The 113,479-nt window shown below is 36.2% G+C and overlaps 6 protein-coding genes, 2 non-coding genes and 1 pseudogene across 8 annotated transcripts; 4 read left to right on the forward strand and 5 right to left on the reverse strand.

Moving 5' to 3' along the window:
- Positions 1–754: 754 nt before the first annotated feature.
- Positions 755–14,857, reverse strand: LOC149010465 (cullin-1-like). Its single transcript, XM_089161270.1, has 20 exons — positions 14,486–14,857; positions 13,879–14,048; positions 13,508–13,607; positions 12,305–12,490; positions 12,114–12,161; positions 11,826–12,029; positions 5,851–5,928; positions 5,657–5,746; positions 5,252–5,332; positions 5,082–5,144; positions 3,786–3,821; positions 3,621–3,707; positions 3,394–3,543; positions 3,244–3,299; positions 3,025–3,145; positions 2,770–2,931; positions 2,522–2,665; positions 2,216–2,434; positions 1,951–2,118; positions 755–1,793 (listed from the first exon to the last, which is right to left on the reverse strand). The coding sequence occupies exons 2-20, from the start codon at positions 14,016–14,018 to the stop codon at positions 1,692–1,694; spliced, it is 2,235 nt and encodes a 744-aa protein (XP_089017396.1). The 5' UTR covers positions 14,019–14,048; positions 14,486–14,857; the 3' UTR covers positions 755–1,691.
- A 5,986-nt stretch (positions 14,858–20,843) lies between these two features.
- On the reverse strand, positions 20,844–27,620 carry LOC149010466 (kinetochore protein). The gene is made up of 12 exons (XM_089164098.1): positions 27,488–27,620; positions 27,373–27,403; positions 27,101–27,153; positions 25,588–25,786; positions 23,980–24,317; positions 23,412–23,540; positions 23,163–23,299; positions 22,956–23,053; positions 22,651–22,742; positions 22,097–22,230; positions 21,644–21,745; positions 20,844–21,425 (listed from the first exon to the last, which is right to left on the reverse strand). The coding sequence occupies exons 1-11, from the start codon at positions 27,488–27,490 to the stop codon at positions 21,673–21,675; spliced, it is 1,287 nt and encodes a 428-aa protein (XP_089020224.1). The 5' UTR covers positions 27,491–27,620; the 3' UTR covers positions 20,844–21,425; positions 21,644–21,672.
- Positions 27,621–35,440: 7,820 nt separating this feature from the next.
- LOC149010467 (potassium transporter 5-like) lies at positions 35,441–40,936 on the forward strand. Its single transcript, XM_089161785.1, has 8 exons — positions 35,441–35,864; positions 35,972–36,197; positions 36,342–36,590; positions 38,119–38,169; positions 38,519–38,779; positions 38,917–39,084; positions 39,168–39,422; positions 39,525–40,936. Exons 1-8 carry the CDS (start codon positions 35,670–35,672, stop codon positions 40,472–40,474), a joined length of 2,355 nt encoding a protein of 784 aa, XP_089017911.1. The 5' UTR covers positions 35,441–35,669; the 3' UTR covers positions 40,475–40,936.
- Positions 40,937–50,207: 9,271 nt separating this feature from the next.
- On the reverse strand, positions 50,208–53,313 carry LOC149010468 (nuclear transcription factor Y subunit B-1 pseudogene; annotated as a pseudogene).
- Positions 53,314–59,560: 6,247 nt separating this feature from the next.
- TRNAT-AGU (transfer RNA threonine (anticodon AGU)) lies at positions 59,561–59,634 on the reverse strand. Its single transcript has one exon. It is a non-coding gene; the product is annotated as a tRNA-Thr (tRNA).
- A 116-nt stretch (positions 59,635–59,750) lies between these two features.
- On the reverse strand, positions 59,751–59,832 carry TRNAS-GCU (transfer RNA serine (anticodon GCU)). The gene has a single exon. It is a non-coding gene; the product is annotated as a tRNA-Ser (tRNA).
- Positions 59,833–67,268: 7,436 nt separating this feature from the next.
- LOC149010471 (uncharacterized) lies at positions 67,269–77,211 on the forward strand. Its single transcript, XM_089164207.1, has 4 exons — positions 67,269–67,421; positions 67,596–67,641; positions 69,390–70,262; positions 74,613–77,211. Exons 2-4 carry the CDS (start codon positions 67,636–67,638, stop codon positions 76,581–76,583), a joined length of 2,850 nt encoding a protein of 949 aa, XP_089020333.1. The 5' UTR covers positions 67,269–67,421; positions 67,596–67,635; the 3' UTR covers positions 76,584–77,211.
- Positions 77,212–90,008: 12,797 nt separating this feature from the next.
- On the forward strand, positions 90,009–93,675 carry LOC149010472 (protein indeterminate-domain 7-like). Its single transcript, XM_089164271.1, has 3 exons — positions 90,009–90,603; positions 91,234–91,627; positions 92,379–93,675. Exons 1-3 carry the CDS (start codon positions 90,339–90,341, stop codon positions 93,292–93,294), a joined length of 1,575 nt encoding a protein of 524 aa, XP_089020397.1. The 5' UTR covers positions 90,009–90,338; the 3' UTR covers positions 93,295–93,675.
- A 6,514-nt stretch (positions 93,676–100,189) lies between these two features.
- LOC149010473 (putative indole-3-pyruvate monooxygenase YUCCA10) lies at positions 100,190–103,272 on the forward strand. Its single transcript, XM_089164057.1, has 4 exons — positions 100,190–100,826; positions 101,119–101,352; positions 101,980–102,102; positions 102,690–103,272. The coding sequence occupies exons 1-4, from the start codon at positions 100,215–100,217 to the stop codon at positions 102,849–102,851; spliced, it is 1,131 nt and encodes a 376-aa protein (XP_089020183.1). The 5' UTR covers positions 100,190–100,214; the 3' UTR covers positions 102,852–103,272.
- The last annotated feature ends 10,207 nt before the right edge of the window (positions 103,273–113,479 follow it).

The following is a 113,479-nucleotide window of genomic DNA, read 5'->3' on the forward strand; positions in this document are numbered from 1 at the left end:
ACCGTTGTTCTTGCTCTGTTAAAGAGCAATTCCATTATTACAATTAAACTGAAACTTGACTTTATAAGTTACAACCCCACATTCATTGAATCCTCTTCTTAGTCACGCACCTGCACGTTTTTTATGCTTTCTGTAAAGCTTTCCTTTCCTTTGTTCACCTAATTCAGCAGGATTGATGCCAAACTATTCTTCAAGGCCAGATTGCCAAGGAACCTGAAAGAGAGTTTGTGAACCTGACTAAACAACCAGATTTGTTAACACCACGGTGGTTGGTGAGAAAAGGACCTCCACATTTATTTTCTTGGTACTAGTCAATTGCATCAAGGTAGGTAAAGGGTGCCACTGTTGTTATATATTTTAACTTCTGAATTCAGGTTCTATACCCAATTTCCATGTTTTGTGGATAGAAGATCTGCTCAAGCTATTTCTTCTGTACAAAGGAGCTACTACACAAGAGAACGCCCCTCTTATCAGAACACTCCAATGGAGAGGGAGCAACCCATGAAGATTGCTTATTTTTCCTTTTTTGGTTGAATCAGGAATGCTTAACCAGATTCTCAAAGGAACGCAACTGGATGGATCATCACATCGATCTCGGTATCAGTTGTTGTGTGCACTAGGTTGGATATCATGGTCAACTATTCGATGGCATTTTTCTTCCCTGTCTGTTTACCCACTGGGCTCTCAGAACAAGCCTGAAATACACGCTCCCTAGCAGGTTTTATGAAGGGTCACAACTCACAACATCAATGGGATCAAATGTTACAACTACACATACACACGAGAAATAAACTCAATGGATTCAAAACAGTACGGATTCAGTATGAATACAATTTTGACTTTCCATCACTTCTTCCCACCAAAGTAAAGCCTCATTTTACAATACGATTCAAATTCAGAGGAATATAAAGGAGAATAGATTACTACAGAAGAATCAAAGCTCATAGGAACAATAAATCCATATGCAACACATTTCATTCATAACAGACTTGAGTCAACCATGTACAACACAATGTACAAGGAGAATTGATTATCAGACAACCATCACCGCTCATAGGAGCAATAAAGCCATAAGCACCACATCACATTCATTTTTAAATCAAGCATGTACAACAAAAAGAAATAATGGTTAAGTATAACAACCAGGCAAAGAACAATGAAGTCTTATCATTCCTGGTAACCGACTAGATGTGAATTTGAGTCATTTGACAACTACATACCACTAAATATTGCAATCAAATCAATGTGACTGGTAAATATAGATTACAATGAGAGCGCCAGGGAGTAGGGGAAAAAGGAAAACCCAAAAAAGCACCACTGAAAGAACAGGAAAAGAAAAGGAAGGAAAGAAGCAGCTTAGTCAGGAAGGATTGGCTAAAGACAGGATATAGCACCTAATCGATTTGTAAACATTGCAGAGCTTAAATTTTCACTTCTTGTCACCTCCCCAACAAGGGCAACGATAAAGTGTGGTGGCTATCCAGACTAGCATTGACTTTTGGATTAAAAAAATGTACAAGAATCCTCAGACCAGGTTGCACGTCAAACCATTAGACGCCGTGCAACACCAACAGCTATCAGAATGAGTTGTGCTCTACATCCTCCTCATCCACCATATCCATACTCTTGTTGTATCACCAACAAATTTCTTACTTGATATGGCCTGTCTACGGTAACTTCAACAAATTGAATCAGGCCAAATACCTGAACAGGTTCGGATTTTCTTTATCTCTCTCCAGATAATCCCGAGTGATTAGGTCTTCAATCCTCTTCTTGATTGCTTTGAAATCAGGCTGCACATTACCCCTTCAACATCAGCCACCTTCTACTAAAGAAAATCAATCTTTTGCATTTTTTTATAGTTGAGTGGGTGCATAATTGTGTTGAAAGGGATTTTTTTGGTGGTTGTTGGGGGGGGGGGGGGGGAGTAGGTGAAGAAGAGGAACATACCTTAAACATGCGCCCTAGTTGCTCAACGCACTCCATCACCAACTGTTGGTGACCCAAAACCTTTCGGCTCTTCATGATGCGCACAATTGAGGCATCAATTGCATACCGCCTATCCTTGTCAACATCCTCAATCACCTTCTTCTTCTCATCTACAGGAGGGAGTGGGATCTGCAGAAATAAAATGTTACACTTTTAGCATCAACTACAAAACATCAACAACAAAGAAAATGCAGTTTCAATAATTCGAGTTCATAACAAACCAGACCTTAATCCTTTTCATTTTATCAGTAAACCTGGAATTGAACTCAAAATAGTCAGTTGGAGAGACATTTTTGGTGTTTGGCTCTTTATTGAGGATTTTGTATTTTGCACAAGATAGGGAATGAAGTAGTCGAACAACATCATCATCAGTTAAGTTCAACTGAGACTTGACTTCTGAATAACTCAGTCTATCTGAAGCATTAAATAGTAGCAAAGCTGATGCCTGTAAATAAGGAAACATATTGTGTGGACATCAGTCACAATTGAGCACCTCATACATGTTAAAGACTAAGTAAAATGAGACATTCACCTGATAAGTAGTCACAATTAGCTCCATAGTTTTTTGATCAAATTTTCCATTGATGTTACAAGTACCCAATGAGTATATCCATGTGAGTTTTCTGTGCTTTGTTTTTGTCTCATAGAAGTCCTTAAACACCGAGACACATTTACCCTGAAACAGCAATGTTCAAAGAATGCATTAAAGAAAATTAATTTCTTCAGCAGTTCGGTAAAAGGTAAGTCATCCAAAAAAGAGAGATCGTAAATGATATATACCATCTCAGCAGGAAGGTTGAGATCAAATGATTTATAACTTGGCCAGAATCCAGTAGTTAAGACAGTTACTGTCAAATCAATCCCTGGACTAGCAGCTGGGTTCCCATTCAGATAGTCCTCAAAGTTTGCCTGATTTTCCCTAGCCAATGTTAAATCTGTGACCTGATAGCAGAAAAGCAAATACCAGTCACCATCTCAATAACAATTCCCAATCAAACTACATTTTAACATGGTCTTGTATTTAAGATCACTGACCATTCCCTCCATCTTAGAAGTGAACTGTCCACCACATTGCTGCTTCAGCTTGGTAAGGATACTCCTCTCGTGATCGTCGTTGGCACTTTTGTCAAAAAGCAGCCTGCGAGCAAGCTTTTTCCTGCCGATGAACAGAAAGGACAGTAAGCACCATGAAATGATATGTTTAAAAACATTAAGAACTTGATTATGAACAGAAGCCATACAAGAAAGCTTCACCTGTAAAATTCTGCAAAGAGATCCTTGTCACTGATGTAAGCAAGCAGCTTTACTACCTGAAGATTATAACGGTATTAGTGAAGTTCACAAAAAGCCAGGAATAGTTGAGCTGATCTGACAACAGTTACCAGTAAAGAGAAGCAAGGCTACCTTCTCAAGAGTTTCCTCAATCGCTTCATCACTCAGTTTCTCACTTCCACCCTTCTTTAGGATATTATCACAGAAAGTCGCCAGTAATTCTGCACTTGAGCTGCCAGCAACACCCTTGTTGCAGAAAACCTCAAAAGCTTCTTTGAGGGCCTAGAATGACAGGCATTTAGTGGGCAATAATAGGGTGAAAAAAAGGTTAAATCAGGATAACATAATTTAGCTAAAACCTTGTGAAATAGAGAGTGGTTCAAGAAGCAGTCATTCACATATGCCAAGTACTTGTCATGCAGATCAATTACTTTTCTCACAAAAACCTGCAAATCAAATTAACAATTAATATCCAGGTTTCAGTATCCATTGAATTGTGAAAGACAAAAGGTTGTGTCATTGACCTGTTCTTGCAAACCAACCACATCTTTCTTCTCTGCCTGCATAATATGCAAAAGTGTTAGCATTGCAGCTTCAAAAATGACATCTTGCATTTATATCTGAATAAAATAAACAATCTCTTGATCTTAAGCCTGTATAATAATTTAATGACACAAGGAACTAACTACATTAAGGAAAATTCATCTCTGGGATGACTTACCTAACACCTTGAATCCCTAAAGGGTCCATACCCACCTGACCCCAACCAGAAAAATAAGGATACAATTACAAAGAAAAGGAATAGATATACTCTTTCTGCAACTAACAGGAACATTATTCACAGTTAAACTTGTATAGCAGTAACACAAGCAGGACAGCAGTTATGCAGGCTTTCACATGAGTATGTCATTTAGTTCCTCATGCCTATCTATACTGTTCTTGTGATTCACTCTTAACAAATTAGTATTACTGAAGGCCTCAAAATTGCATCTTATCAGGGATATTTGGCGGGGTGGTTCTAACCCACCAAAAGGATGAAAGCCTACTCAGGTGGTAAATGAAGATATAAAAGTCAACATGAAGAGCCAGATTCTTCAGCATCTCCAGGATATCTCCAAACCATCATTCTAAGTCTACCAAACTTGAGCTCCCCGAGACAAGTTTATGATCAAATCATAAAATCAGCATTAACTCAAGAATCTCAAGAGTAGAACATCAAAAAGGTCAATCAAATCATCCTCTTAGAGTAAACAACTCCCATCTTATCATCCAGCACATATGCCTTTCAAGTTCCCAACTACCCATTGAACTCCAAAGCCTTTCACCTCTTTTGGTTTCTGTGCTCCCCATATAGTCAGCTGCCTTGTTTACCTCCCCTAAATACGACCGCTTCTGCTCTTGAAAGCTGAGGCATGAAGCTCAGAGTTTTACTTTTCAGCAATTAAATATTCCAAGGACCCATGATTTTTCAACTCAGCAGCTCTGCTTCCAATAGCCAGTCTAATACTCATAACATTTTATTCTTGGGAGCTTCAGACATGATAGACAAAGGTGCTAACCTTTCTATGACTTTCATGTTTCATTGTAATTGGGTTGGGTGTCTTATGTAATATGCAGTGTGAAAAACATCACTGTGTTTTGTAGTTCGCAGTAGAAACTTTAAGTGCATTGAAGATGAATTTTTCATTCACTGCTTTGAAGGCTGTATCATTTCCAGAAGTCATAAACAATTTATACTTAATAGGCTTCTACATAGATTGTAGGAGGTATTATAACCGAATCACTAGTAAAAGGGGGAATAGAGGAGTAAAACAGCAAACCTTCTTGTTACTTGCTGCATCTTCTGCTTGTTTGACCAAGGCTGTACCTTCAGCAGTAACATGCTGCACCAATAGAAGAGTCAGTGATGAAGAGAACTGAGATAGATAACATGTTCAGAAGTCAGCTATTTATATTTTTCATGGATAATGTGAGCAACAAACTACCTCACCTGTTTAAATATATTGGAAACAGGATCTAACCCACGAGGAATTCTACAGAAGAGCCTATACATCCTTGACAAATCCTCCACCTAAAAAGCATGATGATATTAGAGTAAAGATGATCCTGATAAATCAACTAAAATGCACGAATGCAGCCACAATCCCAACCATCTGAAGCATCTGATGTTTCAAGCTGCATTTGTGTACATGCATATGTTTGTTTGTATGTATGTATGGATGTATGTATATAGATATACATAATAGAGAGAGAGAGGGGGGGGGAGTTGTGTATCTTAAAATGGCACAAAAAGCAAGGCTACTTCTAGTTCACCATCTTGATTTATAAATGCATCATCCAGCAAATGAACAAAGATAAAGATTTGCATTGTCATGCAACACAGTTCAATATATACCTTGTCATCTCTAAGCAAAGCATGGCATCCAGAGTGTTCCTTTTCAAGCAATTGGTTTGTATATACGGACAACAACTCATTTTGCACTTTCTACATCAATAAGCCATATTAAGCCAGTTATTACTCCTACTATAACATAAAAGTTAACCAATATCTTCTATTGAATAGCACATTATTCAGGGGCAGGATCAGACATCTAATAGTTTCTGCTCGCTGCTAGAATGCAAGTAATGAGAAACCCGATCCTTCTCCCGTTTCAAGCACTCCTCAGCCTGAAAAATATCGGATAAAATGTAAGAAAATTTTGCATAGACAAGATAAGACATTTATATTCAGCAGAACAAGAGAGGATATGTAAATTGGTTGAGGTTAAGAGAAGAGACAGCAACCTTTCCAGGTTCATCCTCCCACCCCTCTTCCTTTGACGTAGTATATTTGGGAAAGGTATCTGTCAGCGAGATTGCTGATCCAAGGAATATACAAATAGTTCACACGGACCCCATGGCCAGCTGGATGAGAACAATTTGAAGAGTAATTGGAAACTGCTAGATCCTTGCTTTCCAATAAGTCGATTTGGGTTATCTTATCACTTGTCTCTTCAGTTATTTCCTAGTTGCATGTAATAACTAATAGATTTGATATAGATCCTAAGTCGCTTGGCAAGAAGTACAATAAAGGAATTAAGTAAAGGGCCTCAGGCCAACCAGTTGCTGACCTGGACTTAGGAAGGACAAAAGAGGCCAAAATACTGTCAAAATACTGTTGACGTGAACATTGTGATAGCCAACTTTTGTCTTGTTAAGCAAATGTTCTTCGAACTTGCATCTATAGCTTTGAAGGCACCGAACCGAAACTTTATCGGATACCGATAGTAATCCGATCCGATAAAATATCCGATTATTGATTGATATTTGTCACTTTCTTTTTTACTATAAATTTCTAATTCTCAAATCCACTGTCCGGATCCGCCGGCCGCCGTTTCTCTTTTTTAAATTGAAAAATGTTAAATACTTTACTTTTTTCGGAAATTATCCGGGAAGAGTGAGGGTTGTGGGGGGGGGGGGGGTTGGGGGTTCGGAGGGAAGAAGGGGGGGGGCCCCCCCCACGAACGCGGAGGGGGGGGGGGGGGGGGGTTTGTTTTTCCTTTGGTCTCCTTTGAGGGGGGGGGGGCCTAGTAGATTTTATTTAGTTTCTATTCAAATTGTGTCCTAAATTGCTACAAAGTTGTATCTATTTCAGGGCTGAGAATCAGTCTATTTCTAGGAAAATCTATTTTCTCTTTTAAAGTATTAATACTTTCGTTTTCTCAGTAATTTGCTATGCAAGCATCAGACCTCTACATAAATCATGTACTAGTATGATCTCAGCACATGCAATTTCAATGAACTACTGAAGCTTTGCTTTGAGGTATTCTTGTCTCTTGCTTGAGTGATGAAAAGGGCTAGGGCCTTGCTGCTGAGAGCTTAACACCTAGGGTTGAGAAACCTGATCGAGAGAGTTGAACCATCTTCATCCTTTTACTTTCTATATTTTTCTAATCCTACTGTTTTTCACTAGTCTGAACTTAACCTGAACTACATAATATCAGCATCACTGCTGCTACCATGGAGATAACCTGAAGGCTGTTGTGAGCATGGTTCAAGAACTCACTCTTGTCAGCTATCTCGTTGGGCCAAAAAACCGAGATCTTTTAATATCACGTAAGATTTTGGCGATTTGGGGGAATTTTTCCCTCCTAACTCGATGGCCCAACTCGGGGCTAAGACTTGATGTCTAGCCTACTTTAGGCCTTTTAAACACTGTGATGACTTAGACTGATGAAAAAACAACTGTCTATGTTCCCTTTCGACCCTAAGTTTAGCATCCATGCGCTGAAGAAGCACATTTATAGAACCTACTGTACACAATATATACTTAACATTAATGAATGCATTAATGTTCAGAAAATCAAAAAGCTATAATATATTATATGTTACACATGTTCATCATCAATGTTCATCTTACAAAGTTCACATGACATAGTGGGCATAAAATTACAACAAATTCCAAGATAAACCAAGATCTCACCAAGACATCAAAGATACGAGCAAGATCTTGCAAAAATTTAATTGAGATATATCCAAGGTAGCCGAGATATTGTCAAGATATCCAAGATATGAGCGAGGTCTCGGCAAGATTTAGTAAATTCGTTGTCTCACCACTTATCTCGTCTTGCTTGGTTGGAAAAGAGTTCTTGAACCATGGTTGTGAGTCTACAACCACTCAACCACTTGAGTGTTTCCTGCTGCTGAACCTCCAATCAATCAGGTTTTGCTGTTGTTCTGAGAGTTAACTATTTATTGGAACCCTACCCTTTAAGCTAGTCCACCTTCATATCTAAGGTTCCAGCGATAATTTAAAAAAAAACCGAAATTTCACCAAAATCTCAATATCCTGAGAAACCGAGATGAGATACATGGGTGTGAAAGAAAAAGTTAACTAACTCAGTCAGGTTGTTTGAAATCTCAGCCGGGATCCGACCAGTTCTTAAGTGACAAAAAGTCACTTGTCTTGACCACAGACTCAGAGATCTCTGTGGTATAAGCTTCTCATCCTAGGTTTTGACATCTCTACGAAATCTTGGCACAACTCCTTGGTTTTCGAGGAAAAAAAAACATGATCCCTTCTATTGTGAAAGCTTCTTTGATTTAGGGTTTACATCACTTAATTTTTGTTCTTGGCATTATTGTATTAAAAGTACCTAGTATTCTAACTTCCAGCAATGGTTGACTAAGGTCAAGAAAAATATCAGTGATTTCTTTCATAGAAAATAGCTCATCCACAGTTGTAGCCCACAGGTCAAGGCATCAAAACAGCCTTGCAACAAAAATTGTTGGGGGTAAGAGTGCATGGGAAAATTGCCCCCCTCCCCAAAGGCTCTGCTTGTGCAGAAGCCTTTGGCACCTAGCTCACTGTTCACCCTTTTAGAGAACAGCTAACTCAATGAGTGTGGAAGGCTTTCAAATAGTCTGCATACCAAAATCAGGGGCGTAAACCATGATTTAGGGGCCAAAACCACATGTTGTGATCTTGCTTTCTTACCAGTCGAAACCAACCTTGAAACCCAGATTCTAAAAATCATGGTTCCAGCCATCTTCTCCACCTTTAGAATGACCTTAAGGTACAGATTTCTGTCCTTTTGTTTCTAATTCTCTAAAACTGGGGTTTAAAGATATCAGTCATCCTTAGTCTTAGCTTTACATTAAGACTAGTTTCCAATTAGGAATAAGTGTATTTTGATTTGGTTTTGTAGTAGAAAGGTTCGACTAGGTTGCAATTGATTCTATAATTAAAGCACAAAGCTGAACACAGCCCACGATTGGGTTTTGAGAGAAGTTGTATTGGTCATCTTGATCATGGCAGTAAGATAACTATACCTTGTGAGGTGTGAGAGGCCAAAGGGAGAGAATAAAAAGCTCAATCACCATCCACCTTCATTTGGTTTTCCAATCACTTTATTTGTTTTGCATAGTTCAAAATCTTTCAAGATCTATAGAAAACTTGATCTGGTCAAGACATAATAGCATACGAGCTAAAAAAAATGTCAAGGTTCATAAATCTCAACCAATATTTCTAGCATAGTTCAAGCCATCACGAGACCTGTGCAAGAACTTATGACATCTCACATAATATCTTGCTTTCTTGAGAAAGCAAGACAGGATCACATTCAACACCTTGGATTACCCAAACTAGACAGAGATCTCAGATAACTCAGTCATATCTCAACAGTAACTTGGTTCCTCTGGTCATATCTTGATACATCTCAGTGAGACAGTGGTACCATCTCCGTTATCTCAATGAGATCTCAGTATATCTTGGAATTTTATTATACTTTTATGCTTCCCGCTGGCTTTTATTACAACAAAAGAAACTATACCAACTAGCTTTTTTGAAGGAGCGAGTTAGACAGCAACGTTGAGATCTTGAACAATGAATTCAACAATCTCAGCCCAAGTAATTACTAGTCCATAGTATTGAATTACTGGATTTAGGAGTTATCATGGAATACTAGGGTAATAACAAGACAGTCACTTGTTGTAAGTTGGGACTTGGGAGAATTGGGACGTGGAAGACCAGGGTGCCCATGATTTACGTAGTATTGTTCATATATTTTGTAGGAAGGTCTCTATGTGATGCAGATATGCTGCCTTGGACCAACCTCAACCCAAAAGTTTTCCAGAGATGGACTGATCAAGTTGAATGTTTATTTGAGAACTGCAATTGGGTGATCTCTTCCCCCATACCATGAAATCCCCCCCCCCCACCTTTACCTATAGGCCCAACATCAATTTGGTATAAGCACCGAAGTTCCTACATCCATCCATGTCAATTTCTCTCATTCCATTCTTCTTGTCTAAACCCCTATCTTTCACTACGTATCTGTTGTATAACCAACAGCGAACGAAAAAGAAAGAGGTGGGGGGGGGGGGGGGGGGGGGGTGGAGGGGGATAAACACTTTTGCATTGAGTTGAACTGCTCACCCCACTTCTGGTATTCCAACCTTCAAGCCCCAGCCCCATCTATTCAGCCAACAACTAGTGTTCAAACTATTGAAGAAGGGTCGAAAAAAGAAGAAAAGAGAGATAAGAGAAAATAGAGGACGAGAGATAAAGTTCAAGAAAAATAAAGAGAGAAGAGATAGAACAAGAAAAGAAACAGAGCATCAACGATTAGAAACATATCTCTTTATTTCAAACTTCCATCACAGCGGGATTCCTTAGTTTTGAGCTAACTATTGTCTTTCTCTTCTTTTCTTCCCTGGTTCCCAACTCCAATCGAAATCTGCTGCTCTCCGTTTGGAGTAGGACTGTCCAGACAAGGACTTCAGGAACCACAATCCCTCTTTTCTCTATTTTCAGTTTTTTAACTTGCCCCTTCTTTCTTGTTCATTCTAACTTTTTTTCCTCAACATAAGTTTAACCACCCCTCCTTATGTAAAGTCCTCATTGTGCTTCTCCCTTATAGAAGCTCCACTCTATATCTTTTAAAGACCATCCAAGGTTATTCAAGTGTATTCGTGAAATTTCACTTATAATTCCTTCAATTCAATATATCATATTTGCAGTTATTTCACTGTTTATGCAACCAAGTACTTAAACCTCAGTTTTATTAACTGTATTTACCTATTAAAAAATCTGCATTCTGAAATCCTGCCTGGGGTTAGGTTGCTGTGACCCAACCTTACATCATGGTTCAACATCTCAATCTTGAGGCCCATCTCATCACACTCAACAAAAGAGAGTTGGCTTGAGATCTCAGCGAGATGTCGTTGGAAATTTACAAGCTTCCCCCCCCCCCCCAAAAAAAAAAAAAAAAAAAAAAAAAAAACTCGAGGGATATTAGGGGTCATCTAGGGCTAAAACTTGCTGTCCAGACTACTTCAGCCATTCTGAAAACTTTGCTAACCTCAGATTTATGAAAAAGAAAAGTAGCGTAAATGTGAGTTCCGCTTCTGAACCTGAGTGGGAAACCACTACGCTAAAGTGAAATCTTAACATGGCCTATTCTGAACATCATATACTCATATGTTAGTTCTCAAAATTCAAAACCCAAACAAATCTAACACATTAAACATGTTTACAGCTCAAATTACAATGTTTAAATGATAAACCAATAATCAGAGTTGCAACTCGAGAGTTGAGACTTGAGACTTGAGACCTGATAGAGATACTGAGAGCTAACATGATGTAACACAATAGGGGGAGTCCCCCGATTGTGGTTTCCTTACTAGTTTGGGTCTTTGGTTATTAGTGTCCTACTTTAAGTGAGTTTCCTATTAAACTTTAGGCATAATTAGGTAAGAGTTAAGAGTTATATTTGAGGTATATTTCCTTTTGTAAGTCTATTTCAGTTTGTTATAAATATATATGTGCTGCTGGTACGGCAGAACATACAGATTCTATCGCCCAGCCCTGTCCTCCAATTATTCACTCTTCTACTACCTGAATTTCTCTTTCTTCTTCTCTCTACCTAGTAATTGTTACAGATCTTGGGATTGTTTACAAGACCCTATGTACTATAACCACACCATTCTGTCTCGCTAAATGGAAAAAGACAGATACCTAGCGAGATCACGGTGAGATTGCGAGAGTTCTCTGATCATGCCTTACATAAAAGGGTAGTGGTTACCTTCAGCATGTAATCGGGACATGAATCTTCCAGAATCCAATTTGAAGCCTTACGAGAATAATAAGCGCCCGTATCTTCAAGCATGGCCGCTTCAAAGTCATTCTCATAATAATCCATTAGTCCCATTCCAATTTCAACAAAAATATCCAAAACATTCTTCAATAATGCTCGGTCAATCTGCTCCCCTTCTCGTTCTTGATCAATCTGACACAAAAACAATTTATAACTGAAGCTGAGAAGAAGTAAGAAAACAAACACATACATGTTTAAATTGTAAAATCAACATACCAAGGAAATTACAGCATCTCTGACTTTCCCATTTATCTCCTTGTAAACCTAAAATTGAAGATACCAGGAAATAGAACATTCAATCAGAATACAGTTCAACACCACCACAGAGGGCAAACAAGAAGCAGGCTCTGCTCAAATCTAATCATGTGGGAAAAGCATAAGCTTATTCTTTTCATTTATTTTCTTACCAGATCACGGAAGCAAGCAAGTCCAACTTCATTAAGTGGAGGAAGTGACCTCCGAGCAATGAAGTACCGATCAAGATAATGGAAGAAGCGTGAAAGCCACCTGACCATAACCTTATGATTTGACCATCTTTTCACAAGCTCTCTCAACATAAATTCATCATGCTTCTCCCTTAAAGATGGCAATACCTAGAAGGAAAAAAAATTTATATTAGAAGGCCAATGAACAAGAGTGTAATTAGATAATCCATATCCTAATATCCAATATATATAACCACTTGTCAACTTCTTCCTTTTTACCTTTTCATTTTTGGTGATTGGGTTCTTTCATTCAATTTTTGGGGGGAAGATTCCAAGTTTCAGCTTCCAACATAAGATACTGCTTTAATCTTTCAAATGACAGCAAGGTAGAAAACATGAACTTCATTCCACACACAAACAAATAATGGTTTTGCCACTACCACTAAATTCTACACAGGCTAAAAAACGTAATGATGTTAATGGAAAATCACAAGATTATGTGGGAGAGTTGTTTCCTTCTGGTTTGGTTTGACATTAGGTAGAAGATGACCAGTTTCCCTCCCCTCTCTTGGCAGAAAGACAGAACAAAGATATCCCCAAGGGAATAACATATGGGTGAAGTTGTTTTATCCTGGTTTTGTTCTTCCATAAGTGGATGTGGTTTGACAACAAGTAGAAGCAGACAAAACTCCCTCCAAATCTTCAGTTGGTAGAAACATATAAACAAGCACTAAATAAGCTCCAAATCTTCACATGATAGTACCAGGAAACAGACAAGGAAACAATAACACATAAACTATATATGGCAAGAAGTAAGCAAATGATTGCTATTGTAAATAACTAAAGATAATTTAAAAATGACAATGGCAAATTAGTAACGAGTAAAAATTCATACAGCCACTTTAGAAGGACAAAGCTTTGACCAAGAAGAGCACATGGCTAATGAACACATTTAAAAGTTAACACAAGCTGATGAAGGAATTAATATGTGTACATTTCTTGGGGTCACTAGGTACAAACCACATTTAAACATGTTAACTCAGTATTTCAAAGTGCTACAATAACAAAGCTACAATGTACCGGATCAACAAAAAAAAAGTACAATTATCATGTACACCATGGCAGTTGGTAGATGACTGCTATTAGAAATCATGTGCTCAGATAGACTATGCACAATTTCCTCACCGTTGAAGTAATGTAATCTTGAAATGACTCTCTGTACTTGTCATATAGCTGTTGTGAATAATCGTGAGGGGGCTTCTGAGTGCACATGTTGTAGATGGTTCTGTTCTCAATTAAAGAAAACAATAATCAATAGATATAGATATATCAATGAAAACTTAGCAAGGGGGAGGGGGTGTTGCAAAGTTAAAGGTCACTCCATTGTGACCAAGTGGTCATGGATTTGAGTCTGGAAATAGACTCTCCACAAAAGCAAAGACAAGGCTGGATACATTATGAATTTACCTAGAGACAGCAGTACCAAGAGCCTTGTGTACTGGCTACAGGCTTTAGCAAATAAGGAATAAAGGAAACAAAAGGAATTGAATAGATACGTGTAGAGCATCATGTAATCCTCAGAGCTGAACTGTGGCTCAGGAAGTCCTTCCAGAATGTTCTTGAGCTTTGTAATACCCTTCTGCATGAACTCCCATCCTTGCTCTAAGTCAATTGTTTTGCGTTCAGGCATCGTCATTTTGCCAGGCTTTGGTCTTACAACTATATTCTGCAACATATTGAAGTCATGCATAACAACATCATAAATTGACAGCCCAATGATCGTTACAACAATTATCCTCCAGTTATCAAACATTATGCCCCGCGCAAAGCTAATGATAGGCGGACAAACCCTAGAATTTTATCCAGTAACAAATAAAAAAGGCCCCCAAAAAAAAAGCAAAAAACAACACCGTGAGCTGATCATAACGCGCATCCTAATCCAGCTTTACGTCGATACGAGAGCATAATCGCCGATCAAGTGAGATGCGATCAAAATTAAAAAAATAACAAAACCGATGAATAAACTCAAACTGATCAATGGATGATGAGATCGAGCAGGTAAAATTTACAAAACACACCGAAAAAAAGAAATCTATTGAAACATTCAACATAAACTAAGAGAGAAAATAAATGAGCATTGAAAAGGTAAAATGAGAGCAATACCTGGTTTCAGAACAAACACAGAGCCGAACCCAAACCCTAGAAAGTGAAGAAAAAACGATAGCGAAGAAGGCGGTGGAGAAGAAAGTAACAGAGATGGAGGAGAAAGTATCAAGATGGAAAGAAAATTCCGACGAAGCGGAAGGGAAAGAAGCCTTTGGTGAATTGGGTCTCTCTCCCTGTCCTTTCCCTTCCCTTCCCTTCCCTTCTGTGATTCTCCCAATTTTAGATTTCTCCTTCTTCGATCAATGAATTCATATGTACTTCATGAGTCACGATTCACGACGTTCCACAATCAAACTCAGGTTTTCTTCTGATTAATCATTCAATTAAATGAAATGATTTTAAGAGCAAATTATATACTGAAAATTTCCTTATTACAAAGGTCATTTCTATGCATAACACCGTTACATACTTGGATCTTCAGTTGTAAATAACAAAAAGACATATTTACCCTTGTTAATTTTTTTATAAAACAAAATTTCCAATCCAATTCAGTGAATTTTTTTGACATATTTACCCTTTTTAATTTTTTTATAAGACAAAATTTTCAATCCAATCCACTGACAAGTTTTTGTTTTTGGGCAAATTTTCCATCCATTGATTACCCATTAATATTAATGTCATCCTTAGACTTACCAATTTAATCCTATTTTTTAATACTATAAGTATTCGTTAATTTTTATGTATTTAGTTATTTTCAATATTACTTCCACATAAGTTTACAAATATTATCTATGAATCATAACTTGCAAACTTCATGTGGATTTATTATTGGGAGAAGAAGAAGTCGTGGATAGTAGAAGACGAAGAAATAAATTGAGCATAGAGTTTTGTGTTCGAAATTATTTTTGTTTTGTTAAATATTCATTTTACTTGCATGAGCACTTGACTATGATTTCTTAATGATTGGGGTGTTTTTAATATATTTTCACTTTGTAGGTGTTACCTGATTGAAAAATTAGATAATTAATAGAGTGGCATTAATTATTTTTTTGTCTCCCCAAAGGGTTGGCATTAAGTCAAGGTTGGCACTAAAAGTTTCTTTTGTATAATTTAATTTGAAATTTATCTAAAACCTAACAATCAAAGGAAGAAAAAAAATTTCTTGTTATAAATAATAAATTGTTATTTTTAGAAAAAAAAGGAGATTTATATTGAATACAAGGGGGTGTTATATTCTATACAAACGCCGAACTTGTCTCTCTTCATGAACAAAGAGGGCAAGACAATCAGGAAGTATGTCAAGGTCAAAAGCAATTATTTGCTCAACATTAAGTAGCTTGCAAGTAAATCAGTACACCTATTAGTCTCCCTAACTCCATGATGAATTACACAATTACTGAAAGAACCTTTCAAATCAATAATGTTTTCAAGGATGTCAAGGGTGGACCAATGAGCCGATAGGTTCCCAAAATAGAGTTAACGGCCACCAACGAATCAGATTGAATGATGCTATTGGGTAATCCCCTTTGAGAAGCAAAAAACAAACTAGTCCTAATGACAATCATCTCAGCCTGAAGAATAGATATATTCTTCATTCCACCAGCAGCAGCAAATACAACATCACCATTAGAGTCCCTTCCTATTATATCAAAACCACCAAAATTTTTGCGCAGGGATCCGTCACAATTAATAAGAACAACTCTAGCTTGTGGGGGTAGCCAAAAGTGAACGATCTCCCAACTAAGTGAGAAGTTAACTTGAATATTCCAAGAGGCAAAGAAAGCTCAGTTATGTGGTGAATCAACCATAGATGTTTTGAGATTAAAGAAGTAGGATCGGATCACACTGGTAATTATTTGAAAAACAACAACTAATGGTTGATTCTTCTGTTGATATAATCTCCTGTAATGTTCAGCTTAGAGATAGTAAATGGTTGTGATTAAACTAAATTGACGTATATTGGCTAACACATCGTCACAAGTGAAGTGATCTCATAACCATTGAATTTCATTTGTCCATCCAAAGGTTATTGTATAGCCATAAAGATCCAATATATGTTGCCAAACTGTAGATGAGTATAGGCATTTAAAAAAGAGGTGATCATGGGATTCACTTTCCATTTTACATAGATGACAGATTGGGTCAGTTGATCGACCCCAAGATATGATACGATCCTTAGTTGAGAGTCGTTGGAGGCATGCTAACTAGGAGATGAAGGCATATCATTTTTGAGTTGTTGGGAACCAAATCAAACAATGCTAAGCTTTCGGTTGCTAGATCGGAGAGTGAATTTACCTGAAGGTGAAGGAGTCCAAATAGGAATACCTTCAGGTATTTTCCTTAGAGTCTTGATGCTAGAAATACCATTCCATTTGTGTTGCAATATAGGATCATGTATATGGTTGACCCAAAGTCAATCATTTGTGAGAATATCTTTGACACAAGAGTATGGGTTTCTAGTCAGTGAATCATCTGTAGCAAAATCAATAATTGGGAGGAGAGGACCATCTTTAGGCCATGGATCAAACCATAGAGATAATTTCTCACCATTTGCAATTGGTAGCGAATGTATCTACTTGGCTTGCTTCTAGTTTTAAGAATGACAGGAAATATGGTGAGTAGTTTGAAAGGCAACGGGAGTGACCAGATAGTGAAATTTCGAAGCCATCTTTGATGAACAAATCATTTCCAACATGATTCTTTATTGGTGCAAAAAATCCATAATTGTTTGGTGAGAGCAGCCTAACTCCATTCACGAATGCTTCGAATGCCCAACCCTCCTTCCTCAATTGGACAACAAACCTTTTTCCAAGAAACCTTGTGGGAGCCATGGTCATTTGCACCCCACCACAAAAATTTTGCCATCGATCTTTCTAGGGATTCAATCATTGTGATAGGGAGACTAAAGCACTGTATCCAATAACCTATCAAACCAAAGAAGACTGATTTGATTAATGTCACCCTACCAGCTAACCAACATAAGAGAGCAATTTAGCTTTCCATGAGCTAAGCTTGATTTCAACTTTAGAAAGAAGTGAGGTGAAGTCAAGAGGAGATGGTCGCTTCATAGTTAAGGGTATATCGAGATACCAAATTGGGAATGTACCTATGGAGAAACCCAAAGTATTGCAGAATAAATGCCGGATAGTCTTTGTAGTGTTGCAAAACATCAAAGCAAATTTATTTGGATTCACGCAGAGGCCAGATTGCTCAAAAAAATTCTTCAGAAGAAAATGCAAAGAAGAGGCATTATTAGGGGTAGCCTTCCCAAATATAAAAAAATCATCAATAAAACATATAGAAGAAATCTTAGGTTTTGCACATAGTTGGTGATACAAAAAGGCTCCAGATGAAGCTGCTTTTACAATTGTGTTAGTAAGGATCTATAATACAAGATTGAAGAGCATGGGCGAAAGAGGGAGCCCTGACGGAGACCTTTGTTCACTGAGAAACGTCGTGATTGTACTCCATTTAAAAATATCACGTAATGGGGGTTTACCACCAATTGCTCAATCCATTTAGAGAAAATTGTAGGGAAATTCATCTTGTCAAGGAGCATGAAGAGAAAGCTCCATTGGATAGTATCATAAGCATTACATAAATCCACTTTCACTGCAAACCTAGCATGCCGTGATTGAGATGGTAACCATGAAGAAGCTCTTGGCAGAGGTGAATATTATCAGTAATCAGGCGATCTTTAATGAAAGCGGTCTAGTTATCCCCAATCAATCTGCTAGCCACAACATTCAACCTATTAGTAACTAATTTCGCAATGAAGCGATAAATAAAAGGGCTAACTGCTATTGGTCTATAATCATTAAATGAATTTTGCATGTACCCTTTCGGTATCAATGTGATCTTGGATAATTTGATCTGATCTGGGAGGAGGGTCTTTTGAAAAAATCAAGAAGTGCATTGCAAAGGTCATCTCCTACAATGGGCTATGCCTTTTTTCAAAAATATGCACCAAAACCATCTGTCCTAGGGGAGCTTTGGTCATCTGCAATGAATACTACACTTTTAATTCCATTTATTGTTGAATGACTTGATAGTATAATTAAAGTTGTAGAATTTAATCATTGTCTCAAGCAACTCAAAAAGAGAGAGTTTATGTTTAGAAAACCAATCAACAATACTTGAGCGCTTACCAGAGTCGTTAAGACCTCGAGTATTCCATGCACCGAGTTTAAACAATAATAAGATTCTTGTCCTTCACATTAATATGATTAGAAACATTAGTTTGCATGGGAAGTAACTCTTAATAAGCTGAGTTGTCACTCGTTGATGAGTCCAAATGGATATCAATGTCTTTTAAAGCATGAATTGATACCCACCTACATAATTTCCAAAGAGAAAATACAAAAAAAATGTAATTTTCAATTAAAGATTTCAGTCACCTCAACATACAATTTTGGTGACCTACATTATCATTTTATGCACTTTCCATCATAGATAGAAATCCATCATTCCATATCATTGGCATCATTTTGTGTGAAAGAATTGATTTTAATATCATATAACGTATTTCCTTGTATGATTTCAATATTTCTATATCAGAGAATATTTTATTTCTACTATAAATATGTAATGCATGCAACTCAATAGAAGAGTTCGAATCGTCTTGTCTTAATTTTCTTCATTGTCCTTAATATATATTCTCAATTTTATAACATGTTATCAGCTCGACTTCATTAAAAAAATAAAAAATAAAAAATAAAACTTTTTGGGAAGAAAGATGGCAAACTATATACTATTGTACTTTTTATTCCAAGGTAAAAAGGACGATCGATCACCTTGCACTTGCTTTCTGTAAGAGTGGAGTTTGTTTTGTTTATTTTGTAATGTAAGTATATCGTGATTATGATATGTGATTTATTGAATCTTAAAGTTAAACAAATGATGAGTTATTAGGTCATTAAAATTTATTTGTATAATAATGTTTATTTGATGGTTTTATCAATACTTGAGCCTGTTAGAAGATGAAATATTACGACACTTGCATGAATTTTTTTTTGTTTTTAATTAGTTATTCGATTGGTGATTGTCAATATTTTTTTATTATGAATTAAGGTTTCATTGATAATATGTTTTGAAACTCCATTTTTGTAGTAAGCTGAAAATATAAAAATCTTCAATGTGATACTAGAAAATTCATTAGATATAGTTTTTCAATAGATTAAATTATGACATGTGATATAAGGTTTCAATTATTAGTTTTTCTTGTAGCAAATAATGATTTATTATTATTCTTTCTTACATTTTTTTTCCTATTTCTAGACACTTGGTTTGGTAATTACGTTAAGTGTCATGATAATTATTAGTTGTGTAAGTGTATGCATGTTTTGGCATATGATTTATATCTCATACTATGTTTTAATTATATGCTAATTTATTTATATTAAATCCACACTAACATAATAATTCAATATTTTATTAGTATAGAATTTATATTGCTTATAAGCACAATCATGTAAAATTATAATGATGTATTACTTATAGTAGCTCCATGTGGCCGTACAACATTTTAAGTTGCTTTGACAATTGTAGTTTGCTAATTCAACATGATAATTTATTTATTAATTGATGGTTATATTTGCCCACAATGTTGTTAGGGAATGTGATGGATTTTTTTGGAAAAATGAATTTGTTTAAGGTTGGAATGCATTCTTCTCGCTGGGCCCGGTCATCCTGCGTGGGGTTTTTTTTGCTTGTTGGAATGAGATGCCATGGTGAAGAAATATCACTTTTAACATAACTCTTTTCCTTTCTATAAATTCACCAATAAAGAATCTTTCACAAAAGAATCACAGATAAACTTCTTCGTACAAAATATTTTTGTTAGTAATGATTTTAATTGAATGCACCTGTTTTACTAGAATTTCTCTATCTCAACGTTTGTCTCCTTGTCATTGTACTTTCTCAATTTTAACGTTTAAGCTTGATGCATTATTACACATTTCAATTTACCAAAAATACATGCAACTCCCTTCTAGTTTATTATTTTTCTTAAAATCAACCTATCACGAGATACTAATACTTTTAACTCTTTAAACCTTAGGAAGGAAAAGTTCTATGAATGCATCCAGCTCCTTTCCATGAAGGGGGAAATCCAGATAGGACATCAATTGTTCATCCAGACCTATGGAGGGAAAGCCAAATCCTCTTTCAAAATAGACCAAAAATGAAACAAACTGATGGAGACCACAAATGTCACCATGGGCTGGAGTAGGTCCGGTCTCAAAGTCGGTAGGCGGGAGCTTTGAGTCCACACAAGTAGTCATAGTTGTCAAGGCGGCACCAAAGATGTCTAGGTGAACGTCGCCTCATTACCTCATTTGGTATAGCCTTGATTTCCAGCCCGGCCGCCCCTCCTCCGATGCCTTTCTCACCTAGACACGATGAGAACTATGCAAGCAAGTAAATTGAAGTAAGTCCCAGAGATACCATTATCCAAAAACTTAGCAGCTTAATAGGAAAAGAAGCTACAGCACTAGACTTTGTAGAACAGGACTGTCCTTCCATTTACTGGAGAAAATGAAACTAGTAAGCAACCACAAAAGGAACCCAATAACAGTCCAATTTTTGAGTCCAGAATTGGATCCAGCCAATTCTAGAACAATACAACCACATATTAAAAACCCAAGAACTACAGAGTTCGCACTGGTTCATATCAGTCAACAAAGGCTATGAAACTTAAATTGCTTTATCATATAGGCCTTCTACAATGGAACCTTGTGAACCAAGCAGGGGGTAATACTATAGCTGAATGGGTAGGCAATGTCTGGTTTGCTCCTTGAGTCTAATTGTCTGAGTTTGCTGACCATCTGTGCTTGTTAGAACAGGAAGAATGATGGTTCATGGTTGAGAAGAGGGAATACTTGCAAAGAACAGCAGCAGCTGCACTCATCTGAACTGAGTAGTTCTGTACATCCATCTTTTTGGTTTCTTTACCTTTTCCTACCAACATATTTTCTGATTGCTTTCCAAACCAAGTTCTCTACCCAGAAAATTTCAACTTCATTATAATAATGAAAAAACAAAGACAAAAAAGAGGAGAAAAAGAAAGAAGCTTGAAATACAACTTTTACAAACAGAGACCCCAAATGCCAATTTCATATGACTAACTCTTTGCAAGAAAAAGGTTCTCAAGTTCCATCTGAATTCTAACTGCAAGCTAGAAACTGTGAAAGAGAAAGGAGAGGAACTCATGCTTACCTTCTCTTTGGAAGGAAACAAAATGTTGTTCATATGGAAATCTTGGAGAAACACGTGCATAAAATAATGCTCTCATTATTCCCCATGACATCTACCTCCTTCCTGTGCATTTTTCAAAGAAATGAAGGATACTCATCATACTATCATCTAGCTAGAAATAGTAACCAAACACAAGACGAAGTCTTGGGCCTTATGCTGCAGTTGTATACCTTATCACCATGAATAGCTTGCTTGAGCTACATTCAAGGTGATTGAGGTGGTAATCTACTGATCAACAATGCCAAACAAATATATACTCATTCATAACTTCCATATATCAGTTCAAATGAACCTAGAAATGCTTCAAACATCTTAAGTTACCTTTCCTACTCTAAGATCATGAACTAGTTTGTCATAACAGGCTTTGAAGTATGAAATTCGATAAAAGGATAAAAATCCCAGAATATGTTATACCATGGAGGATGAATGCGTATCAGGTTTCCCACCTCGAGCTCCACATTACCACATATGGTTGGGCTAAATATGACTGTCATTTCCACTCTTCCTTTTGCCATAATCTTTTGGGTGTTCTCTGTGCATTTGTTCACCTACACAAGCAAGTCAAGCATGTCATACTCAAGAGGCCCCTCACCGCCCTCCCTTCCGCAACCCCCCCACCCCCAAATAGAAAACTCAACCAAAAATAAAAATGAAAGAAAGAGAGAGACACACTAACAGATTTAACAGAGCATATGTATGTAATAATTCCTTTGGAATCAAAATCCCTCGTTTGGTCGTCAGGAAGCTCTAAGTTATTGGGTGATTTATTGTGTTTCAACAACTAAGTTTTCCTAAAAGGAGAAGCTCTTTTAAATAGAGCATAGTCCTACAAAATATAATGTATATTACAGTCAGACCTGGACCACCCTCACTGTAATGCTTTGTAGTTCTCTTGGTAACAAAAAGAAACCAAAAAGCAGCAACCAGATTCTTCTTTTCCATTGTCAAAACTCAAAAGACATACACACCTCAGTGTTTTCTCCAAGGGAACAGCGACAAACTGTCAACTTTGCATCCAAGCACCTTGACAATATTTTTATATTAATGCATCTCACTTTGTCTAGAAAAAGAAAAGAGGTCAACAAGATACAAACATTAGATTGAAATCCAAAATAAAAATAAAATGCAAAGGCACAACTATGTAGGCAAGGAGTTGCAAAATAACTTTTTGGGTTGCTTCATATTATATCCTCCATTATATTTATATCTCCTAGCATGCTTCAGACCATAATGTCAAGCAAATTTCAGGGGAACATAAGAGGAAGAACTTTACTGAGTGAATGAGCTCCTGTTTGTAACTGTTTCAAAAACTCTGCATGTCCTTCCTTTTCAGTTTGCATAATTTGAAGCAGCCTTCCATGGTATCCAGTTCTGCACAATTTTGGTAGCAGACAAATATACTAGAAGTATAATTCCATTTTTCCACTGCAATTGGGATACCCATCAGTAAAATCTACTGGTCAGTGACAAGAAAACTGACCCTGTTTCTTTAGATGTTGTGAAAAGGATCTCCTGGTTATTTGCAGCTGCAGAACTTAAAGCTTCCTGAAATTGATCTGCCATGGTGCGCACTCTCCTTTCAGAAGTTACAAGATTTACCTGATTTTGATCACTGGTCTGAACAAGAAAAAGCAGCGTGCATTAATGGATCGTAAGTAACGCCACATAGAAAATAAATGAAGATAAAGTTAACAAAAGTCAAAGAATAAACTTAATCATGAGACATCACCTCATTTTCACTTGATGTTCCGCTACCAATGGTCTCAGGAAAGTCTTCATTGTCTAGGGTTCTATCACCCAAGGTTGATGTATATCTCTTTGTGCTGTGTTCTAATCTCCTTCCTTTTGTCAAACTATTCTGCAGTAAACGCTTAACCAAACTAAGAAAAAGAATTGCATATGTAGAGGTGGCACTCAGGCTGGATTCCAGTGTGTCAGGTTGAGCACTAAGGCAATGGCTGACTGTTGAATCTGGAACCAGTCTGAATAAAAACCTTGTTAGGATCAGTAACCCAGGGCCTAGAAAAGAAGACGTGGAATGGGTTTTAGTGAAAGGGGGGTGGATCCAAGACACTTTGCTTCACTTGTGGTGGACTGAGCTACATCTGTCAAAAATTGCGACCCTGGCCCTTTCTGCATTCAAAACTGAATATACTAGTTATTTTGAGGGGCAGAATTAGAAGGCAAGTTGGCGGCAAAGCCAAGAATTACCACCTCTGAATATTTTTCATTGGGTGTCTGGGGATGGGAGGGTTGGGGGTGGAATAAGTTATTGATCAAGTAAAATAACAAATCACCTTTGAGGCCCCAATTGCATGACCATTCTTGTCCTGAAGATCCTCAAGAAGCTCGGTCATTGAATGCTCCAGATGTCGGTTTCCAACATCTAACAATTTAGTAGGCAATATATGAACATCAGACTCTTTCCACTTTTTCTCCTGAAGATTCTCCAAGAGCTCAGTCATTGAGTGGTCTTTAGCTTTGGGCTTAAGAGTTCCTACTCCCACAGGTAGCTGAGAAACCATGGATGACTTCTCAAATTCATCTTCCACTATAGGCAAGGATGTTTCTTCCATATGTGAGTAGTCATGAAAAGAAAACCTGAGCTTAGCCTTGCCTCGGCTTCCTGAACCAGCTGATTGTCAAATGGATAACAAAATATTAGAGTTGTAAAACAGGAAATCTCATATCATGCAGTTTGCAGAAGAATAAGAAGGATCACTATTTCTCAAACCATTGGAAGTGTCATCATCTCTTCTGGCCCAGTAAGAAATCATGCCCAAAAGAAGATCAGTTCTTGAAACTTGTTACTCAAAAGACTAACTAATGCACTATGGAATTTGGTATAGTATATATTTGGGATTTTATATGGGATAATTCTGTCAGAAGATTTTAACTTGGGTAGTATATGTAAGAGTCCTTGTATAATTGTTTTCTTATTGAAGTGCATTTCTTTTTTTCATTTATATGTTTGTAATCAATGTAATGAGGATGGAAAGAATGAATTAAATTGAAGCTTGTTTGCAGGCACTCTCCCCCCACCACCCTTAAAAAAGAAAAAAAATGCCCCTCTTCTTCTTCCTATGGAATTCTCATTTCTTCCCCTATGAATTTGTTTCCTTTTTTCCCTTTCCTTCCTCATCATCTTCTTCAACTTTTCTGTCCCCTACTAAGATTAGGCTTCATTTCCTTTAAATATGTAAGGGCTATGAAAACTTTACTGAGCTGGAAATTGAACTGACCAATACACCATAATGTGTTTTGAGGCCTTGAGAGCTCACCCTGTTCTCCCCCCGCCCCCCCCCCCCCCCCCCCAAAAAAAAAAAAAAAAAAAAAAAAAAAAAAAAGAACACTTTGGTTTCATCATTAATTAAGCATATCTGCAACCACATCTTTAAGCACCAAGATTCTCATCTAAACTTTTTTGGCAATCACCATACACATTGACGAAAAGTATGTTTCAAGAATTTCTTGAGTTAGACCTTCAATGCAGCTTATTACTCATGTAATCATTTCATGAGACTTGAAGCATATATAAGACAGATCCTGTTAAGGTCATCTCCATTGTCGTTAACCATTTTGAGAAATAGCTAATATATATAGAGTTAAACGTTGGATAACCAATGAAACTTGCGGCTCTGTATTGCTTAGGTCAATTTCACATGCAAATAAAAAGATACTATGAAGAAAAAGAGATAAGAATTTAACCCAAGATGTGACCCCATCAGGAATAATATAGAATGAGATACAAATGGTGAAAAGAAAGGGAAAACAAACTAAAGGGAAACACCAGATAAATCTCTTCCATGAATAGGATAAATTGCTCAATTTCTAATTAGCATGTATGCATGGGCAAGTATAAAATGAATGGCACACTCATTGTTTGATAAGAAGAGGAAAAATACCTCTTGAGATTTTCCTTGCATCAGAATGGCCATGGGATGAGGAACTTCCATTGTTTTCATGCGGAAATACTAATTCCTCAGCTTCTTTAGACCACATGCAAGTTTCATCTGGGTTTTCAATTTCTATGCCATGCAGATGATCATTTTTGAACTTGAAGCCACCAGAAATGACAGGAAGTTTTGAACCCACAGTGGACTCCTTTCCACAAAGAAAGACAAATTCTATAAGGTTCTTGAAGAAGAGAATACAGAGAGAAACACTAATATAATGCAATTTGTAAAAGTGGGCAGTACAAATAGGGATACACATAACTGGGTAATTTTTCTGGTCAACAGATGTAACTAAGGCTCTGTACTGCATAAATTACTGTGTTTTTTTAGCATTTCTGGTTCTGCCACAGTTTTATGCAGTTCTGTTTTTCCTTTTCTGTTATTTTGTTCAAAATGTTGAAAGACTGAACGGTAACACTGATAGAGAGAAAAGAGTTTATGTCACTAAAAAGAAACAGAAACCTGTATGGGTCACACTTAACAGAATTGTTTCTAGTGTTTACAGAAAACTACATAATAGAACACAATCATATACATATTAATAGAAATTGAGTGCTATATGGATATCACATTGGTCTCAAATTTTCAAGAAACTTGGCCCCATGAGGTGATGGAGTTTGTGGAAATTACTCTCAGCTCCACGTATACTCGGTTCTTTCACCAGTATTAAACAGCATTCAGATAATTTCTTTCACTTCCATACTAGAATCAAGCCAGCCCTACTAGGCTACTACCACTCAACATGTGAGACCAAGATTTCTGTTGATGTTCCTCTTTTTTTCCACATCAGAATGAGAAAGAGCTTACAAATTCAGAAAGGAACCCAAGGGTTGGGTAACAACACACAGAATTCAAACCCAAAATTCTTCAATAATGAAGGAAACAGTGCAGAATCAAGCTGACAACAATGGGACATGAACCAAACAGGAGATAATATATGACTTTTTCTTTTTAGCAGGGTTGCCTCAACATATCTAGGAATCAAGCCCATCTATGTTTTAGCTGTCCATGAACAAATTCACTTGCCATTAAAGAATTATTTGCAATCTGAAATCCCAAGAAGGACCAACAACCAACCAACGCACCAAAGACATCAGAGAACACATGATTCCATCAACTTAACAGGTACATATAAACAAAAAGAAATGGATTAAACAAATAATTGATAATCTCTCTCTTTTTCTTCCAGTTAATATGCAAAATTATAAAATACGTTTGGTATAGTTGATTTCCTTAGTTCGAAACTTGAAATGGGAATTGTATCGAGCACTTCAAGGAATCTCAGAAGTGTTGTTTCTCAGTCATTCCCTGAACTCAACCCAGTATCTATTAGAGCTATTGAAGGGCTGAAACCCATACACTGGCTCCAGGAAGAAGTGAACTGCTTTTCTAAGTATACTAATGGATCATTAATCTTTTTAACACTATAAAGAGAGATGGGCGATTTACACTTGTGTTATACCTTCTTCCATCTGGGTTCACATAAGGATCCGCGGTCGAAGTCTTCATCGTAATCTGTATACGAACAGAACAATTCTAGATGATTAAATTCCCGACAAATCACCGTTTCAACTTTTAATTCAAGGTTTTAACAAAGTCTCGGCCTACTCAGTCACCTAAGAGAGTTAGCTAGAGAGACAGGAAAAGAGGAGAAATTCAAGAAGCGGGAGCGGGTTACTGCCCCAGTGAAGGTGGAGCTAGCATTGAAATGCTGTCCCATCTGGTTTGAGTTACCTGAAATGCTTTGATCAGAATCTCCATTATCCTGCAACCAAAAAATGAGTATAAATTAACCCATTAAGGAAACTAAGAGGTTTTTGAAATCAACAAGAAATAGTTGCCAGGCAACCATTTTAACTCCTCTATGCCCTCCTCTAAGAGAGGAACTGGAGTTACTAGCTTCTGGAATCTGGATTCTACGGACAATCAAACTTTTCCTCAAATGTGTATATTTTCTCAATTTCTTCTTCCCGATCGATACATTCACAGATTTTTTCCAGTTGATTCGATTTATCCTGGATTGACTGGAACCGGGCGGGAATTGATCCGGTTCCACTTGAACCTTAGAAATCCCAAACCAATTGGGTAATGAGATAATGAGTCCGGATCACCTCCATATTAAGAAAAACAACGTGTTCTCCTCGCATTTCTCCACCATTTAATAGTGGTAGGGTCCACTGGAGTTCCAACTCAGATTATTTATTTATTTATTTATTATTATTTTTTTGATACAGATGCTTTTTTAATATTGGAATTGAAATGTCGCCGGATGGGTGCGAACCCAAGACATCCCCATGGGAGTCTGGGCTTCTACTAACCCACCATTGACACCTCAGATTATTTTTATCTGTATGAGCTCACTAATACTGTGTTATGGAATAGCGTCAAGGGAACAAATTATTTTCTCCCGACTGGTGATCCAAACTCTTGGCTAATTGGATCGTTCATTCTCGCAACTTTGTATGTTGGGTGATTTTGATCCAAACGTTTTTTTTTTCTTCTCCTTTTTTATTTGTTCAAAACGTTCTTATCAATCTCCTGAATGTTATTATTGTTGCAGCAAGGTCAGAATGGACTAGGCCTTCGATCCTAACCCTAAATTCCTCAACCTGGCCTTGACATTACCCTAAGTCTACTGAGCCGAACCAAGCTTGATCAAGTGAAAAAATGCTTGACACTAGCCTTGATCTTGACACTCATCCTAACCCTAATTACAAGAATACAAAACAATAATCCAAAAGTTGGTTTTGTTGTTGGGAATTTTTCAAAAAGTTATCTTAAGTAGGATGTATTGGCCAAGTGAAATACACGATCTAACCCAATCTCGACCTTAATCTAAGGCCACCTAGATTTGATTATGACCTGCTCCAACGGCCAAAGTTTTGAATCCAAACCTTGTTTCGACTAAAGGCAAGTTTAGGCAATTATGGCCGAACTTAAACTTACAATAACATGGCTTGGCGTAATCTCTAGCAAAATCTAAATTTTCTGACCAACTTGAAAGAAATATGATTGAGGACATGGTTTTTTTACGTGAAAGTTAAGGAAAGAAAGAAAACATGCCATTAGTTGGGGTGGTAAATTGTTGAATCCAAGGTTAAAATTATAGTTCAATACTAGGTTTTGATTTAAGTTATTCACTTCTTTTTGGTTGAAAAAGAGAAAACACAAGATATGTATTTAAGAGCTGTGAAGATTTACTGAGGTTTACAAAATTAGCAAACTATTTTCAAGTTAATCCACATTATTATTTTTGGGGAGAAAATTAGATTTTATATTAATAAAAATAAATAGATTACATCAAATAATACAGGATTAGGGTTTCTTGTATTATCATATCTCAACAACCACTTTTATCTTTTGGACTGTTTTTGTAACACAACACAACTCTTATGACATGTAAACTGTTATTATTAATACAAACGATTCTTATTTCTTACCATTTCCTTATATAGTTCCACTATGAGGTGACATTATTGTTTTACAATTTTTGTAATAATATTTCTACAACTTTTTCTTTGAGTATGAAGATTTTAAAGTGGAAATGAAGGTTCTTTTCAGGTGAAAGTGAAAGCAAGAGAATTTAGTTCTCCTTCCTTTCCTTCATTTATTTTCTCTTTCTTTTGACTTTGGAGGATCCCAAGAATTTAAAGCATCACCTCTCTATTAGGAAGAACAATATGTTCCTTTCATGATTCTCCACCATATGATAGTGATAGGGCCCACTGGGAGTTCAACCTTTGATTTTTTTTTTTTATCAGTATTCATAGGTGAGCCTATTAATCCTATTAATATTGCATGATTGAAAAACGTCAGGGGAATAAATTATTTTCTCTTGAGGGGAAGGTGATCCAAATTGTTGGCTAATTGGATCACCCACTCTCGCACGTTGAGGATTGGGATCATCATGTTGGGTGATTTTGATCCAAACGTTGTTTTCCTTATTTATTTATTCAAAACATTGTTATCACCTAACCTTGATGTTACCCTAACTCTATTGAGTCGGACCAAGCTCGATCAAGTGAAAAAATTGCTTGACACTAGCCTTGACCTTGAAACTCACCCTAACCCTAGTTATAAGACTACAAAACAATAACCCAAAAGTTGGTTTTAAAACTACAAAACCATAACCCAACAGTTGGTTTTAAGACTACAAAACAATAACCCAAAAATTGGTTTTAAGACTACAAAACCATAACCCACAAACCATAACCCAAAGTTGGTTTTAAGACTACAAAACAATAACCCAAAAATTGGTTTTAAGACTACAAAACCATAACCCACAAAACCATTTTAAGACTAAGTAAAACAAAGTTTTGATTCCAAACCTTGTTTCAACTAAAGGCAAATTTAGGCAATTAGGGCAAAACTTAAGCATACAGTAACATGTCTTGGCATAATCTCTAGCAGAATCTAAATTTTCCGAGCAACTTTAAAGAAATACAATTGAGGTACATGGTTTTCTTACGTGAAAGTTAATGAAAAAGAAAGATAACATACCATTAGTTGGGATAATAAATTATCGAATCCAAGGTTGAACATTATAGTTGAATACTAAGTTTTGAGGCTATTCACCTCCTTTTGGTTGAGAAAAATAAAACACAAGACTTAATTAAGAGCTGTGAAGATTTACTATGTTTACAAAATTAACAAACTATTTTCAAGTCAATTAATCCACATTTTTTTTTAAGAAAGAGAAACTTTATATTAATAAAAATAAATAAAGTACTTCAAATAATACAGCATTAAGGTTTCCTTGTATTATCATATCTCTACAAACGTTTTTATCATTTTGACTTTTTGTAACACAACACAACTCTTATGACAATGTAAACTCTATTATTATTAATACAAATTATTCTTACCATCTCCTTATATAATTCATAGCCACTATGGGATATATAACCCCAAATTTTATAATAATATTTCTACAACTTTTTCTTTGAGTATAAAGATTTTAAAGTAGAAAATGAAGGTTCTTCAAGGTGAAAGTGAAAGCAAGAGAGCTTAGTTCTCCTTTCTTTCCTTTTTTTTTTTCCTTCTTGCTTTTGACTTTGGATGATCCGAAGAACTTAGACGCACAACGCTGGTTGCTTATGTCTGTGATGTTAAGGTTTTGGTGACTTTCTTGAATAATTGAACTACTTAAATATTTAGTATTCAATCCTCACCTAAAAAGTAAATAAACGTCACTAATAATTGTAGAGCATTTGAAAATTTCCGCATTAAAAAAAACAATAATTTGAACATGTCATATGTCAAATGGAATAACTGCACCAATGAAGGAAGATGACAGATTTTCATGCATACAAGAAAATCATATAACTTAAATTTAATCACAAAGTTAGATCACCATAAGAAAAATTCAATCTTAAATCCAATGTTCTTAAATTTTTAGTTAGTATTACATATTCACATCTAATAAAAATCCAACTTTTATTGTTTGAGAATGAATGAAATTATTCGTTAATAAATTAATTTTTAATTATTAATTTATTATCATGTGATTTGGGTTGATGACATAAGAAGAGTCTATTATTTTTAGAAACACTTTTCTAACTAGAAAACTAATAATATTGTCATATAGTTGTATCATCATCAAGGATAATATAGTTAATGAAAGCCCATCCAGTTTGAACATTAATATCTCATTAATTTGTTAATAGTCAACTTTATCAAAATAAATAGTTGAGATAAAGTCCTCTCTTCCACATTCCCCAAGTGGCTCATGCGAATGATGATAAAAAAATTCAAATCATACATCAACTCAAACATTTTTCTTTGGTGTTTCTTTTTTAATTCACTTTGTAAAAGACTCTTCTAACTGATGCTGGTGGTTGCTCACTCAAGTAGTTCATGTTGCTCTGAAACTTAGTTCATCAAGTCGAACTTTACAATGAATCAGCCAACTTTTGTGGAAGTGACTTGTTTGATTTTCACACGTGGATAACGAACAACAACTAGGGTTTTGTTCAACTAATTTTCTAGCAACAATGTAAAAGTGAACCTTAAGGGGTTGCTTATCAGTTGGCAAAAGCCCAGCACTTTCAAATAAAAGATCACAAGGTTTTATCCGATGCTTCGTGGGACAAGTCTTCAAGGCATTCAGGGAGAAGTAACATTGTTTGGAGTCCTACAGGGCATTTTGTTTTTGCAAAGGTTAATTTTGGGTTTGGTTCTTCAGTACTTCAGCCAGAATTAGAAGTAATTCAAGACGCTGTGTTACTTATATGTAATTTGCCTATCAATCAGGTTGTAATCTTTCAGATTGCCTCATAGCTGTAAAGGCCTTAAATGGCCAGGTCCAGTCTCTAGACTGACTAAGTCATGGCTTAGTCTAGGAAATTCTGAGGCTCTCTGCTAGTTTGGTTTATGTAAGTTTTCGCTTTGTCCATAGATCTTGTAACTATCTTGCTGATTTCTTAGCCCGTGGCTCTAAGAAATTTCAGCTTAATCATATCTAGTGGCAGCCCCCACCTTGTTTGCACCATTGTCTTCCTCTAGCATAGCCTAGAGAGTTTAATATAAGTTATTATTTGTTCAAAAAAAAAAAAAGGTCGAGAACTTGAATCCCTTTAAAATCAGAATTAATCCTAAGGATATAGTCCAGGTGTGCATAAGCTGTCTTAAGCAAATCTTAGTTCCAAAAATAAAACTTCGAAAGTGATCCCTTTTTAGTAAATTTTAATTCATATAAGGTGAATTTTGTGATTTACAATAGTAGTTAAACCTAAAAAACCTAATTATCAAATAATCCAACCCTCTCAATTGTATAAGCTTGAAGAGTTCTTTCATATTTGAGGTTTGTGCGGTCGCATATACAAATTTGAGAGGATTATTCTCCCTTTACATTCTTATTATTACATGTTGAGACGAAAAAATTTACTTGTGATTTATTTTATTGTATAAGGAGAGCACAATTTTCGTTTGTCATTTTCGGAGTAGAAATTCCAGACTCAAATACTTTGGTAACAGTTTTTCTTTAGCGCGTAATTAGTATAGGATCCACATCCTCTGTAATCCCTTTTCCTACAATTTCCTACAATTCCCTCCTAAGATTGTGTTATATGGCATTGAGTAATCCAACGGTCACCCAATTCAAACTAGAGTTTAAATAAAATTCAAATTTAAATTGAATTGAATAACTATTGAATTACTTAATGCCACATAGCACAATCCTAGGAGGAAATTGTACGGAATTATAAGGAAAGAAATTATAAGGAAAGAAATTACAGAGGATGTGAATCCGTTGATATACATCTCGGGGATACAAAATTTGTACAAAATGAACTGGAGAGTCGACAAAGGAAGAGAGAGAAAAAAGAGATTTAGTTGGGCCCACAAGAAACAACGAGTTAAGGCCTAAGAGCCTAAGATGAAGTAAACTCATTGACTTTAGACGACCATAGATTTTGACTTGTTGAATGTCTCATCTCTTTTGGGCCCCACAACCTCATTAGTCAACTTGTGCAACCACGTACGACAGACATGATCATATGAGGGAGCAGAGTTCTCCACTGTGTCATTTGTAGAACATTTCAGCTTGCTTTCTTCTCTATCTTTTATTTATTTTATTATTTGTTGGTTCTTAGGAAGAAAAATTTTTAGCTAATACAAAGGTATATGATAACTCCCAATTTTTTCGATTTGACAGTTTGATCTATGATTTATCATTCATGGATGTTAATAAGATTATTCCATTTAGCAGTACCTTAGGATGGCATAGCCTTAAATTTAACATTGATGTTCAAACAAAAAAAAGGCTTATGGTGGATGGCTAGGCATTATAAGCATAGATTCGGAAATTTCCAAATAGGTCAACCTTTCAAACTGTTGCTGAATCCATTGGTAGGCAAGGGACAACCTGGCAAACTGGTTAAATATTCTCACTCTTAAGGGATGGGTGAAGAAAATATATCTTCACCCATCTTCTTCAAATACAAAATAGGCTCGTCAAAAAATTAGGGATACAAAAATAAAGAAAATAAATATTAAAAAAATCCGAAGCACTGCTAGATAATGAAGGGTAGGAAGAATAGGATTTGTGGGGGAAGTAAGATTTTTGGTACTCTCCAAATTAAGGTTGTCTTGTGCAAAGGGATGATGGGGTTTTGTCAGCTTGTTTTGTTGAGATATATGAAAGGTTTAACTGTGGTAGAGGGTGTAATCAATCTATATTTTAAAATTTCATTTTTGGAAAAATCCATTTGATAGTAAATAAATATTAAAATAAGGCATAAATGTAGGTGAATGGTGTGAAATAAATCATAATATTAAATTTATTGAATTAAAATTTGAATAGTTTATGATGGACTTTCTAGATTTAATCCTATCAAATTTAATGGCAGGATTTTATGAGCATTCAGCCACTACCTTCTCAATAAAAAGAACAACAATTTCTTTTCCTATCATTGATTTTTTTACTTTTTCATTTATACGTTATGTTCAGAAATGATGTATTAATTGCATAATGTTCGTCTTTGTGGGTATTAGAGAGGTCATAATATATGCAACCACCAAAGTTATTTTTAAGACCGTCTTCTACCTCTGTCTTTGCGTACACTGTGATATATTTTCATATATGCTCAACATTATCATCTTGTGCTTCGGTCATCATATATACACATAACATTCTTTCATTCTTTCCCATCATCTACACCTTAATTGTTGCATATAATCCAAAAATATATTCCACAGTACTCTAATAATTAATGATGTTTAGAAGATAATTTTGATACTAAGGTAATTCAAATATAATAATTAGGGGGGAGAGAGAGGTGTTGGAAGGCATGTGGAAATATTCTTGCAAGATTAGCATGGAGATTCTTGTTTCATAAAATTTATTTGATTGAATTTCCTAACTAGCTAGCTAAGATAGCATGCACTAATGTGGGGTTTATCATTTTCGTTCTTTTTAAGTTTGGATCCATAATTTTCGAACGAGGGAGAGGACTATCTCACAACATACAAATGGGTGGGGTTTCATTTTTTTTTGGGTACAAAGGGGCTTTATTAAGCCAGGAGATTGGGATATTAATATTCTTCAGCCAGAATTGAACCCACAACTTCTTTACTAAAAAGTATTGGTTTCACCACTAAAACAGCTCTGCATTGGCTGGGAAGTTTCATTTTTAAATGATGGATTATACGTCTTAGAAGTGACTCATATTTATTATGTGATGGGAAATTCGTATTTTATGTATTTTCTTTTATTTATTTATTTTTTAATTATTTGTTTGATTAATCAATGCTATATTTATTTATATTCCCTTAAATTACGGGTATGGCTAACGTTGACTAAACTTTCATGTATAAGATATTAATTTGCCACTAGAGTGACATCACTAAAAAATAAAAACTCAATGATCAGATAATTTGCTTGGAGATCATGGTAGCGCATGCAATACAAATATACACGAAATCATTTGCATTTGTTAATAAAAAACTTTCTTTTTCTTTTTTTAATTTAGCAGGCGTGATGCACCAGTATCTGTCTCTCTCATCCTTGACATACAAAATTTCTCGTAAGTTTTGTCCCGTTATTGGTTTACATCATCATTTTTTTTAAAAATATTGTTTAGGTGCTGCGTAATTAATGCGCTGTATATGTAGAGTGAACGGTCGAGATCGAGTTTGGATCGATTTCGATAGTCTATTTTCGAAAAGCGTGTTTTTATATTTTTGAGAAATGGATTGTTAAGATCGAAATCTCGATTTGGTCATTCGTTCGTTGCACAATGCTATCTATGTAATTATTACGCAGCAATGAAGTCGAGCCCATGTCTGAGTATGGACTTTGAGTGACTGAAGATTTGCCGTCATAACACGTAAGATGGTTGTTTAGATTGAACGGTTGTGATCTTGCTACTTGTATAATCGAAATGGTCAATAGACGGGATGACTAACCGGTCTATATAAACTCTATGAAAATCCCATTGAAGTCATGCATTCCTTAATTTACGAACTCCAAAGCTCTTCCTTCTCTGTCTCTCTTTCTGCTCAATTTTGCAGCAGGAAATTAAGGAGTGGGAATGTCAAAAAGGATAAGCGATGATGCGGTGTTGGAGGTAGAAGACGATGCTTCACAGAACGAAGAAACTGGAGTTGGAGTTGTTAAAGAACTGCAAGAGAAGAAGCTTTCATGGCAGAATAATCTCCACCGACATGACTCCTTATACAACGAATCCGGAAAAATTAGTGGCCGTGAAGGCAACCACCATTCCAAGGTCTCTCTACTATTTCTCACTTTCTCTTCTTCTTCGAAACCATACCTGTGAAGTGACTGTAGAAGCTCCTCTTCCTCTTGATTGTGTGTTTTTGTATTATGTTATAGGCGGTGGATAGGGCAACGATCTTGCGGTTAGCCTTCCAGAGCATAGGAATAGTGTACGGCGACATAGGAACTTCACCGCTCTACGTGTACGCTAGCACCTTCACCAATGGAATCCAGAACAACGACGACATACTTGGAGTTCTGTCGCTCATCTTCTACACCATCACTCTTCTCCCTCTCACCAAATATGTCTTCATCGTTCTTCGAGCCAACGATAATGGCCAAGGTCGGTAACTAGTTACAATTTGGTCAAACTGATCGATCGAGATCGATATTCGATCATAAATTATATTATTGCCTTTTTTTTTAATGATAATTTATATAAAATGTTAACTCGATCTTGATCTTGATGTGCTGTGTTAATTGGTAGGGGGAACGTTCGCGCTATATTCGTTGATATGTAGGTACATGAAGGTAGGGTTGATACCGAGTGAACAAGCAGAGGACAAACAAGTCTCCAACTTCCGATTGGAATTACCAAACAGCCGCCTCCGACGAGCGACGATGTTGAAGGCGAAGCTTGAGAAGAGCAGAAACGCCAAGTATATCCTCCTCTTACTCACCATGTTAGGTACCTCCATGGTTATCGGTGACGGCATTCTCACTCCCTCAATCTCAGGTACCTAGATCTCTCCATCCATAGTTTAAATCGATTTTCTCCTGCTCTCCCGATTACCAGGGGATTCAGGTGTAGTATTTTTAAGAGTTGTTCTAAACTTTCAGAATTATTGTGCAACACTGAGCTACATACGGCCACGATTGAATGAATGATCTAGGACCACCCGATTCTATTTTTTTTGCTTTTTTTATTTTATTGTATTTTTTTTTTACTTTTTCGGCCATACCTTCGTACCTGGAAAAAAAATTCAAAATGAGTTGTCAAGATTTTGACTTCACTCACCTGATTCGATCAATGATCGTCTTTAGTTTAGTGCTCTTGTGCATTAAATGCCTAGCCCTGAAGTTGAACACCAAATTGTGATGCCCATGTGATGCCTATGGTGCTCACTATTAGAAGAATGCCACTTGCATTTGATTAAATCTATACTGTAGGTCTCCTTGTAATTTGTAGTCAACAAGAGTCAGGAGACCACAAACTATTAGAAAGACAATCTAGAGTTTTTTTTTTTTTTGAAATGATGTTCATCCGGGCCAGTCTGCACGCACCACGATTACATCTTCAAGGCGTTTTTTATATAATAAATATAGGCGGCTTCAAGCCTTGGCCCCGAGGGAATTCGAACTGAGCCAATCCAGAGTCTTCATACATGCAATTGCATCAACCCCCGGAAGTTGGTTTCTCTCCCTTAATAACTCTCTTCACGTCAACGGCTGGCCGTGCCCGCTGGCAGCTTGGCATGTCGAGCCGTGGAGGTGATTTTTTTATTAAGCCTTCTTTGAAATCAGCAGCGTTTCAAGTCCAACTAATTTAGGTTATAGAGGTCGTTTCAATTTATTCTATTGTTTTTTATTTAATAAAAAACAATTAAAAAGAAAACAACGCATCATTGAATTTGGTTCCTCCCTATCCACCTCCTCTATACAATTATATATTCATATTTGCATGGGTGTGTGATCTATACTATCTTGATATAGTAAGAATATACTCTATATAGGTGGGTTTCACCCCCCCCCACTTTTTTTTCTCCCCCCCTTTGGGTAGAGAGACGGACCTTTTCACCCCCCCCCCCCCCCCCCCCCGGCTTCTTGTATATAAGTGATTCATGTATCTACTCCAAAATACTATTGTCCGTACCGGAGAGATCCGGGTAGAGATGGAAGGGCTGATGCATGGGGGTTAATAAACTAGCCGAACCATTATGGAAGGCCGGGTAAGATATGGAAATGGGCTGATGCAAAATGGTGGGTTAATAAAACGGTTAAAAACCCAACCCCTATGGGGAAGTTTTGGATTCTTACAAGTGGCACTAATATTCCCACTCTCATCCCCATATAAAAAGCTCCTATCAAAAAAAAATAAAATAATGATTCTGGGCTGATGCTGAGCCCCTGTTTTTTACTCTCTCAAGATACTTTCAAGAAGAAGAACGTTACCTAGTTGTGCACTTTGACATTCAAATATATGTGTTTTGGTTCTAACTTGAAGTTATTTTCACTTGCCAATTTTGACCATTGCACAACGCCAGTCTTATCAGCAGTGGGAGGCATCAAACAAGTTTCGTCTGCAGTGAACCAAAGTATGTATCTGTATCTGTATTTGTTACCTTTGCTCTTTAAAATTATGATGTAATATATTTATTGAAATACCCTAACCCAAAAACAGAATCATTTATCAAAATGTTATGCGAGTTAGGGTTTTTCTTGAGCAATTGGAATTCGCATCTTGGGTAGGGCACACCAAACTCCAAACTAGCTAGGCGATGACATTTTTAAGGGGGGTTGAAACTTGAAAGAGAGCAAAATAGTAGAGAACTATGTGAAGACAGAGTCGTAGTGTTTTAATGTTATTGAAATATTCTTACCAAAGATGAGAAGTCATATGGAGTTTATGTGATCTCACATCTGTTTTGACTTCTTGATATGCAGATGCAGTTGTTGGGATTTCAGTGGTAATATTGATCTGCCTGTTCGTATTTCAAAGATTTGGAACTGACAAAGTTGGGTATAGCTTTGCTCCAATTATTTGTATATGGTTCACCTTCATTGCTGGCATTGGTGTCTACAACTTCATCAAGTATGATCCCTCTGTTGTCAAGGCCCTTAACCCAAAGTACATCATAGATTACTTCCGCAGAAACAAGAAGGAAGCATGGATTTCGCTCGGCGGCGTTGTTCTTGCTGTTACAGGTTACTTTTATCTGTAAACAACTTCATTTGCTGATTCTTGTCTATAATCCAATATTTTCAATCAATTTGACTCTTCCAATCCATCTATCTGATGATAGACTAATAGTAAGAAGTTGTTCGGAAATTGGGTATTGCAGGAACTGAAGCATTATTTGCCGACGTTGGACACTTCACTGTTCGATCAATCCAGATAAGTATGTGTTCAATAACATACCCAGCTCTTATCATGGCATACACTGGCCAAGCGTCTTACCTCCGTAAACATAACGACGAAGTAGGAGATGTCTTTTATAAATCTATTCCAGGTGAACATTGTAGTCTTTTAGTTCTGTTTTTGGAGTTAATTGGAAGAGAAATTCTTAGTTACAGAGTTACAATAATGTTGCAGGTTCTTTGTATTGGCCAATGTTTGTGGTTGCTGTTATGGCTGCAATCATAGCCAGTCAAGCCATGATCTCAGGCACCTTCTCCATCATCCAACAGTCCCTTGCGCTTGGATGCTTCCCTCGCGTGAAGATAGTCCACACATCAGCCAAGTATGAAGGACAAGTATATATACCTGAGATCAATTACTTGCTGATGGTGGCTTGTGTGGTAGTTACCGCTGCTTTCAAGACAACTGGGCAGATTGGGAATGCCTATGGTATGAACTACAAACCATCTCCGCTTCTCTAGTTTTATATATGGACATTAAATTTCGTTTAGTTTCCACTCACAAAAACTTTGTTTCTCTGCTTTTGTCTAGGGATTGCTGTGGTGTTTGTGATGACTCTCACATCATCCGTTGTAGTATTGATCATGATAGTGATATGGAAAACCAACATACTCCTTGTAATTGCTTATGTTCTAATCATCGGATCAGTTGAGCTTCTTTATCTAAGTTCAGTCCTCTACAAATTTGATCAAGGTGGGTATCTTCCCTTAGCATTCGCTTCGGTCCTAATGTTCATAATGTTTGTGTGGAACTATGTACACCGCAAGAAGTACTATTATGAGCTAGACCACAAGGTTTCCCCTGAGAATCTTAGGGAAATAGCCTCAGACCCCAACTTAAACAGAGTCCCCGGACTCGCGGTCTTCTACTCTGAGCTAGTACAAGGGATCCCACCAATCTTCAAGCAATACATTGCCAATGTACCAGCATTGCACTCTGTCCTTGTGTTTGTCTCTATCAAATCACTACCCATAAGCAAGGTTCCTGTGGATGAAAGGTTTCTGTTCAGGCGAGTTGAGCCACGCGAACTTAACATCTTCCGCTGCGTTGTTAGGTATGGATACACCGATATCCGTAATGAGAATGAGCCCTTTGAAAGTGCATTGGTGGACAGGTTGAAGGACTATATAAGTGAGGAATTGTTGATGTTAGGGGCTGAAAATCAAGGTAGTGCAACAGAAGGAAACATTGAGGCATATGGTGAGAGTGTGCAAGCAAGGGAAAGGACTATTGTTGATGAAGAGATCAAAGGTGAAGTAGTGAAGTCTGAGCTTAAGGAAGTGGAGAGGGGATGCCAAGCAGGCATTGTTCACTTAATGGGCGAAAGTGAAGTGATTGCTAGAAAAGATTCTATTTTTGTTAAGAAGATACTGATAAACTATGCTTATAACTTCATGAGGAAGAATTTGCGACAAAGTTATGAGGTGTTTGATATCCCTCCCACACGTCTTCTGAAAGTAGGAAGCACTTATGAGCTTTAGATCAGCAGGTAATGAAGGAGGACTACTACAGAAAGAGAGGAACCACTGCTAACTGTAAAACTCTTCTTTTCCTTACTTCTTTTCACACTGGAGAGGCTTGATGAAAATGAAAGCAAGTTACAAGAGAAGCAGAATTGACTATTCTCACATCAGTGCTAGCTTGTATGTCGATCTATACTTGGAAATACAGGACTTCACCATATATTCAATAAATGGGTCCTTATTCCTCCTCTTAGTAATCGGCATGATAGGATTTGAGATTTGGCAGATTTCCTGTAACGGATTTTGTACATAACTTTTGGATAAAACTCGTGGTTTGTGGTTGTAATTACTTGATCATCTTTTCACTCTGTCATTTGGGATATATGGCTTTGATCTACCATTTGCAATATCTGAAGCTTTGTAAAAGATGTTCTCCACCCAACCAAGCCCAGCCCAGCCCTGGCTTTTTGTCATTTAAACATCTGGGTATTGGGCTGAACTCACTTATAAATAATCTTTTTCCCAACTGAATGCAGTTGATTATGTAATCGATCTGTGATCTGGTTCTTCAACTGCGTAGAACAATATTTGGTAGTCATCAAATATTTCTCACCATTTCCAAGAAATCCTGGACATCAGAGGCCATTTTGAGTGATGTATCTTCATCCTTCATGTTGGGGAATCAAATTCGTGTGCTGATCACATTGATGTTCCAAGAAATTGCATTATGTGATAAGGTGAATCAATTGATGGAAGCAAACAAAACCTCCAACAAATGATGCTAGAGGTTTTGCGCCGACTTCCTACAATGGCTTCTAACACTCATCAAGCAACTTCTACAATAGATGTGAACCAAACTTTTCACATTCCGGAAGAGTGCCAAAGTGAGGATCGTGATGGCTTTTCAAGTTCTACATCCATTCAATCCCAACAAGTGCATCCACAAACACTTTGGACAATTGAGTGGCTAACACGAGCCTTGGAGCAATCCGTTAAAAGCATACGGGTAAACGTAAATGACTTTGATGGTAAGCTTGATCTCGAACTCTATGTTGATTGGATTGTTTCTATTGAAACTTTTTTTTTAAATGGAAAGAATTATCAGAAGAGAAAATTTGATTTTGTAGCCACAAAATTTAAGGGTCATGCCTCGATTTGGTGTCGACAATTTCAACAAAGTCGAGAAAGGAGATGACTCCGCCCAATTAACAATTGGGAGGATATGAAAGAAAGATTAGACGAAAAATTTCTCCCTCTTGATTTCTCTCAAACTTTATATAAAAAAATTCACCATCTTTGGCAAGGAAATGATCAAAGTGTGAATGACTACACCGAACAATTTTTTAAATACTTATGACGTCTTGATTTACAAGAAAATTAAATGATGACCAATTGGTGGCTAGATATGTTAGTGGTCTAAAACTTTTTATTCAAGATGAGATTGCTTTACACCATTTGAACACCTTTAATGAAGCTCACCAATTAGCCATCAAAGCCGAAGAAAAATTGAAGAAAAATTCTTCTAGGCGGTTTGAGAGGGCTCCCAATACTACTATGAGAGCTAAATTATTGTAAGGACTATTCAAGGCCTAGAAGTGATGAAAGACCAAAACCCATGACCAAAGACCAAAATCAGGGTAAAGAAAATTCTAAGGTGTGTGTGTTATCGATGTGGGGATGTTGGTCGTTTGTTATTTTCTTGTCCAACTAAAAAGAAAAAGAAAATCGAATCAATTTGATTGAGAGTGATGGTGACGAAATTACCTATGAAAATGACCAAGAAGACGCAATCCCTCAAGAGTATTGTGATCCCGATAGTTAGGCCGAAAGCCTTGTCATTAGACGTGTTTTGACTGCATCTAAGTGTTTAGAAGATGACCAAAGGCTAAGAAACAATATTTTTCACATTTATTGTACCACTTATGGAAAGAAATGTCTAGAATTAATTGATTCTGGAAGTTGTGAAAATATGGTTTCTAAAGAAATGGTTGAGAAATTAAATTTGACTTGTGATAAACATCTCAATCCTTATCGCATCTCATGGTTTAAAAGAGGAAGTGAAGTCTCCGTTAGAGAAAGATGTTTAATTAAATTCTCTATTGATACTTATTTTGATGAAATTTGGTGTGATGTTGTTACCTATGGATGCTTGTCATGTTTTACTTGGTAGACCTTAGTAATTTGATAGGAAAGTTAATTATAGGGGGAAAAGAACACATATTCATTTGCCTTGAGTGGTAAGAAATATTTTTTGACTCTATTAAAAAAAGTTCCTCCTTGTGGTACCTCAAAAGATGAAAAACAAAATTTTTATCTTTGAAACTCTTTGAACAAGCTTGCAAAGAAAATAGTTCTATGACATATGTTCTTGTTGGACAACAAACATGTGAGATAGCTAGAGAAGAAAATAAACATTCATAAGTGTATAGAAGGGCTCTTAAATGAATTCTCCGATGTAGAAGGAAGAACTTCCGGACAAATTACCACCAATGCGTGACATCCAACACCGAATTGGACAACAAACATGTGAGATAGCTAGAGAAGAACATAAGCATTCATAAGTGTATAGAAGGGCTCTTAAATGAATTCTCTGATGTAGAAGGAAGAACTTCCGGACAAATTACCACCAATGCGTGACATCCAACACCGAATTGGACAACAAACATGTGAGATAGCTAGAGAAGAAAATAAACATTCATAAGTGTATAGAAGGGCTCTTAAATGAATTCTCCGATGTAGACGGAAGAACTTTCGGACAAATTACTACCAATGTGTGACATTTAACACCGAATTAGACAACAACCATGTGAGATAGCTAGAAAAGAAAATAAACATTCATAAGTGTATATAAGGACTCTTAAATGAATTCTCCGATGTAGACGGAAGAACTTCCAGACAAATTACCACCAATGTGTGACATCCAACACCGAATTGATTCAAGAAAGTTTAAGCCCATGTGTCGTTCCCGCTCTTCTTACTCCAAAGAAAGATGGATCTTGGAGGATGTGTGTTGATAGTAGAGCAATAAATAAAACTATAGTTAAGTATAGGTTTCCCATTCCTTGATTAGATGAAATGATTGATATGTTGCATAGTGCAAAAATATTTTCTAAACTTGATTTTAAAAATGGTTATTATTAAATTTGCATCTAACCGGGTGATGAATGGAAAACCACTTTCAAGACTCAAGAAGGACTTTATGAATAGTTTGTGATGCCATTTGACTTATCTAATGCACCAAGTACCTTTATGAAATTGATGATTCAAGTACTTAGACCTTTTATTGGAAAATTCTTGGTTGTTTATTTTGATGATATTCTCATATTTAGTTCTTCTTGTGATGAACATATTAGTCATGTGCGTCAAGTTCTTGAGGTTTTACGAAAAGAAAGATTATATTTAAACATCACTAAATGTTCTTTTGAAGTTGAAAGTGTTTCTTTTTAAGGTTTTATTATCACTTCACAAGGGGTCAAATCGGATGAAGCAAAGTTTAAGGCAATTGTGGATTGGCCAATTCCTCGGTCCGTAACCGAAGTGAGGAGCTTTCATGGTTTGGCTATATTCTATTGACGATTTATGAAAAATTTTAGTACTAATTATTGCTCTGATAACCGATTACCTCAAATCTGAATCTTTTATTTGGACCCAAGATGCTAATAAGAGTTTTAAACTAATTAAGCAAAAATTAACCGGGGCTCCAATTCGTACTTTGCCTAATTTTGGTGAAGTATTTGAAGTTAAATGTGATGCTTCACATATAGGCATTGTAGCCGTTTTAAGCCAAAGGGTCACCCCATAGCTTACTTTAGTGAACAACTTAATGATGCCAAAAGACGCTACTCTACTTATGACATTGAATTTTATGTTGTTGTACAAGCTTTGTGATTTTGGCGTCATTATTTGATTCACAAAGAATTTGTCTTGTATACTGACCATGAGGCTCTAAAGTTCTTGAATTCTCAAAAGAAATTGAATTCAAGGCATGCAAAATGGGTCTCATACATTCAAGAAATTCATTTCCTAATTCACCATAAATCCGGCACTAAGAATAAGGTTGCGGATGCTCTTAGTCGAAAACATTGTCTTCTCGAGACATATCTTATGAAATCGTTGGGTTTGATATTTTACCGGAAAGTTACAAAAGTGATCCATATTTTGCAAAGGTTTGGGAAGAATGTGAAAATAATAGAAGTGATAAGTTTAACAATTTTATGGATACTTGTTCAAGGGAAATCAACTTTGTCAACCAAATGGGTCTCTAAGACTTTATGTCATCTCCGAACTAGATGGTGGAGGTTTAGGAGGCCATTTTGGAAGAAACAAAACTTGAGCATTAGTTAAAGACTGTTAATTTTTGCCTAAATTAAAGCATGATGTTGAAAGATATGTTAAGCAACGTATAGTTTGCCAAAGGGCCAAATGAAAGGTTCAAAACATGGGCTTTATCAATCATTACCTATACCGAATCACCCTTGGAAAGACTTGAGCATTAACTTCATTGTAGGACTCCCAAGAATTCAAAGCAGTTTTGATTATATTTTTGTAGTGGTAGATAGGCTTTAAAAAATGTCTTATTTTATTGCTTGCAAGAATACCTTCGATGCCTCAAATGTGGCAAGATTATTTTTCAAAGAAATAGTGAGGTTACATGGTGTTCCTAAGACAATTATCTCAGATTGTGACAATCGGTTTGTGAGCCACTATTGGATTACTTTGTGGAGACTTATGGGCATTAACTACACTTTTCAAGTGCTTATCATCCACAAACCGATGGTCAAACTTAGGTTGTGAATAGATCACTTGGTGATTTGCTTCGTTGTCTTGTAGGTGACCATCCTCGTCAATGGGACTTGATTCTACCACAAGCGGAGTTTGCCTACAATAGTTCGAAGTGTCGATCCACTCAAAAATGTCCATTTGAGATAGTGTATGGAAGAAGCCCAAGTCACATTTTAGATTGTGTTTCGATTCCAAATCCTAATAAGAGAAATCTAGAAGCGGAAGAGCTTGCAAATCATATTCATGAAATTCAAGCACAAGTTCGAACACAACTTCAAAGGGCCAATGAACGATACAAAGAAAATGCCAATATTCATCGACGCCTATGGAATTTGAAGAGGATGACTTGGTGATAGTATATTTGTGAAAAGAGAGGTTTCCAAGTGGAACATACAACAAGCTCAAGCAAAATAAGATTGGTCCTTGTCACATCCTTAAGAAGATAGGACATGATGCTTATCATATTGAGCTACCCGAAGGTAAGGGTGTCAATACGGTACGGTATCAGTAATTCGGTATGGTACAGTACCGTATCGCATTTCAAACCGCCATACCAAAACCGTACCATACTGAATTTATTCAGTACGGGATGAAAACGGTATTTTAAAAAAGGTTCGATACGGTTTCGGTATAAAATCGGTACGACAAAAATGGAACGGTTCGGTATATGGTACAGTATGATTTTGGTATAAAATCGGTACAACAAAAACTTACTTAAACAAAGAAATGCTTGGAAATTTGCAAATCCTTGTCTTTGGGGGATTGATCGATTGTTTCCTTCTTCTTCTTTTATTATTATTATTATTTCTTTTTCCCTTCAATGCTTCTCTGCTCGAGGATTTCATTTTATTTTTCCCTGTATGTGGCGCATTTCAAGAGAAGCTGACTTATACCATGAAGTGGAGTAGTATCGTTCCCTTCAGTTACTGCTTATTGATATGGATTAGTCTCCACAATCATCTTGCAGATTTTGTCATGGGGGGCCATTAAGGGTGTCAATCGGTACGGTTTTGGTAATTCGGTACGGTACCAACTTTGAATACCGAACCAGAACCGTATCGTACCGTACCGAATTTAAACTGTACGGTACGGTTTTGGTATTTACAAAAAAGGTTTGGTACGGTTTCGGTATTTAATCGGGATGGGAGAATGGTTTAAACACAACATCTAGTGCAGTACAATTTTGGTACGAATGAACTTATGCCACTTTTGTTATTAGTTCATTAAGATCCTAATGAAACTGTGATCAACCAATCGATAGAATTTGAAATTAATAGAGATAAAGCAAGTAAATATAATCAATAGAGACAAACAAGTAAATCTAAGAAGATGAGTGAATGATGAAACGAAAAACTGAAATAGAGAATTAGGGATAGGTAAAGATAAAGTGTTTTAATTGTAAAATTAAAATTTATATCCCTTAATTTGGTACGGTACCAATTCGGTACGGTTTTGGTACGTACTGACGGTATGAGTACCTAAAATCGGAACCGTACTGAAGAAATTCAGTTTCGGTACGTACCATACCGAATTTTGAATGGTATGGTACGGTGCGATGCGGTGCGGTTTTAGACGGCGCGGTTCGGTATGGTTAAACGGTTTCGGTACGCAATTGACACCCTTAGGGGCTATTGCATTGGTTCCAGTTGGGGGTGAAGTTCTTCCTCTGTTAATGCCGTTGTTAGGTTTTTTATTAAAAATCTATATTAAGTTTCAAAATTAGTTTTTTGCATTTCTTTTATTTAATTATTTTGTTAGTGTGTGGGACCCATGAGGTAAGGGTGGTAATGAGGCACCATGAGTAAAGGAGGCCCTTCATGACCTTGGTTATGAGGCTCTTCATGACATTGGTCATGGGTCTTAAAGGTCTTGATCATGGTGATGAGGTGGGCTTACTTTAATGATGGAATTTACTCAAATTCTAACTCTTGACCTCATTTCTCATTTCAACTTCTTGACCATTCGTGGCCATTGTTAAAGGGTCTTTGAATGGATTAAATCTAATTCATTCCAAAGAAGTGAATATGAGAGTTACTTCTCCAAGTAGTGGGGAGGTTAGGTCAAGGTGGTTTATTCTCATTAGTGGAGGAGGGACAAGCAATTGATTCTCCAATTCATTGCCTAAGAATCCTAAGGGGTGTAAAGTGAGGTTTGGGCCTATATAAACCCAACCCTTCCTTGCATGTGGTGTGCTAGAGAGACACTCCTCACTCTCACATTATTTTGTGTTACAAAGTTAATTTCTTTCTTGAGTTGTCAAAGTGTTGTGCTCTAGCTTTTGGCTCCTTGAAGGGACTAGAAGAACTACCTCATCTTCTAGTTGGAGGTTGCTTTATTTTGGAGGAGGTGGTGCGAAGAACCCTTGGTAGTAGGGTGCATCAATTACCTTAAAGACAGCACTCAAGGTATGACTCAACCTCATTGATCGGTGGTTCGTTCGGTTGCAACATCAAGCTCTCCGGATTAGCTAATGATTTTCATCTTTCAATTGTGTTGCAATTTTATTTTTTGTATTTTGTAGAATTTGTAATACAATTACCCCAATAGCCGTGCATATGGGATGGAAACTCTGTTTTTTATCAAGTGTCATCTATCCTCCATGCTTTTTCAACTTCTTATTTTCCTTACCAGCTGAACACCGTCTCAGATGCTTCTTGATCATCTAAACATAGCTGCAATTTAGATCAGCCAAGTCTGAATTGTTTCCTCGATGCATACTTTCAAATTAAACATTAAGCAATCAGAGAACCATCTCGAATTTCATATCTTGTTTTCAATTATTCATTTTATCAGTTGAAAAATCAGATTACCCTCCACACTTGACCAGATTTGTGGACTAAGACTAACCCTACAGTTGGATTTATAGTAATATCTCTTATTTCCAGTTCAAACTAATTCTGGCCTCTAAAATTTTACTATAGATTTTGATCAATCTTCAACTACTACAAAAAGATGGATTAGTTTAAAGAAGCTCTAAAGCTGTAAGCACAATTCTGTAAAATCACTGCAAAAATCAAACACTTTGTCATAAAAAGCAGAAGTAGAAGAACCTGTGTCACAGGGATTCACTTACAATGCAGATGGGAGTTTCCAGAGGACAGGTGAACCAGGTTGGGCATGAAAGGGAAAACGAAGGAGCTAGCTTCAACTAGCAGAGTTGCAATGGCAGAGAGCCAGAGAGACGAATGGATAGAGAGCCAGAGACGAACGAACAGAGAACTCGAACTGAAGGCTGATGCTTGAACTCAAACTAAAGGCTGATGCTTGAATTCGAATTGAAGGCTGAAGCTTGAACAAGGCTCAGCCACTCAAGAGAAACGAAGTCATGAACATAACAAAAGTGTAAAACGAAGGGATTTTGGGACTTAGGGTTATTAATTTATTAGGGTTTAAAGTTTAAAACAAAATTATAGAACTAACCTTAAATACGGTACGAAAATGGTATTTGGTACGGTATCGGTATTCAGTACAGTATATGGTATGTACCAATGGTACACCGTTTGAAACCGAAACTGTACCATACCAAATTCCAGAAAACGGTTTCAGTACATTAAGTACCGAATTTGAGACGGTGCAGTTTTAAGTGGCACAGTTCGGTACGTTATTAAACGGTTTTGGTATTGTATTGACACCCTTACCCAAAGGATGATGAAGTCACAACGGTTTGTACACACTTGTGTTAAAGAGTTGAGTGAATCCTGTAGGGTTGAGTGAGTCCCCACCTTGGGTTGAGAGAGTCCTCAAGTTTTTCTATTTCCTTATAGTATCGTTCAAGGTTAATAATGAAGATCATCATTTTCATTATCTTTCAATATTGAATCTATTGGCTACATCACTCAACCACCTGATGGGCACCTTAGTACGTAGCACTTCACTCTGATGTTTTGGGGCTATATGATCAAGTTTGTATGATAACTAATTGTGGGTCTCTAGCCTCTTATTTATTCTTTTTCTTTTTTTTGGAAACCGGTAATTTCTTTTTTATTTTTTTATTTTTTATAATAGGGGATAGGGACTATTACATATATTACAGGGAGATTCAAACCGGTGACTTCTTCCATAAGAGATGTCGGTATTACCAATTGAGCTATCCTTCAGTCTCTAGCCTCTTACTTCCCAAGCCCTATTAAAGTTGTGCCTTATATTTGCATTTCACAATTTTTGTCACTTATGAATAGAGATACAATCTCTCATGTGATTCCATTTATATGAAGCACCTAAAAAAAAAAAAAAAAAAAAAAAAAAGAGAAGAAGAAGAAGAAGAAGCAAAACACAAAAGTACTTTGCACCAGCTAGCATGAGACATCACCATTCTATCTTAAACTTGGGACTATTGCATGCTAGTGACTCTTGCTCTATTTCCTTGTATATCTTTATTACATATTCACTTCCTCTTATTATGAATTCACTCTAGGGTTTCCTTAAAGTAGGATTGCATAATGCATCACACATTAGGCTTATATATACAAAGGTCCCCAACATCTTAGAGGCAAAGAAAGATTTTCAGTAATATTTTGCCTAAGCCACTAAACTTAATTTTATCCTTTTGGAAGTTGAAAGGAAAAGTTTCTATGCAGTTTTACCATTAGGAACTTGCAAGGGCAAAGGTACAATGAAGTTAAGTTTTTTATCCTTTGAGAAAATGAAAGGACAAAGTTTAATTATTCCATGAACTACATACTCATTCAAGATCTTCAACCTGTGGATTGGTATTGTGGAAAGCTAACTTATCCTTTGAGAAATTGAAAGGGTAAATTAGGGTTATCTACAAGTTTTCATCCTTTGGGAAATCCAAAGGAAAAAGGTTCCATAGGGTACATACTCATAGAAGAGTTTCAGTTACCTATAAGCTTTTGTACAGTAAAAAGTAATATACACTTTATCCTTTGGGAGATTGAAAGGAAAAGTTTCTATCAAGTACTTATTGAAGATCTTCAACTTAAAAGAATCATCACAACTGCTTCAATTTGCTGCATATACGAAGTGCTACACCAATCTTTCTTCAGTTTTTTATTTTGTGATCTTCAAACCCAGTTTCCTTGTAAAAGATTGGTGAAAGCAATGTTGTGGAAGGTGATGAGCAGGTTTATTAAAAAGCATGACTAGCTGGGTTTAGTCTATCTGCTCAAATGACACATGATTTTAGGTAAATGCACTAATAAATTTCTGTTTACTTTTAAGTAACAAGAGTTTACATTAAGCTTTTGGAAGAAGATCCATGGCATGTAGTCACTTATCAGGTTGTATTTCTTGGGACAATGTTGGCAGGTTGCACTACAAGAAGGCACATGCCCTCTGCCATGCCCAAGCAGGTGCGAAGATTCGCGGTGTCGTGGCAGCAGGAGCAATCGCTAGCAATGCCAGATGAAGGGAGTTCCGGTAGTACATCATAGGGCTTTGCTCACATAATAATTTAGAGAAAAGAGAAGCTCCTCCCAATAAGAAGACTTAGCTTTGCAGGTATTGACAGTTTATTTCAAGAAATCCTTTCTCATTGTATTAATACCAAACCCAAGAAACCACATTGATTCTCTCATTTCCATCTCTTTCTGTTCCTTTTAACTCAATCAGATATCTTATTCACTAGTTTCACCCTAGCTCCTAAACTCCTCAAATAGTGGAATCAAATAAATTAAACTTAGTAACCTTGAAGAAACACTTTGATTGATCAAAAACTAACCAGGGAACAGACAAAGGACTTTAATGTGGAGGCCACAAGAGCAACACATACCGAGATAGATCAGTGTGTGCCCCTGAATGGTCCCCTCCCACCTTAAACAGGAACTCGGAATTGTTAAAGGAGAGAAACCCAGAATCCCAAGTGCTTCTGTATAAAGTTTTTATCTCCTTTCAGAGCTTCCAATAAGCTTTGATCGACATTCCACTCATCCACACCAGTGGGAAGATTACTCAATCCATTGAAAATAGTAAATATCAACAAGCCCGAGATAGATAGAAAAATTTTCACGGCAAACCATGGAGTGTTGAGCCCTTAAATAGTGGTCCCAAGCTCTAAGGTTAAGAAAACCCTAACCCTAGACACAAACGTAACCTTTGTCAACTTTTGACTCTTTTAAATAGGAGGATTACTTTTGGTCATTAGTGTGAGTGATTCATGGGCAGGTATACTGCATAATGGTGCTTGAAGTTCTAGTTTAGGCTCCCCTTTGATTAGCCCCAGAAAGAAAAATGAAGAGGGGATGAAAGGAATTAGAGAAGGTGAGAGAGGGGGCTATAAGTGATCTGGTTGTATACTACATCTCTCCTTTCAATGCTAAACTGGATGAACACAGGCTCAAAAGGAAGCATAAGATGAAACAAGAGAAAGGTGAAGGGAAGAAACACTAGTGTCTGTATCTATCTGTGTTCCTGGAACTTTAGGGCTCCTAGAATTATTTTGATCTTATAGATGAACTGTAAAAATCATCCTGTGGGTATAGCCCAAACAAAAACCATTGCATTGGGCAGGAGTTCAGTTTTACAGATGATCAGTGGTCCTAAAGTAACAAAAGGGTTTCGCTAAAAGCCCTAATATCATTTGATACACCCCCATTCATACCAATATATATTAAAAGTGTGTTTTTTAAGGTGTTTGTATGTGCTGGTTTCTTAATATCTTTTGTGTAAAAGACGATTAGGATAGGCTGGAAACTGACCTTTCACTTTGCCTTCTATGTATGATGAACTATGAACTATATCCCTGAGATTTGAATGATGATCTTCCCCCTTTATCTCCAACCTCTTACACTTAAATCAACATCACAATCAAGTAAGAACAATTAGCAGTTCACAGAATATATACTGTATAGAACTATTGATCTAAGCAAAATAATGTAAATAAAACCCTAAATTTCATGTTCAGTCCAAAATCAGTGAAGATACAACCTCAGCTGGTTCGCCAAGTTCGCCAAATCTCCCATTCGAAACATGATTAGGTTAAAGATAAAGTACAAATACTAGCTCTGAAACTAATGAACAGGCATAACTAGTAAATCGGTTACCAAAACAGGCAAAACATCTGTAATATTACACAAATTATAACACCCATACGAAAAAACCTTCATCAGTAGTCATCATGATCTAGATATTATGAAATTACAGCAATGGAAGATCTTAAAATGGTCTGGAAATGGAGCCATTAGTTTTATCAATCACGCTAAACTTGAGAGGTGAAGGACCTGAAGGTTGTTTCCTGGTTTCACTACCTACGATGTTTGATGCTGCATCTTTGTCTTCTAAAAGATTGCCAGATGCCTTGGTTTGATTAGCTTTCTCACCTTCTAATTCCCTATATCTATGCAAATACCTTTTCAATGGTTCAGCATAGTCATCAAAACCTAATGTTCCAAGAGCCCAACAAATATCATCTCCATTAACAGTCTTCCTCTTCTCCTTATGACACTTGTCAGATGCTTCACCAGTAACAAAACTAATGAACTCTGAAACACATTCTTGCATAGTTTCTTTGGCTTCTTTTGAGATCTTTGCATTAGGTGGAAGGATATGCTTCATTATCCTACCAACGTTAGCAATTGGAAGAAGACGATCTTGCTCCTTGATGTAACCATCATCTCCTGAGTTGTTAGTCTCAGAAGCACCACCACCACCACCACCACCACCTGCAACCATGTACTTGTTAACATCTGAATCAGGGCCACCTCCGATGTTATCAACCATCTCTTTACGGCAAAGATCAGATCAATGGATCCTCTGAAACACAGACACGTTGCTTTCTTTCCCTCAGCTTTTATAAACACTCTTCTCTCTCTTATCTATACAGAAGTCTTATGTACATGAGCGTATCTGTATTTACGTACAGTTCCTCATAATGTATATTGTAAAGGTGCTTAGAAAGTTTAAAATAACATAGATGGATACGCTTCGTCGAAATTGACAAAACCCTAATCGAAAATCAAGTGACTAACACATATTGGTATCGAATACGAATAAAACTAATCATTCTAAGATCGATGGAGTTCTCGAACCTTGCTATGAAGATGCTCATGAACAAATATTTGAAGCTAGAAAGATGGTTGCTAGCTATTGTTTGGAATTTGGTGGGTCATGGCTCTCAAGGTCCAACCAACCAAAGGCTAACACTCAGACCTCTTGTTTGCAAACTAAGAATTCCAAAGGCTTTGAGGTTGTGATGGTTTGGCACAAAGAAAGCTTTCTCTCAAAAGCAAATTAATTAATTAAGAAAGAAACACAAATTAAAACTAGAGATTAGCTCATTTACAGTTCAAATTAATGGTCCCCTCATCTCTTAACTTTCCTATCCAACTCAAACCAACACACACAAACACACGTTCCACCTTCTTCATGTCTTTAATCTTTATCAATGCTTCCAACAAGTCTACCCTTAAATATATTTAGATAATTATATTAATTTAATGAATGGACGATGTGGATGCACGTGTTCATGTGGTGTCGGAGGTAGATCCAACCAAATTAAGCATATCTCATGATAGGGAGGTTTTTTGGACGGGCTTGTCAATGAAAATCTAGTAGAGATATAAATTTAAGAGATATACATTGAAGTCCTCCCTCACATATCAATTTTCAATCAGTGAATTTGTTAAATGAACAATCAAATCTTTTAAAATTTTGAAACTATTAGAAAGGCATATGATAATATATGAGAAGGCTTACTTTTTCTAGCTTTTCTCCTTTTCCTCGAACAGTCTTATTAGAGGTGGAGGTGGAAGAGGAGGTGCATCTTAACCCATAGCCTCATTGTAGTCTACCAGTAAAGCATCGAGCAATTGAGCAAGCAAAATAGAGAGCTAAATGGTTAGTCACCCAACACCTTTCTTAAATGCCACATCAAGTAATGTTTGGTAACGGTTTTGGAGAATAATGCTCTCTCGCCCTATACACTTGTTCGTTAGATTTTTCAGATTGTGGGCTTAATTGGAAAATATCTCATAGACGAGTCTATCAAATTCCTATTCTAAACAAAGAACAATCTCTTAGAACTAAAACATGTAAAATACATTTTACCCAAGAACTATCTCTCAAAATAAAAGCATTACCAAATAGATATCCAATGTTGCATATATTATCTACTACTTAGGATTATATTTCAAAGGGGAGTTTCTCAATCATATCACATACCTGAAATGGAGAGATGTAATTATATCCTTTCAAATATTTGAAATGCTTGTACTAATTAAGAGCACCCAAAACTAAAAAGGAACAACAAAGCAAAAGAAACAATACCCAATTGAATTAAAGTAAACCCAACCCCATGGATTGTTTGAGAAAAACTCTATTAATGGATTTCAAAGCAGCACGTTAACCGAGGACTCATGGCTAAATGAAAATCTAAAATCATAGTAGAGTACACCTAAGGCTACCCTTTCTAGCTTTTATTGATCATTCATTATATTGTCCTCTGTGAATTTTTTACCATTTCTTACATTTGGGGCAAAAGGAAATTAAGCTAAATTTCCTCTAAGGTCCCACGCTTTGCATTTTATTATGAAAATTTTGAATGAATCAATTGCTCTACAGATTGTGTATCCATGGGTTTATCTCGAACTGGAATCATCTCTCTGATAAATACTTATTCTTTTTGTCACTAATTATTCATCTAATCGATGTATGAAATCCTTAATCCGATGCTTCTAGGTGTTTAATCAAAGATAATGATCTCATAGACCCGACAACTACATGATTATGACAAAGTAGGAGGATTTATTCGTTACAAAACCACTAATCACAGAATTTTGTATTAACTTTAAACAAATCATGCATGTTACCTCGTGTCTTTCTTTTTTTTTTTGTAAAGGATCATTTGTATTAGAAAAAAGAAAAGGCAAGAAAAATATGTCCGAGCTACAACATGATGAAAAACGGAGCATTCTACCCCACCTTCAGTAATGTCACTTTCTGTCAACTATATTTATCTCATGAGATCTTGAATCCACTGCTAATTTAAGTATTGGTGACACTAACTCTTTGTAATGGAGAGAATGAACTAATTTCATTATGATTTCTTAGAAGAGGAGACAAATTGGGTTTTATGGGTCTCTTAATGGTCATACTTATATAATTACTAAGTCAGAAAAACACTAATTAGGTTTAAAGACTTCTGGATTAGACACGTTGGACATATCCCTTATGTCAGTTTCTTAGTTGCCTTGTTCATTTGAACACTAATAGATATTTAGTGGCTAAATTAGGTAACAATATGTGTCAAGATTGCCATTTTAGACTTTGTGACATGAATTTTGTCTGCCTCTGTAAACTAGCTTGGATGATAAAACATGAAAGAATATGGGAGCAGGCTTCTTAAGAGGTAGACTGTTGGACTCAACAGGAAATCTCAAACTAAATATGCAACATTAAAAAAATGTGGAGGTTTCATTCAACAATACGAACAATGGGTGGTTTGGTGATGGAAGAAAGATGAAGTTTTGGTCTAATCATTGGTTGTGAGGCTTTTCTATTGATGCCCATGCTGGTCTAGATGAAGCTTTAAGGTTCTCAAAATTTTAGTTGCTGACTGCATTGTGTACAGAAATTGGGTGAATCCTGAAATGCAATCTCTAGCTCTTAAGGAGGTTTTTCAGTTGATTCACTCGATTTCTATACCTAATGAACAATTGCAGAACACTTCCTTCTGGAAAGACAACACAAAGGGGGTTTTTACCATCAGATCAGCCTGGAATTTATGTACAAAACAAGCTCCGAAATTGAGCTAGATGCACATGATTTGGAAGTCAAAGTTGTTCTGAAAGAAGATAAGCTCCACAAGAGGTTTTTTTGGACAGCTCCTCCCAATTGCTGGATAAAAATTAACATTGATGGGTATTCGATTGGGAACTCTGGGCATGTAGGTGCATGAGGAGTCTTCTGAAATGGAGGCTTTAATTATATTCCTTCCATGTGTATTTGTGTGTATGGACAAACTTTGAAGCTGAAATGGAGGCTTTAATTTCAGGTATGAAATTGGTACAATGTCTTCAGTTGAAGAAAGTATGATTTGAGTGTTACTCTATTGTTGCTATTGTGCTGCTCCAAAAAGGATATTTCCTTTTGTTGTGGATTCAGCAATGCTGGAGAGGAGTTTGCTCTAATATTTCTAATCAGTATTTTGGAAAATTATTCACTGCTATAGAGAGACAAACACCATAGCTGATTTCTTGGCAAAACTGGCAGCCAAACATAGATCTTCAGGCATGGATGTTTCATCACTAGCTCTGATTAAGGAAAATCTAGCTTGAGATGACGAACAAGATCGATTTCGCTTCTAAAGCTTGGCTTTGTATTTTTGATCTTTTGCACCGTGTTTTGCTTTACAAGGAAACAATGATATTGGGTGTAATGGGGGCAACTGTTATTGTGGTTAAGTGACGGTTCTCTAACATGGTGTCTATTGTAATCTTTTTCGCTTGTTAATATAAATGACCTTTTAGTAAAATAGTTTTAAAAAAAATTTAATCCTTTATCTAGAAGTAGCCCATATCAGAATGAAAATAAGGTCAAACTAGTTTGGGGGGACATGTGAGCTTTGCATCTATGTCACAATGTCCAGTGATGTTCAGCAAGCATCCCAATTAGGCTGGCCAGTGTACCTGAAGATTCTTCTTCTTCAATTACATGAAAAGTTAAAGTAAAAGAAGTATAAAACAAATAGAAAAGGTTTAGGTATGGGCATCTGCTGTCGCTTTGAACATTGATTAAGCAAGTAATTAAAAATGATATTTGAGTTAGTTTATATTTTGTACTTTGTTTGGCTAATATGCTCTAGAAGTACTTATTCTATAATAATAGACATCATAGACACATCTCCTTGGTGACCCAACTAGGTATTGGACTTTCTCTATAAGGGAATCTAAAATACTAATCTTATTAAAGAAATGGGTTAAGTGGTGGAAGCACTTACATTGGTGAAAGAGACATGGAGAAAAAACACCCCCTGAAGTGGGGTTGGGGCTAATAATTTAATTAGGGATCTTAATTAATTAAGAAAACCTTTATTGTTTAAAGGCCACTCACTTGTAGTTGAGAATATGAGATTCTCCTTTTGTTGCCCTAAGTATTAATATGATCTCACTAATCTATTTATGTTTTAACTTAGGGAATGGCACACTAAGCTTTTGGACCAATGTCAAAGAAGTAGTCTATTTTGAAAAGGAATATGTTGCCACACCAAGTCTATAGGATTCTCTTGGTTTTTGTTTATGTTTTCTTTTTAAATTTTGCATGAATACTTTGAAATTAAATGATAATTACCATTATTAACCAAAAAAAAAAGAAAGAATGATAATCATCATTAGGGCATTGTTGAAACCCTATTTTTGACTAGGAAGAATCATCTGAATTGAATTTAATATGTGTAGGAAAATAGAATGTTGCATGATTATGTGCCTTGCGTAGTTTCTACTCTCAGATAGACAAGGCATCTGCTTGGTCCCTAGTAGTGGTCACCATGTCCATGTAAAAACAAAAGTTTGTATATAAACTTTCAAATGAAGTATGTTAAAACAAATACCACAAAATAGCAAATCGAATAAAAAAACAAAAATGAGAACACAAAGAGATTTAATGTGGTTTATACAATGAATGCTATATCCACAGGTAAAACATAAGAAATTTTCCACTATTTAGAAGAAGAACAGAAGGAGATCTCACAACCAATTGCCAAGAACGGCGTAACAAGAACTTTCACCCAAAAAATCCTAATTGAAAATCCAAAATCTCTCAATAATATGTGGTAGGTGAACATAAGATACATACATACATAGACTCCAATTGGGTAAATGGGTCAACCCATCAAGTTGTATCGTACCTCCGCGCACCCTCCACAAACCAAGATCAGTGGTAGACTCCTCCTCTTCCACCACAAATCTCCTCAAATGGGTCATTTGGGTCCTCCCACCAAAATATGTCAATGTAGGTCCATACTTCGAATCAAACACAAGAATTCAAGTAAAAAACATAACAAATATAATATGAGACTATTACCTAACATCAAAACCTTTATACTAGTCAATAAAAGCGTGTGTAGAACCTTCAAATGGATTTTTTCCTTTTTTTTTTTGTTTTGTTTGGTTTTGTAAATAGATATTTGATTAAAAAGCAGAACAACTACCGAGAAAACCACCCAGTTGGCAAAACACTACACAACCAGGGGTCGGATAACGGCCACACTATCTCACTCAGAATAGACACAGCCTTCCTAGCTAAGGGAATTTGTTAAACCATTGGCATCTCGACAAACATGAAAAAAAATTACAAGAAACACAAGTGGAGGATAGAAGCAATGAATCCTCTAAAATACCCTCAACCTCAATAGGAATATTTTCACTTTGAATAATTAAAAAAGAAGCCACATATTGGTTATCAGTAGAGACACAGAGATGACGATAACCTTGATCAATAAGATCCTTCAAGGCTTGATGTATCGCAAGTGCTTTACCAGAGATCACATCATGGAAAATGTAGAGGTAGAGAAACTACCATAAGGACTTCCTTTGTTGGAGAGATTAGAGCCTATATTACCATCCCGAGTTAAACTTGCATCACAAAACAACAAAAAATCTTGATCCCCAACAAGAGGGAAATAATTGGATAGCATAGTAAGTGAGAGATGCAAATTAGCTTGAGATGCTTCATGGGTCGCAAATGAGATTTCGCTCCCTACCAAATGGAAGATGATGAAATTGTATGTTATTGAAATTCTAAGAATACTTTGTTGAGATTAATAATAAACACTAAAGGAGAAAAAAGATTAAAAAAAGCAAAACATTCGATCCAAGAGAAACTAAATCATAGTTAATTGTAAAAGATCCAAACTAGACCAATAAACAGATCGGATTTGACTTGGATACACCAATATCCAAATCTGAATATGATGAGTAAAACTACTATCCTAATCCGAATCTGGTAGAAATTTGGAGAAGGTGTCCGAATTTGAATCAGAAACTTTATCGGATATCCAATAAACTATCCGATTATTGATTGGAGATTGTCATTTTCTTTTTTTAATTTCCGATTAGCGGTTTTCGAATCCAATTATTAACCCTTTTCTAGAGAAAAGTGTTTAATACTTTACTTTAACCGGATACTTTACTCTATCCGGATACCAGTTGTGATATTATCTAATCCGATTAGTCATCCTATTCAAATCAAAACACCATGCTTAATAGACTGATACTCTATTCTCCGATAAGAAAAATTCTAGATACGGATATTTCCGTTAAAAAAAATTCCGGATTTTGGTTATTCATTTATAGGTCTACTCAGTTTGAAAGTTTAGGATCAATATTTAACCTCATTGGAAATGAAGTGAAAAAGAAAAAAAAATGCAAATGCTTTCATTGAGAGTTGAACTCAAGACCTCCCGCTTACTAAACGGGTGCTCTAACCAACTGAGCTATGAAAGCTGAATGAATATAAAGGCTCACCATCTTGAAAATGGCTCAATGTAAGCTCTGTGTGAAATATTGAAACCGAGTTTATTCTCTTAGAATGATCAATATATGCGGGAAAAAAAATCATACGTCGCCTGAGAGATTCGAACTCTCGCGGGGAAACCCCATGTACTTAGCAGGCACACGCCTTAACCACTCGGCCAAAGCGACGTTGATGTTACTCTTCCTCATTTAATACAAATTTACCATTGAATCTTTGACCCATCCAACCCCACCTGTGTTGATTTTTTTATACGGTTGTTGTTGTTGCGGGTTTAGAATCTTTGTTGATGCACTTACAAGTACCGCTATAATCATGGAGAGATGGTAAAGTGTACTACCTTGTTCGAGTTCTGCATTAACTGCAACCATCACTCTCAAGAGGAATCTACCTGAAATCTCTTCTTATTTCCTCTCTGAACTTGTCTGGAACTGGGTATCTGATTCGTGATGGCTGATACATATTTAGTCGTTGTGGAGGACATAGGTCTTCAAGCTCTAACCTCTGCAAACACTGAAATGACTTCCATTTAGGGTTTCTTCTGCAAGTAGGAAATTTCAGGACTTCAGTCGCCTGCTATGAAGTTAGCAAAGCTGAAGAACCCAGAAACACTTGATCCCCTCACATTGTCTGACGCGTCTACTGTTGATGAAATCCCACAAGAAAGAAGTAAACAGTTTCTCAATAGGAAAGAAAAATACTTGTTCGATACTTCGATGTTCAAAAGAAAAAAAATAGTCTCCACCAGAAATGGTTTCTTGCGTCACCACCTCTACTTGTTCCTCCTTATTCTCGGCTTCTCATGGTGATGGTCCTCTCCGTGAGAATGCAAAGTGGCCTTTGCCAAGTTCTGGGCTTTCTATTGTGGGGTTGAGGGAGTAAGCAAATGCTCAATTGCAACCCATATTTTATCTCCAGTTGGGAACAACAAGAGGGCCCAAATACTTGTATGAAAAAAATGTTTGTCAGGCCCAATATTGATCCAAGTTATCCAACCCCCTTCTAAGCCACATTCCAATAATCCACACCCATAGCCTAGGAAACAAATTAAACTGCTAGCTACTCCCAACTATTTCGAGCTTTTCACCCCCTTAACTAGATCTTGACTAACTGAACTTGAAAATTCTGATATACCCAGTTCTTGATGCATAAAATTCTGAGGGTTGGGTGTACTAATGGATAAATTCAGCCTTCAATGCCCAGAAATACTTCCAGCAATGCCTCATGATCTTGGTGATGGTGGAACTAGCTAGTCTGGTAAATGTGCATGCCTCTAATCTTGTTCTGTATGCAGCAATGAACTACATAAAACCTCAAACCTGCACAATGGTGTGTTCCCAAATGCGTCTTGTGATTCCTGGGCTGTTCCATCCATCAACAGATGATAACCTCGTGAGCACCCTCCCTCCAACCCCTGTGGTGGCCGGCGTTGGGTCCTTTCCCTTGCGCTTGGTCCTTCCCCTCTTCTCCCTTTTTTCTCTGGTTTGGTCTGCTTTCCTTGGTCTTCTCCTCCCTTTTCTTTCTTTCCCTTTCCTCTTTTTCCCTTGTTTCGTCTGGTTTGTGTTCTCCCTGTTCTGTTCTGCGCTTTTTCTCCGCCCGTTTGCTTCGGGTCTTCCTTCTTGTTTTTTGTTCCTGCCTGGCGTCCGGTGTCCTTTGTGGGTTTCTTGCCGGGCTGGTTGTCCTCTCTCTGACTTTCTATGCTCTGCTCTGAAAATATTCATTTTGTCTGAGATGTCGTCACTCTTCTCTGGATTTTGTTTGGATATTGCTGTAACTTATCCTGGAAACTACTTAAAAGGAAGAAGAAAAGAAACCGACATACATATCCTCCACTTAATATAAAGAGAGCAAATGTCATCATCTCGGAGGCTCCATTTGGCTGCAACGGAAAAGAAGCGAAAATTTTCATCATTACCCATCATAATTTTTTAACTACTTAAATTTCTGATCATATTTGATGATACTATTAGATGTAATCTTTTTTTTTTTTTATTTATCAATTCCAAGGGAACTTAGATGCAAAGTGAGAGATGGACACATAGAACAAGGTCCATCTTTTCATTGTGGATACATTTAATTCAAAAGTATCAAAACTCCCCAGGTAGGAAGTTTTTTTTTTTTTTTTTTTTTTGGTGAACCAGGTAGGAAGTTAAAACTTAGGACCAATCAGCTAACGGCTGACTGCTCCACCACTGAACTATTTAGGAACAATAGGAGATTAGATCAGATAGAGTTCAACCTTTATTTTCATCCACAACCAATAAGAACCCAGGGCTTCCTTCATAGTCTCTCCTGCACAAAACAACGTTATTAAAGATAAAGAATCACCAGAGAGATATACTACTCAAAAGAATAAAGAAAATACATCTAGTCAAATGGAATTGAGCATATGTAGCCCATACTATCTTAAACATACAACTTGGAGCTCCCACTTCATTCAGTAATACTAAGGACACAACAGGAGAATAAAAAGGAAAATGCTCATAAAAGAGAGGGTTAATTTCATCTGGAACAACTCTTTCTCTAGGAACATTGGAGCTGTGGACTGATGATTTTGATAGCAAGGGGGACTTGGGCCAGTATCGTTCTATACTGATTATTATTGTTTAGCCGGCCATGCTTATTATTGTTTTCTTGATGATTATTCTGGCTATAATCAAATCCCTATAGCACTAAAAGGCCAAGACAAAACCACATTCACATGCCCGTATGGAACATATGCCTATCGATGCATGCCCTTTGGGTTATGCAATGCTCCTGCCACATTCCAACAATGCATGATGAGCATATTCTCAGATATGATAGAGGATTATTTAGAAGTATTTATGGATGATTTCTCTATTCATGGGTCTACTTTTTTCGATTGCCTTCACCATCTCAGTTTAGTTCTTGAACGTAGTAGAGCCAAAATTTTGGTTCTTAATTGGGAGAAATGTCACTTCATGGTGAAGAGTGGAATAGTTTTAGGTCATATTGTTTTTAAGGAAGGAATTATGGTTGATAAGGCTAAGGTTGATCTTATTTCTAATTTACCATCACCTAAGAGTGTCAAGGATGTTCGATCATTTCTAGGTCATGCTGGTTTTTACCGTCGCTTTATAAAAGACTTTAGCGAGATAGCCAGACCATTAACTTCATTACTTGCTAAAGATGTCCCCTTTCATTTCACCTTTGAGTGCTTATTATGTTTTGAACTATTGAAAGAGAAGCTCTCCACCATTCCTATAATAAAAGCACCAAATTGGCTAGAACCCTTTGAGTTAATGTGTGATACTTTTCACTATGCTTTAAGGGCAGTTCTAGGACAAAGGCTAAATAAGATGCACACTGTGACTTCTTATGCAAGTTGAACCCTCAATGATGTATAACTTAACTATACGACAACTGAAAAAGAATTTTTGGTTGTTGTGTTTGCATTAGAGAAGTTTTGATCATATTTGATAGGTAGTCATGTAATTGTTTACACTAATCATTCAGCTCTCAAATATTTGCTAAATAAGAATGATGCAAAATCCTGACTAATTCGTTGGGTCTTGCTACTACAAGAGTTTGACTTAGAAATTAGGGACGAAAAGGGAACTGAAAATTTAGTTGCAAATCATCTATCCGGCCTTTCTAATTCTAGAAAGGAAGATAGTCCAATTCTAGAGACATTTCCAGATGAGGAATTGCTGTCAGTGAATACAGTACTTTGGTATGCAGATATGGTTAATTATCTTGTGACCAATGCAACCCCATCTCATTGGTCCACCCAAGATAAATATTGTTTCCATTCACAAGTAAAAAAATTTTTTTGGGATGATCCATACTTGTTTAAAATGTATCCATATCAAATCATTAGGCATTGCGTACCTGAGCATGAACAAATGTCAGATCTTTCATTTTGCCATGATCATGCCTATGGGGGGTCATTTTGGACCTAGGAAAACTGCAAAAAAAAGTGCTTCAATGTGGGTTCTATTGGCCTACATATTTAAGGATTCATTTTCTTTTTGTAGAGCTTGCAAAGCTTGTCAATCTCTTGGTCGAGTGACCAAAAGGAACATGATATGCTCTTGAATCCGATTTTAATTGTTGAAATGCTTGATGTCTGGAGTATTGATTTTATGGGACCATTCCCTAATTCTTGCGGGAATCTATATATTCTGCTGGTTACCGATTACGTGAGCAAATGGATAGATGCCATAGCTTGTAAATCAAATGATCGCAAAGTGGAAGTCAAGTTCTTAAGGGAAAATATCTTCTCTCGTTTTGGCACTCCTTGTGCTTTGATTAATGATAGGGGCAAGCATTTATGTAATCGGCATTTTGAGGCCTTGATGAAAAAATATGGAATCACCCATAAGTTTGCTACTGCATACCATCTGGAAACGAGTGGTCAGGTAGAGGTTTCCAATAGGCAAGATTAAGCAGATTTTAGAAAATGCAATTGACCCCACTCTTAAGGATTGGTCAAACCGTTTGATTGATGCTTTATGGGCCCACATAACTAAATATAAGACAGATTTGGGTCAATCTCCATACCGTTTAGTGTATGGTAAGGCTTGTCTCCTACTAGTTGAATTAGAGCATCGAGCTTTCTGGACAATCAAGATCAAAATTGAGAGGTATTCGAAGCAGGTTTAGTATTCAGAGATAGTAGAGGTTTGGGTTAACCTAGAAATGAAGGCTTGGGGCCCATCGAAGGTCGAGGGCCCAAAGCAGACCTCCAAGGTGTAGGTAAAGGTAGAACAAGAGTGGAATTGGTTGGATTGAAACATCCAACGAAACCATTGAAGAGCATCCCATCCGTGTGAAAAGTGGATATTAGAAGGCGTTAGTTGGTGGGGATATGGTGGTGGTCAAAGAAACGTTCAGTCTTGAAAATCTATCCAAGGGGGACACTACTATTGAATCTAGGGAATTTTAGGCGAACGGTTCGTGTTTGAATGGCTCCAAAGGGAGGTGGTGTAGTAGCTGGAAGAGGGGGAACAAAGGTGGAAGGAGAAGCAATGGGGAAGATTACAATGGTGGGTTGTGGGGGGTCAATGTTGGTGTTCCTAAGGGCCTACTCCAAGCAACCGTCCGTGATGGTAAGACTAGTGTCTAGACGGTTTCTATGCGAAGCATTAGTGTCACTGAGAGTATGAAGAGAATCATCCAAAACCCAGAGGAAATTTCTGTCTGCCATGGCCAAAGTCAACATAGAGCAATGAAGAACCAATGTTAGGGATAAGTTGCAAGGAAATGGATATGGGACTATTTTTGAGGATAGTTCCCATTGGAGAAGAAGATGAGGAAAAAGAGTAAATTTTTTCATGCCTTTCTTGCTCAATTACATCCCTATTTATCATTTGGAGGATGATACAATCCTCTATCATTTGCATAGACTATCGTAATTGAATTCCCCTTTATACAAGTATTCCCTTCTCATTAATGATACTATACGTAGTCCTACAAAGCGGTGGAAACCTTTCTTGTCCTTGTCGAGTGTCTGGTCGGAGTAGCTGATTCAACATCCTTTGCATTGGTGCCTATCAATCTAAAGCTTCTTATTTCTTCTGGGAGTTGGTTCTAATCACCAACTAAAAGTAAGTATTTGAAATCAATTATCAGAATATAATAATAAAAGAATCCTTGTAACAATGGTTTGACTAATATATATTTAGGTACTTGCTATCGACTTGATGCACCAACCCAACTTTGCCTAGGCTTGGGGATCATAACAAATACTAACAGCAATGATCCATATATCCAACCCTCATTTAATTAGGGTAAGGCTTGTTATTATTGTTACTGTATCAAAATACAATAATACCATTGTCCGACTAAATTCAATATTGGCCCATGTTGGAAAAGTTTAAAGTATCCGTATCAAATATCGAATCAATTTGGTTAATTTACGAGATGTGTCATTTTTTATCGATCATTGAATCATACTGGCAAAAAAATTGCACTCCAATATGTTCTTCAATGGTTAAAAGGAAGGAGAAAAAAGCATCAATGCGTATTGTATTAGCTATATATGAATATGTATCAACTAGTATGATATTGTATCAACCGATACTTCAAGCAATGCACGCTAGTGGAGAGACCACACGTCATGAGTCACACAAATGTGTGGCGTATGTCATCAAGACTGTTGACTGCTCCACAAGTTGTAGCATTTGGAACTCCAATTTCAAACTCCTGAGTGGCCAAGTCTCCTTGACCGTCAATAAGATAATTTGGCACACCGACGGATCACCACAGCTTCACTTTATTAGATACCATGATCTAGTGGGACCCATACTGAGTCATCAGAACCCTACACGTGGCAAGCCCGTTCTGCGGCTACTCCTACACTTTCGTAAAGTGATTATCATCGGCAACTAATAAAAATATTCTAATAAATAGCTACCAGTGTTTCGCACGTAGGTAACGGACATATACAGGAATACATAACAGTTAGATTATCGAATTATAGTGTATATTGACTACCTCGAGGTCCAGTCAACGATGTGATTTAGAATCTCTGATCACAACCGTCTGATCCTTTACGAACGGTGTGTGTCTTCCAACCACATCAAACTTTGTCCAGCGTTACACATTAACTATTTTATAACTACCTTATTTAAACTCCGAAAAGCTACCAATACTCAATTTCTTTGATGTGACAGAAATACTCTACATAAAATAATGATGTGACAGAAATGCCCTTCAATATTTCCTCTCACTCTCAAAGACCATTTTCACCCTAGCACTCGATCCTTAACCATTTACCATTGGCCCATTGGCCCATTCATTAAAATGACATTTCTATCCAAGTGTTTCCTAACAAATTACCCTCCTATGATACCGATAAGTCAATAACAAAGAACCATCTTTGGTTGTTGATCAAAACTAGCTGAAACCATTGAAATTGGTCTAAAACTTGTCAATAGTATAAAGTTTTGGTTGGTTGGAATGGGTGTTCATTGCCTGAAGACTCGAAATTATTGTAATTTCATAACTATTGTCAAAACCTAGTATGCCAACATTCTCATGTTTGTCATTGTGAATTAGATGATACTTACATACACACTCTCATGCGTGGTGATCGCAAATTGGATAATACTTACACTAGTCAGTTCGACCGGAAAGATACTTACGCCCATGGTTTCATGCATCTGTTAATGTGAACTAAAGAATACTTAAGACGCGCTATTTTTATGTATTGATTAATGTGACCTGTATGGTATTTACACGTGCGATGCATTAGTAGATTATATAACCAAAGAGGGGCCCACCAGTGAAACGGATGGGATGACATGCATTTCATGGATTCTTACAATCAAATGGACCATATTCATTTGAATCTCAATAATCAGGATTGAATGTATGATCAAATTTTATTTTATTAAAACTTTTCTTTGCTATTATTAAGCTGATTTATTGAAGTCTCAGATAAAAAGGGTAAAATTGTCAGATGATAGTAAGAAATCTGTTTATGAACCCAGTGGGACCACGGAATTCTTCAAAACCAGCGGAAAACGAAAAGTAAATGTTTTCTCTCTCCTCCTCTCCTCTCCTCTTGTGTGTGTTTAAATCGCCCTCCCTTTACTGAAACCTCGTATATTAGATTATTTTCTCTCTCTATTCTCTCTAGCCCCTCTCTCTCTCTCTCTACTATAGGAAAGAGGGAGAACGACTTTGGTTTTTCGTTTTCCTTTCCTTGGCCTTCCCTCTCTTTTTCTTCCCTGCGAGTCCTCAAGAATTCTAAACCTTGGTTAGCCATGAAAGTTCAGGTCTCTTAAAGCAGGTAAACATCGTTTAGTGTCTGTTGTTCTCCCTGTATTTCTTTCCTCTATGTTGGTTACTTGGTTATGTTTGTATGTGCTATGCTTTGTATTTTGCTATTGTACTTGTGATTTTTCATGGAGAAGTTGACAATCGATGTCAATCGATATATAACCATGAATGCCCATTTGCGCAGGCATTCGTTGTCACGTGGGTTTTGACGTTCATGCTCTTCCATGGAGGTTAGTAAATCTTCTTTTTTCATTTCCTCTGCATGTTATGTTATTTTGGTTATATGATTTAATGTACTTCTCTTACTGTTTATATGGTTTTCCAGTGTTGGAATAAGTTTGATTTTAGTGAGATCACATGGGAATTCTCATAAGAGTTCTGGTTCGTGATGCTTGGGTTGTTTTCTCAGTTCGAACTTTGTTCTTGTGGTTCATAATATGTGGAGTTCAATATCTAGAGTTTTAGCACAATTGGGCTTCTTCCCAATTTGGTCTTTCCCTTCTTTATTTTCGTGTGTTTCTTGATTTTTGTTTTTATTGTTTTATTTTTTTTGTGGCGATTGTTGTTTGTGGGGGCAGCGTTAGGTGTTGCTTTGAGTTTGAGTATGGATCTGGGATTCGTTATCATTGTCATCGGTTTCTAATGTTGAAGCTCTGCTTATATGGGTTTCTTGCCGTTTGTTGTTGGTTCGTGAGAATCTGCGTTGTTGGGTTTATTGTTTGTCTCTACCATATATGTGTTTCCCTCATGTTTTCGGATTTCAATTTATAGCATTCCTTCTGATTTACATACACAGACATTTGATCTTTTCTACTTAAATACTCTTTAGCTTTTTGGGTTTTGAGTTATATAATTTTAAAAAAAAAATCCCCATCTATAAGCAATGGTTTGCCTAATTGACTCAGTAAGGTCATTTTTTTTATATGAGAAACTGCCTGCTTGAATTCTTGAGTTTCTTTAGAAAATGGAAAATATATGGTTTTAATTTTGTTGAACTTCACAATGAAAGAAAAGCCACCTGACCTGAGTCATCTTGTTAGAAGAGCTCTGCGACACTCATTTGAGATTTGGTGTCTTTGTGTTTAAAACTTGATACATTGTGTCTGTTGTTCCTTCTGGATTATCTTATCACTGTTTCCCACTGCTGTTTAATATTTTGAATTTTACATGTGCATTTCTATTGGCATTGGACAAAGGATTTATCTGTCTAATTAACTTGGGGGAACTAAACTTTATATTGAATTAGGTTTTTTAGATATCGGTTTGGTAGGCATTAGGATTCAAATTATATCAATGGTTTGTGAGTCATGAAGTGGTGGTGGAATTTAAGTGATATCCAATCTGTACATACTAAACTTTCACTGGTTACTTATCATTCACAGTCAATCTTGGAGGGAACATTGCATGAAAACAAAAGATGATGGTTTTCTTTGCATGTTACAGAAGTGATTCTATTTTACTTGCCACTATTAAACTACATTCGATTTCAATGCTAATGCTAAGGCAGCATCCCCTGCTCAGAACTTCACCCATGTAATTCTAATAGCACATCTCTAGTTTGATTGGTTCCTTACTGTACATGGATGACATTTTAAAGGTTTATGCTATTAATGTTATCATCATTTAGCTTTTCACCCCAAAAGATTCTTACTGTAACATGATATACTTTCATCCTTTAGTTTTTTCCCTTCCTTTTCTAGCAATATCAATCCTATATTTTGTTTTTAAGTTTTAAATTTCCAAGTATTTGCATATCATACAATTTGGTGGCTAAACAAGTTGGTATTTTGAGTCCAGGTTTGTCGTGTAGGGTAATTCATTTTGGTTTGTGTTATCTTGCTTGAGCATTGCTTAACTTAGTTTTTGTTTGGCCTACTGATTTAAGCTGCCACCCACTGATAATTTTAGCTGTTTTCAGTTGCACTTAAAGTATTTGATTGGTTTTCTTGGGTTTTTTTCTTTTTATTTTTTTTAACAGATGGATTCATCAGAACAGATTAAAGATTGCATAGAAGAAACACATGCCCAAGCACCACTTGAAACTGCTTCTCATGAAATAAGCAGTATCTTTGAAGATACAGAGGTGCATCCTCGAATTGGGGATCAGTATCAGGCGGAAATTCCACCTCTAATAAAAGAATCTGATCGACTTCAGCTTATAAGAAAGCCCAGTGATGCAGAAGACATGGATGATGTTAGTCATTCTTTTCTAGTGGGATTGCCCGTTCCTATTATGTGGATCCATGATGGAGTTACTAATGTTAAGAGTGAATCAGTGGAATGTCTCAATGACCCCAATAATGCAATGGACTGGAATAGGATTCTTGAATCTGAAAGCAGCAAAGAGAAGCATATGATTTCTAATAATGGAGATTCGAAAAACGAATCTTTAGATGTTGCTCCCAAAGACGAAAAAGGATTAGAGCCATCGGCAAGCCTTGAGTTTACCGTGATGAGCAGGCAGGTAGAAATGTTGCCTATGATGCAGGAAAAGAAATCTAACGTAGACCAGAGGCATGGAGGCAGAACTTACTATCCAGTTCCAGGGTCTTTAGGTGGATCTTGGAGTGACATTGAGAAGGATAGTTTTATTCTTGGTCTATATGTCTTCGGGAAGAATCTTGGTCAGGTGAAGAGATTTATGGAGGGTAAGGAAATGGGGGAAATACAATCCTTCTATTATGGGGAGTTTTATGGGTCTCATGGGCATCGAAGGTGGTCAGAGTGCCGGAAGATGAGAAGCAGAAAGTGTATACATGGGCAAAAGATCTTTACAGCATGGAGGCAACAAGAGTTATTGTCTCGCTTGCTTCCATGCATGTCAGAGGAGTGCCAGAATACTTTGCAAGAGGTATCATAGTATATTTTCAAAGTCAATTGAAGGCTTCACTTTGGAATTTGCTTATTTGATGGGTTTTATGTGCTTATGAAATGGAGTTTTTCTTTTGGAATTTGAGATTCACATGATGCTTTTTATTAAGTACATAATGTTTTAATTTTAATATTATGAGCTGAGTCAATTTTATATATTTATTTTATTAACAATTAACAATTGATGCAAAACAGGATTCATGTAGCCAAACCCATTCAATTTGGTTAAGGCTCAGTTGATTTTTAGTTTAGTTGAGGTTACAGTTACATTGCATGAGGAATGAACATACTGGGACGAGATGTTGCTCAGATATGGGTATAGGGTTCAAATATGCTTCGTGTCAACCAGACAACATAATCTAACTCCCAAAACGTAGGATATGGGGTGTGTCTGAATACTTGGTCATGGGTACAGGGACTTGGCTAAAATGTGCTTCAGGGTTCAATCTTCTTGTTCTCTTTGTCTGAGTGTCTGACTACTAATTCAGACTGTATTCTGTACCCAGAAGGGCATATTGTTGTCCTCTTTTACGTAAGAACCAGAATTTTAAATAATTACTTTCATATTATTATTAATTTGTTGGTGGTTGCTTATTCTAAGATCAATGCTATGTAAGCAATGACCCACTTGTCAGAGCCTGGATGCTATGGTTAAGTTGTGCTATTGCAACCTGTTGGTTGCGGGTTCGAAACTTGCAAACAGTCTCTCTTATGAAGCAATGGGCTTTGTAAATTTTCCCCTCAGACCTTGCAGTAGCAATGTCTTGTGCACTGGAATAGCAAAATGCTCTTTTTTATGCCAGAGACGTACCTGGTCTTGAGATATCTCTAGTTGAACTACTACATTTTCTGAGGGATTATTTGATTGAACATGTAGAATATCAATATGTAGGGATGAATGACTTCTATTTTTTGGTTTGAACCATAGTTCAAAAAGCAACGAAATGTTGTCAGTATGTTCAATACAAAGTGCTGCTTTGAAATGAAAGTACCATGTTTTGGTTGAAATCTTGGAAGTTTTTGTAATTGAGTATGACTCCCAATCAGAAGGATGTATGAGATCGTCTCTCGAGGACATTTTGTCCTACCAAACCCATAAGCCGTACATGCCAACAATGGCGTCACATGACTCAAATCCCAGTGGATTAGTGGGTTTCTTCACTGTTTCTTGATCCATATCCTAGGATAAGTTACCTTTAGGATGTTGATGATGTGATGTACATGTCAATTATGGAGGAATATACTCGCTTTTCTCTTCGAATATGATGTGACATATGTATGTCTACACTGGCTAAGACATTTCTATGCATATGTTTCAACTCAGTGATCAATGCATGTCAGCTCCATCAGACTTTTAGTGGCATCAGTCATGATGGCATGGTAGTTATTATTAGAACAATTCTGTTAGGGCCTTAGGGGAGGCTATTGATGTAATGATTTCTTGAAATTTATGTACTTAATTATTATGAATATTTGACAATATGTTTGAACTATTTACTTCATTACCTGTTTAAATTGCTTACTATTTTTGTCCTCTTGTTCTAATGTATAATATACATCAAACTTCGACCAGGCATTACCGTTTAGTAACGTAGACACCAACTTTGGGTAACTATTTTTGCAGTATGATTATTTAGATGTGTTTATGTAACCAAAAATAGGGATTCCATGAGGTTTTATAACCCACCAAAATGACCACCAAAACTTGGTAGCTCTATTAGACATTTCTGTCAAAGTTTCAATAGAATTTCAGTATTTTGGTAACTGGAGTGCCATCCAAGGTTTTGATCAGCCAGAAACTGCAGTTGCTTGGGTTTGTATGTTTTAATTTCTCACTTTAAATTGGTCCAGATAAAAATAATGGAGGAGAAAGCATGATGTAAATAAATTGATCTTGCCTAATATATAGTTTGGTTCATATATTTGTTTCGAAGATAAATTCTGTATACCCCTGAGTCCCCAACTCCTATTCTTACGGCCGGCTGAATCTAAACTTGTTTCTGTGCCCGATTTTGAAAGCACCTTACTACACTACTTTGATTATTAGTGCTCTGAGAACAAAATTTTGGCCGTAAGCTGAATAGTCAGTCTTGTGGGCCATGTTCTGCTAAGCCTATATTTGGGAGATTCAATTTGGTTAAAGCTCTGATTAGGCCTACCCAAGCAAACTAGCTTAATAATGTAGACATGGAGCAACAGACAGTTGTCATTGTTCATCACATATTTTTGAATTATTAGAGTTTGGTTTAGTAAATTGTATAACTATTCCACTATTTTCAGTTTGTGTCTTCTGAGATATTTAAGGTCTCAAGTCTCTTCCTACCATTTAGATGTATAAATTTCTTGTTGTTCTTGTAGCGTAGCCATCAATGAATAAACAGAATCATGGAAAATCCAATTTAGAAATAATTAGTGAAACATATGGTCTGGAAGATTTCACTGTGGTGCAAACAATATCTCCTTCCATCGAGTCTTAAAGCTTATTGGTTGCATGTTTCTGCTTTAGGATTCATCTGGTTTGCTTGTCAAAGCTTTGTAGGAATAATACAGGTTTACTTGTTGGTCTTTTTAAAGCATCCTGGTGCCTCAGTGACCTGGCTCTTCCTTAAGGGCTGGAGTGGAATTACCTTAGGCGCTAGTGTACTTTGCCTAGACATTTATTGCACCATCCTTGTTATCCTGGATCTTGAGTTTCTGGCGTTCCCCAGGCTTTGTTGCTACTCTCTTGGCTACAGTTTATCCTCTCGTAGGCATCCCTGCAAGTCATAAGCAATAATTTTAGCTATATTTGTTGTAGGACCTATGTCTTGACAAAAAAAAGAAAAATAAGGTGTTCTAGGACCTATCTAGGGCCATAATTGGGATGCAATCCCTTCCTTTCTCTTGGATATGTCGAGGATCCTTGTAGCCATCACATTCATCATTTTAGTTTGTTTTCCTCTCATCTTCTGAATCTTCCATAGGTATCATAGTAGTTGATGTTATTGTTGGGTATGGTTTTAATTTTATCTTTCCCTCACAAATACTTGGTTGGCAAAATAAATGAAACTTTAATGTGTAAAAGCAGTATTTGTAGGGTAAATTTGTAGCCTATGCGACCAGTCCACTCCATTTGCTGAATTTTGACCCTTCCTCACTGTCGTGCATGATGTTGACAGTTCTGCTGAATAGATTACCTTAATCATTTTTGAATCAGTATGTACAACAGGAATATAAGGCTAAACTGACATCAATATTGAGTACTGTGGAACCACATCATATGGCAAATATTTCCTTATCAGCTTTTGCTGCACTACAGTTACTTGATATTATCAATTACCTGCACTCCGTGGACAAGCCTGAGAAGAATGGAAACCTTCAAAATGAGAATTGAAACTCAAGTCAACTGATAATTGCCCAGCAGAATTGGGTTGGCCACACAGATCCAATGTTGTTATTTAGCTTACTTCTACATCTGGTTGAAATTACATGCTTTAAACTTTAAAATTTGTAAGAATGAAGCTTGGGAATGTGGAAAAGTAAACCAAGAATGTGTTGTCTATTATTATGATTTAAAATACATGTCAATGATGTGCCTATCTGCTGCTAAGGTGAAGTCAGCCATTTTAATGACTTAAAATACATGTAGTATTAATAGCATTTAATTTGTATGAGTATTTTACATATCAATATTGATGTATATAGCAAGACATAGGATATCAATGAAATGAAATTGAGTAGAACTACTGGCATTTCTTGGAAAAACTAAACAATGAAAGGAATGGAAGGTGCATTTGAAGTTACATGGTGGCAAAGTTTGGAAAAGTATGTGTTTTTAATGTTTTACTTGTTAAAAATTTGGCTTACCTTGTACAGACTTTTCCTATGAGTATGTTGGCTTCCTTAGTAAAAGTTTCATGTCAGAAAATATAAATATCTTAAATACACATTGAAGTTAGCAAAGAAATCTTCCTTTCAGACTTATTTGGACTCTATGTGACATTTTGATGCTGCCTCTAATCACTTCAAAATCCTGTCCCCCTCCCCCCACCCAAAAAAAGAAAAAAAAAAGAAAAAGAAGAGACGAAAAACTCCTCAAGATTATACAAACTTCTGGATTTTCTGTTAGTGTTGTCAAAATGTCACCATTAAAACATCTTGTATTGGCACTCTTGATTCCTCACATACTCTTACCCTTTGGTAAACTTTAGATACTTGCAGATGTCTCTAAATCTTTTGTTCTAGTGACCGGTTAATAAATGTTGAAACTGTATTTGCAATCATTGTTGCTTCTTCTGTTTAGTGGATGGTATGCTGTTCTGTCTGCAAATAAATTGTGATCAACCTGCAGGTCTCTAGGACATTCGGAGAGGGGAAAATTTCTTTGGAAGAATATGTCTCTGCCTTAAAGGCTGCAGTTGGCATGAACAAGCTCATTGAAGCTGTAGGAATTGGTAAAGGAAAGCAGGACCTAACCGGCGTCGTGGCGGAACCATTAAAGTCCAATCTAGTTGTTCCCGTTCGTCCTGAAATACCGGCTGGCAAGGCATGTTCATCTCTTACATCTGGGGAGATCATCAAATTTCTAACAGGAGACTTTCGGCTAAGCAAAGCCCGGTCAAATGATCTCTTTTGGGAAGCTGTTTGGCCCCGTCTACTAGCTAGGGGGTGGCACTCTGAGCAGCCAAAGGACAATGGTTGTGCTGGGACAAAGCATGCTCTGGTGTTCCTTGTACCTGGAATTAAGAAGTTCTCAAAAAGGAGACTTCTGAAAGGAAATCACTATTTTGATTCTGTTAGTGATGTCTTGAACAAAATTGCATCTGACCCAAGTCTTTTGGAGCTTCAGGCTGAACCAGAAAAAAGCATAGTGCAGGAACAATACAGGTGGGACTCAGAGCTGAAAGTGGATCGAGATGGATTCTCTGATCGTCAACGTCAATGTTATCTCCAACCACGTACTTCAAAGTGCAAATTGGAGATCATGAAGTTTACTGTAGTGGATACCAGTTTGGCTTATGGAGCAGAACCATCAAAGCTGAGGGAACTAAGAAGCATACCCATTGATACTAATGCTTCCATCCAAACCAATATTCTGAGAGATCCTGAAAGGGATACATCTGATGATAATGTGGATGATTCATGCATGGTTTGTGATGACCCAGCTCAAAGTCATGGTGATGGCAATACTTCCAGCCCCGCAAAGGGCTCATTTAAAACGGAGTCTCATTTTGATTCATCAAATTGCATTGAGCATGAGATGCCAGCTAACAGTCAAGGTACCTCTAATAGACCATCTGACAATCATAAAAGTTCATGTGAGAAATTTGAGAAGCAGCCAAGAAAGACAAATTGCCAACTCATTCGGATCCCTGATGGTTCTGATCCTTCTAACGGACCACTTGACAATCATGAAATTTTATGTGCCAATAATGAGAAACCACGGAGGAAGCCAAAGAGGCAGTCTGGACAGAGGGTGAAACCGAGCCACTCAATCCATGCCCCTGTCACAAAAAGGCGGAGGTTAACTGCTTGTAATCATTCAGAAACAAGTCACAGCAAGAATGATTTTTCTGTGGCTCCTGTCCATAAACAAGAGGAGCCTTCTGTCCAGTTAGATTCAACTGATGCAGATGAGCCCATTGTCTCTCCAGTGGTTCATTCTCTGGATAAGGTATCTTCTAGTAATTGTTCTGCTAAAGGCAGTGCAGATGATAGCAGTGAAGGGATTCAAAGTGGAAGTGGTTTTGGTGGACTGACTAATGATAAATGTCTACCATGGACTTTGATTGACCTTAATCTACCCCATGTACCACCAGATTCTGAACCTGATGAATCCTTTACCATGGAGGTCGACAGACAGGGCAACACCAGCACAAACAGGACATTGTTACCATCTGAAACCAGTCAACAGGGAAAAGATTCTGAGGTTTTGAGACCCAATACTGCTGAGAAACAGCCTACTGTAAATTCCAGGAGACAGAGCACAAGAAACCGGCCATTGACAGCAAAAGCATTGGAGGCTCTTGCTTGTGGGTTCCTTAACACTAAGCGAAGGAAGAGGGATGCAGAAAGTCTTCCTCGAGAGAACATAATATCAAGGCCTCCCAGGCGAGCCCGTGGCAGGGTAGGAATTACTGGAAATTGGGGCGTTGAAGCTGCTGTTATAGATTCCAAGGTTGTGGAGTTGATGGTTGATTATGAGTCTAGTAACATCGCTGGGAAGCTTCAGGTTGGGTCTGACAAGAAAGGGACTCATGAGTTACTAGGAATGCCTAATCCTACATATCATCATGGAGTTTTGATGTGTAAAGATAATTGATGTGATTAGATGGCGTTATCAATTACATATTGCAGATGAGGATGCAAGAAACTTGGGTAGGAGTGGTTCTCCAGTTGGCATGTTCAAGAATCTTGCTTCACTGTATTTAACCATAATCTGGGGAGATCGCAATATTTTTGTTTTCCTTCATCCCATATATACAAGGAGATGACCAATGTTGCTGCTTCCAACTGGCATCTGGCAGGTGAAATCACTGGAACATCAAAAACAAATGAATAACGGTGCCCCAGCACAGGTTAGTTACATATGAGACAGAATAAAAGATAGCTCTTGTGAAAATGAGAGAAAATAAGCTGAATTCAGACAGTCATTTTTCAAACAGACCATTTGTCAGGTTCAATGCTTTCCCATAAGACTGATTTGCACTGCTGCAAAACAAGAGAGTGCTGGAGGGTGCCACCCCTGTATCTCAACTGAGATGAGAAATGCTGCACTTAGGTGGTTGCATTGTGGTTGTTTCCTGCAACTGTGCACCCTCATTTTACACAAATTGGGTACCCATAATTACTCATCTGTCAGTATTGCAATAAACATTTTACTCCCTTCTGGTTTTAGAGATTATGCCCCATCTGTATAAATTGAAGTTTCTATTTTGCTGGACTTTTTTCTTTTTTGTGGTTTTTTTATTTTTTTTGGGGGGGGGGGGGGGGAAATAATTTGGTGCTCTGCTATATTTGACTGATATAGAGAATTCTTGTAGTGAAAAGAACTTGATAAATTTGTGCAGCTTGACTATGAAAATATGTTTGATAATAGTGATATTTGAGTAGACAAGCACAGCAGTACAGGTGTAGTATTTTAGCAAGGCTCTGGTTCTGGCTATGGCAATGCCCAGTATTCCAACCTCAACGGGGAGGCTTATGCTGCGGAAGGGGGTGTTGTTACTTTGCCCAAACGGGAAAGTCTCTTCTTCTCTCCATTTCTCTGGTTAGTGAAGTTGGAGCTACATTACATGCATTCACTGAACAGTTGAAAGAGAGATCAGGGATCAGAGTTTTCACTGTTACAAGCTTTGTTTCTCTACTGCATAATTAATGGGCCAAGGTCACAAATGATGGTTCACAAGAAATTTTCAGTACTTCTACCCAAAAAAAAAGCTCTCAGATTGTTTTGGAATGGGCCTTCATCCTGTGTTATGAGTCCATTAGTGTTGCTTGACCTGATTCATGGTAGGCAACCTTTGACTGGGTTTGAATTGAATCAAACGTACATCCACAACCAATTGCCATCACCATAAAATTTTTTCTCTTACCTAAAAGGGTTTCTTTCAAGTTTTGGTCTAAACAAATTTAGCCAAGTGGTGGTCCTAAAATTTTTAATTTGAAATTATTCCAGTAAGGACATTTTTTTGAATCTTAATGTTTCATGCCTTTACATAATACATATTTACTAAAAACCACCACCATCTCTACCACAGTTTCTTTATTATAGGACCCACATTAGCATCCAATTATTATTCTAAAACAATAGAATCAAGGGCTTCACACCATCTGAAAGACCAACCTAATTGATTATTTAACATTTTTCTCAATAATCAAACATCATTTTCATGTTTTATAATATTTCTTGATTTGAATCATACTGCATGGTGACAATGTCAAGATCCAAATTTTGTCTTTGGGTGTGTGTCTCTTTCTCTTTATATCGAGCGTAAACGAATCATGTAAGAGAAGTGAGGGAATGAGTTATGTGGGTAGTAGTAGTCTTTTACATTGTTTTCTTCATCTTTGAAGTTTTAATCTTCAAATTTTCAACATTCAAAATGGTCCCAAAAAGCTTTTTGTGATGGGGAACAATGAAGATGGCTGGAAATTGATCCATTTTGTCTTGAGCAAATCCCAACTTTCCTTGTTGTTGCCCACTTGATGATAAAAATTTATAATTAAATCCATTTGAACAAATGGTCTTAATGAGTAGTGATTGCTGTCTTGCCCATTAATGCCTTCTTCTCCATAAACACCCACAAATGCCATCAATCATGTGAAGAGGGATTAAGCTATAATCCTGTATTAATAGTTTCCATATATGATCAAATTGTTTATCTTAGTTAGCACTTGTACATATCATTATTGGAAAATTAGGTTTTGTTTAAGGCAATTTAGTTGAACAGAATTACAAGTTTGAAAAATCTAATCAAGAAAGCTTTATTTAGGGGGAAAAGGTTACTAAGTCTAAAATGGGTTAAAATAGGCTAAAAGGTACGAAAACATACATGGATGAACGAGAAAGAGAAGATGGCGTGTTGAACCCCGAGGGGTGGCTTAGTTGGCAAAAAGACCAACACTTCCACATAAGAGGTCAGAGTTTGAATCCCCTTAGGGTTAGGGGCGAAGCCCCGCCTATATTAATTATATAAAAGCTCTTCTAAGGATGTAGTCATGGTGTGCGCAAGTTGTCCCGGATGAACCTTAGATCCAAAAAAAAAGATGGCATGTTGTGACATTTTATGTTATCTGTGTCAACACCAATCATGTAATCATCATGTATTAATCTTGCATTAGTTACGTGGATAGAACGGAGCCTCTGATATGACTAGGGGAATCTTCATACATTACTATCTAACGATTCGTCAAATTAATATAAAAGCGTAGAAGAATTGGAAGGCTTTAATAGTCTTATAATTGCATTTGTTTAAGTAATCAGTTTGCTCACTTTTGGATATTAAATTTTAAAAAAAAAATTTCAGGGACATCCTAAAATATATAGTAAAAATCACACTCCAAAAATATATCAAATTGGCAAAAATACTCCAAAATGTTTCTTAAAATGACATGTTAGCAAATTTCATTAAGTCATGGTTAGATAATTCATAATTCCTAAATTGTCCTTAATGTTATGTGACTTTACAATATTATCCTTAACCAGTTGCCTTAATTTTTTTTAGTTTTACAATGTTGTACTTATTGAAATTTTAATCGTAATTCAGTAGATCTAAACAATAGGATTTTCTTCCTTTTGCAAAAAAACAAAAAGAAGAAATCATCTATCTTCCATCTTTCCGTTGGAATGACGAGGATGAAGATCCCAATTAATAGCGTTGAGGTTATCAAGAAAAAAGTAGCAATAGAGTGAAAAACTTGGGATCAACCCTAATTTACTCATGGGAAGAAAGAAAAAGAGAGGAAGAGACTGACAAAAAGATGATAGCACGCCTGTGTGAAATTGAGATTAAGAAAGGAATCCATAAGATAATTGATGAAAGGCAATCTAGTTTAGCTTTTATCCTACTTTGATTTGATAGAATATAGAGATTCTTTCCATTGGAATGACAACACAATGACGAGGAACGATCAATATTTTTTTTCTTCCTTTGGTAGGAAAGGAGACAATCAATCTCATTCCAATATATATAACAACCAAAATTACTGGTATTTTGATGAAATACAATTTTGTTTCTTATAGTTAAAAAGAAGATAGATTGTAGGTTTTTTAGTTAATAAAGAAATCGTAGATACCAATCGGGGTTGGTCTAAGTGGTAAGCAGCTTGGTTCGCTTAAGCAAGGTTCTGATATCAAATCCTTGTGGATGCAAAAAATTCCCGCTGGGAGACTCACCCACCACAGCCAGGTGTGCGACGCGGGTCGAATCGCCGGTTTATAAACCGGGGTTGGCAAACCAAAAAAAAAAAAATTTGGGTAATAAAGAAATTGTAGATTTTGATGGGGCAGAAAAGAAAGATAGAGGGTATATTGGTCTTTTTAAGTTATATATAGAATAGAAGAAAATCATAATTTTTTATTTTTAGTACAAAAATACTACTAAAGATTTTTTTTTTCCCCCTAATTCAATTTACCATTCTAACTGTAATTTTAAGAGACATTTTGGGGATATCTTTGCTGATTTGATTTATTCTTAGGATGTCTATGATTTCTGTTATATATTTTGGAGTGTCTTTGAAAATTTTTCTTAAATTTAAAAATTTTATGTACAACTAAACAACAACATCCCCTTGTTATATAGATAGTTTTACCTAAATAAGTCGAGTAGAAAAAAAAAGTTTGAGAAGATAAACTAAAAATTTTTGCCAACAACGATTTTTTTTTTTTTTTTTTTTTTTTAAGACATGACCAACAATGATTGATAAATTGAATATAAAACATAAGTTTTATATTGTTGGATGACAACTATAGCTAGGAACAGTAAGTAGGTTCTTCAGAGGTGTTCTTGAGAACTCCCAATCACTAATGTGTGAATCTAGATGGTGGGTGTTGTTTCTTAAAGAACTGTTCATTTGCTTTGAAGCTTTTTTTCTTTCTGTATAAGATTGGTGTAAGGAAAGTAAGAGGAAGGATGACTAAAAAAATAAAGTAAATAAACCACTCTTAAGTTTATCTATATATGAAAAAACCCTATTTTTTTGATGTATATATACCTATTTGGTTTTCATCCTTTTGCATCTTCCATGCGAGTCCGGATCAGCTCCCACGGGAGCACAAGTGCTCCCCCGCGGTTCGCCCCAAAGCAGTGGGACCCACGGTGAAAAACACCTTTTAGAAAACACAAAAAAAATTTAATTTTCCCGTGGGCCCCCGTTTTGTGGGCAGGCCCGTCGGGGGCCTCGTGCTCCCCGACGGGGTGAGGATCCAGATTCCTTCCATGCTAGGTAAGTCATAAATGAAGTCCAGTAGCCTTCTTTGCTGTCCCTGTCAGGACCACAGCAGACAATAACAATGGTGACTGTGAGTTGTGGCTTTGCTATATATATTATGAATGGACTACAGATAGAGCTCTGAGATAATGAGAGTAGACAAATCAGACACACAGAGTCTCTATTTTTCTGTTTTTTTTTTTTTTGGGTCAAAAACCAATATCCTCTTTAAACTCTATTTTTCAAGTTTTAAGTTCAACACGTTTCTCCTGTAGATACTCAGGACCACCTTAGACTATAAATCAACTTAGTTGATAATGTGTAATTTGTATAAATCAAAAGCCTGTGTTTTAAAGGAAAATCTGCTCTGGAATGCCTTACGGGTACAGTGGATTTCACTTAATTAGCTCCAAAACACCATACGAGTACAGTGGATTTTATGTGATTGGCTATAAATGTCTTAGAACAAGGACACAATCCAATTTCTCTGCTGGCTGTGAACGTAGCTGGAGAGCTTATGTTTATGGTTGTGATTCTCTTATCATGGGTAATCCTTAAGAAAGAAGAAAAGAATGCCCAGAATGCAATCTTGAGCTGTATATGTGAAAGACATATTCTCACCTAAATTTGCATGATTGAAGAGTACCTGAAGGCTTTGAACTGGAGGAAAGAAAAGCTACTGAATCAAGGAGAGAAGGAAAAACATAAACATGTAGGTGTAGCCCACCTTTGGGGTCCAAACATATATCATGAACATGAATTATATATAAATAAAGCTGATAGAATCCGTATGATCACATGCTGGATGATGTTCACATGATTGTAATTCCAAATGCATGTTATAAGTTCCAATTCATGCAAAAGTGCTATTTCCATCCCTCCACTCCAATTTGTCCCCACTCCCCACTTGTGTGTATATCTAAAACATAGAGAAAGAATCACTTAGAATTGAGCCTTGTTTGTCATGCAAAGCTGTAAACTCGATTAAAAAGAAGTCAAATCGCTTTCCATGCTTTTCCCTTTTCTGATATCTCCAGCCAACTCAATACCATATACAAGAAATTCTCTGCAAGATATTCAAAATTCAAAGGCAAGATTTTGAAAACAAGGTTCTGGTCAGTTTGAATCAACTCTAGTCAGAATCACTACTATTAGGCATCTCAAATTTTATTAGCAAGATCAATCGAAATCAAAATCAATAGACATTGTGGATCTATATATATCTGTGAAACTGAGATTTTTCAATAATAATTTCAGATTGCAATATCATATGTATAGGAGAAAAACAGTCCACGTGGTTCTCTCCTTTACACGACCCTACAAGCGTAATAGATCATATACCGTTAGCTTGTCGCGAAGGAAAAGAAATCTAGAATGATGTAATCCTTTTGTGAAGATGTCAGCAATTTGATCCTGAGTGGAAATATAATGAACCATTAGTTGTCAAGAAGATACCAAGTCACGAACAAAATGGAAGTCAATCTCGATATGTTTGGTTCATGAGTGAAACACAGGATTTACCATCATATAGGTAGCACGTATGTTATCACACCAAATAAGAGGAGCCTGAGGTAAGAAAGTTCCAATTTCACCAAGCAAGGAGCACAACCATAATAACTCAATCGAAGTAGCGGCGATAGCTCTGAACTCGGCTTTAATCGAGGAGCGTAAAACTGTATGCTGCTTGCAAGCTCCCCAAGAAATGAGATGGGACCCCAAATAGACACAAAAACCCATGGTAGAGCACCTATCATCCGGACATCTCGCCCAATCGGCATTAGTAAAGGCAATCAAAGAGATAGAAGACTGACATGCATGAAAAGTATAGCCCATGAGATGGAGTACCACATAAGTAACGTAAAATACGCTTAACAGCCATACAATGATAACCATAGATTGAAGGAATTCATGCCTAACTTGATTGCCCCTAACCATGTGAGCTGTTTCAAGGAGAAACATCCAAGATAATATTATAGTTGCTCAAAAACTTTTTCACACCATGAGAAGCAATGGAGGGAAGAAACAACAAAAATCAATTTTGAAAAAGCATACGATAGAATCTATTGGGATTCCATAGTTGATTTACTTAAATTGTCAAGTATCCCAAGGATTTTATTGGAGACAATAATACAATGTATCACTAGCTCCAAACTCAGCGTGTTGTATAATGGAGAAACCACAAAGTATTTTCAGCCTTCGAGAGGGATCCACCTAGGAGACCCCCTATCTCCCTATTTGTTTGTCGTATGTGGAGAGACCACCAGGGAGACCCCCTATCTCCCTATATGTTTGTCATGTGTATGGAGAGACTTACTCACTGCACTCAAGATGCTATCTTTGAAAGAAAGTGGAAACCAATGACAGTACAGTGAAGAAGGGTGGGTATCTCACACCTTATATTTGCAGATGATGTAGTGTTTTTCTATTAAGCATCTATTGATCAAATTACTACAATGTTTGAATGTTTGGATAAATTTTGCACTACCTCTGGTTGTAAGGTAAGCATTGAAAAAACCCCCAATTGTTCTTGTTTTTTCAAGAAATGTGGTGAACTAGAAGGGCCATGAAATTGCAAGAAGAAGTGGGTTTACTATTACAAATGACATAAACTGTTATTTGTGGATACCTATAAAGTACAAAGGTGAGTGAAAAGGCAACTATAATTATAATCTCTCCAAAGTGAAAGAAAGACTCTCAGAGTAGAGGCAAACAAGTAGTCACTTGCTGGTAGAATTACTTTAGCCAAATCAGTTCACTTTGCCATGCAGACTAATAATATCCCAAAAGGAATTCTTGCAGAAGTAGAGAAGGCAACCTGAGCCTTCATCTGAAAGATATAGTTTAGAAAGCCCATTTAGTGAGTTGAAACTGTTTTTGCATAACATAAAGCGAAGGTGGATTAGGATTTAAAAAGTTGAACCAGATGAATGAGGCACTTGTAATGAAATTGGCTTGGGGTTGCATGAACCAAAATTCTCTATGGACGACCATCTTAAAAGAGAAATATAGTTCAAAGCGAAGAGATCATCCTTAAAAACACAATATCAAATTCACCACTTTGGCATTTGGTGTTGATCAATTGGCATTTGGTGTTGATCAATTTTTCCAACCAACCAACCTTGGTTCTTTGGATGCAATTTGGAGGAGTGGTTATATGCCAATATCAATGTATCTAGCAACCAAAGGAACTCTAAATGTGCGAAAAATTCATATTCACCCTTTATTGCTTACGGGGGTGGAGAAACATGAACACGCCATGGAGAGAATTTTACAAGACCAACCTATGGGAGAAGCATTATGAAGACTACAAGAAGTCGGTCATAAAATCTTGGCGATCGTGTAGACTCCCTTCCCTAATATCAAGAAAGGAATAAGGGACCTCGAGGTAGAGACATCTGAGGAGGGGGTGGTTCAAATGTAATACCGATGCCTCACTTAATGAAAGCGAAATATTCGCCAAAATAGCATGAGTGATCAAAGGACAAGAAGGCCTTTACAGAGGAGGCTTTGTGAAGAAGATCAGATTATGTCAAGTGCTAGAAGTAGAGTTATTAGCAGTCCATGAGGGGGTCAAGGTATCGTTAGATCTGGGGGCCTAGCTAGCCCCTATAGGTGGAATCTGATTCTTTAAAAGCCATCTAGATGCTTGTGAAGAGGTTTGTGGATTCAACTCTCGCCAATGCATCTCCCCTGAGGATGCAGTCGAGGTGCACGCAAGCTGGCCCGGATGAACCTCAGCTCTTCAAAAATAAGAGGAAAAGAAAGACGTTGGGTGAAAGAGAATTCTTGAAGAATTGTTGACGCAGAATCTAATTAAAAAAACAAAAATAAAAAAGAGTGATGAGTTCTTTTCATCCCATTTACACAAGGGTGTTTGTGACTGTACCACCGATCATTCTAAGGGAACAAGAGCCATGCATGTACTATAGATTCTGCTTTATTTTTAAATTTAATTTTCAAACAAGCTTTTATTTTATACTATCAATTCAAAATGACAGAAATTACCCCGTGACATTCTCAAAATTTCAAGTACCATGCGCTCACATTTCACGTGAACTGAAATAAGGGCGGGAACTTTTTCCTGAGTGAAGCGCCAAGGAGCAGAGACACCCGTGACCAAAGAGGTTATTTTAGGTCATTCTGAAATTAACGGCGGCTCTTCTTTAGGGTTTCGTGGTACTTCGTTGTGCAATCTGGAGGCAATAAACGTAGGCAAGGTGTTCGATAAAATGAACCAATGAGTGAGTGTTTGAATAAAATCAGAATGAGAATGCTTTAAGGACTACTTTTGAAAGAAAGCAAAAACCCCACACACATACAGCCAAAAACACTAGCTTGGCCAAACTGGCGATGTCTTAACTCTCAACTCAATTCTATATTTTCATATGCTTTACGTACAGGTACTTTACTAGCTAGCCTTTTCTTCCTTAGATGCTACCAGAAAAAGGTTAGGTAAACTGTCGGTCTGTCAACTAATTATGTTTATATGTCTTTCTCTCTTTGAAATGATTTTCTTGCTCATCTTATGCATCCAAGTGTTTCTATTCCATTATCATTAATTAGCTTACTGTATCTGTATCAATATTGTAAGCTTCATTTGAAGTTATACTTCTAAGGCTAGCTACTTTAAGGTAGTTCCAAAAGCCACTGGAAGCATATGTTGTCTTCATGGTCGATTTTGAATTGATTTAGTTCAATCAATTCATTGAAAACCCTAAAGTTTGATTGAATCATTTCACCTTAGTTCAACTCAATTCAACTCAATTAGAGTCATATCTCAGCTAACTAGATGAGTAAGCTGCATAGTTTATTTTTATTAATTAGTTCTATTTCAAGTCACACTTGGTAATACTCATAACTCATGCATATCTTTCTTTGGTTCTTCTTCAGATGTTTTTTAGGTACAAAGGAGCTTGTTTATGTATAAAGAAATTGGGAATAGGGATATTACATATGCAACCAGTAAGGGTTTTTCTTCTAGTTATTTTGGCCTACTTTAAATCCAAAAAATTAAAATCATTCATCTTAAGCCGTTTTTTTTTTTATATATAAAAATCATCGATTTCTATTGAAAAATCTGATTAAATGTTAAAAATGAGGTTTAAATATGGTGAAGGACAATTAGCTAATTTTGATAAAATTGACCTTCATTTTTTCTAGTTTGGTCAAATTTTGGTTTCGTACATGAAAGTTAGTCTCATGAAAGCATCCATGCGGAATTATTGGAATGTGACACATACATAAATAATGCAGTTTAACATTTCATATATGCTGAAATATGAAGACTACATTTCTTTGTCATTAGGCAAGTAATGTTTCATAAGAACTCTATGAGATATCTACGTGTGATGTTGATAATCTCCAAAGTTATCCTTGAATGAACAACAATGGCCAAATAGTGGTTAAAATGCTCAAGGACAAATAGGTCATTTTGATAAATTAAATGATATTTTTTTAGCTTGGTGAACATACGCTTTCATAGAGGTGTAAATGGGTAACCGAAATCCGCTTCCGAATTTGCATCCGCATCCGCATATGTTTAGAGGTATCCGAATCCATCCGATTACTAATAGGATGTGAATATGGTATACCCCTTTCTTACCGATTATTATCTGTTCGGTAAAATTATCCGATTAAGTTACTTATTTAGATTTATTTTTCTAACTTTTTATAAAAAAAAATTACCTGGGATATGTGACTATTTTTCTAGATTTTCTACTAAAATAACTACCAAAGTTGTTAAATTCTTAAATTTCAAATCTAACACTCACAAATAAAATGGTAAAGATGTAAACAGGTAGTCGAAAACTTATATTCAATCTGTATTTATGCCCATTTAGAAGAATCCACTTGAGAAAATAACTATCCGATTATCATCCGAATCCGATAGAATCCGTCCAAAAACCAATAGAATATTATCCGAGTCCGTCCAAATATAATAGGATGTGGATATGGAATTACGACTATCATATACGAATCCGGTCCTTTTACACCCCTACACTTTCATATGCAAAAAAATGAATCTCATTGTAGTATTTATATAGATTTACCAGAACAATATGATACAGAAGTCAAACAAAGAAGAACAACCTTTCTTTTTAATCAAAACAAATATATATCTCATAAGATTTCTAGAAAATAATCTCAATGTGTTGATAGTCTTCATGTTCATCCTTAAATGAACAAAATGAGACAAATGGCAGAAATGGTTACAATGATGAAGGAGAATTAAGACATTTTGATAAAATTAACCTATATTTTTCTAACTTTTTCAGTGTTCAACTTCTTCATTTATGAACAATAATTAAATTTCACATAAATATTTGCATGAAATCAACGGAATGTGTTTCGTGTGTCAAACATGAAGTACTTTAGTAATCTAGAAATTAATATTTGAAGATTACATTTCTTTGTAATCGAAACTGATCTCTATATGTAGTCTTGATAATAGTCTTCATGGTTATCCTTTGAGTTAACAAAATGAGGCGAATTGCAACAATGATCATAACAATCAAGGACAATAACGTCATTTTTACAATATCGACCCATATTTTTCTACTTTTTTGGTGTTCATCATTTATGAACAGTAAATTTCACATAAATATCTCCACAGAATTATGGAGATATGCTACATGTCTCAAACATACAGTTTAGCGTTTCATGAATAAAGAAATCCATCTAAAAGTAAACATATCTATGTTGTGTAGACTAATGTCTCGTAAGATTTCTAGAATCAATGTACCATAAGGCCATTTTGATAAAATTAAAAAAAAAAAATTTTAACTTATATTTTTCTAGTTATATGTAAGGTTAGCATATTTCTCTACTTTTATGAGCTTTCAATTTCTTTATATATGAACAGTAAATCTCACATAAATATTTGCACGAAATTTTCGGAACGTGCTAGATGTGTCGAACGTGCAATTAAATGTTTCGGTACTATAGAAATCTGTCAAAGTTAATGTATCTATGTCATGAAGAGTATCCTGTAAGTTCCTAGAATCAATCAATGTACCATAAGGTCATTTTGCTAAAAATTAACTTATTTTTTTTCAATTATATGTACTTTTCTTCTTACATGTCGTTATATCCGTCTTTGGTTCAACCAGAAGATATATATTTCTATATTGTGAAATTATGTCAAAGGACTAACGTAGCAGTTGACAGCAATCTCCATCTTTGGGTTAGAGAGAGAGAGAGAAAGAAAATTTACTACAAAAAGAATTTGCCAATGCAGGGTTGCTCGGATGGTAAGACCAATACCTCTTAATGAAGAGGTCGTGGGTTTGCCTCTTGCTAATGACATATGTAATCTCCCCATCCCCTATATATAAACAATTTCCCTTGTAACCCCCTTCCCCCCGGCGCACCCAAAAAAAATAATCACCACAAAAAAGAGGTTAACATATTTTTTCTACTTTTATCAATGTTCGATTTCTTCATTTATGAATAGTAAATTTCACATAAATATGTGCATGAAATTATTGGAATGTATTACATTTGTCAAACATGCAATTTAACATTTTGCGGATACAGAAATCTGTCTAAAGTTAACATATCTATGGTGTGAAGACCAATATCTCGTAAGATTTCTAGAATCAATGTACCATTAAGATAATTTTGACAAAAATTAACTTATATTTTTCCATTTATATGCATTTTTCTTCTTACTTATTGTTATATCCATCCATTTATATGTATTTTTCATCTTATATATTGTTATATCCATCTAAGAGTCAACCAAAAATTACATCTTCCTATATAATATAATTACATAAAATGACTAATGTACCCTAAGAAAGAAAATTTACTCAAAAGAAGAAAGAAAAAAAGCTACACAGAGCGAGGGGGTCAATACTTGAATACTAATAAAGGATAACTAAGTCATTTTGATAAAATTAACCAATATTTTTCTATTTTTTCCGCCATTCTGCTTCTTTACTTATGAACAGTAAATTCCACATTAATATCTGTAAGGGCTTGTTTGGTTACATGAGTCTGGAGATTTCAAATATCTAGAGATTTCAAATCTATAGACTTCAAATCTATGAAGTCATAATTTATAAAATTAAGTGTTTGGTTGTGGAATGAAATCTGTGGATTCATCTTAAAAAACTATTTGATCGACGTGATTTTTGTGAATGTGCAAATGTATAGCTTTTTTGAAATCTCTGGATTTCACCCTTACCCATAAATCTACAGATTCACGTTTTTAGTGTAAAAAGATGAATCTATAGAATTCATGAATCTAGAGATTTATACAACCAAACGGGTATAATTCTCAGATTCATGAATCCGGAGATTTGAAATCTCTGGATTCATGTAACCAAATAGGCCCTAAAAAAATTTCGAAATGCACTACATATGTCAAACATGCAGTTTAACATTTCAAAGATATAGAAATCCATCTAAAGTTTACATATCTACGATCGTGAGGATAAATATCTCCCAAGATTTCTAGAATCAATGTACCATAAGGTCATTTTGATTTTGATTTTGATTTTTTCTTTTTAAAAAAAAACAATAAAACCATAAGGTCATTTTGAAAGGGAAAAAAAACTTTTATTTTCCAGTTAAATGTTTTTATTTCTTATGTGTTGTTATACCTATCTGTAATACATTTTTCTATACAATAAAATTACGTAACAGGACAAACGTAGCCGTTGACGGCAATCCTCATCTTAAGGTTAGAGAGAGAGAGAGAGAGAGGAGAGAAAATTTACCAAAAATAAAAAGGTTAGAGAGAGGGAGGGGGACAATACTTAAATACCCAATCAAAGATAGGGGTATATATCTGCAGCTCATCAATTGACCTGTGACCTCTCACTTATATATATACATCAAATTCAAGGGCTAAGGGAGATAGATATTGGGTTCTGATGTTGCTCTTGCAGCTTCACCAGCTTCACCTCCAGAAATGAAGGAGAAATCCATGGTTTTTGTCTTCCTCTAGTAAGGGCAAATCCCGGCTTTTCTGTTCACCTACAAACAAAACCTCAAACCCCCTCTTTGGAGAGCACCAACAACAACAACAAAAAAACCAAAGCAGGGAAAGAAGAAGCCCCCCTTTTTTTTTTCTTTCGAAAAGAACAGAAGAAAGAAAGACAAAACTAGGATACCGAGCTCAATCACTACTTTCCTACCTATGTCAAACATCACAGGTGATGCAGCAGGGAGCTTCTCTTCTGGCAACACTGGAGACGACGAAGTGCAGCAAAATCGACACCTCATCCACCACTGCTATCTGCAACAAGACCACCAACAACAACAACAATTGTTGCAGAATCTCTTCCATGGCTCCAACTCAGGACCTTCAACTACAACTAACAGTAATGGTTCCATCTCACCACAACAGCAACAACCACAACAACAACCAGTCAAGAAGAAAAGGAATCTGCCAGGAACTCCAGGCAAACACAACGACTCTTTTGAACCTCAATTATTGTTTTCTTATACTTTGTCCTTATAATTCTTTTTTCTTTTCTCATACTCAAATCTTTGATTGGTCCTGGAGATCGCTCCTATCTAAGTGGGCCATGACTTCTGAATGATTTTCAGTTTGGTTTTCTAAGTTTTTCACATAATTGAAATGGAATATTAGCTGGCCTCTTTCTAGTTTTTGCTGGAAACTTTGCTGCTCAGTATTTTGATGGATCAGGTTTGCATGTAATCCCAGACGTGTAGATGATATCTATCATCTTGGATCTGATCTGGTTCAATTAAAAAGATAACCCTTTGGTTAATACATATGACTTCTCGATTTGTACAAATGCCAATCTTTTTCCTGTGGAGTTTTTTTTTTTTTTCATCTTCTTCGTTTCGATCTCCTGGTTCTTGATTGCTTCAATTATTGGTTCAATTACTTTATTTTATTGCTTTGTTCTCTCTCTCTCTCTCCTATCTTGTTTTTATCCTTTCAATATTCAGATTTGAAATAAGAATTGAAGTATTTAAAGAAGACCCAGAAAACTCAGTGGTATATAATTAAGAATTAACAGTAAGTAAATGCTAATTATCAAGCTTATTATATGTGGGTGTAGATCCAAATGCAGAAGTAATAGCTCTGTCACCAAAAACATTGATGGCAACAAACAGGTTTGTGTGTGAGATATGCGGCAAAGGGTTCCAGAGAGATCAAAATCTGCAGCTTCATAGAAGAGGCCATAATCTTCCTTGGAAACTTAAACAAAGATCTGGAGACATCAAGAAGAGGGTATACATATGCCCTGAACCAAACTGCGTCCACCATAACCCAGTTCGAGCACTGGGTGATCTTACTGGCATTAAGAAACATTTCTGTAGGAAGCACGGAGAGAAGAAATGGAAATGTGATAAGTGTTTGAAGAAATATGCAGTGCAATCTGATTGGAAAGCTCATTCAAAGATCTGTGGTACCAAAGAGTATAAATGCGACTGTGGAACCATATTCTCCAGGTCTCTATTTCTTGCCAGTTCCCATAAAACCCATTTATTAATTGCTTTGTTCTCTTCTTTGTTGGATTTACTTGGGTTTCTTTTATTCTATTCCATGAAGACAACCAAGAACCCATTGACTGTAGATCCTCACGTAGGGTTTTAATCTGGACTGTTCATTGAATGGGTGGTCATAGTAACAGATATGATCTCTTATCACATTCTTTTTCTTCTTTCCGTTTTTAGGTTTGAGTCTTTAAGATTGACACTGATTTAGAACTAAAATGGCTTTTGCATGAACTGGCACACAGAGTGGAGAGCAAATTTAATTCTGGATTTCAAATTTTCAATGCCTAGAATTATTGTCACAACTTCCCAAACATGCTAAGATTGGTGAAAATGGCCGACAAACTGATGAACTCTTTTACATTCCTTTAAGATACCTTTCATACGTCTTTGTCTGCATCAAATCCTGCTGCTATATAAAGTAACCCTGCAAGGTTTAAAAAATAAAAATAAAAATAAATAAATAAACCCTAGAATTCAAAAGGAAAAAAAAAAAGTCTTCCGTTCTTATTCTGTTCTTTACTTTCTTGTTTTCTTCCATTGAAGATTTACGGTGCGGCTACTTTCTATTGATTAACCTAAATAAACTGTTTCTTTACACTAGGCCCCATAAGGGCCATAACCCATTCTGATTACTGTTTTTTTTAATCTCATAAATTTCTTGTTCTTGAAAGCATTAATTTCTTGTCTTTTGTTGTCCATACAGAAGAGATAGTTTCATCACCCACCGAGCTTTCTGTGATGCACTAACAGAAGAAAACAACAAAGTAAGCCATGGTCTCACACCCACCTTTGTGGGGAATTTACAGGGAAAGGCTGCAGATCTCATGCCTTCAGTGCCAATGGTTACTGATACATCAATTGGAGTACCAGAATTTAATCATCAAGAAACTAAGAACACACTTAATTCACTCCCTCAGCATCTCCTGTCAATGCAGCTTAAGTCTCCAAGTATGTCAGAATCCATGTTCTCTAGCAGCTCCAGTACTCTCTTTGGCGGCCCAAGAAATATTTCTTCTTCTTCTTCTTCCCATTGCCTAGGGTCTTCAGCCCATATGTCTGCAACCGCATTGTTACAGAAAGCAGCTCAAATGGGTGCAACTGCAAGTACTACCGTTAACTCCTCCATGATGCAAAAGACTTTGGTTACTGGCATGGCAGGCTCTGATCAGCTATCTGGCATGAGAACATCATATGGAGGAGAAATGCCAAAGCAGCTGCACCATATCCAACCACAAATAGACAACCAGAAAACACAACTAGCCCAGATGAGTAGTGGAGGATTCACCAACCACTACTTCTCTGGAACCTTTATGGGTGGAGGTGGTCAAAACCATGAAGTCTTGAAGAAGATAGACCATGAGAAGGGAGGAAACATAGCTAATAACAGAATGCTACAGGGAAACATGAATGGTGATTCCGGGTTAGTGATACCAAACAGTGGAGCTACTCTTGTAGGAGCACCAAGCTTTGGAGGAGATGATATGATGACAGTGGATTTCTTAGGGATTGGAGGATCAAGATCAACAAATTTAAGTGAACATCATCAAGGAATGCATCAGTTTCAACAACAGATATCGCAAGAACAAGCAGAAATGGAGAAATCTTTGTGGGATATTTGACTCTTGAGATGACAACAACAGGTCCTTCAAGCAGGGCTTAAGACGCGCCCCGGCTCTCATTCTTGTCTTTTCTTTGAGGGTGGTCTTACCATGGGGAAGAAAGGGTTCATCAGTGGTTCATCAGTTTAGTTTATTAGTTTTGTTTAGTCTTTATAGTAAATGATGATTTTGACTTATGAAGAAGCAGAAGGACAAGAAACCATCTCCATCTATTTTGAGGTGTTGGTCATAATAGTTCTTTTTTTCCCTTTTCCAGTAATACATATTACATAGAGAGTTGGTCAGAACAGATGAAACAATATTTCAGTCCTAAGATGCTTATTTTGACATTTTGAGGGCCAGACCTTACATAAGTTTTGACTTCAAAACAATTAACTAAGATCCAATGTTGGAGACTTAAGTTGACCAGAATGAAAATGTTTGAGACTTGAGAGACTGATTTTTCCTTCTTATTATTTTAATTTTAAAATTCTTTTCAAAAAACTTGGGCAAGTTTCTCTCCTCTACATCCAAGATTAGGGGAGTCAATTTGGTCCAAGATTTGATCAGATCTGGGCTCAAATAGAGCTTGGTTTCAAGATTTTAGTCCAAAAGATGATTCAAGGCTAAGGGTAGATTTGGGATCTGTATTTGTTATGCCCAACTAATCATTCTCACCCGTTCTTGATTTTTCACCTTTACTTTGGACTTGGTCTCACCCTAATTTTGGTTCTAATCCTGACTTTGTTTTTAATACTGGATTCAACCTAAGTTGAGGTCAGAAAGGGAACAAGCTTAGGTAAGAGCGTTCATGGCTGAGATTAGGTCTTAAACAACCCCATCCAACCCGTCCTTGTTCCAATCCTATCCAAGATATGCACATTAGCCCGCTTAGTTTTTATAAAGAGTCTCAAACCTCTCGAGAGCACTAATCCTACTCTAGATCAGCTGATCCATACGGATTGGCATGTGGTAAGAATGTGAGGCATTAGGACTAATATCCAATCCATTTCGGACAACGACGTGTAACGTGTGCCAACATCACATTAAAAGGTTGAAGTCCATTTACAAGTCACATTATTATTATTTTTTTTAATCACAATTCTTGATATGATTTATAAATGGATTTCAACCATTTGATGTGATATTGTGACACATGTTCAGAAATGGACTTGATAAATTTCCAAGGATAATGTTGTTCTCTACTCGGATCCCGATTATGCAAATGGGCCAAAAATTAGCTTTGTGTATTTGGTAAGTGAGAATATGGGCCTTGCTTCACGATGGCCAAGTTAGCCATCAAGAAAATCTGTATGTGCCTAGCCCATCTATGTGGTGGGCGTGAGAAAATACGATACATACAGAGCAGATTAAATGGGCCTGGAGAAGTTGGGCCAGCCCATTATCTTGTCAACCTCAAATGAAAATCTTATGGGAAATCCGAAATCCAATCCATTTATTCTACTTGCACAATCCTTTTCACGCAAAATTAAACTGTTTGAAAGAAGGAAAAACAAGAAAATTTTCTTTGGAGGAGAATGGCGTTTACAATTACTTTTATGAACCAGGACTTCATAAATTTGAAATTTATAAATTTGAAATCTTTAGATTAATTTTTGAAATCTCTAGACTCAAGTAACCAAACAGACCCTAAAAGATAAGACTCTATCTCTGGTCCTATGGAGATATGAACTCTTGACCTCATATTTATGAGGCACTAGTCTTTCCAACTAAGGGAATCCTTTTAGGTTTTTGGTATCTATATATCGTATCTTAAGTTGAATGGTTCAATTGCCAACCTTAACTAAGAGGATAAATTTTTCAGTGCCACCCCTTGAGTTATCCCTTGCTATCAATATCATCCTCTAAGTTGTTTAATTTCTCAACCAAACGCCCTATTACTAACACAGGTTGCCTGAGCTAGTTATTATTTATTCATTTCCAATAACACCCACCACATTTTAAGTGAAGAATATAGCAAATGAGAGGAAAACAAAAAATATTCATGCTTGTAGAAAAATGAAAACGTAAGAATGGAAGAAGATGAATGGTCGTGGACAGTAGAGGAAGAAAAAGACGAATTGGGTGTATGATATTTTTTTTTCAAGGATATTCCTATCCTTTTGAATAGTTTAACTTGTTTACATTAACCTTAACTTTGATTTCTTAACAGTAAAGAGTGTCACTGATATATTTTTTTCCTTATAAAGAGTCTAATTGATAAATTGAATTTACCAAAAGAAAAATTATTAAAATGAATGACTCACAGGTTGGCATTAATTTTAAGGGGTAACTTAAGATGCGGTGCTAAAAATTTTTCCCAAGTATGAGACTATACTTTGAAAACAAACTACATAGTAAGTACACACTAATTAGTAATTAGTACGAAAACACATACCACCATAATAAAAAAAACATTTAATTGAAATAAAATTTTAAAAATTAATTATCATGTAATTCATGTACCTAATCTCCACTATGTACAAGTTTGAATCAATACCAAAACCCCTTGAACCTTCATTAAAATTTTCTTTCTCTTTCTCTCTTTAAACCGACCAGCTACTCTCCACATTCATACCAGAAGGATTAATTAATTGGTCTATTTCTTAATAAGTTCCTATAAGACTGCAAAAGGGTTGGTCACTTACCCCACACAAAAATAATTTGATTTGATTACTTTGAAGCAACTTGATGGACTGTTCAACCTCCATATTATTGAGACATCTTTTATATTTTATATTTTATTGGTATTTTATTAATACCAAACCCCTTTCTAAGAATGTTTTTTCTCTTTCCCACATTAATTAGTTAACTATGTGTATTTATTACTAATATAAATCAAGAGATAACTTTAGCTAGGTGTATCACAGTATATATAAATTGAATATATGACTGTGATTCCTATAAGAATGTTGTTCAGGGTTCAATTTTAAATTAGAACCTACATGTCAAAGTTTGATTATTTATTACTCAAAGTCTAATAATAACCACATTCTACCAAACAAAAAGACTACAACCACATTAACTAAACTTAGTTTAAGATTAGCTTAATGATTAATCATTTGTCATTTTGCTTGTTAAAAGATTAGTCCAATGTCTTATCACCAACTTGTGGGGTGAACTTTGTGCATGCGGAGATGTAAAAGCCACGTAGTCAATGCACATTATTCTCCTAACCTATTCATATGCACAAAGAATAAATGTGAACTCACCTTTAGAGGTGATAGATATAATTGCCATCACAATATTGTATCAAGCAGTTTGGTAAAAAATGCGATTTGTTCCTAGATTTCAAAAAGATACAAACCATATAACAATGATGTTAAATGATAATTTTTATCGAGGTTTTTTGGTTTTTTTAATTAAATATTGAGATAAGTTAAGTTTTTTTTTTTTTTTGGGGGGTTGAATAGTTAAGTAACTTTTTCACTAAAAAAGATTAAGTGAACTGTTATTCTAGGTTAGAAATTGAACAAAAATTAAATATAGTACAAATTATTTAGAAATTTAAATCTTAAAACAGGTTGCTTTCCACTTCTACTGTACCATGGAAAATAAATTTCATTGATGTGGGACAAGACAGAAGTGAAGGCATCAACAGTGAGACCTTGATTTTATTGCTTCAATTAAGTCAAGTGATCAACCCAAAAAAATCAAAATAAATAATTAAGGTGTTTGTAAGAGAGAGTGTGTGTGAGAGTTGATAGGTTTGGTCACGGTCAAACTTGAAAAACTAAACAACTATACATCAAAAAATACAAAACCATTAATAAGTATTTGCTTGTCATTTTCAAACATGTCTTATCTTCTTTAATTACTTTGGAGTTTCTTAGCAGAAGTTTATGGCCATTTTATAAAACCTCAATCACTAAAGAAGTTCCAGTGTCAAACCTTGGCGGACCATTCCTAAACGGGGCACTAAGCAAGGTATCAATTTGAATCATATCCAACCTCCTTAAAGATAGGGATAAGGATTCCAAACAAGTCGTATACACTTAGAGTCCAGATGGACTCCACAACTACAATCAAGTATATACTATCGTGTGTAAGATTCTTCTCCTCACTAAGCAGCAATGCGAGTTCTATTTGAACTCCATTACTACACACTTAAGGTAATCTCTCCTAAGATCTATAAATACCCACATATTCATCATTATGAGGTATGCACTCTTGAGTTATGGAATTCATTGAGAGATTGAGCTACCTTTGTTCGTCCGAACTAACTTATTCAGAGATAAACACCAAACATGGTGATTAATGATAAAATTTCAACAAGTCTTTAATATAGCCTTATCTCAATACTATAAGGTTGGTGGGATTGACCCTAGCCTAGAGCCTGTATCACAATGTCATCATAAATTCATATCCATGTACATATATATATATTTAAGTACTTTTCCCAAGAGTGGATAGATAATCGTAAGCATCCATGCTCAATGTATTGAATGATTTTTATATAAAATATCAGTCGGTTTTTGCAACTTTGAGGGTTAATATCGATAAATATGAATTCTGGTTAGGACTAAGTCAACCTGACCTAGTTCTACCCAATTCTGATTTTACTTTGATCTAATTGATGCTTTATGGTGAATGAGTTGGTTAATACATCTTTTGAGATGACAAACTTCAACCTTTGATTTGATTTTTTTTGAAATTAGCAAAATGATTTATTTACATAATTTAAATATATAAACGTCTATTTTAGGAGGAGGACAGATTAGAGACAAGTCAAAGTTTTCTTTTTCTTATGATTCTTAAATTTTTAAATATTTGTGAGTTATTAATGTTGATTGATAATGATATGGCAGTTGTTTAGAAATTACTTTTTTTTTTTTCCTTCTTTATTTAAAGGTATTTTTATATTTTTGAAAATAAAATATTGATTAGATTTTTGAGGTGGGATGAAATACACTAAAAATATTTTTTGTGTGTAAATAATATTTTATAGGAGAGAAATAAAGGAAGTGGGCATGTCCAGTTTTGCCACACAGGAAAGAGCAACGACAAAGCTACAAACTGGTTAACAAGAGTTACCTTCCCGAAGTGAGAAACCCTGGACATTTTTAAGAACCCCCATTCGAACTGGAAGATATTCTAAAGCTTGACCTTTCGGTCTGTTAGTTCTGTTTGGTTTGTCTTTTTTTTTTTATCATTTGATCCTATTTTCGGTACCCAAAAAATAAAAAATGAAATTTGCAAAGACACATAGGGTTTGAGGCAAAGAGTGTTAATAAATGTGCATGAGAAGCGATTCTATTGGATGTTGAATCCTTAATCAATGAGTTTCTCTTTGTCCAATTCTACTATATTAAAAAAAGACAAGAATAAACTAGTCAATTATCTTGCGCCTGAAGCTTCAAGATTCAATTGTCCAAAACATGGTAATTGATTCCTCGATCTATCTTTGTTTCTTAATTTTTCAGCCGAGACTCTCTTTTGAGCTTTTTAAATACATAAGTATCATTTTCTTTCGACTAACAAAATAACAGCTATTCGACATGATTGACAATCCTATGATGCTTATATGATATATATATGTCCATGGCCACTAATAAGTCTCAAATTCAAGCAAGACCTTACCTACCTTACCTAACCACCAAAAAAAATAATGGAAAGCAACTAGCTTTCTGCTTAGATTGTACTTTTTATTAGAAAATATAAAAAATGGTAAGTTTAATAAGAAATTATAGAATACAGTCAAACATTTGAATCTTTTCACAAATTCATATCTTCTCTCCACTTGAGCAAACCATTGCTCCATCCTCTCACCCTCATAGTTAATGCCTGCCCATGATGAGGGGATGGGAGGACGGCTTGGGTGAAGAGGATCTAGGCTTTATTTCCACCTAAGTGGCTAATTTGTTTTTCTTTTCTCTTTAGCATTGGATTGGAAGAATCATAGATGCGTGATTCGGTTCAACCTCAATGTATATGGAGAAGAAATTTTTCAATCCATTTGGTCAATCGGATGCTTGACATGTATCCAATCTCAAAACAATATCCTTTTTTTTTTATATATAGTAAATGGTGATTAATGGTATTACATTTCTATTTTATATGGTTTATTAAAAGAAAAATCCTACTTTGGACCAAAATTTTAAATCTATTTGATCCATCGGATGCTTGACATTATCCATCCCAAAACAAGATCTTCATTTTTTAGTACAGGGTAATTAATGGTATTAAATTTCTATTTTTGATGGTTTATTAAAAAAATATTCTTAAGACTGGACATGCACCAAACACCAACCATATTTGATTGAAAAAAGTTTCCTTTCAATATGGGTAATAGGGGTAGAGGATCTAGACTCCAATTATTAAATCTGAGACTTCTAAGAATAGGTATTTCATTGGTTTTTTTTTTTTTTTTTTTTTTCAGCCCAACTAATAAACTTTAAATGTAAGAAGAACCTGGGATTTGCTAAGAAAGAAGTGAAAAAGGAACTAAAGGAGAAACAAAGGAATGGAAGGTGAAGATTTTGTATAAGGATATAAGGAAACAAATATGCTATACCAAGTGCTTCGTTTAGTGTTCTTTATTTTTCAAATGATCATTCCAAGGATCGAAATTTAATGTTGCCAAATGGTGCAATCCCAATGGGGAGAAGCACAGGCTGCGCAAATTGTTAGTTAGAAATCACGATCCAAGAATTTCAAATAAATTAAGAAAATAGGAAAGAAGCCTACCATGGTGGTGTACCAACTACCCCGGCCAATATATCTTAAGGAAGAACTAATTCCTCTACTTTTATAGTCGAAGGAAGACAGGAGCTAGCCAACTGGTTGGATGATGAAAAAGACATGTCGGCAACCCTTAACCAAACACAGACGTTGCCACCACCCTTAAAACCAATGTGTTTGGTGATCTCCATTTCAATCAATAACAGAGATCAAACACAGCGGCCGGGTGATCAGCTAGATCAGAAGACCCAAAGAAGGAAATGAAGGATACAGTGGTGATAGTTGCAGGTGCTGGACCATCTGGAATCTCCACTTCTGCATGTTTAAACCTTCAATCCATCCCGCACATAGTTCTCGAAAGAGAAGACATTTACTGTCCCATATGGACCAAGAAGTCCTACGATCGTCTCCATCTTCACTTAGCCAAGCAATTCTGTGAGCTTCCTTACATGCCATTCCCTGATTCATACCCAACTTATGTACCCAGAAAGCTATTTGTTCAATACTTGGAAGATTATGTAACCAAGTTCAAGGTGAACCCATTTTACAACCGGAGCATCGAATCTGCGACATACGACAAAGCTGCAGGAAAATGGCTCGTCAAGGTCAGAAACATCAAGACAGATGAGGTGGAAGAGTACAGCTCAAGATTTCTAGTGGTGGCCACCGGCGAGACATGCGACCCTTTCATACCGGATATCAAAGGCATTGAGAGCTTCACAGGAGAGTTCCTGCACTCCACAAAATACAAAACTGGTGCACCCTTTGCTAACAAGAGCGTCTTGGTTGTTGGTTGTGGTAATTCTGGAATGGAACTTGCTTATGATCTATCTAACTTTGGAGCTAGGACCTCCATTATCATCCGAAATCCGGTAAGATTTTCTTCTTTTTTACTGGTCGGAGATCGATCAGATCTATACATTATCAATCATGCAGTGTAGTGAATCTGAATACTGTTCTTGTTGTTTTAGAGTTAGCTTTCTTAAAGCATTACACCTCTAGTATCTAACACTTAGATCTATTGCTTTCAGTTAGTATTTATAGACAACACTGGGTTTTAATATTAATTGAATCACACTATCATAAGTAATGAGATCAAGTAAATCTATACAATATTATCAATCACAATAGTGAATCTGAATAATGTTCTTGTTGCTTGTATAGCTTCACGTTATCACCAGGTGGATGATGTATGTGGAGTTGGAGTTGTTGAAGTATCTACCATTGTACATGGTGGATGGAATTGTTGTATCGCTTAGCAAGTTATGGTATGGAGATTTGTCTGAGTTTGGGATAAAGAGGCCTGAAGAAGGTCCTTTCGCTATGAAGGACAAGTATGGCAAGTATCCGATCGTCGACGTCGGAACAGTCGGAAAGATTAAGTCCGGCGAGATTCAGGTGAGAATATATTTCCATGCAGCTGTTGTTCTTGACTTCTTGTTCGATTATTTAATATAAACACTACATTATTAAAGTAGAAAGATAATTAAAGAAAACCAATCAAATAGATTGATCTTGTCTCAGTTCACAAAGAACCTTGGTTGAGATGAGGTGGAGATTCCATGTCGGCCTTGGGTTGATAATTATTAAGTGGTTTTATACTAATCCGGATCAATGACACCTTGACTTGAGTCATGCATTACTGTTACATTCTTCTATCATGCACCCATTTACAAAGAAAGTTCACTTCTGGTTTATCTTGTCAATGCTCAGAAATATATTTTCTTCTTAAAAATGTGATGAAAAGATGTAAAATAGTCTACTCTCTTAGGTAGATTCTATTTAAAAAGATTCATCTTGTCAGTGCAGGTTTTCCTAAATCTATGTAATAAAAAGTCAAAATAATATTATTCTCTACCCTAAATTCCCACATCATACATATCCATGAAATTAACCTTGGTTGCCTATACAAAAACAGACATTGATCTTAGACAATATACCATAAGCTCTTCCATTTGTTTTTATCAAATTTTATTGTTGCTATTATTGCTTCCACGTAATTTTATTCCATTGGTGATCTTATAGGTATTACCTGCATTATCAAGCATAAAGGGTGATGAAGTGATCTTCTCAAATGGCGAGTCTTATCAGTTTGATGTGATCTTGTTTGCTACTGGATTCCAAACGATAACAAAAAAATGGCTCAAGGTAATGCTTATATGATAGATAAGAAAATTCCCTTAACAGCTTGGCTAGTAGTTCCATTACTACTTCTATTATCAATGATAGGAACAATCTAAATAGCACACAAACTGAGGAACTATCTACTATGCTTAATTAGCAATGAAATTTTATTTTCTTTGACCAAAAAAAAATGATAGATAATCAATCTTGTTAAATATCCCTTATAGGGCTTCAAATTTGGTTTCTATAGATAGTATGATTATAGGAAGGTTGCAAAATTAGTGATTTTTTGCCCGGTCTATCCATCTCTTTTCGACCTTCTTGTCCTCTTGGTCAGTCTTCCCAATCTTGGCTTAGGATCAGGGTTGGAGCGAGTTTGGTCCAGACAGGAGGACTCAGGGCTAGATTTAGGTTTGAAAGGTTTTAATTAACCCATACATGATTGAGCGCTAGAGCATTATATATTGCTTTTATCAACCTTCTCCAAAAGCAAATAAAATTTTATCTTTCTGATATAAAAATATTTTGTAAATTGTAAATGGATTAGCAAAAATTGGTCGTTTTTCATCGGTTCGACCATGACATTAACAATCCTCTCGTCTTTTTATCAGGACAACGACCTTCTGAACAAAGATGGAATTCCAAAACAAAGTTATCCTAACCATTGGAAGGGAAAGAATGGTCTATATTGTGCAGGACTAGCAAGGAAAGGACTTTATGGAACTGCGGTAGATGCTCAAAATATAGCTAATGATATCAAGAAACTATTGTGAAAAGCACCCAATTGCGCGGGAGATTGACTTAATACAGTATTTCCTTTAAATATTTTTGATAATAAGTATGCTTATGAAATATTAATTATTGAGTATATATTACGACCATTATCATTTAGGCTTTAAAAGGCATTTTTAAAGGATGATTGGGCAGTCTGGGCTTACTCATCAATCGTTTCAGTAAATCTCTTTCTATCATTGTTGAAGTTTCTAATGGTGAGAAAGCTTGAGGTAGAAATCCCCTGTGCAGTCTATCCATGGAAGGCTTCTTTAGAGGTGTTGCAACTTTGGAAAGCTAGCGAGATTATTGTGCTATGTGTATGTGCCCAGCTTATTAAATGTGTTGAAAGCAGCTTATCTCTATTGAATGGAGTTAATTCCGAATTTTTTTAACTTTTTTTTTTTACGTTGTATCGTGGTAATTCCTACACCTTGGATTTAGTACTAGGGAGTAGGGATGAAACATGGTCAGATTCGGATTTTTATTTGCGGCCCAGCTGCCGATGGTAGGGATGTTGCCACGTCTGCAAAAGGAAATCCAACGGTATTGAGTTAAAAGATAGGGGGTTAATTGTAAATGTGATTTTTTATTTTTACATTGAGGGGTTTTAAAAGTTCGTAAATTTACAAGATGAAACCCTCATTCTACCCAACTCCAATGCCTTTTCTCGTCTCCGGCGACTGACATCATCCGGCAATGGAGCCCTAAAAACAACGATCTTCCCAAAGTTTCTTTATCCACCACTTTCATGGCGTAAAAAGCACTCTCTTCGCTCCTAAGTCGGCAGAGGTAGACCTTCCCAAGGTTGCCACTCCCAGTAGTACGAACAAGCTTGAAATCTCTTTAGTTTAACCATTCTTTTCGGCCAGAAGAAGCAAAACGTATAGCTTCCCAGGCAGAATCAGACGACCTGTGAGGCTTCAAGTTGGGATTCTCTAGAGACTGTGATGGCACCTTCGCTGGGATTTCAAGAGCATCCAATGAAAGGCGATAAAAACTACTGCTACTTTCGCTAGCCATCAAGCTTTGGCTAGAATTAAGAGTTTCAAAACCAATCTCACAGTTCCAGAGCTGTTGAAAACTTCAACACGTTTATAAATTATGAAAGCACTATAACTACATAGCATTTCCCAAAGCTTATTTGATAAACAATTATATAAAATAGAAGATATTCTAAGCAAAAAGGCTAGATAACGAGAGATCAGAGAAGACGAACCAACGAACATTCATAAACAGAGGATAACACTGGATTTTATTGTTTCCTCCGCTTGTTCTTGAACCAGATATGAAGTAATTAGGAAACCCCCCAAAAGATCATGACAGCACAAGAAGGGCAAAAGCCAAAAGAAAATACTAGGATTCTTCAAAAGAAGCAAACAACCGTTCCTTTTGAATTGGAAATTCTCATCTCCACCAATGAAAACCTAATCAAGATCCACTCACAGAAAATGAACCGTCAAATACTAGAAACCAAGTCATTTTCTCAATCAAGAACAAATTGAAATTCCACGAACATCGTCTACATCTCCATTAGAACCACCTTCTCCACATCGTCTCAGCCAAGAATCGCAGCTTTTCTCTGCAACACTTCCTCTCACACAAAGTCACACTTTGCTTTCAAAATCAGTCACATGGAACCCAGGAGCCAAAACGTGTTTTTTAAAGATAAAGAGATTGTAGCAGTGCGTAAAAGCCTCCAAGATCTTCTCACTGATTTTTTCTGCTAGTAAATGAGGGGTTGTTGTTTTTAGGGCTCCGTTGGGGATGATTTCAATCGCCGGAGACGAGAGTAGAAAAGAAATTGGAGTTTGGTGGAATGAGGTCATTTTGTAAAATTACGAAACTTTAAAACCCTTCAATGTAAAATTTACAATTAAACCCTTGTCTTTCAGTCCCACACCGTTGATTTTCCTCTTGCAAACGTGTCAAGATCCGCAAATAAAAATCCGTCAGATTCATCTGTAAATATTAAAATAATTTCAGCTAAAAATCTCAATAAATCTCATACGGTGTAATTTAAAAGCGTCATGAGAGCACATTGTTTACCTCTAACGGAGAACTTATCCAAACTCCGATGAAATAAAAATGGCAGGACTAGGAAGACAAAATCGAAGGCCTCAACCCAAGCATATAATTGTGTTGGCTAAACCTCCGTTTGGGCTCATTTTAATCTAGATGACACCTCCATCCTTAATTGCACAAATTCATCGTCAATTGGAACGATATCAAGAGAAGGGCAAAGAGTCAGCAAAAAACACAATGGACCCTACAGCATTCGTCAATTGGCAAATTTGGTTAGTAAGAAATGACTTTTAACTTTGGCCGTAGGACTTGCCATCCTCTAGAAATCATCAGAACAGCAACCCAGGCATTCGACGATTTCAAAGAAGTTGAATGTTTGAAAAGCTTTGATCCGGATTCCCACTCAGGTCAAGCGATTAAGAGAATAGTGTATACCATACTGATATATAGAGCACAAAACATTAAAACAACATATGTGTATCAATGTCTAACTACTAAAGCAGATACATAATTTTTTTTTTTATTTTTTAAAAAGAAATAGATTTATTGAAGAGAAGAGCTAATACAAACGAAGGTATGTATCTTCACTACAAAGACGGGGAAATATCTAAGAGCAAATTTCTATCACTTCCCTATATTTAGAGTTTATTTACTACAACTCCCAGGCTCAAATTTTCACACATGTTTCTTCCTAAAATTCAAACTCTCACCTCTCCTTCTTTCATGAATGTGAGAAACTGAAAATGAATTCTGAAATCTCCGTTACGAACAACAAAGTGTTTATTCAATTTTTATAAAAGGTAGATGGGATACATATGACATAACCATAAAAGATAAAGGGTATCTATGTAATATCTCTAACACCCTCCCGCAAAGTCACCACAAAGAAGTTTAAGCTTGGACCGAAGACTTTGAAAACGAGATACAGGGAGACTCTTGGTCAAGATGTCAACCAACTGATCTTTGGTGGAGAGAAAACGCACAACCAAATTACCCTTTGCTACCTTGTCACACACAAAATAAAAATCAACTTCAATGTGCTTCGTACGAGCATGAAAGATAGGGTTTGCCAAAAGATATGTCGCACCGACATTATCACACCATAGTATAGGAGGAGAAGCTTGGGGAATACCTATCTCTATGAGGAGAGATTGTAACCAAGTAAGTTCAGTAGTAGCAAGAGCGAGAGCCTGATATTCATTCTTCGTACTAGAACGAGCAACAGTGATTTGCTTACGAGATTGCCATGAGATCAAATTGGATCCAAGAAAGATGAGAAACCCTCCCGTAGATTTGCAATCGTCAAGGCATCCAGCCCAATCAGCATCGGAGTAAGCCATGAGAGAACAAGTTGGAGAAGATGTCAAATGAAGACCATAGAGAATAGTGCCTTTAAGATAACGAAGCAAGCGCTTAAGAGCAACCCAATGATCCTCGGATGGCAAAGCAAGAAACTGACACAATTTATTGATAGAGAACGCAAGATCAGGTCTTGTGAGAGTAACATATTGCAAAGCCCCTACAAGACTTCGATAAAGTGTGGGATCAGACAACGGCCGCCCATTATCCTTCGAGAGGTGTAGGGATGGAGATAGAGGAGTAGAGATGGGCTTGGCACCTTGCAGTCCAGCCTTGTCCAAAAGAGAGCTAATATAGCGTTGTTGTGATAATAAAAGTCCAGTAGGTAGTGTGATAAGCTCCACACCTAAGAAGAATCTTGCTAGGCCCAAATCTTTTAAAGAGAATTCATTTGCCATGGAGCCCATGAGTTCTTGAATAACATGAGAAAAAGGCCCAATAAGGAGAGTATCATCCACATAAACTAAGATGAAGAGAGGCACATGATCATTGTGTCGATAAAACAATGAGGAATCAGTGGTAGAACCATGAAAACCCAAGGTAATAAGAAACGCGCTCAATCGCTGAAACCAGGCCCGAGGAGCCTGCTTAAGCCCATAAAGAGACCGCTTGAGTTTGCAAACATGAGAGGGAAACTGAGAGTCAATATACCCAGGGGGTTGCAGCTTATACACATCTTCATCCAAATAACCATGTAAAAATGCATTATTGACATCCAATTGATGAATGTGTCATTTATTGGATACAACAAGAGATAGAAGAACTCGAACTGTGGTGGGTTTAACAACGGGACTACAAGTTTCTTCATAGTCCAAACCATACTCTTGGGTAAATCCCTTGGCGACAAGCCTAGCTTTGTGTTGTTTGATAGAATTATCAGATTTCCGCTTAATCCTAAATAACCATATGAGAAACTGAAAATGACCATATCAGATTTTCGCTTTGATACCATGTGAGAAACTGAAAATGAATTCTGAAATCTCTGTTATGAACAACAAAGTGTTTATTCAGTTTTTATAACAGATAGATGGGATACATATGACATAACCATAAAAGATAAAAGGTATCTATGTAATATCTCTAACAACGAAGTTTTTAAATACCCAAGTTACTCCTTTAACTTAGACGGTTTCCTCTGTTGAGTTGAGTTGATTCATTTTATTTGGTTCAAACTTATTACTTGAAAAATAAAAACCTTCTAAGTGTTTTGATGTAAGAAAATAAATGACAAAAATATATTACCCTCAACCAAAATAAAGATAAATAAACTACTTAGTGTACCTTTATTCATACCACTAAAAATTACAATTATACCCCCATTACCTTATTTTTAAGAAAACCATACTGATGGATCAAATAAGTATTCCTCTTCCATCCATCTTTTTTCTTCACCCTATTGGAAAATCACCATCACCACCCCTTGACCCAAAAGAAAAAATTCCACAAAGGGGTGTACAAATAAAACTTTCTTATTCTTCTTCTTCTTCCTTTATTTATTTATTTTTTTTTCTTTTCTTTTCTTTTCCTCAAAGGTTGATATTAGTGATAAAAGATAAAAGGTAGTTCAGTGGTTCATTATTACCAAAAAAAAAAAAATGGTTCAAATAATAAGTTTGAATAAAGTAAACTGACTCAACTGAAAGAGAAAACTCAAGTATCATTTTCAATACAAGCTGATGAGGGGGGTTGAGCATCAGTTCTTATCATTGACGAAAAACTTGTAAATGTTTTCATATTTTTTCATATAAATTATTTTCATGGATTTTACTTGCACAAGATAGAATTATAAATTAGAAGGCAAATTAAGGTAAGTATCTAAACCTCATGGAAAACTCTTTCATGCTTAAATCTAATTTTAGATTGACTTGAAAAATGTCAATCAAATAAAAGAGAAGTCATGGTTGACAAAATCTATGAAATATTCCCTCCAATCAACTATTTTGTTATAATTGTGAATTTTTTTTTTTTTTTTAAAGGTAGTTGTGCATTAGCAAGAAAAGAAAAAGTTACAGTCTGAAATACGTCTTCCCTTCAGCGTCATCCTTTTATAATACGAGACAACGCTTCAGGTAAAAAATGAGGAGAGAGAAATTTCATGTATAGATAGGTAAAGCCCAAATGTTGTTGAATGTTCAGATTCCTTTGAAATCCCAATGTTCTTCAAGTTCTCTTATAGAAATTTAGGAGAATAGATGATTATGGGATTTCACATTCTTAGGGGTTTGTGTTATGTTTTGACATGAATTCTTGTACCCAATTTGGAAAATGGACCTGCACTGATATATTTTGATGGGGGCATTAGGGTTATAGTAATGTCATTCTTGGCGATAGTTGTGAAATCTCTTTCTATTCTTCTTCTACATAGTGAAAAACTCTTCTTCTTCGTCGTGGATATAGCATACCATATCATGATGTCTTCTTTGTCATTTGGATCATAGTTCGGAGGTTGGTTTTGCATGCTCAATTTTCTACTGATCTTGTACTAGTATAGGTTATTTTATTAATGCTAGACACAGTTGAAATGTTGAATGCTGTTGATTTTTTGCAATAGATGATGCAATGGCTTGTATGCATTTGGGTTTGCCCAAGGCTGAGGCATACCTAATGCTTCTGGCTTAATTCAAACCATTTGGTGGTAATTAATTATAGGTGTTCAAACAATGAACAAAAAATCTGGAAGCAAAATATTTTTGTAATAATATACATTGGAGAAATTTGCAGATATATATCAAAGGTGATACCTATATTCCTACAGTTCTAATAACTATGATTACAAGTAATCATTATTAGTTCTTTAAAAAATAATTACAAAACATCATGCTTTCCCGAACTGTGGCAAAATGTAAATAATTATAAAAGAAACTAATACATTTAGTACCCCAGTGTACAATGAAGCTAATGGGAAATTATGCATTTGCACTTTGTACAAGGTTGTAGCAAACCGTGGTTCATAAGCTCACTTATTTCTAATCTCTCAACATAGGACATATAAGACATGTTTTGTATAAGTTGGTTCTTCAAGAACAAAAGAACAAATTGTTTTAATAAACACTTATCATTGGTTGTCCTGTTTTTTAAGAACAAAAAAATGCCAGAAGGATTCCTTAAGGCTATTATCAAATATTGCATCATTAATGTCTATAAGATTTGAGTATCTGATGTATTTGGTTTAACCAAACTCTAGATAAGGTAGGATCCTCCTTCGAGTTTGAATCAGTTCCCCTAAGGGTCTGGGAGCAGAACAATGTGCTCTCAAATGAGCAGAACAACAATTTGGTGATGCAACCCAACGGTGATGGAATGACACGTACTCTCGTTAAATTTGGGATATGCAATCGTGCTATACACGGAAACTACAACCGACTCATAATAAGAAGGGAAAAACCTTACGATCAGACAACTTTAAAGAAAAGTTATAAACGAATCCAACGATCGAGAATAAGAGATGAATCCTATATAAACTAAAGTACCACTCAAATCGGAGGTATTTAAATTGTTTCCCTCCATTATCGTTATTCGATTAAGCTCTGCAATTAGCCAAAGCACTGTGGTGTCATTCCTCACATCCACAAATCTGTCATTAACAAATCATCCAAGGATTGAATCTGGGATTAGTTATATAGGTTTTTTCTTAACCCCATTCCCCCCATTCTATATTTTTTATGTTTCACACTCAAGTACAAGAAAATTTGTGTTTTAACTGTTAAACATGGCATTGGATGTATCTGCTCTTTTGGGCCTTGCAGACTCAAATTAATGTTTATTTGTATGGCGTTGAAGGATATTTCAGGGTTCTTGGTTATGTGTATGATTATTAGTATAATTTTTAATAAAGTGATAATTGTATACACATATTCTGAAGTCTCAGTTCACCCTTTTTCCATGGCTTTTGTTGAAAATTGAAAGGTTCTCATTCAACTTCGGCATGACCTGATCCATGCGATTGTTGGGTCAAAAGATAGGGCAACAAGTCTGACTGGATTGGGCTGAGACTAATAAATCTGGCATTGGGCTATGGCATTGATACTACTACTACAGTTCCCAAGTGCAAAGAAAGCCACGTCGGCAGCCACATCACAGAAGTGTCCACGTCTGGAGTTCCTCATAGACGAGGATCTTGTCTAGGATCATTTTGAATGGCTGGAATTTAATAAAATATATCAAAATTAAAAAATTAAACAAAGGAAAAAAAATGAAGGGATAATACAAACTCACTTGAGTTAAACACTATAAAATGAGGAACCAACGGGGTTGGTCCAAGTGGTAAGCAACTTGGTCCGCTTAAGCAAGGTTCCGGTATCGAATCCTTGTGGATGCAAAAAATTCCTGCTGGGAGACTCACCCACCATAGTCAGGTGTGCGACGTGGGTCGAACACCGGTTTATAAACCGGGGTTGGCAAACCCAAAAAAAAAAAAAAAAAACACTACAAAATGATCAAGTGTTTGATCATTTAACCTGGACTTTGATCCAATTTAATTTCACTTCCTTCACTTCTCTACACACTTGTTGCAATGCCAATAACAAACCATGGACCTTAGATTTATAACCAATGGCAAGTTAGCTATAAATGAAAAGAGATTCAAGAGGTTGACATTAGCCAGGTGCATGAAAGGGATCCTGGGTATTCATCAGACCTCTTATCTTCAATTATAGGACCATGCAACATTGGACACAGTACACCAAGTTGTTATTGGTGGTGGTTTGTTTAATTTGGTATTCTCATAAATGCAATATGTCAATTGTCAATAGGGGCTGCCATATATCATGTATGTGTGAGCTAGCAGCTAATTTAAAGCTTTGGTCTTGCCAGGTCAGCTAATTTAAAGTTTTGGTCTTGCCAGGTTGTATATTACGTAGTTACACTTGCATAAAATTATATATTACCCTTAAAAATTAAGGGGGGATGTCTTTTCCTCTTAACCAATCCATGAAAGGGGGAGCAAGAATGTTTTTCCTCTTCCTCTCAATAGCCCTCAACCCAGTAATAAATGGTTGTTCAAAGTGATTCAGGTTGAATCCACTCACAAAATCAGGGTAACTAAACAGTTTTTCAAGTGATTCAGGTTGAATCCACTTAGAAAATCAAGGTAATCAAACAGATTAATTTTCAGAATCAAAGTAACCAAATGGTTTTTCAGACAAATTCAGTTGTCAGAATCAGGAAAACCAAACAATTTTTTTATGACGAGTATGATTCTACAGAACCTAATTCCACAGAATCATAATTCTATAAAAACATGACTCTGAAGTAGATTCCATTAAATTGTGAAACTAAACATGGCCTAAGGATTTGAGAATCATAGGATGATGGGTGAATCTTATCCATAATAAAATCTTTTAAAAGAAAACCAAATGCCTCATCAAATTGAATTTCAAATGATGGGCAAATCAATAGTGAGACCTTGATTTTATTGCTTCAATTAAGTCAAATGATTTAACCCAAAAAAAATCAAAATAAATAATTAAAGTGTCTGTGAGAGAGAGAGAGTGTGTGAATGTTGATACTTGATAGATTTGGTCATGGTACGTCAAACTTGAAAATTTAAATAACTATACATCAATAAATACAAAAACATTAATATAGGTATTTGCTTGTCATTTTCAAACATGTCTTTATCTTCTTTAATTACTTTTGTGTTTCTTACGGGAAGATAGCCTTATCTCAATACTAAAAGGTTGCAGTAATGATTCCTCTTGTACTACAATTTTTATCACAATGTCATCTATATATTTTTAAAAAAAAATTAGATATAAACTCCTGAATTTACAATCAATTATATATATTATTCTTAAAAAAAAAATTTTAATTACAAATACCATTCTGTTAGTATTATTATTCAGTTATACAATTTAATAGTAAGGGATATTTGTAATTGATTTCTTTTTAAGGTACTAAATATAATTTATTGTAGATCTAGGGGTCTATATTTAATTTTTCATAGATCAAATTATTTTGTGCATTAAAATTTACTTGATCGTCAACGACTTCATTGCATTTGTTCAGAGTAAAAGTGGATAATTTTCATCTGAACCCCCTAAGGTTTGGCTCATATCACTTTTAGTCCAAATTTTTTTTTCTTTGCATATGGCTCCCCTGAGGTTTCTAAAAATGATTAATTGAGGACAAGTCATAATTTTGATGACCAAAATACCCTTTTTCAAAGTCATCTTCTTCGTTTTCTTTCTGTTTTTTTCCCTCCTGCCTTCTTTGATTTCTAAAACCAAAACCCCCAATACTTTGCAGAATGTTCAAATCAAAATAAACACAAATCTAGATTTGATTCAACTGTAGGTTACAAATAAAGAAGTCTCAGAGAAAGGATTCTCTAACTCATCTCTAGTATTACTAATTCTTCCTTTCCTTTTTTGACAAAAAAAAAATCTTCTGTTTCTTAAAATTTTCTGATCGCTTGAAGAAGATGATATGGCAAGACGAAAAATAAAGAGAAAGAGCGATCAGAATCTTCAGCAATAAATCTGATACAGCAAGACGAAAAATACAGAGAAAGAACAATCAGAATCTTCAGCAATAAATCTGATACGACAAGACAAAAAATACAGAGAAAGAACAATCAAAATCTTCAGCAATAAATCTTATAATTTCTCTTCTTGAGTTACTTGTGGTTTGTTTAGGTTAGAGTTCCAACAAATTCTGAACCACATATTGTTTTCTACCAAAACCTGACATTTGCTCCCAGTCTTCGTCATTATCAATTTCCCTATCTAAGTTGGTGTTAGCTTCTTGCACTGTTCATCAGTTGTGTCGATGGGTTCTTCTTTGTGTCATTCAATGGCGACTTCCTCTGTTTCTTCTCCTCTCTGCATATGGCTTGTCGCCGCTTGCATGTCCATTTCTGGCGACAAAGGGCAACCGTTCAAGCTTTTTGCTTTTCAGTCTTCAGAGAGCAGTTATAAATCTTATAATTTCTCTTCCTGAGTTATTATTGTGGTTTGTTTAGGTTAGAGTTCCAATGAATTCTGAACCACATATTGTTTTCTACTCTCTTTTTCCATAAAAATCTTGTTTCCCACAATGGCTTTGGGTTTAAGTTCCACCTCCCAACTCTCAATCTCTCTGTTTGGGTGACGATTTGAAGAACACTGGAAATTTCATCACTTTTGGTGATTGAAACCCCATTAAAATCTCTTAACACAATAGCTAGAAAGATTAGGGCTTTATGAATCAAACAACACAAGGATAAAAATTAGAAACATACTAATCAAATAGTACAGTTGCAACATCG

The sequence above is a fragment of the Hakea prostrata genome, chromosome 7 (genome assembly GCF_041222555.1).
Source record: "Hakea prostrata isolate BN-2017 chromosome 7, UWA_Hpros_2, whole genome shotgun sequence".
NCBI classification, from domain to species: Eukaryota; Viridiplantae; Streptophyta; class Magnoliopsida; order Proteales; family Proteaceae; genus Hakea; species Hakea prostrata.

Coding starts and splice junctions, on each gene's coding strand:
- LOC149010472 (XM_089164271.1), top strand. CDS start 90,339: ATGTCAAACATCACAGGTGATGCAGCAGGGAGCTTCTCTTCTGGCAAC. Junction 90,604..91,233: donor GAATCTGCCAGGAACTCCAG/GCAAACACAACG, acceptor ATGTGGGTGTAG/ATCCAAATGCAGAAGTAATA. Junction 91,628..92,378: donor TGTGGAACCATATTCTCCAG/GTCTCTATTTCT, acceptor TTGTCCATACAG/AAGAGATAGTTTCATCACCC.
- LOC149010473 (XM_089164057.1), top strand. CDS start 100,215: ATGAAGGATACAGTGGTGATAGTTGCAGGTGCTGGACCATCTGGAATC. Junction 100,827..101,118: donor CCATTATCATCCGAAATCCG/GTAAGATTTTCT, acceptor TTGCTTGTATAG/CTTCACGTTATCACCAGGTG. Junction 102,103..102,689: donor TAACAAAAAAATGGCTCAAG/GTAATGCTTATA, acceptor TCTTTTTATCAG/GACAACGACCTTCTGAACAA.
- LOC149010466 (XM_089164098.1), bottom strand. Junction 24,318..25,587: donor TGCAAGGAAAATCTCAAGAG/GTATTTTTCCTC, acceptor TTTGACAATCAG/CTGGTTCAGGAAGCCGAGGC. Junction 23,300..23,411: donor GAACATCAAGTGAAAATGAG/GTGATGTCTCAT, acceptor TTTCTTGTTCAG/ACCAGTGATCAAAATCAGGT.
- LOC149010471 (XM_089164207.1), top strand. Junction 70,263..74,612: donor GCCAGAATACTTTGCAAGAG/GTATCATAGTAT, acceptor ATCAACCTGCAG/GTCTCTAGGACATTCGGAGA.
- LOC149010465 (XM_089161270.1), bottom strand. CDS start 14,018: ATGACGATGCCTGAACGCAAAACAATTGACTTAGAGCAAGGATGGGAG. Junction 5,747..5,850: donor GCGAGCAGAAACTATTAGAT/GTCTGATCCTGC, acceptor TTATTGATGTAG/AAAGTGCAAAATGAGTTGTT. Junction 3,300..3,393: donor TTGAGGAAACTCTTGAGAAG/GTAGCCTTGCTT, acceptor TATAATCTTCAG/GTAGTAAAGCTGCTTGCTTA.
- LOC149010467 (XM_089161785.1), top strand. CDS start 35,670: ATGTCAAAAAGGATAAGCGATGATGCGGTGTTGGAGGTAGAAGACGAT. Junction 35,865..35,971: donor AAGGCAACCACCATTCCAAG/GTCTCTCTACTA, acceptor ATTATGTTATAG/GCGGTGGATAGGGCAACGAT. Junction 39,423..39,524: donor GCAGATTGGGAATGCCTATG/GTATGAACTACA, acceptor GCTTTTGTCTAG/GGATTGCTGTGGTGTTTGTG.